This window comes from Passer montanus, unplaced genomic scaffold, assembly GCF_014805655.1.
Source record: "Passer montanus isolate IOZ18808 unplaced genomic scaffold, ASM1480565v1 scaffold42, whole genome shotgun sequence".
NCBI classification, from domain to species: domain Eukaryota; kingdom Metazoa; phylum Chordata; class Aves; order Passeriformes; family Passeridae; genus Passer; species Passer montanus.
The window spans coordinates 5374461-5518639 of record NW_024369041.1 but is presented as its reverse complement, the minus strand read 5'-3'; the positions used below and the strand labels follow the sequence as shown (position 1 = coordinate 5518639).

At 42.1% G+C, this 144179-nt stretch overlaps 2 protein-coding genes and 2 long non-coding RNA genes across 5 annotated transcripts; 3 read left to right on the top strand and 1 right to left on the bottom strand.

Moving 5' to 3' along the window:
* The first annotated feature begins 66907 nt into the window (after positions 1 to 66907).
* On the top strand, positions 66908 to 70738 carry LOC120507274. The gene is made up of 3 exons (XR_005628710.1): positions 66908 to 67016; positions 67921 to 67976; positions 70148 to 70738. It is a non-coding gene; the product is annotated as an uncharacterized LOC120507274 (long non-coding RNA).
* Positions 70739 to 71540: 802 nt separating this feature from the next.
* On the top strand, positions 71541 to 73938 carry EGR2 (early growth response 2). The gene is made up of 2 exons (XM_039719634.1): positions 71541 to 71898; positions 72243 to 73938. The coding sequence occupies exons 1-2, from the start codon at positions 71607 to 71609 to the stop codon at positions 73739 to 73741; spliced, it is 1791 nt and encodes a 596-aa protein (XP_039575568.1). The 5' UTR covers positions 71541 to 71606; the 3' UTR covers positions 73742 to 73938.
* A 1586-nt stretch (positions 73939 to 75524) lies between these two features.
* On the bottom strand, positions 75525 to 78662 carry ADO (2-aminoethanethiol dioxygenase). Its single transcript, XM_039719606.1, has one exon. It carries the CDS (start codon positions 78617 to 78619, stop codon positions 77882 to 77884), a length of 738 nt encoding a protein of 245 aa, XP_039575540.1. The 5' UTR covers positions 78620 to 78662; the 3' UTR covers positions 75525 to 77881.
* A 2296-nt stretch (positions 78663 to 80958) lies between these two features.
* LOC120507241 lies at positions 80959 to 136828 on the top strand. Of its 2 annotated transcripts, XR_005628702.1 has the most exons (8): positions 80959 to 82011; positions 84045 to 84344; positions 85073 to 85130; positions 105095 to 105329; positions 110554 to 110648; positions 112514 to 112643; positions 132375 to 132417; positions 134222 to 136828. It is a non-coding gene; the product is annotated as an uncharacterized LOC120507241 (long non-coding RNA). The 2 variants fall into 2 exon arrangements; XR_005628703.1 differs by lacking the exons at positions 80959 to 82011; positions 84045 to 84344; positions 85073 to 85130; positions 105095 to 105329 and adding an exon at positions 85148 to 90234.
* Positions 136829 to 144179: the final 7351 nt, after the last annotated feature.

The following is a 144179-nucleotide window of genomic DNA, read 5'->3' as shown; positions in this document are numbered from 1 at the left end:
CAGAAAAATTGCAAGGGCTCCTCATGGCTTTTCACTGCAGGAGTGCATGGAAACAGGTGACAGTGGCAGTGGCACTAAACCTGCCACTGTGTGTGTGATAACAGCACATCGGTGCCAACTCTCCCACATAATAAGTGATAGAATAAGAGGAAATGGCCTCAAATTGCACCCAGGGAGGTTTAGATTTGATATATAGGAAAACTTTATTCACTGAAAGGGTTGTCAGGCATTTGGTACAAGCTGCCCAGGGCACTGGTGGAATTGCAGTCCCTGGAAGTATTAAAAAAACCTTGTAGATGTGGTACTTAGGTTTTAGTGGTGGACCTGGCAGTTCTAGGTTAATGCTTGGACTTGACTTTTCCAGCCTCAATGATTCTGTTATAATAATATATAATAATTCAATTAATTATTCAAAATACACTGTCTTGAGAGGAACCAGTGCAGCAGGGCACTGAACATGGTGAGAGTCGTGGTCCTCACAGCTTTGTGAAGTCCAGAGGAGAAAAGTGTGATAGAGGGATTGTGTGCAACTTTGTCAGCTGGAACAAAGGGTGCCATGAGTTATATAATAGTCTGAAAGGGGAAAGAAGGCAAGAAAAAATAGGGAGGGATAAAAGAAGGTAGGGGTGAAGCCGAGACATCCAGAAGATAAGAAGTGAAAAAGCTAATTAGCAGCAAGTGAAGAAAGTCCAGAGTCCCCTTTGTGCCCTTTGTAGCTGCGATCCTCAGAGGTGAGTGCTGTCTCTGAGGGAGCCCACAGGGCTGATGTGCCATAGCTCTCAAGTGTTCCTGTGCTGTAGGGACTAGCCCTGCCACATGGGAGTGCTGGGGGGAGTTTCCCTCCTAACATATGTGGTTAGACAAGATAGTTTCTTCTTCTTCCCAAAGACACCTTGCTAGTTCCCATTTTCATTTGCAAGAATTTATCTATCACTTTGTTTCATTGTGTATCAGCAAGTCAGATGCCATGTAGTCCAGAGGGGTTTTGATCTAGAGCCCATTGATTGAATAGGAGATAGGTGAAGTTGTCCTGTATCAGTTGTTAAGGCATAGGTTGGCCTGGAGAGGGAGAAAGGGTAGCTGGCACTTCACTGTCAGCACTGACACTCAGAGAGGAGATGATAAAATTGAATTGTTTTATTGTACTGAACCATCGTGTTTCCCTTCCTTTTAGCTCATGGACTGACACTCATGAAAAAAACAATATTTACCTGTTATCTGTGGGAATATAGTACCATTTTGACCAGCCCACTTGCTCACTGTACCTCTTCACAGCGACAAGCCCTTCTCTAATTCTCAGCCCTCTGCAGCCTGGCCTTTTGCTCTCTCTTCTGGTAGTGCTACAAAGGAAAAAAGTTTGCCAAAGGTCTTTACGTTTGAGCACAAAACTTGTTTGTTCAGTTGTTAATGAAGTTATGCTGAATTTAATGTGTCACAATTTACTGATTTTCTTGCATCTAAACATCAGATCTTACACTTAGCTAACTGGTTATCCTTTTCCGTAGTGCATTAATCCAGAGGCAAATGTTGATGATCTTGTTAAATACTAGGTAGGATGAGATTTTCAATACCCTGGCAGTTAAATTGCATACTGTCAAGCTGTTATTTCTAGCACCTTTACTATCTTTTTTCATCTATTGTGATGGAGCTGGAGATTTTAATTTATTTATTTATTCAAACTGTATTCCCGATCTGTTTGTGTATAATTTTTAATTTTGTATAACATATCTGACTTGTGACAGGTAATTGCATAGCTGGTTTTTGCTGTGTGCTTATCAGTTATCTGTAAGTCATACCAATTTGCTAAAACAGACTGTGAGGTCAAACACTTTTGTAGGAATTAAACAAACTAGTTCTGAGAAATGTTTTCCATTACTCCTGCTGCTGGCTGAGGAAGGACAATTTAATTTACTGCATTTTAAGAGACAGTCAATGTTCATTTCAAGACACATTATCTTCAGTGGAAAAAGATGCTGGGCCAATTTACCACTTGTGCAATGGGAGCTAAAGGATTAAGGGCTATTGTATCAACAAAATAAAGGTTTTAGGGGCTGTGTTGTTGAGTCAAACCAGTGTGTGGATCAGTAGTACTTTTTGGCTTTAGCAAAATGAAAATATAATTGTACCCTGGTCCTTCAAGAAGCATCATGTTGCAATGTCCTGAAGTAGCTGCAGAAAGCAAGTAATACCTGTAACCTCATCTTTGTAAAATTAGCTTTAATATGATATAATGATGTTGTTGCTACTTCAAAAAAATCTACATTTATATGGAAGTTTTTCTTTACTAAAAAAAAAAAAAAATAGTCTTGGAGCATTTTGTGGATTTTTGTCCAAAATACCAAGATCCTGGGGTGCTGAATGTCACATATTCATTCCAGATGGTGTGCCCACCTCTGCTGTGCTGGACTGAAAATGGCTACTGTTTTCTGCCAGAGTCTACAGTGTTGATCCAAAAGATAAAAAGTTGCCCTCTGGAAAAAAACAGAACCATCGTAAGTACTCTGCTACATTATCTGCAAATTTATCAATGAATACAGATTGGTTATTCCTTTTCATTACCACCCTTTCTGTGTTTTGCATGTGTTGCTCCTCCCGAGGGACTGCATGGGAATAGCATGTTGACTATAAGTATAAATTAAATGTTTGTGTAAAAGAAGAACTATTAAAATGTAATCCTGGGCAGGATGTGCCTGTCAGCAGGAAGCTTCCTAAAATACCCTGTGTTTTAAGGGTGGAATTTTAGAGTAGGAGGGAAGTGTAGAATTGCTATTTACCTGTCTGATGCTGCTTTTGACACACATGATGAGCCAGCTTCATTTGACTGTCACCTCCTTAGGAGGCAGAATTCCTCGGCCCACACTTTGCTTAGCATTGACTACTTCTTTATTTACTCTTTGTGTCTTTGCATTTTATCTGGACTGTGCATTTTCAGTGAAGCTCCAGTTAAAGACAGGCTTCTCAGTCATGGCATTGTAGGAGGGCCCACAGAGCCTCCCACACAGTGCCTTCCTCAAAGAGAGATAGGGATGTCTGTTTCTTTGAAGAAGCACTTTTGAAACAAAAGGGATTCCCCTATGCCTCTGACAATTTTTTTCCCACCACACATGTACAGAGCCATCAAACTGATGGGCCTCCTTCCATTTGTCAGATTTTTCAGAATAACCAGATTTTAGGATTTCCCCCTGGATGTGCTGTGTCTCTTTGTGTTGCCTCTGGGGAATGCCTTAGAGGAGCTGTGGGCAAGGCAGTGGGTGAAGGAGGGCTTTGACAACTGGGGCTGAAGGAACCTCAGTCAGAGGACTGGGAGATTCAGGACAGTGAAATCTTGGAGAAGGTGTAAACTAAATCAAAACCTTTTCCAGTCACCTTTACCTCTTTTGCGTCTATTTGCATTTTGCCTTCTCAAGGTCTTCAGTGACCTTTTCCTTTGTAATGACACGTGGTCAGCAATAAGAGCCAAAAGAGCAAGTCATAAAAATGCGCTGAAAACTTGCAGTTACAATGCCTCGGCATGAGAATTTTGTCTCTGAAAGAACTTGAGCACAGCTTAGAAATCAGCAACCACAGTTTGGCACTTTTCTTAGCTACCAAAGCAACTGACAGAATTTGAAATCAGTCAGATTTGCAGGGAGGAAAAGCTGGTGAGTTAAAAAACAAGAACATAGCAAGACCATGTCTGAATAAATTTCCAGTCGTCTGTACATAGACCATTTATTGAGAAAGATAAGAGAAACTAAATTTTCATAATCCTGATTACATGCAGAGGATTGACCCAGATGCATGATTTTAGCTGTATTTATTATATTTAAACACAATGATTGCCTTCACATGTGTTTACTGAAATGAGAATCCACAACCACTTAAATGCCTCTTAAATATTCCTGTTTAAAAAAGAATCTATTGGATTCATGCATAATAAGTAGTAATGTATATGGCTGTGGTATTCTAGAATTAATTAGGTCTCTTATTTTAGTTTTAGAATCAAGAAGATATTTTCTCATTGCTTGCAGAATAAAATAGTTAAATCCTCTGCTTAGATCTGAAAGTAGTTTTGCCCACAGCAATCAAACTAATATTTTCTTTATAGCTCAATCTCTCTGTAAGCCTTATGCTGATTTCATTAGGCTTTAGATCAGGTTCCAAGTAACTAATTATATTTATAGTGTGATTTCTTTGCTCAGAACAACTAATTTAGTTAAAGGAGTTGGTGGGAATGGTGAAAGGTTAAGTAGTATTCCTTTGCATTACTTTGTCCAGGTGCAAGATACCAGGAAAACTGTTTGTCTTCGTGTTTATAAGCCCTCAGTATTGAGCTGAGCAGAAACTTTCCTGTTTTCAGTATTTTGTGAGAGCATAGTGATGAGCAGTTGATATACTGACTTTTTCTTTTCTATTGAGTAGGGCTGTGATATGTTTTTGGTCTAAAAATAGGGTCAAAAACAGCTGGCCATTTGAAAGTGATGAGAAGTCAAAATGTGAGGATTTCCATGTTTTTCATGTATGCTCATTGCCCCAACTCTCTTCCTAACATTCTTAATGCATTTTCTCTCACACTGCTCTATTGTAAAGCCACCACCCTGCCTTTCATCACTTTCCCACTCTTGCCACAAATCCCCTCTCACCTACAATCCACAGGCCTGCCTCTATTTCCTCAGCTCAGAGCTGCTGCTCCACTCATGCTCATCTTTGAAAGGGCCTCTGCTGCATCCATGCTTCTGTTACTGCCTTCCTAAATGCTGCCACAGGCAGCTGAGTAATGCTTCTCTCATCTGGCCCTGTCCACAAACCTAAAAGACCTTTCAGCTTTGGTTTTGGGGATTTAAAGGGCTTGGACAACAGTAGATTTGTTTTGCAGCTTTACTTTGCTAAAGGATGTGAAGGTTCTATTCTTGCATCACTAGCACTGATTCTATTTCTCCATCTCTAAACTCTTATCCTTACTCCACAGCTGTGTTTCTCTGGACAGTACATTATTGCTTTCCTTGCCCCTAGAAATCAACACATTTTCAACATATAGTGGCCATCACATATCCAGAGTGCTCAGTGAAAAATTTTCTGGATTCTTTTGTTTTTCCTCTCTGAAACTGTAATTTAAAGAAATAGGCCCATTTCAAGTTGAATTTCTCAAAGAAGGTCTGGTATTTGACACAACCCTGTAGACTACCAGGCTATGTTGGGTCATTAAATGCTGGATCTTGTTAATATTCTAGTGGAAGCCTGCAGAATTTTCAAGGCCTGAGCCATAACATCATGCTCTAATCTAAAATTTACTGACAACCTTGAGTTACCTTTTTTTTTTTTTCCTGGTATGTTTCCATTCCTGAGAAAAGCAAGAGCTGCAAGACTGATTTATATATACTCATTCAATTAACCAAGTGAGAGGGAATCAAACCTTTCCAGGCAATTTTGTTTGAAGTGTCTGCACTCTTCTCTGTATCGCATGAGGTGCCAACACCAGTGGGAGTTTGCCTGAGGTAAGAGCTGTGGGTTTGGATGTATTCTTCCATTTTTATTAAGCCTTACACTCACAGGAATTTTGTGCTTTTTAATCTTGTAACTGTACAGAACTTATCTGGGTATGAAGGCAGATAACTTTGTGAATTGCTTTAATTATTCTCATCTGGTCACATTAGGTTTTATGAGCTAGTCACACTTAAAAAATTCCAAACCCACTTTTGTAGCAAGAAGATGTTAAACTGAAATCCTTGTGCAATATATCTAACCAGTAAAAAACCAGTAGCTAAAGTGAGCTACCAAGATACATCAGTACTACATGCTTCTTCCCAGTTGGTCCTTAATTTCATTGTATCCATATAAGCCTTGTAACTTCCTTTTCTGCCTTTATTATCTATATGGTTTTCTTTGAATATTTTATATGTAATGACTTCTAGGAAAAAGGCAAGTTGTCAAAAAAAAAAAAAATCCAGCTAAGCATGTTAAATATTTATTGCTCTTAATATTCAGAGTATAGCTGCAGAATTGAGCAGTATTTATTTGCAGTGCAGTAGCACTGAGATTTCCCATGCTGGTAAACAATGTAAGGCAATCTTACAGCCATTGTAATCTTTCAAAACAAGAAAAGGGACTGAAAGTGAGACCAGGACATGAAGAAGCCAACAGCATTTTGGAAAGGTCTTGTGGCAAGTACTATGCAATGCATTCATTTGTGAATACAATTAATTATTCAGTTAAGCAGAACTTGTATGCTACTTCACATAATCAAAATAAGATCTGATATCTTGGCATAAGAGTCTACCAAAAAAATGGTAATATGACAAGACTGTCTTCCTTTTATTTTTATGTGTAAAATACAAACAAATGAAAGAAGAGACCTGTTTAGTCTGTACCATGGGACTGAAATTCTACACAAGAATAATAATGAATTAATTCACTGGAAGTTTTGAATTAGCACCTCAGACTATCTGTTTATAGGAGCAATTATTTGGAATAAGTATTTAGGACAGTAGGGGCACATTCTCTGGTGTTCCAGAGTGAAACCATCTTACATTTGTAGATCTAGGCTGTGAACATGAACCCCCATTTGTCTCCCTGCACATTTCCTGCAAAGCCCCAAAAGTGTATTTTAGGTAAAAATGAACAGACCAAGTGCATTCCGTGTGCATGACACCCTGCTGCTCAAATCCAGCAAGGTTTTAAATAAACTGGGCTAATTTTTCCCAACTGTAATGGGGAATAATGTTTCTTTTCTCTACACAGGCCATCATCTTTTAGTAAAGGCCCTTGTGCAGAGCATATGTTAATCCATGCATTTTAAAGAATGAGATGACTTGCAGTATAAAAACCCAAAGCATTCATATCAGTTACAGACACCGGAATACTTTTGATGGATCTAATATTCAGCCTTTGGCTGGAAGGCAATTTTGAAAGAACCAACTAGTTAAACTTGAGATACTTCTATTTCCTCATAAGATTTACTTCTCCTCCTTAATCTGTAACTCCATAGTGAGTTTCTCTAACCGTCAATACGACAGTACAGCAATATTGCCTCATCAGTCATGATTTACTTAATGTTTTCTGAATTTAGTAATATTTGATTAAAATTTAATGTGAACATATCATATCATGCCACATATATTATTGCATCCATTAATCAGGTAACCATAATAATGAAATGTCGGAAGATTGGATGAAAAAGGAGCTGAAGTCTTTGATAGATGTTTGGCATGGGTTTGTGAGTGATTAACGAAAAGATATCCAGTCAATTGTGTAAAGCTTCATTAATATACATTTACAATCATCTATGTACTGTATCATCAGATATTTTTAACCTTAGTTAAACTTGATTTTTTAATTTACTGCATGACACTAAATATTAATAATCCTGAAAAATATATAGTATTCTATTAACTCTCATAATGCCAGAATGATTCATAATGTGTCCTAATGCTTTTGTAGCAAACTATGTACTAAAAATATGGTCAGAGTTAATGGATCAATTTTGTTAAAGGTGGAATAACAAATACTTTATGCATGGCTCTATAAACCTCAAATCACACAATCTTATTAAAATAAATGTAAGTTGGTATTTCCATCTACTTTTTTAATATGCAAAGTTATTTATGATCTAATCTAGCAATGCATCTGCTCCAGTTTGGTAGAGGAGATATTGATAACAGTAACACCTTAGTTCATACTCATAAGTATTTTGTTAAACATATGAAGACTTTCTAGATTAAAAAAACCAAAATCCAAACCAAAGCTGAAATCCTTAGGCTTCAACTCATGAAGCAGGATTATTACATGTTCTCCAGATAAACTTTGAGAAACATGTCATTGTTTTCTTGCTAGTTGTGAAAGGAAACAAAGCAATAATCCTACAGCCTGGATCCATGTAGGAAGTTCTTTATAGTGTGAAGGATCATTTCAGGGCTGTTTGTCATGGCAGGAGCGCACAGTAGCTCTTGAGACGTGTGTGTTCTTTCACTCAGGGCTGGGTGCAGAACAGATCAGAACACACATGCCTTGGTAACAGTGCTGAGTGTTCCCAGTGGCTTGCAGTGTATTCATGGTATACAACACGGAGCACGCTTGCAGGGTGTCCTGGGGGCACCTGCTGAAAGGCTGCAGCTGTTATACAGCTGATATTTGTCTCATATCTTCTCTCACTTTTGGTGAGAATTCAATTTATTTAGTTTTCATATATTGATTACTGTGAATCATAGAGAACACCATCATTTTTTTCGCTGCAGCTGCAGGTAGCTAAGTACATGTTTACACCACAACAACTTCAGAAAACAGATCTCTTCAGAATAGTTTCAGAACAGTGTTGCCATTTGTCTTTCAACATGGCCTGTGATTTTGAAGTATGTTTGGTTAGAAGCTGGATGCTGATCTCTAAATTGAAATCTTGCCTCTTTTGAAGGCCTCTTGGAGATCACTGTTGTGTGGTGTTGATCTGTATAAGCACCGTGCACTATATTGGCATCCAGTTTATATTTTTATCCCATAATGTCTTGTCTTCAGCTGATTTAAGGATGCTTTCTTCAGTAGTGTCTAGTGGGCAAAAGCTGGTAGCAGTGTTTGGGTACTTGGGTAACAGCTTAGTTGTGAGCAAGGTGGATGAGTCTGTCCATCAAGCTACTGATAAAGGGCATTAAAAACAGTCAGGCCAGGATCTATGGCTCTTCTAAACTAAATTCAGCCAAAATAGGCCTATGCAGCTGCATCTGGTACCTGTTCTGCTAAGAAATGTGAAACTATGAATTGAAGGAAAAATTGAGGCTGGTTACTACCAATTTTTATTATTTGGAAACAGTCTGACTGGATGCTGTACAGAGCCTGCTTACTTGGAGACTGACAGAGACATAAATAAAATAATTATTATTCCACCTAAATATAAAATGATCCACCTGTGCTGGCAATATTCTTTATACCTGCTTTATAAAAAAAAAAAAAAAGATGGGGGTATACAGGCTCTATATCATGTTGCATTACTTATTTTACACCACCTACTTCACATACTGCCTTTGGCACCAGTAGGTCTCAGCATATATCTTGAGTGTGCAGACTGATGATGAAGAAAAATGTATTGTGTACTTTCATTATGTAGCTGTGAAGAAGAATTAAGAAGACACAGGGTGCAGAATTCTTTCTTGGGCTTAGGTGGACTTTTGAAAATGAATTTGCTTTTGAGCTCCTGTCAGCAAGAGTAACCATAACTCATTTTCTGTGGCTGTTAATCCTGCTTGTGAGGGGGTAGGGATAGTCATTTTCTTTGTTGTTGAAGGCAGGAACAGCATCATAACAAATAATGACTTTAGGATAAGCCTAAATGGATGAAGTGCAATTGCAGTTGTCCTTCAAAATTAAGAACGGTAGGACAAAAAAATACAGAAAATATGCTCTAAACTAATATTACTTTCAGCTTTTGTTGAGTGCTCTCTAGCCTAGGACCTGTCCAGGTTTGCAAATGCTAAGGCAATGGATGTTGAAGCATCTATGTTAAGCAGTTATTTATTCATTCTTTTACAGATGGGAAAATCAGAAATGTACAGAAATATAGGATACAAGTGTCCCTTGTACAGGTAGCAGTAATAGAACAGGGGGTTGTACCCCAGAGACCTGTGGTTTACTTTTAGACACTACAGTTCATCACTGAAACAGCACATTGAATATAACATGCATTCCTGATTTTTTCAGTAAAGCAAGTTTTTTTCCTACACATTCACAGATTTCATACAGGAGAAAACACATCAGAGATGTGATGATTTTAAGCTGTGTTTCCTCTTTTCATCTTTAGTTGTAGCGGGGCAAATGGTGTCAAGTGTAGGTATCAAAAGCCATGGATGGGAACTCCTAAGAGTCTGTAAAAAGATTCTATTTTGGTAATTCTTTTTGATGAAAGGCATGAGAAGAAGTTGTCTTTGGGAATGTGACAATTGCTGCAGTGCACAAAGTTATTTCCTCCTCATGGCATCTGTTTTTCAGGAGAGAAAAATGCTGAGATTATGCTACAGCCTGAAGCTCTAGCATGTTGATGAGGTAGAAGGAGTCCAAATAAATTAACTGTTGTCAGACTCTGATTCCAGTGACTGGGATTTTATGTGGTTGGGGAAAAAATGGTCTTACATGTTTGGAAAATTGTAGTCTGCTTTGGCAAGAAGGCAAGTGAGCAGATCAGAGCCTGTTTCTCATGTCATTGAAGCGTTTGAGGACTTGCCTTCTGCTGAGATGGGAGAGAACTTTCTGCAAAATTAAAAGTGTTTGTTACATCTATCTAAAATGTGTAGCCCTGTTCTTGATGTAAGATTTGCATGACTTCAATCTGCTCTTCTGGCCTAGGGAGGTCTGCCTCTAGCAGTTAAAGGAGGCTTTTTTCAGGAATGAACTCTGACAGTTCCTTGAGTTTGTTGCTGAATTATGTAAATATTGATGTGGGACTTGAGGAGAAAAGCACTGCCAAATTCACAGTGCTTGTGTCCTTGCCCTGCCTTTCTGCTGCTGTCTCTGATATGATGACTGAAATATTGCAAATACTTAAAGTTACTCCTTAATATTATGGTTGCAGAAAAGGGAGGGGCGATTGTTTGCAGCTGACTGCATCTTGGAAGTTGAAAATCTTTTGCTCGTCTTCATGCTTCTGTATTTTTATATTCATATCCAATGTCTCTGTGATGGGCTTACAAGAATGATGGGAAAACTTTACACCAAGATTTGGATATGAAGATGAGCTCTGAGTTTGGAATTTCTATTTTTATGGATTTGCACCTTTTCAGCATGGTATTGGAGAACCTAGTGGTGCTTTAAGCACAGGTTCTCCTCACTCTTGCAACTAACTGGGAAGAACTGCATGCATTGTAGGTCCTTGTGCACAGCATAGGTAGGGCTTTAGGTAGGTGCTGTAAAGCTTTAGATTGCTTATGTGGAAATGAGGGTACTGCTCTGTGTAAATCAGGGAGACCAAGGTGATGGAAGGTTTCTTAACAGAGTGTGGTTTAGCTGGGATAACTGGTAGATAACAATTCATGCTGCACACTGAGAGCCAGCCATTGAGAAATTTCTCTCTTCTGTAGAAACACACAGCCTCTCAGTAGAGATTCATTTGTGCAGCACTGAGCTGAGTTACAGTACCTGAGATTTCAAATGACAAAAGAATCTTGCTGTCAGACTCCCTCTGCTGAGCTGCTGATACAAAGGGCTGTGGGAGGCGAGTAGGAACACCAAAGCGTCTCCAATTGTTCTCAGATAGCTCTTCACAGAAAGGTCTTCCCAGAGTTTGCTGCATAGAAAGCACAACCCACACATCATTGTTACTCATTCGTTCAGTTTAAGAGGCTTGTTTTTCACGGATGTGCTCTTCCTGTTTGGCATTTGTAACTGAGGATTGTTGTTAGTTGTAGAAAAGTGTCATCCAACTATAAACTGAGATTTTCAGCTGATTCATGAACACCTTTGTTAACTACAGCATAAAAAGGAATACGGTTGAGTGTGGAATGTAGGTTAAGCTATTTCTACCCCAGTATATTGTACTGCACAGGGAAGGTGAAAAAGAAATCTTAATAGCTATGCAAAAATTCTCTCCCCACCTTATATCAAATAGAATTAGTAAAGCAATTAGAAAATGGAGTTAATTTCTATATGTTAGCCTGTATTATTCATGTGGAGCCTATATATAGAGATGTGTATATATATGGATTTAAAAATAATTAACCGAAATTGCTGTGCGTGGTAAGTAAAGTAAACAATCAGTATGTTTGAGTAAGGCTTTCATGTGAGAAAATTGGCCAGACATGCTAAGAAAGGCAGTAAAATTTGGGAGAAGAGGAGAAAATGAATTATCTCAGAATAATGGGACCAGGACCATTCATGTCTCTATAACAGATAATTTGTGGAGCTTGGAAGTTTTTATTTCTACGTTAATACTACAGCCAAAGAGGATAATCACAGATAAGTAGCTGTTTATTGTTGTTCCAGGGAAAAATGATCAGATGTGTTTTATTTCTGCCCAAGTTTTCTTCAGTATATACTTATCATCTCATGTCTAGCTTTAGAAGATGTCTAGATGAAAAAATAGTAAAAATGTCTTTTGAAAATGATTTAAAAATAGTTCTTCATACCAAAGTGCAACTGTGAAAACACTTCTGAATTGAAAAAGCAACTTCCTTTTGGCATATGGATTAAATGTGCTCTCTCCTGGTCACATCTGTATCTGGCTGGGTACTGCATCTCTAGGAATTTACACTCTTCAAAAACAGCATTAGGTGTGAATCTGGCTGCTTGTCAGAAGGCTATCCTTGCTTAGGCTTCCTCAGATCAGGGGGTTTTTAAAAAGTAAGGATATTTTTAAACACATAAGTATTCTCTTGAAACATTGATAAGCACATAGAAAAGGTTAACTATTAAAATAAAAAGGACAAATAACAGCATTTGCCAATATGTTTGCAGCAGAGTGAGAATCCAACACATACCTCTGGAAAGTTGGTTTACTAAATTAAGTACAAAATAACTATTTTGAATTATCTAATTGTCTTTTAGTTCTTAAGGTTTTGGTTTATTGTTGTAAGATTTTTTTTAAACCTACAATCAAGGATCTAATTTCTGGTACCTGAGCATTGGCAACACATTGGAGAGAAATATCCAAAGTGGAATAAAATTTATTCACTCTGTAAATTACAGCTGTATTTAACATTGAGTGTTCTGGTATTCTTGGAAGTCTTCCTTTTCAGTGAATTTAGGACTAAAATGCCAGCAAATCAGTTTTAGTGGTGTTGATATGATATGTGTTCAGTTGGAAAGAATGAGTGGAAGAGGGAAGAGACATCTAGATGGTGTTACTTCTGCAAAGAAAATATATATCCTCCATCATAAGGCTGAATGAAGCACCAGAGTGTCTTTCTGATGCTATGCAAATTGTGGTTGTCCTCAGCACATTCAATTTCTGTTCTGAGACGTGATTTTTAAGATCTCTTCACTACTAGATCCAGACATCCAACACACAAGGTTGCTCCCCTTCAAGATTCTGAAGACGACGTGGCTTAGGCTGAGATTTACAGGGGTGGATCAGCTGGGGGCTGGAATCTTCCTGGCAGCTGCCCCCAGCTAGTGACCCCAGCTATCCTGGGGAAGAAGGGCACTAGCAATGTGCCTTTCCAGTCAGCCCTTCATGACCCAAAGTGAGGTATAGCTGTTATGCTTCCTTCCCAAATGTCCACAATGCGTGTCTAGTCTCATACCAGTGTAGTGTAAGGAAATAATCCAGGTGTGCTCTCATGCCCACAAACAGGATGGCCGTGGGACGCCTCACCCTCAGATCAAAACATGAGAACTCTCTTTACATTAGCTTTTCTCACAACGACTTTGCCAAATGTGCAGAGCAACAGGAGCCCTGAAGCAGCCTGTCTCCTCATCCCTTTCCAAAGCCACCTCCTTGAAGGATCACCTCATAATGGGGACTGATTGCCTGTTTGATCTTGGTGAGCCTCAGTTTCACACTAAACCACACAGATGCCTCAGGGGCCACCACAGAAGCATGGGTGATGAGGGGATATTAGTGTGTACCTATATTCCTGTATCTGCTGTATAGTTAAACACCTTAAATAACCCTTGGAAATTATTCTGTATTAAAAAGTGGTAGCTTAGCAACTGTGCGTTTTTTTGGTTGTTTTTTTTTTTTTTAAACCAAACAGTGAAGGAAGTGAGTTCTAATCCTCTTGAGGGTGCTGTTTATTAAAATTTCCACCATGGAAATTAGACAATATCTTCCTCTTTCCCAAAACAATTCTGAACTAATTGCAGCAGAAACATTTCTTTTAGCTGAGGTGACAGAAATAGATGTTAGAGACAGGTTTTTTTTTCCAGAAAACTGGAAAAATATATGAGGCTTGTTAGTGCATCTGTTAAATAATGGCTTTAGGAAGTTAGACAGGAGAGGATACAGGCTGTTTAAGTGCTCTATATAATGGGTCAAGAACCCAGAATGAGAATTAGGGTGCCTTGTAAATGTGTGGCAGTCACAGCATCAAGGTTAAATGGAGTTGCCCAATCAGCGGGCTGGTAACAGGGAGTTGATGTTCTTAAACCCATTCTGGACTTTGCTTTCCTGTGGTTGTAAGGGTTGGGTTCCATGGGAAGTGCTCTGCTTGTAGGCCGTGTTACTGGAGTAGGGTAGCTAGATGAACATGAGCTGGCATGTGGGATTTGACCATCTTAGGTGCCCATCTTTGAAAAAGAAGTGATACTGTTTGTTGTTGTTGGGTTTTTTTCCTCCTGATGAGTATGTGTGTTCTCTCTTGCTCTTTTTAACATTAAATGTCTTAACATAACGCACTTGTGCACCGTGTAGGCATCTAAGTGTCAATCCTTTGAAGAACTTCATCCTGTCATAGTATCCTTGACTTAAAAATGCTTCTGGCTTTGGGGAAAGTACACAAAAAACTACAAAAAAAGCTGAGTCTGTGCTTTACAGTGCTGCACCCTGAGATGTTTCCTGTGCAGACAAATTTGTACTTGGCTATGTGTCTTGAAATTTGTAATTTCACACCTGAATTGATGATGTTGAGTCATTTTCACTATAGGTGCAAGGTATTTAGAAATGTATTCTGTTAATGATTACTTTCACATTTGCGACATTGAAGCCAATTAGAAGTCCATGTGTGTTTTTTGTATGTTTGAGACATCACATATCCTGGAATGGCACAGTTTGGTGAGTTAATCACTGTCGTTATATCCCCCTTCTTTTTATAGTGTTTTATTGGTGTTCTGTGGGGAGAGATAGGATAGAATTGAGCTGCAGGCTGTGGCACATGCCTGCAGAACTCCATGGCAGCCCAGGGAAGTTTGTCTCCACCTGATTTGGGGGGAGGAGGTGCCACATGGCAGAGCCCTATGGAGAGGAGCCTGTGGAAGCTGACAGACCCCTGAATAGCAGGTGATCACCCCTGCAGGGACATGAGGAAAGCTGTTGCTGACATGGCAATGTGTGACAGGTCACTTAGTGAGAATTGCCATATAGGGAAATACTGTGTTTTGAAGAAATATAAAACCAGCTTGTTTCTTTGGATAAGCAATTCAGATTCCCTGCCAGTCTGAGTCCATGTCTCAGTTGTTACAGTGTCTCCTATTGCAGACATTATCCATTGAAATTCAGTTTACTCACCATACTATACTTGTTGCTTCCTCACACTTGTTTTGCACCCGTTGGAGAATGCTTTAGGGAAGGAAATGCCAGAATAAAGAAAGGGGAGAAAGATCAGTGACCAGTGGTCCCTCTTGACCATTATGATAATAGAGATAATTGGAATAATCATATCTATAGTAAATATGCTAAAAATAAGTAGTAGGTTAAAATTGTAAAATTGCTATAACTATCTGTTGATAGCTGTGAATGTATAGTAATAACCTTGTTATTCTGAAAGCTTCTCTTTTGCCTAGGGTGCCCCTTTTCCCTCCACAACATTAACAATATTCATCCAATGTCAACCCAGACAGGATTTTGGACAAAAGGTAAAATAAGGGTAGCTGTGGTACTGAAATAGGTGTGCAGCTGTAACACAGGACACAATGGCATACTCAGCTGGGTAACCATTGCTCCCTGGACAGGGGCAGACCCTACCCAGCTCCAGATACTCACACCTGTGCCAGGCCAAGGCACAAAAACTGTGTTTCACTGGGAGGACTTGGCAGTCTCTGGGCTGGGAGGTGAGGAAGGGCACCAGAGGCTCCTGGAGAGTTTCTCCCAGCTCTTGCCAAATTGTTGAGTTGTGGTGCCACCCTTGCATGTGTGTGCCATAAACACACAGGGCATAAAGCATTGAAGGCTCTGGCAAAATACCTGTGCCAGTCTTGCTGTATGTCATGCTCTGAGGCCAAGACCTCCCAGGGAACTCGTGTCTCCAGCTCATCTTCTGAAGGGCTGTAGTTCATAGAGCATGAATGCCTGGAGTGTGTCTGCCTTGCAGCTCTGCAGGTAGAGCAGGAGACAGCATGGCACGATGCTATGGCAGGGTGCAGTGTCCAGGGGAGCTGTGTGAGGGAATACATTTCCCAGCTCCACTGGAACAGCACAGTCCCTGGTATTGTGGGATCTGGCAAATCTGCACATCAAAACAGGGTCTGCATTTGCTGGTGCTTAACTTTAAGTGCTTATAGAGGTACTAATGTTGCTATGAATACTCCAAAAATAGTGTTGAAACTCCTTAGTATTTCAAGCCCATATTGCTTATCTAACCCCTTGAAAACCCATGCCCAGGGAAAAATTATTCTAAATCTCCCATGTCCAAATTCCACATTTGAGTGGAAAGAATTACAAAATTGCATGCAAATGTTTTGGATTAAAATGGGTTTTTACAGTGAAGCCTTACAATTATTATAAAGTAACTACTATAAACTAATACATTATTTTAAACTAGTTTGCAAACAGAAGTAATGCATTGGCTCTTGCTTCAGAATCAGAAAATGAATCTGAGGTCATGGTTTCTGAGGGGCTTGGCTGTTAAAGCTCAAGGACCATGTTCTGTTTGAATTGGGAAGAAGCTGATATCAGGTACCCTCACTTGAAAAGACCCACCACTCAGCAGAACAAGGATGCCTGGCTGTGTACTGCCAAGATGGAAGAAGAGAAATCTCTTCTCTGTCCCTTGGCAGTGGTTTATGGTGCTCATCTGGAACAGGCTCTTCCATTTGAACATCTCCATAGCCACACACTAGATGAGAGCACAAGATTAAAGCAGAAATCTTGTTCTTCCATCTCAAGAGACAATTTGCCATCTGCACAGCTTGTTTTCATAATACAAGCATAAGTGAAATTTTGTAAATGTTTTTCATTTCAATAATTAAAAGTTTATATAGGTGAAGGAAGACACTTTTAATAACTTTGCTTTTTAAGGCTGAGAAGGGGAAGAGGGGAATATGCCAGAGACCAAATGGATGGAATTTTTGTGTGAGTAAAAGAGACATGAATTGATGGATAGTTCAGCCTTATCAATGTTACAAAACATGGGGCAGGTGCTTGTAGAAGATGCAAACAGCATTAGCTCAGTAAAGATCAAGTCATTTTTAAGGGGACATGAAGTAGTGTAAATGTGACAGAGAACCACATACTCCTCACAAATGTTTGAACTTCAGAAGTTTCTCTAGTTTGAACTTCAGCAGACAGCATTAAACTGTATTACACACAGTTACAGGGCAAAGTGAGCTTCATTACTGAAAAGTGTCTTGGCTGTCTCAGTAATGACGTAGGCCAGCCTTGCATTTGTCATATAAATACCGCTTAAGAAATCCACGTGTTCTGTAATAAAAATGTTCTATCTAAAACCACACAGTGGATTAAAAAAGAAAAGGTCTGTGTCCTTGAAGAGGCTGTGAAGAACTGAAAACTTCACAAATTCTTGTGTTCAGCATTACTTTTTAATATCCTTGCATTAAAAATGAATGATTACTTTTTAATATTACTTGTAGCCAACTATCCCCTACCGTATAGATAAATTTCTTGTATGATTTTATTATATGCTCAATAATAGTACCTATAAGCTCAGATTTCTTTTGAATATAAATGATTGGAAACAATATCTACCCTAAAGCATCTTTAATGTCATTATAGATGGGTAGGAGTAAATTAAGCGGTATTTAGCCACCAAAGTCTTTAATTTCATTGCATTTGAGTAGGAGTTAGACATTATGAGGTCCAATTAAAAAAGTCACTAATGTTTTTACATCTGAGTAGGAGTAAATTAAACAAAATCACTCCTGAGCTGCTAATATCATTTTAATTGAATGTCATTCAGTTTCTAACTGCTGTTACAACACAGTAGATAATGAGTCAAGCTCAACAAATCTTCTGAGCTCCAGGTACCATGGCTACTAGGGGTGAGGGCAGAGTTTATGGATGGAGAGGGAAACTGTTGGAAGTTAGGAAGCTGACAGGAATGATAGCAGGCCTGACATCTCTTGGTTGATGAGACCTATGTTCATCTAAAAATATCACCCTAACAAGAGCTAATCTAGCAAGGCTGCAAGCCAGGTCATTATTTCTAGTGTTCAGACATAAAAAAAAAAAAAATAAAGGCAAAAAAAGGGCATTTATCCAGAAGATGTGATTTACAGAGTGAATGCTAGAGAGGCTAATGCCATTTATTCACACCTCATGAATAATTCATAGTTTGATTTAACGTTAGTCTTGATGATGAGACAATGGTGAAACAATACTAGACAATATATAGATTTACACATGCGAAAATAAAAACTCGTATCCTATCACAAGCATTATTTTTTGATCTATAACAGATAGTACTGCATTTTCCTCATACATGGAAATCTTTTCACTTTGGTAAATAGCAGGTTTAAGACAAGCTGTGGCACTTTGTATAGTGACAGTTAAAGAGAATAGAGTGAAAAATACCCTTCATTGTAACTGAAATTACTATAAAACAGTAGATATTTTGCCCTAAAAGCAGTTCAAGCTGTTACACAATGCTAGGCTTCCATCTGGAAAAACTGCAGGGTTTTCAACTTACTATTAGTTTGTGAGCATCAGATCTGTTCTGATGTAGCTTGATGTGTACGTGCTTGACTGCTGAGAGCAAATATTCCTTTGAAGTGTGCATGTAAGACCAGGAGACCAGGGTCTCCTGACTGAAAGCTCAGTCCTTGTTCCAAACTCAGGCTGGGTGTTGGCTTCGGGTATAATCAAACACTTGTGTATAGTCACACACTTTCTTTTGGCCTATGTGGTACATGTGGTTCTGGTCTCTGCAGAAAACAGTGAGGTTCAAGGGCCACTATGGTCTGTGTGTTTACATGTGTCTGGTGCTACTTCTTGCTCTTGTCAGAAAGTCCCATCAACTATCTCTTGGCTGTGTACTCTAAATCATAGAGGGGGAAACTTTTAGTTCTGACCGTTTCTTTATTTTGTATGAGAAAACTGGAGGAAGATAGGAGATACCATAGACCTGCCTTTTCTCTTACCTCTCTGCAAGACTGAGGCCCCTTAAAAATCTGTGATACATACACCTTGTTCCTCCTCCAGGGGTAGGGAGAAAGGAGAAAGTCAGTGCTGCTGGACAGGGAAAGCAACTGCAGAGCTACAAACTGTCTTTCCTCAGGGCTCTGGGGATGCCCTGTTAGAGAAGAATAGGCTGCATGCAGTCACAGCAGCACCCGGATAACAGAATGTACCAAGGCAGCACAGAGTTGCCACAGGAGAGAGATCTTGTGCCTTTCCAGGATAGAATTCCCTGTATTTTCCATCCTAAAGGTTAGTTACTTAGCCCAGGCACTGCTAGGTAGATCTGAGGTGTATTCCAACAATGTCCTTTCTGTCATATATAATTCCCCAATTTTTGCAGAGAGCAGCATGGGTGTGAGGAGATAACTGTAGAACTTCAGTGGTAGGATAGGAAAGTTACAATTCCTTCTTGGCTGGAAGGACAGATTTCCCACTGTCAAGGACACTAGCTTCTCAAATATGATGCATTGACAAAAAAGACAATTGTCAAATTCTGCTCCTTCCTAGGTGTTTCTCATATTTAATTGTGAAATTCTCTATATACTCTCTCAACTACAACATGCTATGTGTCATTGTGTAGTTCTGCTTTTACTTTTCTTGCAATAAATGGATGTCTGACAAGACATTCTGGCCAACTTGAAATAAGTGAGTGAAATAAAAGAAACTGTCAGTGAATGTAAAGAGGGAGACAGTCCACTAGACTCTGGTGAACTTCTCAAATAAGAAGCTAGAGTTTGTTAGCTGTTAGTTTTAGATAGAGAAAGAGGATGGGAGGTAAAATTGCTCATTAAGTAGGTTTTGCTTCTAGAGCTGATTTTCAAATGAGCAAATATGAGCAGAAATTCCTGCTTGGGATTCAAGTCTGGCTGCTTTTTGCATTCACCTTCCGTGATGTGGAACACCAAAGAGCCCAGTGCTGAATTTTGGTTCAGTATTCCCAGCAGGCAAGAGAGTGAGCTCTGTGAATTAAGACTTAAAGCTTTCATGCAGGGTGTGTGAAGAAAGTTTGAGATTGAGCGTGGGCTAAACTCTCTGTGTAGATGTATTGTTGCAAACATGCTCTGGGACATATGGAATTATATTGTTACTTGGGGGAACAGTGATGAGATATTTTGACATAGCCTTTTGTCTTTTCTGTGTAGATTGCACTGGAACATGTTACAGCTTGTTTTAACTAATGTGCTACATAGGTTGGTTGCATCTTGTGTCTGTGAAATTCCAATGGTAGCACTGCAAAACTAATTACTAACACAACTCTTACAGCATTTACTTGGGGAACTACTAAGAAACTTAATGACTTCCATCATGTTAAGAGACTTAAATAGGTAGGATTTTACTTTTTGAAAAGCAAGGATATAAACTTTGCTTTGGGATACCTGTTTAATGCCCTGCCTGTGCCTAAGTGGCAATTTGTGGAACATTTTGCATCTGCACATGAAGTTGTTCCACTTGATCTCTGTGTCTGTCAATCACAAAACAACAAAACTTTTTCAAGAGGTCTAAAGGCTATTAATTCAGTATTAAAATATTAGACCTGAATCTTGTTTCCTGAAAAAAAATCTCATTGCAGTCTTATATTGCCATTTTTCTCATTTTCCCACTGCACTTTCAACTTCCCAGAGTCCAAGGGGTTTGTAAATTGCACTTAGAAGCACTGTGGAACTGGGATGCATTCCTGGGTAAACAACAAAAGTCCGTCACCCCCAGAAGTATTGCTGGGCTAAAAGACATCATTGCTGATACTTCTGCTTGCAAAGAGACCAGTTTGCTTCAGTAAAGAAAGTTGTGACAGTGTAGTAGAAAATAAAGTAATAAATGTTTTCAGTTATATTTTTTTCTTTTGGCAATCCTGATTTGAGCACTTGCTTCCTTGAATTTTATTGGTCAGGCAAAATTCCTTAGCTGTTCAAGACTCTACTCTCTCTGGTTTAGCAGTCATGTTGGAGGTTTTTGTCTTAAAGAGGTTGGTCAAAACCATCTTTCTTTTCAAATTGGGCAATTTAAATCAAAATGGATATGTTTTTCAAAATTTTCTAGTTGTAGATGTGGTTAGGCATGCTAATGTAAATTTAGATTATTGATGAGTCTGCCTTTGCCTCATGTTATTCTTGTAGTCAAGCCCTTAGTTTCCTATCTCAGAAATATTTATGTCCTTCATAGCTGAAAAGTCAAGTTTTGCTTGCTGTCTGTTAGTTCAGAGCCCAGTTACTCTTTCCCCTGTGACTGGAACATGCAAGCTATTCTCCACATATAAGAAATACCTCTGAAGTCTGTGGGCACAAAATCAGGAAGAAGAGCTCTTGAAAATGCATCTGGTCTCAAATGAGGAACTTTTTTTTTTTGTAACCACAAGTTATGGGATTAGTTTGATGGTGAGTTATGTTTACAGTGTCCTTAGTGCTAGCTTTGAAAAAAGTCAGTAAATATAAAAATCAAACTACTCATTGTATTAATCACAGGTGAATCTAGTTTGACTGTTTGCCAATGGCAGTACCTTCAGTGCTAGGTGAAGATAGGAATGATGATGTTAAGAGAGCTATTTGTTCACAAAAATCAGAGCTGGCTCTTTATGCCTTCTGCCCAGCCATGGCCTACAGAAAGCTGAAACTATGAGGTACTGGGGGCTCTGTGCTTGAACCACCTCCCCTGTAAACTAATGTGCTGGAGTTGATGAAGTTAAACTCTTTGCAGGTTCTGACAGGTGACAAAATCATTGCAGGCTGTGATCCATGTCACCTGCTGCAGGCATTCACTTCAAGTGTCTTTCAGAGCACTTACAGTTGGAGCCACATGAGGCCACCTGGGTTTCACCTGGGCTGTCTGGGTAACTGTGTGCTTTTGAAGCACTTGGGTTAGAGAGAAACCTGGACCATTAAAGGTCTCAATATAAAGGACTCAGAGCTGGTCCTTTTAAGGAGGAAGAAGCACTGCTCACCTCCTTGGGCATGGCAGTGCTGCCTGTGACCCATTGTCCTAGCTGAGTCTCAAGGAAGAAGAGATGTGCCTTTGCCTATTCAAGCAGCTAACAGTTCTAGGTGGGACCTTGTCTTTCTTTAGGGGTACTGGGGAGAACATGCACACACCACTTCCATCCTAGATTTGAGCCCAGACAGGCAAATTCTCTGCTTATGCAGCTGGAGAAAGATGCCCTCAGAGTACAATTTATGGCATTTAAGTCAGATGCTTAAAATCAGACAGTCTGTATGCATCCTCTGTCTGTATTTTGTATACTAATCTGAAAACCTGGATGGTAGGAATCTAATGCTTTCTAAGCCTGTGGGCAAGACTGCCTAGATAATCCACTGCATGGATACTCAGACAAAAATACTCTGTGTTGTCTTTCATCAGCTCTGCCAGGGAACAGCAGGACTGAGACTTGTGAAGTTTCTTGCCCCTGCATCTCTGTCTTTCCCAGGTATGCAGTCATCAGAACTGCTAACCAAACAGGACTGTTTTGCTTAGCATTTTATAGGATGCAGAAAATCAAAATTTTGCCTCTAATTACTTACACAGCGTTTTCCTTAGCAGTTAGGAGTTTTTTGATCAGCTTAGAGAGTTTGGTATGACTTAGTGCTGACTTTGGCTTGAGTATCTAATTCTGTATAAAAGGAACAGAAGTGTTTTGTGCTTTTGGTGTATTTTTAAATGTTGCTTCTTTATACCCCTTAAGATAAAACTGCAAAGTGACCTTTTAAACTTCAACAAAGCAGTGTAGGCTATGGAGTAGTGCATTCTGAGTACAAGTTAGACTAAAATTCTTTAATCAAAGTCCACAGTGTATCACAGACTTAAATAGCACTCTTTGGAAAGCAAGTCACGAGTTAGACTTTCACATTATTTTAATGACTCGCATAGGAAAGTACATACCTATACTTGTAGTTCTTTTCTCTGGTAGGATCTCAACTTTCACAGTCTGTGTACCTGTGTAATAAACATGAATAGATGCTGGCAAAGGGACATCACAGCACAAATACCCTTTTCCTTTTTATGAGGTTTAGAGAGACTCATTCTTGTCCAAACCATTAAAAGCTGAATTCAGGTAGTCAACAACTTAAAAGTAGCTGTCAGAAAGGGTTTTAAAATATAGTCTTGCCATGTACAACACACGAGACTTAACTGTTGTGTCATCCAGGTGCAATTGTGTCTGTGGTTCCCTGGTAGAAACCAAGTACAGTGCATTGCTTTTAACATCTTGTTCTGAGTATCTTGGGTATGTTTAGAAAATGTTGGTGCCAGCTGGCAGATTGCTGGTGAGGCTGAATACATGAGGCTTCTGCTCTTGCAGTGTCATTGAAGCTCCACAATTCCTTCATCAATTTTTCTGCTTTCTGTAATTCAAGAGACTTGCTTTGCATGCACCTTCACTTGAGTTCGCCAGGAGTGCTCTTCTTTATCAAACCTCACCTTTGCTGCAATTTTTTGTTGCAGGAGTTAAAAAAAATCACATTAAATCAAATTCATGCAACTACTTTCTTTTTTTTCCCCCTCACTAATTGCTTTTACGTTAGTCTCACTAATCCATAAGTGCCAGTAGTCTCTGAGATACTGGATCTCATTTAATTTCCAAAGAAGCAGAAGAGAGCTAAAACAAGAAAATGTCACAGCATAAACAGACAACAGAAGGGAAGAAAAAACTAGATAAAACAGTTTCTTATCCTCCTACTTTACATTCATTCACTCAGCCATATCACATGTAACATCAGAGCATTCTCATCTTTTGAAACTTACTTATCACTCAAGAAGAGTGACAAGTTGATCTCCCTTCATGTACATAATTGTGCAAACGTCACAGAGCCTGAGGAGAGAGCTCATCCTGCCCAGTAACCATTACAGCTTTAAAGGTTAGTAGAGGCAGTCAACAGTATTTCAACATTTTCCCCAGAAATGAGAGTATAAATCAAAGATGGCTTGTTTGGGTTTGGGTTTATTTTTGTTTTAAGGATGATTTTTAGCACAGTATTTGTTAAAAAAATACAGAATAAAAGCCTTTAAACTATGGAAATATTTCTCCTGATTTTTTTAGTCCAAGTGACTTTTAATTTAGGAATTTAAATTGATTTAAAAAAAATCAAAGAGAAATGTTTAAAAAATCTTGAAGGATTTTGATTGACTTAATCAGTGTTGTATCTGGATCTCCATTTGTGGAAAGTTTCATCTTTTTATTCTGATTCCATTATTTTCTAAAAATAGAGGGCATATTGAAGAAACTAGAGTATTATAATTTGAGCCATTGAGAGGAAGAGTTAATACTCTTGAAATTATATTACTCCATTTACTTGAACAGATAACAAAAAAAAAAAGATTTTTGCCCAAGTTCTATCTAGTTCATAGGTGTACTTGGTTAAAAAAATCTTAGGTTATGTATATAGGGAATTTTACTGAGAAAATAATAAGGAGATAGTTTCCTTCTTTAGTCACAAGCCCCTTTCAGCCAGTGCTACCTCAAAATTTTTATATTTTTGAGAGGTTCTTCCATTAGCTTCCCAGGTTAGCAGATTTGGATTTGCTCTTAAAAAGTGGGATAAGCTTTATTGTTTCCTATTGGCTTTAAACACAAATCTGTTTTATCCATCCCAATCAGAGTTAGCCTAACCCCAAAGTTATGTGATGGCCTAGGTTAAAAAAATGTAGCTTAGGATCACCATTTTGAAGAATCGTATTTATTTAACTTTGACAAATGCACTGGAACGTCCAATTTCAATCCTCGCCTTTTATAAATCAATATTAGAGAAATTAGTTTTACAGTTTAAAAACGGTGCTGTTCTAAACTAAAATATTCTATTCAAAACCAAATGTGATGTAAGAAATGTAAGATACCCATTTTGGAAATTAAGTATTGCAAATTTCATGATTGAATTTGTTTTCATTCAAAGAATATGTCAAGATTTTGGCATTTTGCTTTCATTTGATTCAGAAAGTGTTTTAAAGTCTTATATTCTCACAAAATGGGGAAAACATTTTCTTCTAGGTAGAAATTATAAAGGTAGTCAGGGTAGTGCTGTGATTTATCCTTCCTAGAGGCATTGACTTAGTGGATGAGTCTAAGAGTGAAAACTTAAGAAATATTAGAGACAACAAACATAAAGACAGTTCTTTATCTGGACATTCATCTCTGAACAACTGTGTAGTGGAGAAGCAATTTGGCTCACACCTGCTTGAGGCTTATCCACTGTTGCTCTTTGTGTTTTTTAAGCTATTTTTCCAAATAATGCTTGCATAGAAAAGTAATCTCTTGCCTGAAATTAACATATAAGCCTGAGAGAAATGACAAAATCAGCCCCTGCTCAAAATTTCTGAAGTGAAACTGAGCACAGTTGCTGATAAGCCGAAGGTAAATACCAGAGTATGAGAAGAAGTGTAACTCATAGTATAATTTTGAAGGTAGTTGTCTGAGTGGATCTATAGATTGAGGAGTTTTTGCCTGCTGTGGATATACATTCATTGTAGCAGAAAATTATTTTGTAGTCAAACTGTTAACACAATACAAAACTGCTTGAAGAATCACAACTCTGAGGAGAATTGCTAAGCACATACATGAGGGCAGATACGTTCACAAGCCTTTGTTCTCATGGAGAGAAGGCAGCTGTAGTGTAGTGCTAATGATTAGTATGGAATGGCTCACTTTTCTCATATCAATATAAATAATACCCATCAGAAATACTCTGCCTTTTCATTTCTTTTGATGATTTGCGTACATGGGGGGTAGCACAGCCAACCCTCTTTCCTCCAATCCCCAAATGGATGGTCCCCACACAGCTCTGTTATATAAGAGTCTGTCATGGACAGGATCAGGCCATCTCAGTGAAGCAGAGACTTTTGTTTATCTTCACCAGCAAAAAGATGTTTAAAAGCCCCTCGGCCCACAGGCTGTCATACTGACACTCAACCTCATCCTCATCTTCTACTCTGGAGGGTTGGGCTTGTGGTCAACCTACAGCAGCTGTAAAACAGCAGATGAACATGGGATGGGCATCTTTATTACTAGAGGAAAAAAGGCTGCTCCTCCAAAAATCTGAATATTTACTTTATACCTGAGGGCTATTCGGGGCATTTAGCCCTTCACAGGAACATTGCAAATCCAGCCAGCTAGTTAATATTGCTAATATTTTTGAGCAGGTCTGCTGAAAATGGTGATTATTTGTACAGTAAATGAATAACTGAGAGGCTTGCTGTTTTAAGTTTAGAGCATATTTTATGGTGTAATGGTTTCTGACAAGCAGTGTGAAAAAATGCTAAATTGAAAAAGGCAATAATATATGGAAGCTCACAAATGTGAGTGTCAGTGGCAGCAATTTGTTCTTTCTTGTTTGCTACCCAGCCACCTCTCATTATGTTATTCTTCATGTCCTGAAGTCGACCAATTCCAGGAACAAATCAATACCAGGGAAATCCTTTTGTCTTCTTCTAAGGCATAACATGTAAAGAAAGCTCAGTCAATACGTCTTTTAATAACATCTAATGGAAATGCCTGGATTTCCCTTCATGTTCTATAATTAATTGAGCTCCTTGCCACCCACAATGTATAGTTGTTCCCCTCTATATTCTCTTTTGGCCTAATTGTCATTTGTTTTTCTGTTCTATTTGTCTTCAGCTTTTTTTCTTTTTTTTTTTCTTTTTTTTTTTAATGGTGTTGGATGTGCTTTGTGCTTAGTTTTATCTTCCTGTGCTTTTGCTTCTAAATGTCAGCATAATTTTTCTGCCTTATAATATCGGAGAAGTTATAACCATCAATCAGTCCAATAGAAGAGCAGAAAAGATTAGATACCATTTATCTGTATTGGTTGCCCATTGTAATGACCCAGTGGACAACATGAACAGATAATCTGTTGCTTTGATGGAAACTAATTATTCTTAAGAGTGACAGCGTCGAAATAGCTTTTGTGACATTGTTTTTAAAAATGATGACTACCTAGTCATTGCTAGTGTAAGACTGCAATTTCTGTGCTGTTTTCCCTATATAAGCAGCAAGGAACTTAGATGGTTTTTTCTTTTCTTTTTTTTTTTTTTTTTTTTAAAGGAAAGAACCCTATTTGCAGAGACAAAAATATCTGACATCCCATGTAAAATGCCTATTAAATTTAATACAGAAAACACTGCTCTAGTTGCTGAAAAGTAAAAATGCACTGCCATCTTATTTCTGTTGCATGTAGTTGATCTTGTTGTTCTGTGAATATGAAGCCTTTTTTATTTTGACAGCTAATGGTTCTGCTAGTGTACTGTGCTGGCATTTCACCTCTTGGAAAGAAAGTTTCCTGAAGCTAAAAATATATGTCTAATTGAATGATGGAATTAAAAGCAAGTGATACAGTTAAAAATAGCTGTTTCCATCCTTTCCAGGCACATGTAAATCACACAACTTTTACTCTGTGTCAGTTAAAGGACTGGAGGGCAAAAAGGCAAAAAAGCAAAAACTTTCAAGAACTTCCTTAAAACTTTCCTGTATGAGGACTTGGTAAATGGCAGGATTCTTCAGTGTGTCCTGAAATTCTGGACGTGCAAGCCATTGTTGTTTAGGAAGCATGAGCAGAGTGTGGGGAGCGGGGTCTGTGACCTCAGATCCTCGTGCAGGTACAGGGCTGGGTGTGCCACGGCTGGGCAGTGCTTGCATGGCAGGGGCCACGTGCCTTGGCCAGGCAGGAGCTCCTTGAGTCCCCTACAGCTGCTGCTAAGCAGTGAAACTGCTGGGCTTTGGGGCAAAGGGAGCAGCTGAGGTGCTCTGTGGTAGCTTTGCACTTTGGGTGTGAGCTGGGCTGGCACTGTGCCCGCTCCCAGAGGTGTGTGATGGGAAGCTGGAGACGGCAGTGTTTTATATCTGCTGTCTGGCAAATTATTGACATGTCTGAGAGGAAGCAGAGCAATACCCCAGTCTTCCTAAAGAAATGGAGGAGTATACTAAGTAGAAAGTCCAGCTGACTCCCCCTAGGTAGATCAGTACTATCATTTTATTTCTCTGCTCTCTGGGATGCCTGGACACACTACCTGGCCTGGTCAAAATGTCACCTTGGCCACTTGGTGTAGCTCTGATGTGACTTAATCTCACTCAGGCTGTTGTAAATCAAAATGTCAGTTCCACTGTCCTGCAAACCCATGCCACTGGGATCACGGAGCTTGCACCTCTGCCCAGCACTAAGTGCAGACCACCACAAAAGGTCTGTGCTCTTCTCTGGGCTTGGGTAGTCCAGCCACCATTTGAAATGGCTGAAGAAATTTGAAGGCTTTGAGGCAACATCAAGCCTTGATTGCTGTGCCCTTCTTTGCACTGTTTTCTTGGTGGGATGGGGAAAGGGAGGTCAGAAGAAATGGCTGATGAATTTGAACAATTAAAACTGATGCATACTGTGAATACTGTAATAGCCAGCACTAGACTAGATTTGTTTACATGGACACTAATGAAAATTTCTTACTTATATAGTTGTTTGGAGTTGGGAGCAAATAGTAAGTATAAATTCTAGACTGCTAATGAACTAATAATCTAAAATAACTTCAATGCATAAAATATAGCAGAGCAAATATGCCTAAAATGCAAAAAATACAGCAGAGAACCTGTGACTCCTTCTGAACCATCTGACAATTAAATTGTGATGATATTTCAGGATGGAAAGAGTCAATGGTAAAAAAAATTCAAGTGGTTCTGCTGTGAACACAGCACATTTAAAATATATATTTTAAGCAGCAAACTTAGTTCAGTGTGGCTTCTGCAGACAGTTCTCTGCTGTTCAATCCACCTTTTCTTCCACAAGTGCCTCTTCTTCCCTCTGCAAAAGCAACATAAACCTATGGACTGAAGAATTTTGTTTATTGCTAGAAATTGGTTATGCATTAATTCTCAGCAATTAAATTTTTTTAATCCTGTGTATGTATTTTATTAGAAATACACTCAGTAGAGACATCTCTACATACATCTCAATGGTGCTTTTGTGTGTGTGCATTTTTTGAAAATTCTCATAGAAATTCCACCATCTCTTCCTATGCTTTTCTTATTCTTAAGTTGCTCTGGAGGTAGAGCCTGTGTAATCAGCCCTTTTTAAAATACACAAAGCAATCTGTCATCTTCTACACGGCATTTCAGATCTTTCCAAAGTGTCTGTCTTAGCATCACTGAAAGGGAAAAACCCTGATGTTAAGAACTGCAAAGTTAATGGTTAATCAATGGTGTCTGGTCCCCATCCATGGGACATCTTGTAGAACAATCAAGCCTTGCTCTGTCATAGTCCCAAGCAGTGATTGCTCCTGCATCCTATGAGACATGAGGCACTAGGGATGAAGATGGAACACCTCAGCAGCTAATTAAACAAGGCAACTACAACTAAAGTACATGCCTGAATAAATAGGCTGGAGTACAGATGATGTCAAGCTGATCTGTCTTTAAGTGCTTTGCACCCTTCACTGTACCTGGTTGAACATTAACATCCCAGATTTGCTGATTTTCACCAATATCCTGCCACATGCAGAGAACTTGCTGAAAGGAAGCTGGTATTTTTTGTAAAGTAGCTCCTTGAAGCATTATCCGAAAAAAGACATCAATCTTCACTGTTGCAAAGAAAGAGCACAAGATGTTTTAAACATTTTGAAGGCAAAATGCACTGTCTGTACTTTCCTATTTCTCTTCTACTACTTCCTTGCTCACTGGGGATGTATGTTTTTATAAGAATTCAGAAAAGGAGTATCATAAAGGAAATGAAGGAACAATAACAAAGCAAGTTCTCTGCTCTTCCCTGCCTGTTCAACATATTTTGTAACTTCGTCAATGCCGAGCCTTTTAAAATTATCCGAAATGAAGGAACAATAACAAAGCAAGTTCAACATATTTTGTTACCTCGTCAATGCCGAGCCTTTTAAAATTATCTTATCTGTGCATTTCAAGGGTCACCAGGACATCTTTCCAGAGTCAATGAAGAGAAAAAAATAAAAGCAGGAATAAGTACAGGAGGAAAGCTTTTCCTCAAAGCATTTTATCTTCTTCTCCTGATCCTGTCTGGATCAAAAGAAACACATATGTAAAATCTAAAGGAAATAAGCAAAATATTTGTTGGAAATATACATTAAAATAGGGTGGGAGAGTTGATACAGTTGAAACAATACAGATGTAGAAGCAGGAATGTGAGGAAAAACAGCACCAGGAAGCTACTGCTACTGGTTGTGAATAACAATCTTCTCTGAGTGAGGACAGCAGAGATCACAGAGTGGTATTCCAAAAATCTGTGGAAAAGTCTGTGCTGTAACAGAAAGATGTCAGTGTAGAGAAAAAATATTTAGCAAATTTGGCAATAGTTACTGAAATAGAGCTGCAAATGAAATTTTCCTTTCTCTAGAAAAGGTTGCACCTTTGAAATAAATTATCTCCTTAAATGTATGTGTTGACCCTGGACAAAGAACTGTGCAAAGCAATTGGAATATACAATACTGGGACTCAAGACTCTTTGATGATTTTGATAGATTTTGATGATTTGATGATTTTGTTCAGAGTTAGGAGTCCTCAGAGTAACTGGAGATTTTGGAAGGTTTGGGATGTGCCCCAAATTGATATGGGCAAACTTTGTTGAGAATTAGTATTGACTGTACCAGTGAAAGTGTAGGAATGGTTCTGAGTGGAAGATTTTGAGCACCTATTGTGAATGATGTGAATTTTAAGGGATAAAACCAGTTAGGATAAAACTTGAGGGGTGAGTGTACAGGTAGCTGTCACAAAGAACTGTTTGATGTGGTGAAGGAATGGAACAAATATGGCAGGATAGAAGTATAAAAATTGTAACTGTGCACACTTTTGTACCAGTGTTCCTAGGAAATACAGCAGTCTGGGCAGATAAAAGTTCTGAAAGTTTATAAGTGAGACTGAGAACCAAATTCTGCCTTCAAAAAGGGTTTAGGCCACAGAAGGATATGTGTTTTCTGAGCCAAATCAGGATATCTGTATAGAGTACACAACTAGTCCTTGAGCAGGGGCTGGGCTCCAAGCCCTGCTCTAAGTATTGTACTGTAAGCTCAGATGTGCACTTTTCTCTGGTCCCTTTTGTAAAGCAGCTGAAATAGGAAAGCTGGAAATTGCCTTTACTGCTGAGGAGGTGGGTGATAGAGGCTTTTCAGCTGGACACATTTCAACCATTTGGCAATTGCAACCATAGATGTGCACATTATTGCACCAAAATCACCAAATGCACCTCAGGTGCTGAGAAGGAGTGTACAGAAGGGATAGTCTCTGCATTCTTTGCTGCTGAAAGACACTCTGAGCAAGTCATTCTCTGGGCACTTTGACAAGATCTCAGTTCTATAATGATGGAAGTTCCTGGATGTTTCTGCCCCTGAGAAACTACTTTGGATTTGTTTAAATGTCTTAGTCCTCAAATGTCTATTTCTATTTATTTTTTTCCAAAGTGAAGATATTTCTAAAGCTATATTTGAGACATTTTATAGAAAATGGTAGGAAAATGGAAAGCTAAATTTTACTAAACCATGGGCCAAGGAAGTACACTATAAAATTACTGACATAGGCTGAAGTCTGGAAGTGCAGATGTATCCTTGCAATAACTTTCATCTTAATTGTCTGTTTCTGTTAAATCAGGGAGAAAATGCAAATTGCCATGAAATCGAAGTTAATTTATATTCTGTGTAGCTGAAGTGTTTTATGAATGTTTTCCCCTACAAAAAAATGCCTTTTGAGATATAGAAAATATTCACAGCCGTTTTCAGATACATGGAGATATTCCCGCTTTCAGTACAGTAATTCAAAATGGAAAATGTTCTAAATGAATCTGAAGCTAAAATAAAAGCATCTGGGATTTGATTTACCCCAGTAATTCCCCTTCTCCTCTTTTTTCACTATTGGGAAGAGTTGGGGTGGGGGGGAGGAGAATCCCAAAAGCAGAAAACCAAACATCAAAACATTTTTTAGATTTGAAACAAACCAAATTTTCTTTTGTACCTGTGCTAGATTCCTAAAATTAAAAATACTCACAAAGTAAGTGGAAAAGGTTTTACTCCTACTGACATTTAAACTTTGCTACTTGTTTCTTCCAAAACAAACCTGGCAGAAGGCTGAGCCAGACCATCTCTGCTCAGGAAAAAGCACCTTTCAAATCAGGTGATGTATCAGCCGTGGTTTCAAAGGCAGTAAAGTGCTTAATGCCCCTCTATCTCCTGGCAGGTGTGAAGATTTACCTAATCATTCTGCATTACTGTAAATAACTGGCCAAACCATGATTAATAGAGAATTTGTCCCTAAGGCTTAATCTTAAAGCACTTGCAATGCAAGTGCTATAAGAAAAAGTGATGTCCCAGTTGTACACTGGAGCTCAGTTTTGGTCTGAATACTGAATGTGCAGAGTTTGGCTAATAGCAGTCAAAGTTTTCTCGTTATGTGGATACTCTCGTTATGTGGAAACACCTAAGGTAACCCTGGACTGATAAAATTAGAAGTGGAATCAGCAGAATGCTGCAAGACAATATTTCATTTCCTGAAAATGTTTTTCTAGCTAATAAACATCTGCCAGAAAGGACTCCGTGGGGGCAAGAGCATCTAAAAATACGGAAAATTTAAAGAAGTGTTCTTCCACATTGCTAATGACTTGGTCAACTGAGAGTGTGAAACACAGCTCATTTTAGTTTGTTGTTAGGCAAAACATGCTTGATTCCTAAGTACAGAAAATATGAGCTTTTGATATCACTAGTTAGTCTAATTGACTCATCTGAGTCCTGTTTGAGGCCTATGATTCATCATTTTTCAAATTAGTAGGGACATAGGTAGGATAATATGTGGGTATAATCAGTAAAACATTTACAATGCTTTCCACTGTAATGGATTATCCTGTCATTTACAGTATCTCTTTTTTTCCTGCTATTATCAGGGCTTCATATCCCAATTAAAAGCTTCATTAGTTCATTCTTGAGGAAGCTGCCCCTCTGCATTGCTGCTGACAGCTGAAGGAAGTGTGTCAGCTTGTTGTGCAGAGCATTATTTGCTTGAAGATGGCAGCTCACTTTAGCATAGACGTCCTCCTGCTACACAGGAGATACTCAAGTGTCAAGCGTTTTCAGGCCATCCATCTTCTTTGGCCATTCCACCCACCCATGCTCGAGCCACGTCCACCAGTGCTGCTGCCCCTCTCTGCCTTCCCTTTGTCATCATGTCATTGTCAGTTGTTCAGTTTATTCAGTGATTAATCATCATTTGGAAGGTTCTGCTGGGAGTAAACAGAAAAGGGGGTATTCCTGCAGGTGGTTTCTCTCTGATTAGTTAAAGCTACAATGGCTGGCTGCTGAGCCTTTGTTTCGGCTTCTTCTGAAGATTGCATGGGTTTTTTCCTTACCAGAATCTAACTGGGCTGGTAACTGAGGGCCTGCCTTGGGTGTCCCACTGGTGAATGCTGAGAAGTTGGCATATTAGGCTCAGTGAATTTGTGTCACTCCAACAGAGGCATCAGCTCTTTTGCAGATTGCTGGAGGGTTTTTGTAAGGAGTCCCTTGCTATATGTCCAGACTAACCCTGTTACAGGTTTAAAAGCAGAGCTTTTCACTATTCATTCAGAAACACCTGCCTGGCTGTTTTGTGCATAAAGGATAAAATATCACCTGGAAGATGAGGGCAATTCATCCTCTTGTGCTTCCTTTGTATTTCCACCAACTATTTGACAAAATCAAGTACTAATAATTTCCAATACCGTTTGAGAAGTGAGAATGATAATATTCAAAACTGTGGAAAACAAGGGAGCTCTTTTAAACTTTGCTTATGTCTTCTGCACAATGGCCTAAATGCAGCTCTTTCCCCATCTAATAAAACGTGGTTAATTTTGCACCTCTTTGGGTCACATGAAAAATCATATAAATTCCATGTATTTTCTCCACTTCTGTATTCCTTGACAATCATAACTTACTGAAACTTATGCTTAGTTAGAATAGTTGATGACAGTAACAGCTATGCCATGGTTCCAGATCTGTTAGCTCGCCTGAGTATTAAATTGCTCTTCATATTTCTCTTACAGATTAATATTTCTTTTTATGCTGCAGCAGCTTTTAATGTCATCAAAAGGAGACAAGATGAATAAGATACGTGTGGGAGGATGAAGCAGTGGTCACTCAAAGTATCCTGCTGTTTACTCTGGCTGCAGAGTTTATAGTCCCTCCCTCCCACAAGGCAGCTGGCACTGGGCTATGATTTTAGTACTTGCATTATTTGTAATTCACAGCCTCCAGTTACGAAATGACAAACTCTGAGCATTCAGGTAAACCCAGCAGCTGTATTCTGACAGGCAGACTCGTGAATGTGATGGGGTAGCTCTGAATGACATGGTGAAAGGATTCTGGGTTTGCATGTTTACTGTTTGTTTTATTATATGCGTAAGAAAGGGTGGGTAGCTGTGGGTGGAAAAGGCTTGAAGGGCTGTGCAGCTAGACTTGCTGAAACCTGAAGAAGATGCAGTCAGTAGCCTAGGTGGTTGTATGTTTAACTAAAAACATTCTCAATTTTTGTGCGAAGAAAAGGCCTGCTTTTGGGGTGTTTGGCCAAATCACTATGTGATTCTCAAGGGCTCTGCTCCACCCCTTCTCCATATGTAGGAAGTGAGAGGCAAGAAATCCAAGGCAAGCAAATAGCAGTGGTGAATGGGATAGCTTTGAGAAGAGTTTTGTCATGCAGACCTGCTATTCTAGCTCTACTGGGTACGGCCATAGTGAGCATTCCTGTGCCTGGGAATGATTCTCCGGGGGTGTTTCAAAGAGTGAAAAAGCAGCCTGCATGCCCTTTATTGTCCCAAGGCCTAAGCTAGGACATTTCGGGGGAGGGAGGAGGGATAAGACGGGCCAGCAGTCGCATGTGTAAGTCTGTCCAGGGTCCCGTGTCCACACCAAGTATGCAGGCATGGGTGGTAGGTAATGTGCCAACAACTGCTGCCCTAAGCTGCACCAGCAGCTCTTCAATTCTGCTGGAAGAGTGAGTCAAATGAAGGGGGAAAAATGGAAAAAGCAATCTTAAAAATCATTAAGATTTTGAAAACAAATTGTTTATTTGCTCATACTTCTGAGAAGTGTGTAATATTTCGCACCAAGGTTAAATTTGCTACCTAGCAGAATAAAAAAATGGAAGTGGACTTTGCTGGAACCAAATGCCTCTAAGAAGGAGCAGCATCTTGTGGTTAAACACCAAAATCCACACAGCTTTTAATATCCATACAAGACCTGATAATACTTTTGGCTGTTGCTGTGAGAGGGCTCACCCACCTGGCTGCATATGCAGGCCCTCTTAGAGTTTGTGTCTGTGAAGCACTCCCAGGGTACCTCCAGAGATGGGGATTGTGCATATGCTAATGGAAACCCTTTGGCTTTTGCAAATCTACATAATTGTTCAGCCCAAAACAGGAGCCTTGGACCAAAAGTCAAGCAGGAGGAAATTTTGAGAGTCAGGTCTTGACAATCAGTAAGACTGTTCTTGCAGGAGTTGCCTGAGTCACATGCAGAAGGAGCCTTCTTTGGCAGTTCTAGTCTTGGGCCTTCTTTGTATTTTTCATTATCAGAAAACCTGTCTATAAAACACTTGTCACTCATAGTATTCATGTTTTGCCAGTTAATGATTGACTTGTGCTATACCCCAGCAGTTTTAGTCTTTTGCAACTGTGGTTTATTGTAGTACACAAATTAATAAAAATCAATAAGTAGGCCTTGAGAGTAACAAAACTTCATAGAGACTTGCTCAGAACAAAGTGCTGTAGAAAAGACTTGAATTGCTCTTTTAGAGCTCATGTGTGTCCTTCAGATAAAGTTGACAAGGTTGCCTGCAGTTTGTTTTTCATGAAACATAAGGAAGTGACAGAGATGGTGGCATGGGGCAGCTATCACAGGACCTCTCGCCCTTCTGGTGCTTCCCCTCCCTTGCCATCCCAGGGCCAGCATGGAGGAGAAGCAGCCAGCAAAAGGCAGGAGCCAGGGACACTGGGGATGCAAGGGACCTTCCCTCTTTGGAGCAGCAGGCATCTTCTCTTTCTCTCCCGAGGCAGGATCCTCCAGGAGCTGTAGCCAGAAGTCATCCTGGCTGTTGGGGTCTCCATCAGCCTGTCAGCATGGGGTGCATCCACTTCTACTGCACCCAGTTCTGTGCTTGGTGGGGGAGTGGGGACACCCCAGAGCCAGGAGTGGTGCCTCCATGCTGGGACAAGATGGTCCCTGCAGCCTCAGGAGCTGACACAAAAACAATGGCTGAGTAATGTTTTTCTCTTGGATACTTTATAACATTAACATTTTCCTTTTATGATTATTTTTGTTTACTCAAATTCTACTTAGTGCATTACAAAACAATGTGAATATGCCTTCAGACTATTGTAATGATTATTGTCAGCTGGACTTTGTATGCAAGCAGAGGTTTTACATTTTTTCAGTGAAAGGTAGGTTAATTTTAAAAACATGCCAATTAAGTTGATGCGTTGTCCATAAAGAGTATCTAATTTGCCAAGGTTTTATTTGAAAAATAACGTTATGTTTCTGATTGAAGATAATACTGTGGGATATTTTTAAGGCCTGATTTAAAAGAAAACCACTTAAAAACATAGAAATAAGGTACCAGGGAAAAAGAGATCAACAAAGCAAGCTGACTACAGGCAGCAGATACTAACTTAAAAAATAGAAAGTTATTATTACATTAAATACAAAAAATAAAGTATACTCTGTCTTATCTCAGAGAACCTGTACATACTGAGCAATTTCAAAAGTTCTTGGGTTTGTTTTTGATGGTTTTGTTAATTGATTAATGCTGTTAATATGCCTGGTATTGTACAGTGAGCTCTAGCCTGTTGATAATAGCACAGCCCTCTCAATGTGATATATTAACATATAGCTGCAGGTGACATGGCATCCTATTTTTACACAAATCAAATATGCACTCAGATGCATCTATTAGATGCTTTTCCTCAGACCTCCTGTCACTGAAGCCGTTTGGGGAATGGGGTTTGGTGCTGTGATTCATTCTGGTTCAAGCAGCTATTTTTGGTGTTTGGATATTTCCTAAAATGCAGAGCCCAAGACTTCACTCAGATGAAATCTGAACTGATCTGGTCACATGTGATTTGTGTCTGAAGGATACTGGAATAGTAAAGGAGTGGCATGCTTCAAAATGAAAGAAAAGCCACGGATCCTAGTCCCCTCAATTTTTAAACATGATCAAATGAAATTATTTTACACACGTGCACACATGCATCTATAATATATAGAAGAATATTGTCATATGTTTTTGTCAGGTGAGGATTTTTTAGATATTGAGAGCCAAATAGTAGCATCTAAACTATATTCTATCCTTCCTATAGTGGTGTGCTTTTTGAAAAGAAGATGTTTTTGGAAAGAGTTTAACTGGTTTTGTCCAGATAGACTTCATGAGCTGACTTTTTGTGGCAGTGGTTCAACAGTGCAGCCACATTATGGGAGAGCTGAGGGTATTTAATCCTCTCACCTCTTACTCTCAACCAAATCATACATTGTAAATGGCACGAATTTGTCACAAATGGGAACATCTCAATCAATATACTGAAAAAAATAAATCATTTATTCATATTTTACTTCAAGGATAATTTTCCCCTCAGTTATTTTCATTGTTTCTAGCAATATCTTTTATGATCATAAACCCCCAAGAGAGCTCATTAATGTGTATCATGTGCATCAGTATATAAATAGCTTCTACTGTATGTAATAGACCATTTTTGTGGGTTGGAGCAGGCAAATAATGTTGGTTGTCTTTATTCATTCTTACAGTCTCACTGTTCTCAAAGTTTATACTTATGTGTTCTCCCTGCTGGAGCAATTTTGACTCTCGTGATGATGGCAAGTACAACTTTTGGTTTCTCAAATAAAATAACGAAGGAAAACAATTGGTTCACTAAGTATTGTTAACTATATGATACTGGAATTTTTAATAGAAGTATGATATGGATAAAAAAGTACAAGGCTTGTTAATTATGGGCAGTTACTTTCTGGGAACAAGAGAACAATGCAACATAAATGTATGTACCAAAAAATTGTCCCAGAGAAGATTTGCAAATGTGCTTATTTGTGAAGAAAAGGAAGTGCATTTAGCTGAGTCCCTGGAAGACTTTGAACTGCATGAGGATTATTTCTCTATAATAAAATACTAGATTATTAAAATAGAAATATAGAAATAATTATTTTATATAGAAATAGTCCTCATGCAGTCCAATAAATATTTCTTCCAAAATGATGAAAAGGGAAACACACACAGTGACTGGTGTCTGCTTTCTGGCCCAGTAAAATTCATGAAAGTTTTTCAGTCAAAATGATATCCAAAGGGAAAATAGAATTTTGTTCAAAATTGTATTTTCCTTGTGTAAAGGATACAGATTTTGATGGGAAATTTTAACTGAGTGTAAGCATTTCAGTGCCTTTGGTTTGTGTTTTTGGTGATTTTTTTTTTTTTAATTAGAACCCCTAATTACACATCTAAGTCTTAATTTCACTATTTTTTCTCCCCTTCCCTCTGTAATGACTTTTCAATGTACCTGTCTCCTCAGACTTCAGAAAAAAAGAAAGAATGAAATTATTTCTCATTCTGCAAATCTTAGAGGTTGATGGCAGTAAAAAAAGTATTTTTGTCTCTCTAGGCTCAATGTCCAGCTTCTAGGCAAGATCCCGACCCAAAGTGGACTGGCCTGCAATAGTTAAGCATCTAGAACAAATAAAATCTAATAAAATTGAGAGAATTGCGCAGTTAACTAAGAATTATTCATATGAATATATATTGCAGCTTGAAATACCGTCCCTCAGCTGATAAAATGTTTTATAGCAATGATCATAAAACCACATGTCATTTCCTTTGTTTATATTCTTTTTGAGCTTTGAGAACACACTCCAGAGAGGTTGAATTGTGCCTCCTGAAATGCCAAACCAAGCGTTGTCATACGATAGGTGTACGAAGGAGCGGAAATCTCCCAGATCCTGCTGGCAGCCCCGCTGCCCATGGCGTTGGCTGGAGGTGTGAATGTTCCTGCTGGAGCCGCGGTGCTGGGAATGTGCAGCAGATGAACAGCTGCCCCCCTGGCCCTGCAGCACATTCGGCCTGCTGAAATACTGCCACAGAAAGCTTGGAGAGAAAAGAGCACGTAAGCACTATTTCAGCTGGAAACAACAGGAAGATGGGCTTCCCATTGTAACTATAAAAAGTATTTGAATATTTATGTAGGGTTTATGCTCATCTCTGTGAGCGGGGGATTGATATAGATTATTTACAGTACATAAAGAGGAAAATACCCCAAATATTCCATTATGTTAGTTATTCCTCCACAAGCATCCATTATGCAGTTCATTTTCCAATTAATCTTTACTGTCAAACAAATGTTATTCTCCTTCTCCATTCCCAGTAGTAACTTCCATCCTGTGAAACAGTTTTGCAGCTGGTGAATTAATGAAATTATGTTAGGTGATTTTGTTGCCAACATGTATAACGGGCCCTGGGAACCTTGCTATTTAAGAATGACCATTTACAAAAGGACAAAATATAACAGTCTTCAAAAAGATTGTTTTTGTGGCAGATTATAACCAAGATGCACGTCTGAAAGAAGGAAAATGGGAGAAGAGAAATGGAAGTGGTTTGCTCCTTTCTTCTCTAACCCAGTTTTAGACTTTTAGTGTGGTCCCTCCCCAAAGCTTCCTAAAGAAGCTGAACTGTAAAAGATGGAAATACTTCATGTGGATAAAGGAGTTAATTAAAGGTAGAAAACAAGGAGTAAGAATAAATTATTAGGTTGCTCAATGAAGAGACATCACAGGAGAGTCCTTTGGAAATGAGTGCTAGTCCTTGGCTGCTCTACATCTTCATAATCGCTTGTAAGGTGAGTGGTGGTGTAGTGAGAGTATTCACTGATGTGACATTATTAGGGCAGTTAACTAAAGATATTGAAAGAATTAAGGTTTTAAAAGATATATAGAGCAGTTTCATCCTATAGAATGTCTAGGAAATTAAAAAGGTGGATAACATTCATTACAAATTAAATTAAATTAAGGTACACAGGGAAAACACCTGATGCTGCATGCACAGTAATGGGTTCTGAACTGCTTACTGTCATGATGGCATTATCACAGCTCTTGAACACATTTAATCAGTGCTCAGTAGCAGGCAAAACCCACATAAAATTAGGAAAAGAGCAGGAAACAAGATAGAAAAACAATTTGATCATTGCAGTTAACCATGAGTTCAGTTGAATGGCTAGCACTTCTCTGCACAGAAGAGAGGGAATTGAGGAAGGGATTATAGAAAGCTGTAAAATCCATGAAAAAATTGAATTGGGAATTACTGTTCCTTGTCCCCTATACAACTCCCAGGAGCCATTAAAAAAACCCCTCAGGCTGTAGACTGAAAACAAGCAAAAGTAACTTCTTTCCACAGTGTGCAGTTAAACTCTGGAGGTCACCACCATGGGATGCTGTAGATTGTTACAGAATTACGTGTTCTAAAAGCAATTAGAAAAATCAGTGGAAGAAAATCCATCTACTAAGTGCAAAGATGCCCTGCCTGGCTTAGGAAGCTGCTATATATACACCTACCTGTCTTACCTTCATTCTGACCCTCTGCCACTGGCTGTGGCACAGGATTGTTAACACCTGACTCAGGGTGGTTGCTGTTGGCAGGTGGGGGGTACAGCCCAGAAGGTGAAAGAAGCAGGTTACCTTTCCTCAGAGCTCTGCAGGTCCAATTACAACAGGTAGCAAAGAGGTAAGACAACTGCTTGATGTGCTTTCAGAAATGAAGTGGTGATTCTGGGAGAAGAAATGGGATAAGATACAGTGAGAAGGGAACTGAGAATTGAGAAAGTTGAGAATCATCTGGACTATTGATGTTGGCTTTTGCAAGGAGCTGTGTGTCACTGCATTTTCAGAGTTACCTGTTTGAGGCACGTGAAAATTGCTGCTGCAAAGAGCTGAGGTGGGTCACCTGCCATGGGGACCATGGCATGGCAGAGAGCCAGGAGTGCCTCACCTCCTGTCCTGCACAGACAACCCTCAGCAAGAGGCTGACTTCTCAGGGCTTTTTACATGGAGATAGGACTGACTTCCAGGGGCAGGGTTTGAGTTCACAGTCACATTGCCTATGAAACCTCATGTGAGTGGAGGTTTGCAAGGCTGGATCCACAAAGAGCCTGGTGGACTTCGGTTATATTCTATTTAGGTAAGGATTACTTCATTTTAGTCTGTTCATTATTCAAGTTTATATTTGTCTTATGAAGAACAAGAGTTTTGCTTTAGTCTCTGAAAAAGAATGCAAATAGGTGGGGAGTGTGTTTTTTACATATTGAGTATCTGGTGGCTTAAAGGTTGAGCTCAGTTACATAACTCGAGGGCTGTATGTCTTGATGTACTGAACAGTTAAAAAGAAGTAATTGTTTCTCATCTTTCCTCTTTTTTTTTCCTTTTTTTAATGTAAAATTCAAATTTGAGATATCTTTTGAGCAATGCTTTGAAGTACAGTGTAGCTCCCAGAGGTGGGTAATCTTCACGCTAATTTACTATACAACAATGTGCATTATTAAAGCACATGTGAGTGATTCATCCAGTGAATGAAGAAAAATTATTCCAAATTATTATTGATGAGTTAATCAAGATAGCCATGTCAACTTTCTTTTGTCCATTAGTGTGAACAGTATTTCACAATCATCATAATAAGAGCCAAATGTTAATGGCTGAGGTAATCAGACTCTAATGAAGAGCAGTGAAAACTGCTCTCTTTAAATAGTTTACAGTTTTCCTAATCACTGGAGTGGTCAGTTGGTCCCATGATTCTTCATATTTCATAATGTATTTCACTATCAGCTTTTTGTTTTCATTTACTTTTTCTTTCTTCAGAAGGTGAGTGAAAAAAAAAAGAAATATAAAACTCTGTAATAGCAAAGCAAATAAAGCTGGTTTTGTAATATGAATCCTTTCTAAAAGACAATTATTTTGCATCTGGAATTACAGGTATCTAGGAGCTTCCTTCTGCCTTTTATTTTTGCTCTTCATATAATTCTTTTGTTGAAAATAATCACTGTAATTTTTAAGAGCTCAGCGCAAGCTTAAACCTCATCCAGCAGACAAAGTCTTGACCAGTTTTGGGGAAGAATATTTTAGCTGCTATCTGTGTTTCCCAAGTAGTATGCATGTGATCCACAAATAGGCAGTTCAGGAACTGGTTTGTGTGACTGATCCTGTGAGTAAATTTACTCAAGTGGCTTTTCAGGTTCTATATCTTTCTCCTTGCTTGTATACTTGTCTTTCTCTCCCCGTAGTATCTGAGACTGTTCTATGAAAGTATATTTTCTACTTGAGTGTAACATTTCTAAAATTAATTAAAAATTATATAATTACGTGTCATCTTAGGCCAACAAATTTGCCAAGTGCATGTAGTTCTGACTGGTCCACAAAAGTCCATCTAGCTTCTTCCTTCTTTTCCAAAGGGATGAAACTTTCTATCACCCTCTTATAAAATAGACACCATTAGTGTAAAAGATCAAAAGCCACTAAACTAGGGCCACAGAAATGTGCTAGGTCACTGCAGTGGTAGTATTTAGCAATAAAAAGGAAAAAAGTAAGCTTGGCCTAGGGGGAAATGCCTTTTTGGCTCCAATGTTTCTTTCCAGTTCTCTTCCCTGGACAAAAAACCTTTCCATCCATAAGTTTCTGATCTTATGGATTGCTCTGAAGGTTAGAAGGAGTAACTTGAATAGTTCAGTTACTGACAGTTTGTGAGGTGGGACAAACACAACATTGTTTTGCTGTGCCACATATCTGCACCAATTCTGAAGACATTTGGACCAGGACATGGCATCATGGAGTCATTCCTCAGGCTGCCAGGGACCAAGCACCAGCCAGGGAACAGCTTTCCATCAGCAGGCCCAAGCAAGCTATTTGCCAGGAGATATTGACCCTGCACTTGCACAAGGCTGAGGTGTCAGAGCAGAAGGTAGAAACCACCTGCTTCTACTGTCAGATGCATGTCAAAGCCATTTGCCCTTGAGGGAGACTATTGGGCAAGAATGCAAAATCTCCAAGTGTTTAGGCTGCAAGGAGGCAACAAACATTTTTCTTTTTGTTTAAAATATTTTATCTGTTTTTCAGACTAAACTTTTCAGGAATGTTCTTGGAAATCTGGGGGAATAGTAGTTTCTTGGGATGCATAAACATGTCAATAATTACAGGAGCTGTTTGCTGTGGCTCTTACCTACTCCAACAACCTGAGATCATAGAGACAGTGTCAAATGAGAAGGAAGATGTGACAAGGTGTGAGAAACCCCTGTGCAGATAGTAAATGTACACTGTATTTAGCACATCTTGCTCTTCCCTCTCCAAAGGGAGAACCTCTTAGATTGTTCAAATTACCAGTCCTGTAATGTAGGTCACAAACACAAATAAACAACAAATAAAAAGCAGAGGCAAACATTTCCTTTTACACTGTTCTAAACTATCTTATATGTGTGTACACCAGCATGGCATTAAGAAGGCTGGGGGAAGATGGTAATTTTCCTGTTAGGGGCTTACCAGTAAAAATAACTTTTCATGTTTTATTAGTTTCTATTGCTAAGCTGAATTTGCCATGGTGTGTGTGCATTTAATGTGCTCTCTGGGGATGGAGGGAAAATGCAAGCAGTTTTTGAAAGTGTGACCTGTCTAAGGCATAAGGCTACATGTGACACCAGGCACTGTCACACGTACATCACAAGGACCTGCTTGTCCTGGCCTGACCTTCAACTTTTGAAGTCAAGCTTGCCTGACAAGCTATAGAATAGAGGTAGTGTTGTAAATTTAGAATTCCTCTTATGCTGGGTACTGCAGGTTTTGGAAAGTGAATTTCATAACTAGTTCTCATTTTATGTCCTGAAATGACATGTTCAAAACAGAGGATGTGGCCTTTCCCAGAGTCTGGTGGGAGTGAAAATCAGATCTGGAGCCGAAGCCAATGGCTTAACACATCTGTACTGGAAAGAGAATATTATACTTTTATGCTATAATTGTTTGATATAGTTGTATACTGTATACCCAAGTATAAACTCTCTTATGCTGTTTTCTACAATGATAAACTTGGGATGAACTGCCTTAATGGGAATTTCCTGAGTTTTAATCTTGATTCTGTCACTTTACTTATCCTTTCTCACTTACATTCTGTTTTTTGTTTTTCTTATAAATACCATTATGATATGTAAGCTATCAGTAGGATACTCAAATTATCACCTGGGTAAGCTTTTGTATCCTTTTTATCTGTTCTTCTTTGCATTATCTGACCTGTAGAAAAATACAATTAAAATACATTTTAAGCTGTTCATAACTGGTTTTAAATGAATTGTTTGCTAGATATATGACCTTTACATGCAGTGTGAGTTACTTATACACGTGAAAGAAGAGATTAAGAGAGCTGTCTATATTAGGCATACAATATCACATTTATATTAAGTGTCCACCTGCCATCACTGGCCTTGTAAAACCTTTGATGTTTGATTTACAGGTTACAATCAAATTTCTTGGCCATTACTGTGCTGTTGATGGTTTTACTTTCAGAAACGCTTGTTACCTTGAGAGAATTTTTTTGTGAACTTAAGATGTGTCAGAGATGCACACCATGATGCTGAATTCTCTGTGAGCTGGTAGTTTCCACCTCTTTGTGGGCCCATCTGGTTCCTTCAGAGGCTGCTGCCTCTGAACCAAAGCTTTGCTTTCACACACTGTATAGTCTAGTTTGTGTAAATGTATATATTGTTCAGCTCTCATGCTCTTAGGAATCAATTAGTCAGTAGCAAAGGCATATCTTGCCTCAGGAAAGGAGGTGGGGCAGCAGTGGTGTTCTGGCAAACAGCAGCCTCATGCCATATTGCTGCTGGAAGTTCAGCACCCTGAGCTGTAGGAAGAAAAGGCAGCTCTCCAGCTTCTGGGAGAAAGTGCAGCCCAGGAGATGAGGCAAGCCTGCACAGAGTATTTCATGCCCATTCCCTGCAACCCCTTCCCCCCGTTCCCTGTATCTTCATGCATGTTCCTTCTCTGTTTGGAGCAGTCCTGTTCTATTACATAGCTGATATGAACATGGCACATAAGCAACTGGCTGTAAAGCAATATGAGACTGAGTGTGTATGTGAGAAAGACAGACGTAAAATAAGGTGGGTGAAAGCCCTCCCCAAGCTTTTGGACCACTCCAGTGTCTTCCAAAGGCACCAAAATCATGTTTACAAAGTGACACAAGTTCTTCCTGTCTTTGGGGCCTCTATCACCAAAGTGCTTATAAAAACACACAGAATTCAAAATTGGATTTTTATATTTTTCTGTTATTTCTGTGCTTGGCTTGGCAGATGTTCCTGTGTGCCCATTCAGTCTGCTTTCATACATCTTCTGCAGACACTAATATGCAGCATATAGTCCTTGTAAGCATGTTGGCTCCCATTTATATGCTGCTCTCATTTCTTCTGCTCCCCTGCTTCAAAACCCTTCATAAATAGGGGTACAGTGATGCCCAGTATCTCAGAACTCACAGTATGGGAAACTTCATACTTAGACAAGTGTCTTTGCTACAGCCAAATCCTCTGCCAGTTTTCTTTGGCTGTGATTTTACTAGAGCTTGCTGTATTTGAGAAATATGTTCTGTCAAATGATTCAGTGGTGTTTTTTCTTTCCTTAGAGGTTCCTTTTTTTTTTTCCAAAACAGAAGGTAACTGATACAGGGAGTACCACTGACCATCAAAGCATTTTTGCTTCATGGACTTACCTGATAGCTGATGCTCATATGTTTTTGCTGCTTTGATTCAAGCAAACACTGGGATTGAATTTGGCTAATTAACAGGATTAAGTCAATGTCAAGACCAGTTGCAATGAAGAGAGAGAGAGTGTTCTTATTTGCAGGGTAGTTTCTCAGCAGTCTGGTTGCAGAGAAACACTTTCCCTCCTTGAATTGTGTAGGTCATGTAGTCATGAGGAAAATAGCTCAGTGGTGATCAATTTGTTGTTTTTTTTACACTGGTTTGATTTCCAAAACAATTCCTAAGAAGGCAACAGAGCTGTCATTTATCCTGTTGGCATCAGTTTTCTAGTTAAATTTTTCAGAAGTACCTGGGTAAGCTGTTTTTCATCCCTGAAGTTCTGTTAAATTACTTCAGCTGAGGAAGACTGGCACCTGCTTAAAGCTGCACCTGGTAATGCCAAAGTTCTCTCTTTTTTTTTTTTGTCTGTCATTTATCCTGTTGGCATCAGTTTTCTAGTTAAATTTTTCAGAAGTACCTGGGTAAGCTGTTTTTCATCCCTGAAGTTCTGTTAAATTACTTCAGCTGAGGAAGGAAGACTGGCACCTGCTTAGAGCTGCACCTGGTAATGCCAAAGTTCTTTTTTTTTTTTTTTTTTTTTTTTTCCCTCCTTGAGGGTGGGATTACCCTGTCTGGAGGATCTCCCATCTGGCTGTCTGCAGCTTTCAGCTGTCTCCAATGGCCATACCCTGCTCCAGCTGCATCTGTGCAAGGTTTGTTACTGTAACTTCATTGTGCTCACCTGCATATCATAGAGATGGGTCTTAAAGACCTCATTTAGTCCTGACATTTAAATGGTTCTTTATCCTGACTATGAGGACTGGCATACTGCTGTGGTTTGGTACTGACCAAATGTTAGACACCCATGAAAATTGTTCACTTACCCTCTCCTGCTACAGTTGAGCAGAGGAGAGAGAAAGAAATTAATGAAGGGCTCATGAGTTAAGGACTGGGAGAAAAGCATTCTAAGGGCAAAACAGGTTCAAATTTAAAGGTATAAAGTAAATTTATTGTTAACAGAGTCAGAGGAGGACAATGAGAAGTAAAAGAAGCCTTTAAAACACCGCTTTCCCCCCAGCCCCTCCCTCCTTCCCACTGACAGCACAGGGAGACAGGCTGGGGGGTTTTGGTCGGTTTTCACTCGAGATCTTTTTTCAATCACTCCGGGAGAGGAGTTTTTTTCTCCTATCCCATGGGGTCTCTCCCATAGGCAATCAGTCGTCCCAAAACTGGTGTGGCATGGGTCACTTGTCCATGGGGTGTAATCTTTTAAGACTGCTCTAGTTTGGAATCAAGGGCCCTGTCTTGGCTCTGTCAGACATGGTGGGACCTTCTAGCAGCTTCTCACAGCAGCTATCCCTGCAGGCCCCCACTACCCCCCCCTGGTAACACAAATTTTTTTTTTTTTTTTTTTTTTTTTTTTCCCTCCTTGAGGGTGGGATTACCCTGTCTGGAGGATCTCCCATCTGGCTGTCTGCAGCTTTCAGCTGTCTCCAATGGCCATACCCTGCTCCAGCTGCATCTGTGCAAGGTTTGTTACTGTAACTTCATTGTGCTCACCTGCATATCATAGAGATGGGTCTTAAAGACCTCATTTAGTCCTGACATTTAAATGGTTCTTTATCCTGACTATGAGGACTGGCATACTGCTGTGGTTTGGTACTGACCAAATGTTAGACACCCATGAAAATTGTTCACTTACCCTCTCCTGCTACAGTTGAGCAGAGGAGAGAGAAAAAAATTAATGAAGGGCTCATGAGTTAAGGACTGGGAGACAAGCATTCTAAGGGCAAAACAGGTTCAAATTTAAAGGTATAAAGTAAATTTATTGTTAACAGAGTCAGAGGAGGACAATGAGAAGTAAAAGAAGCCTTTAAAACACTGCTTTCCCCCCAGCCCCTCCCTCCTTCCCATTGACAGGGTGTGGGGGTTTTGGTCAGTTTTCACTCGAGATCTTTTTTCAATCACTCCGGGAGAGGAGTTTTTTTCTCCTATCCCATGGGGTCTCTCCCATAGGCAAGCAGTCATCCCAAAACTGGTGTGGCATGGGTCACTTGTCCATGGGGTGTAATCTTTTAAGGACAGACTGCTCTAGTTTGGAATCAAGGGCCCTGTCTTGGCTCTGTCAGACATGGTGGGACCTTCTAGCAGCTTCTCACAGCAGCTATCCCTGCAGGCCCCCACTACCAAAAACCAGGCTGTGCCAAATCAACATGAATGTCTGTTGACTCCTGCAGTTTTTCATCTGGCAAATATCCTTGTACAATCAAAGGAGCAGTGCCTGTGCTTAAACTAAGTGACCAAAGCAGGGCCCTTAGATCTGTACAGCTGACTCAGCAGGACCACAACTGATGTCAGTATTCTTCATACTGTTACTGGAAATGCTACATTTTGTGCTAATTTTGCATAGCTAAAGACATTTCTGGGTGTAACTGCTGTTGGAGTAACAACCAGAAGAAGTGCATTTAGGCAAAAGTTCCTAATCCGTGTCCTTGAATCCACCCAGCCAGCACCTTGAGTTTATGGCAAGTGTGTGTTATAGGACTGGACTAATTGCTGGTATTACCCTAAAGCCGTTGGCCTCCCTTTGCCTGGCAGAAGGATATTTTCCATTTTTTCAAGGTAAGTGCGGGTGGTTGGCCTCGCTGAAACTGCTGCATGGGGACATCAATGAAAAAGTTTGTCATTGAATCCTGAGGCTGAGGATGAGCAGTGTTGGGAAATCTGAGCCAACAGCTGTCTCTTCATTTAAGAAAATGGTTCCAAGTTTGTTGTAGTTCCCCACTGCAGAAAATTAATTAGTTATGAAATTAAATGCTTAAAAGGGTTATTTTGGGGCTTATAAAATCTGTATAAAACCAAATAGGAACGATTTGTTTGTTTATATAACGATCTTCTTCCAGGAATATTTGATCTCTTTACTACAGTTCTCACTATTTCCTACATCTCTGCTAGGGAAAATAGAGTTCTAAAATAATAGTTTAAAATCTTCACTTTTAATTTCTTTTTACACTGGTTGTGTAGTTCCATGAACACAGCATGTTAACATCATGACACTGTCTTCCAAATACAGCTTTGCTGAGGGATATCTTTTTCTAACAGTTGATATTTGGGTTTGTTGCTCCTTTGGCCTCTCCCTTTGGAGCTGTGGGACTTTTCTGCCAGGTTTGGGTAAAAGGAGTGTGTGTTTGTACGTGTGCATGAGTGTGCATGCAGGAAGGGGGGTTGTCCTTTTTGGTACTGCTGTGTCAGTATAATGGGGGTTTTGTTATGGGTTTAATTTATAAAATAAAGGTCTCCTATTTGATAACAAATACTGCAGTGTTTTTTAAACTTTAGCTTGCATTTTAAGACACTATGTTTCATTAATGAAAAGAAATATATTTCTAGTGATAGCATTTAAATTCCCTTCAAAGTGCTGTGGACTCTAATTCTGTAGAGTTAAGTTTTAATAAGATGATACAGCTTTTCTCTTCAATGACAACTACTTCATTTTATTTTTCAGTACTGATCTACATTTTAAAACAAACTGAATACAAAGGTTTTGAACAAGAAAGAAATACCAAAATATCTTTTATGACTACTTTTTTTAAGCAGGTAACTTTTTGAAAGGCTGTATTCTTAAGTCTCCAAAATATTTAAGTTGCTGTCATGTGAACTCCTGTGAGAGAAAAAAGACAGAGAACTCAAGTGCCTCATTCTTATAGTGTGAAATGAAGTTTGTGGGTGGACTTTTCACAGAGCTGCATTATGCTTTGTCTCCATGTGACATGCTGGTTAAATGGACAGGACAAGCCTTTGTAGTTTTGCAATGTCCCAGTGTTCTTTAGCACATAAGAGGAGTGCAGTAGTGGTGCAGCTGTTCATAAACTGGTCATTGAAAACCTTGTTCAGGGCAAGACAGAAAATGCTACATCATAATTCTGAATCTGAGTCTTGAAGATGCTTCTGGCAATGTGAAACACTCCCTTTCCTAAAAACATGATTACCTCTAATCCTCGTTGTGTGATGCTGCAGATGGAGACAGTACTAAGCATCTATTAGCAATTCAGATACACAGGGCTGAGGTTGAAGTTTTGATCTTTTATGTTCTCTGAGGATCTCTGAAGAGTATTTTTGGCCTGGGGGTTTTACACAGCCCTATTTTGTGAGAAGTGCTGAGTTTCCATTTCTTTTCTTTCTGCTTTGCTGAGGGTGGGGTTCTGAAAGCCACTGCTGAAAACTTCAGTTGTAGCTTGTCTTTTTGAAGTAGTTGCATTTTAAGTAGTGGGCTTAAATATTCTAATTTCTCAGGTAATAATAAGCACCTTCCCTGCGGTAGCGGAGAGGAGACTCACTAACAATGCTTTTCACACTCACTCCCCAACTCATGTAAAATCTCATACCCCGGGGTACCAGAGCTGACCTGGACACTAACCTCTTACTTTAGGAAGGAAGGGTTTGGCCTGAACTGAGAACTGGAGATGTTTGCTGCAAGGCTGGAGTGTATAAACCAATAACGAGATGTTATCTGTTGCAGCTGCCACCTTGCGTCAGGTGCTCCTGTGAGTTTTGCTGTTTGTAGAGTCCCAAAGAGCTGGTGCCATGGAGGGAGAGCAAACTGAAGGGCCAAGATGACAATTATGTGCTCACCTGAGGGGTTTCAGATGTTTTGGAAAACCGTATAAAAATGCTAGATTTCATCTGACACCATCTCACATTCCCTGCCCAGGTTGTGGTGTGGGGAACATCACTTAGTGGCATTTTAACCCTGATCTGGTGAAGTCTAGATGAAGAAGTCTAGAAAACTACTAGATCTAGAAGTCTAGAAAACTACTGGTAGTTTTCTACTGGTGATTTTGAAATTTTTGTGTACTGACAGACTTGTTTTCTGCATGGTTGTGGGTTTTATCAGGATCATTGAAATTCAATATAAGACAACAAATCTCGCTTGCTATTATTTTTTTTACTCCTGGTTGACTGGTTTAGGAAGCAGCTATCATGGAACAGGGTGAAAATATCAATTGGCATGTAGATCACATTCATACATGTATTTCATCTGCTGAATGTGTACAAATATGTGACTCATGAGATAGTTTCTGTTGCACTGGCTGCTGTATAAAAGATTAAAGCTCGGAGCAGTTTGTTTAATTAATTCCAGTGTAGCAGAGGCCGCTGCTAGTGTGTGACCAGAGGCACAGAGACAAAGGAGGGTCTTCAGAACGTGTTAACTGCGGGGCAGCGGGGGCGGCTTCCAAAGGTCACAGCACAGAGCCCATCCCAGCTCGGGGTAAGTGATCTCCCTGCAAGAGAGACCAAATGCTGCTTTCACATACGTGAGGTTCTTATTTGCTCACCACGTGACAGTACAAAAGAGAATCAAAATTAGTTCATGTATTCATTCTTTTATTTTTTCTTTTTCTTGATGACTCCCTGTCATTACCGAAAACTAATATGTTTTCCAACATTAAAATATTGCATGGGCTATCAATATTCTGGTGCACTCTTTCATGTTCAGAATATGGAAGGGAGTTGCTAGAAGATAACTTCCTGTATTTAATTAAGTAGCTTATATATACATCGTAGTTTTCAGAAAAATGAACTGAATAATCTCAGGATATTTCAGGGTGCATAGTATGAAATTATATATTGCACCATCCTACACTATCAATATTTGTTATTAAAGGAAATCTTAAAAAACAGCAACCACATCCCCCAAATCATGATTATTTGATCATTTTGTGGGTTAATTTTCTCACATCTGTGTATTTTGGGTTTTTTCTTGCAATCAGAAAATAGTGCGTACAAGAACTCCGTTGGTCCTTTTATCTTTGCACGCGGTCACCTGGTATGATCTGAACATTTCCATACAACCAGCAAAGAGCTGCTCGTTTTAGTGTCAGATTTGCTTTCTGGTCCAACAGGTGCTGGATTACATGCTGAGGTTCTATTACTGTCAATTGTATATTTATAATCATTAAAGCGCCTCTTTTCAGAAGCAAATTAAACTCCTTGGACAGAATTTGTGAAATTATTGAGGCTCCTGAAATGCAGATAATCTCTAGCTGGGACTTTAAACAAAATATTAATTAGAAATCCCATATACTTCTGAGGATTCAGGTTAGTAGCTTATTTGCATCTTTAGGCCAAGTGAGGCTTCACTTCTTGAGGATAGCATTTAGGAAATGCTGTCATTTGGAGATGTGTCCAAAAGCATGCAAATATTTTGCTGAGTAAGACCAGACCTTAAAACTTGTGTGTTAGTGTTTTGTGTCATTTGGCTGACAGACCATGCTTTCAGCTCTGGGGGTTGTGTGTGCCTGGCTGAATTTCAGTTCTGTGTTTCCTGAATATGCAAGCTCTGAGCAGAAAATGGTGAACCTTACTGCTAGCACCACTGCATGAAAGGAAGGTTTTATTACAAGCTGTCTGATGTGTCACTCAAAGTCCTTTAAAGTAACCACTCTGCTGGTGAGCCTGGGCTTGCCTGAACTTCATAAGTGAGCAGCTTTAGATTCTGGGTTTTTATGTCCTAAACAGTCTGAGGTAATCTCTCATGGAAAGACCTATATAAATGCTAAATATTCCCAAAAGTCTGTCTTTGTGGGCATCCTTGTTCCTTGCTGAAAAAATAAAATAATGCCATTAACATATTTTATAGAAAAGGTAGCCCATTTTTGGATTTTTTCCCATCTATTTCCTTCTCAGTCATGAGAAGAAAATTAACCTTTTGATGACCAAGGTATGTTTACTGGTGATACTTGTTATGGTTTGGGAGTTTTTGGAGCTGCCAGGACAAGAGGTTTAGGATTATTAATAGCTTTAAGGTTCCTCTATTTAGCAAAAAAATTCTCTGCAAAACTGCTTGATATGTGTAGTATCTTTCAAGAAACTGAACTATTCTAGCCTCATGTTAGCATTAAGAGTAAGGATTAAATTTCTCTAACTTTCTCCCATTTTGATATAATTTGGGAATATTTAGGGTTGAATATACTGCCATTGGAACTTTGCAGTCAGTGTTTCATCAGAAAGGAATTTACTGTTAGAAGACAACTTAGATCTCATTCAGAAGCACATTGCATCCACGAAAGTGACAATGTATTTGCTAGAATTAATTTTTATGGAAAATCCTCAATACAAGGTGATGAGCAGCTTGGTGGCTGAGACCTGTTTAGTGCCATAATACACCTGCAGGCAGCACCGACTGTTCAGCACGTGCCACATCCAGGGGGTCAGCCTGCAGCTGCTCTGACTCCGGTGAAAATGCAATGTGGCAGAGCAGCCTTGCTGCCATGCAGCAGCATCCAGCAAATGGCAGGTCCACCTTCTGCCTTGACTGAAGGAGCCTGGCCTGAGAGCACATGCATTGGCAGTACAAAGTTTATATAATACACAGAGAACATTTATTCAATTATGACAACTGATTGAATGGAGATAAAAGTATTGAAACACTGAACTGGGAATTCTGATTTACTTGTGTGAAGATGATTTGTACATCAATCCAGCACTACACTTGGATGGATATTTATCTGTAAGCCTGGGAGTGTCCCTAAGGAAGTATCAAATGGGACATTTGCAGAACCATTTATAAAACCTTGATAGTACTGGTGAGAGATGAGGAAGCATCCTTGTTGGTGGAGACACATGATTGGGTGCCTGAGTTTTGTGTTTTTAGAAAACAAACAAGCAAAGAAAATGTGTAGGGTAGAATAAAAATCATAGTGGTAGAAAGATTCTGCAGAAAACCTGACATTCTTCTGGTGTTCAACATAACTTGTAACAATAAATGTTGTTCTACAGCAGTGTGCCAGCCATCCTAGGGTATTCAGATCAGCAGTGGTAAGATTCATGGTCCTGAAAGAAAATTTATAATCATGACAAAAATGGAATGAAATCCAATTTCCCCCCCTTTTTACGTATTTTATCTTGAATTGTATCTTATGTGACAGGACTGCAATTAATATCTCTTGAAAACCAGAAGGCTCATTAAATTGGCCTTGTTATGGTCGCTGAGGTGCTGTGCTGCAGCTGAAAGGGATTCCCCCATTATCTGTGTTTGACACATACTCCTAATCTACCAGGCCAATTCTGCTTTATCAAGGGTCTGTCACATGAGGGGAGATAATATTTATTCTGACTTGTACTAGCATAAAAAATGCAGGTTGCATTGGCAGATACAGAACCCTCTGTCAGAACTGGTCACACAGAGCATTTATTGAGGTGTTCCCTTTCTGCAGAGGTGATTCCAAATACAGCCCACTTCACCTTTCACCACTGGGGATCCAGGTCATTCTGGTTTTTAAAACCTCTTCTTTCAAGGAATAGTTATGAAATGAAATCTCACAGCAAGAAGCATCAAAGGGCAAGATAGATACCAATTCTGCAATTTCCTCCACTTTATTGATGAAGAAAAAACAACAAAACTGTCAGTGCTACATATCTAGTTTGCTTTGGAAGCTTGTTACCAATATATTTACTCTCCTTTCTGAGAGGTCATTATATGTGTCACAATATTACCTCATTTGCTGAAATTTTTCTGAACACATGGTTTTGCTTCATATTGATGCTCAGTTTATCAGGGACAATAATTTTCTCTGTTTACAAACTGCTCATAGAAAATGCATGAGGTTTAACTGCTTCAGTCCATTTAGTTTAGCAACACTAATTAACTCAAGGCTTAAGAACCTCATCTGTAAAAGGCTTGCACAGATAATTTCATATTATTACAGTCTTAAGTGCTCAAAAGAAACATTTTTAGCTGTAATGCAGCCTCATATATTTACATGAGAAACCACCTGCCCCAAACCACAATCCAAATTGTCTTATTTACATGTAATAAATTTTGGATAAGAAGCTTGACCCATACAAATTATATATATGTGTGTGTATGTATGTATAACTGATACAAATGATAGACATAATTTTGATTCTTCATTCTTTTCCTTGTATACTTAGAGCATCTCCAACCAGAGGAGGATGCTTCCTTGTCTCCAGTAACACAAAGCATTTTCTGATTTGAGGGAAAAGATAGAAACTGGAAGGAAGGGCTCATGCCAAAAGTTGGAATGATGCTGCAACACCCTGCCCAGGACTGGTTGCTGGAAGAATGCCAGGGAGCTGAGGCAGGAGAGTGTTGTTTGCTATGCAAGTTTTTTAAACATTTGGTTGTTTAAACTTTTCCTTTTCAGCAGTACAATTTCTTGGATTATCAGAGAACACCAACCTGCATTTTGCAACAGACCTTTTGGTACAGCAGTGCCAGCATGTACTGATATTGGCAGGTACTTCAGACATTGAAGCCAGGGGAAGACAGGTATCCTTCCTCCTCAGAAAGAGGTGTGGGAATGTTGCTGGGGTGTGGGATTGCTGCAGATGTTGCCCTCATATCAAGGAGGAAGGTGAGGAGTTGTAAGGGTGTTCAGCCCACATGAAAGCAGATACTGTCCTACAAGTGCCTGGAAAAGATTTTGCAGCAGAGTCCTTATGAGCACAGCTTTGTGCCAGGGCCCTTGGCCTCCCCCTTCCTTTGGTTTTGGTGCTGATGGCTGAAATGCTGGGTGTCCAGGAGTCAGATGATTTCCCAGTCACTATTCTGTTCCTGGAAAAGCTGTTTCTGCTAATGAGGGCCTTATGTTTCTGATTTGCTTCACTATGCAGAAAAGCTTCTACTCAGACTGTAATTCAGAAGACAGCATTTGTCTCCTTCTCCAAGAGATGATTTGACTCAGTGAACTGATGCCAAGAGATTGGGTCCTTTATTTGCTGTTGAGGAGAAAACTTCCCTTTTTTCTTTCTTTCTTCTTCTTCTAAGGCAAAAAGCTCTTTACTATTTCTCTTGTCCCACACAGAATGACGCAGGATTAGTTGTACTTCACAAATTAACAGAGACACAACACTGCATTAGAAAGACTTCAGTCTGATTGTTCTTAGGTACAGTGTGCAGAATGTTGAAATATCATATGGAGACATCATATTTTAAATCAGTTAGTCACAACTTGGAAATTATTAATACAATTTTCAGTCAAAACTTCCAAAACAGATGAAGCTAAAACAAATTGAGGGTTCTGATCACGTAGATAATCTTTCCATTTTGCGTGCTCATCTTCCATGAGCTCCAGTACTGGGTGTACTTCTAACATCGTGTATCTTGATGCACAATTAACAAGCTTAGTATAATGCCATGTTTGTTTATACATGTCTACTTCAGATTTATTAGATGAAATATCCTGAAAGTCAGTGTTGGAAACAGAAAGCATGGAGGTGAGTTTGTTGATTAATAATTGGTTGTGAAGTTGATGCTTCTGCAGATGTAGATCATCAGTTAAGTAAACATCATTACAGACAACAAAATGGTCCTGGTGGGGTATTCTGTGCCCCCTGAAACATAACCAGTCCTATTTGCATAAAGTTCTTGCAGGCTTGTAGAGCTGCTGCCTTGTACTTGCAATGATCTGCTGCACCAGGGCAGTCTGGGGCAGCAGAAACTCCCCAGGCATTGCTGTGCTGGGAGCAGCCAACCCCTGCACCTTGAGTTGAGGGGAGGAACTGCTCCTGCCTCCAGCAGGGCTTGGAGCCAGGCAGACCTCTTAGTTATCCACAGCACCCAGAGCTCACACCTACATGAACTGGAGTTTGCATGGATTATCAGAGCACAGCTCTGCTTGTGCTTTCAAATTTTCATTCATTTTTGTTGCACAAGGTCTTAAGCATTTTGCAAGATGTGGCAGGAAGGATGCAGAAACATGTGGCCATGTTTCCTGCAGTAAGTCTGTCTTTCCCACTGTAGTGGACTGAGGTCTCAAAGGGAAAGTCCAGGAATTGCTAATGGCTGGGAATAATTCAGTTACTTAAGACTGAGTGAGCAAATGCTGAGAAAGTTGTAATTCCAAGCATGATCTGATGCAAGAGGTTGATGTACTATAGGCACTTCTCAACATAATTAGCAAACAACAGTGGCCAAATTCTTTCCTCTGAGTCTTCCTAATCTGAAGGAAAGAATGGAGAGAAGAATCTGCAAAGCTCAGGGATGTGCATTATTCCAAAACAGTGGGGCTAAAAATACAACTTTAAAGGGTTATCTTTCTCTAAACACTTAAAGAGTCTTTCATTTAGAGATCTGACAAATGAGAGAAACGGAAATTAAGATCTCTGCTTGCACTGAGAGCTGATTTCTTGAGGTCAGTGACATTGGGGTCAGTTTTAGCTGATCATGAGGAACTTATGTTTTTTAAAAATAATTGCACAGAGGCATCTCAATATTTTGTTAAAATAATGTGATGGAACCGAATGAAGTGGTTTATCTGAAAATACTGAGGCAAAGTATTTGTGTTTTGAATGTTAGACTGTAGGAGTGAGGCTGGTATTTTGCCAGAAAATGTGATTTTTGGGAATTCTGTGGAAACTTCAAGAGATTATAAACAGAAGCTGACTAGCAAAAGGTATGAAATCCAACACTTTTGTCAGCTGAAAAAGACTTATTTAAGGAATACTATAGATGTCAACAATTGAACAGTGCAGGGAGTGGAAGAGTCACTCCTGTTTATCCTTTAATACTCCTTAATTTCCTTCTGTTCAATCTAAGTATCAAGATGACTGATTTCTAACTGCGCCCAGCAAAAAAGGGATTTGTTTCTTTTCACTCTTTAAATTTTAAGCCTAGTGTGGATTTTTAGAAATGAATGTCTTTATGGAAATTGGCTATGCCAATGGACATAGAATTTTTGAAGGATGGAATTCAAAGAAGTTAGACTTCAATGCAGCACCTTATCTAAATATTCCCCACAGGTAGTTTCATATTCAGCTGACTGCTGCTAAATTATTGCCTCTCCTGGAAACACTGTCCTTATACTTCAGAATATCAGAAATGTTTTCTGGTTTAATTCCTTATACATAAGGAAAAGCCGAATGTGTTCCAATAGGAATAGGACAAGAAAATGGGATGCACATGTGTGAGAAGTTTAACATATGTGTAAGTGCTCAAAGTACTGCAGCCTGTACTAATAAAAAATACAGATTTTTAAATTTTCCATTGCTTTTTCACTCTGAATGGTTGTTGAATGGCTTTCTAGTCCTGTTTGGAAATACATTTTCTTTTAGAGCTTATACAGTATTTCAGACTGCACAAAATATGCAGTTCTTAGTTGTAGAGCAGAGAACAAGTCATTATGCTGGAAAACTACTCTGTCTGCCTGAGTTTTCTCCCAGTTTCTCTTAGCTATTACAGACAGCTTGAAATACCTTCCTTTTTTGCACTTATGCCTATCTTGCATCCATATTTTCTATCCTATAGATCATACTATATTAAAACAGTATGGCAGTTAAAAATGATTGTGGCAATGTATCAAAGTTATTTCAGGAGTAACCTGGTTTTTAATTTTCCATTAATAGATGGCATTTTATAATAAGTTTTTTGGTGTTTTTTTTTTTTTTTCTGGCAGTCATTATTCATCAAAAATTGTGATGAATTGTGAAATATTTTTGTGTATTTCCAAAAGGGTAGCTCAGTGCATTTTTACTGGCTCTAGGCCTAAACTTCAGCAAGTGTGTGATCAAGTATACCGGAAAAATCCTTTGTCTATTGCTAAACCTTATGAAATTATAGATCAAAAGAGTTTTCCTATCTTACAAGGACTGTGGTACCATTCATGGGCTGAAAATGACTGTCAAAGTAATAAAACAACTACTGTTGTCAGGGAAAGATTAAAAGCAGCAGCTGGATTGTACACAGTCAACTTGAAAATCTTTCTCTGGGAAGGTATATGCTTTAGAAAATGATCTGGCTTTTCAGTTGATATGCCATGATTGGCAGCCCTGTAAAATGGCTACTGACACAGGAACTTACAAAAGAAAGAAGCCTTTTTTTCCCCCCCTATAAAGAGCATATTCTGCTTCTTGCCTTCTCCCAGATTGGACTCTGCATTTGGAAGTGAGATGTAAAGCAAGTGTCATGGTGATGATGGCTGCCAGCCTTTCCTCTGTTTTATCCAATTTACCTATACTGGGGTTTTTTTCCTGAAATCATTCCTGCTGTCAGTTTTCTGCAGCTTGTGTTTTAACCTATGCTCATTTTACTGTTACAGTTTTGCTCCTTGAGTTCATCTGTACATTTTGCAATTCTCCTTAAATTCAGTATATTGTCACATCTGTTTCCATGTTATTTTTCCAAGATCACAATCCACTGGAACGGTACCAAATACTTTTAATCTCCATTCAGATTCTCCCATTATCCCTGGTATAGAGGAGTGAATATTTTTAATTGTCTCCATACCTCTAGCCATCCTGCTCCTCAAATTAGCATGTGTACAATCTTTGAAACTTTGTTTATGCGAGGTCAGCATTAATGATTACTTTAATTAATTCCTTTCTTTCCATTTAATTATCTCTCTTCTTTCTAGCCATCCAGATTTTCTTGTTCTTTTGAACCAAGTAGATTATCTTTCTATCTGTATCACAAGATTTGGCCATCTGCCTTTCACTTGGTGATTTTTCCCAGATTGTAGTTGTCTGTGGGGTTTTCTTTCCCGGTATCTTTTTGATTTATATCTATTTCTTAATGTCTTCCCTCAGATATTTCTCACTACATAAAATTAACTCAGAGAGTAGTTTATCTTTCTTGCATCCTGACAACACCATTGGAAATGATCTCAATGGTTTGCCATTGCTTTGCCAAAAGCTTTTTCTCCCTGCTTTCTGATTCCAGTGCTCCTCGTGCTGTAACTTTGGGTTCCACATTCCCCTGTGAGCACTGCTGGACCTCTGCTCACCTCTACTTGGCCAGATTTTCAAATATAAGACGTGTTTGTGTTGTTTTCCCTTAGGGTTATATGCAGTGGAGGTAGGAAATGGACAGCTTTGTTTCACTAGATCCCATTTTTCGTGCACTGGTCTTAAAACCATTTATGTGTTTGGCTTTTGTGGGTCTAAGAATGGGTGTGCATTGCATAATTGGTCACATCTCAAAGCCACTGCTAGTGGCCATGGCAGGCCTGCAGCGTGCCCAGTTTGGGAGCAAGTACAAGTTCCTCTTGCTCATTCATATGCTGGGCTCGGCACACCCTGCCCCAGCTTTGTGTAAGGTCAGCAGTGCTCTTCCTGTCTGTGATGAGGATGGAAAACTTCAGCTGAGAGCCAAAAACTACCATCCCTTCTGAACTTTTGTCAGCGCCCTGCCTGAGATAAACAAGCTCCCACAGTAGGTGACAGTTTCAGAAGGAATGGTGTTCAGGAGAGCTGCTGAGCAGGAGAGCTGCTGGATGCAGCCCCCTGGCACTTAGCGTGCTTCAAACTCCTCTGCCCAAATCCACAAACATCTGAGTGCTTTTGGCTTCTTTTGTGGCTCAAGCTCTAACAGCAGCACCAAGCTTCACCCTTGCTGACCGTGGACCTTCAAAAAGAAAAGAACAATATCTCAAGTTTTTTTCAGATCTTTCTGAAGGGGAAATACAGATAAAAGCAAAGCTCTTTGTGACTGATTTTTTTTTTTTTTCACTATCTACTTGAAAGGCAGTGGGTCAGAATTAAGGCATTTTTGCTGCGGAGGAAACGTGTGGGATGTTGGCTGCAAGCCAGTAGCCACTAACATCCCCGCTGCACCAGGAATACTTGAATGAAGTGGGCGTCAACCTCGGGAGAGCAGGCATTTGGTAACAGACTACCTACATCAGAGGAAAACCTCTTCATTGAGATTCAAGCAGTAAAAATACTGAATGAAGATAAACAGGTTTGGTAGATTCTTCTGAGGGACAGTGAAAATGGAAGAATTATCATCCAGTCTGGAAGATCATCCTCTAAGCTCCTGCGTTTGTCAGGTCCCATTCATCCCGCAGAGAAGAGATCCATACAGTGGCTGACTTTTCTGACAGTATTAAAGTTTTATCTTCCAGTCCTGTTTCCTCAACACAAAGAATGATGAAATAACATCCGGAGCTTTCAGACAGTAGTCCATACTATCGTCAGTCTTCCAGGGCTTTTTCCCAAAACCAGAATAAAAATCTGAAGTGTGTCAAATGCCTCTATAAAATATAATTTATTCAGACACTAATTCTTCTTGTCCAGCTGGATATCCACTGGGAAAAATAAAAGTAATTTCTAGAGTTTCTTTGTATCACTAAATTATGAATCTGAACAATCAAATAGAATACTCCCATTGTTATCTGTCCTAGTTAAACTGACTTGCTGAGTCAGTCACCAGTGCTATCCAGTCCAAATATGAGCACATTTCCCTTGAATCAAGTCCATCATCACAACATGACATCTATGAGACAGTTTCTCTTTCCACCTCCAGTAACATGATAGGTAAGCCACAGATTTTTTTTTGTCTGAAGCTGCAAATCTTGTTTCCAGTGTGTGTAAGGGAAAGGAGATTTCCATCTTATTCCATCACTGAATTATTAGGAAGTAATATATTCATTTTTTTCAAACACTGAAATGACAATGATGGAAAAAAGGAGGGAAGTGTTTTGGGTAAATGTGGGCAATGGACAAAAGTGGCCATAAAAAGACTGAATGGCTAGAATAGAACATCCCAAATATTTTAAAAAGTTCTTCTCCTTGTAGAGAAAATAAATAGATCCTGGATAAGTGACAAAACTACGTCTGTGTAAATCTAAATGTTTACATGGTAATAATAATTTGGATTTTGGATGCAGTTCTCCATGTTGGGTCTTGCCTAATAACACTGAGGTTGCAGAAAGCTAGGGGATCTATGACAGCTGTGTGTGTGACATGGATGAAAAATAAGTGAATTTGAGCAGGATTTGGGAAAACTAGACCCATGAACTGGAGCAGGTCTGCCAAAGTAAGGTAATTATTAGTTTTAGTTTTACTATGGGTAATAGGTTTGTTTTGACAATCTGCCTTTCAAATTCCGGTTTTGGAAATGACCTGCACAAGGTATTTGTGGGCAGTTGATTTGCAATGTCCTACCCCCTGGGCAGAAAGCCTGAGGCAGGGGAAAACAGCTTTAATGCCTCAGGGCTGCAGAGTTCCTGTGGCTGGCAAACTGGAAATCACCAAGCGACCAACAGAGCAGGTCTGGGTGGGTGATGGCAAATGTCTGATAGGAATCAAGCCTGAAGGATTAGGGAGAGAAATGTACTTGCTAGAGCAAAACTAATTGTTGGACTTAGAATGGGTTGGAAAAGTGAATTATGGTTGCAGCTTGAAAAAAGGTGTGAGGCTGACAGGCTGCAGCCTGGAGAGCCCATGGACTGACAGGCGCCATGGAAGTAACAGATGCGAGAATAAATGTGGGTGCCTCTGAGAAGACACAGAACAGAGCTGGGAGTCAAAGTCTGAGATGAGGAGAAAGACCTGGAAGAAAGCTTAAAGGCAGCAAAACAGGAAAGAGTGAAGGAATGATGAGAAGCCTTGGTTGCAATATTGGAAGATACTTAGATTTTTCAGCAAGAAAAATGGTCTGAGGGGTAACATGCTCAGGAAAATGGAAGAAGAAAATGTAACTGTAATGACTTCTTCTGTAAAGAACCCTTCTTTTTCTGAGATCCTGGGGTGGCAAGCAGCAAATTAGCAAATCCTCAAAATTAATTTGGAAAACCACCACAGTATCTGCTCCGAGAGAAAAGTTTAAACTGTCTAACAGAGTTTTTGTAAGGAAAAGGAAAATGTGCCGGAGGGTTCAGAGTTCTTAAGACCAAGTGATGAACCTTTGAAAATAGGATTTTATAATGGAAATGCAGAGATCATTAACTATTGTAAGTACCTCTAAGAATGACACCTCTATAGTAAATTACATTCAAATTAATATAAAACTGTAAAGATTCTCTGACAGCTTTGATTATGTAAGTTGATTTTAGTAGTTAAATGTTGACTTTCTATAATGCATTCTCCAAATATTATACTGAATGCTGCATCATATATAACAATTACCATGTCACAGTGCTATTTTGTGTAAATTAAATTATTGACAGCAATATAATTTTGTATTCACTTTATTATTTTGATCCATTTTTCTGTCAAAATATACAATGACTCTTCACTAGATTTAGAAACCAGAAAAACTCTTTAGATGGTGAAGTATTATTCTCCATACATTATTTTTCCTTAGCCTGTAATGAGATTGGGGAAGGAGGGGGAAGCAACATTTCATTCCTCCTCTGACATTGTGTGTGTTTTTAAACATGTTGTCAACTTGAAATTGTGTTTCAATAATTGTGCTTATCAAAAAGTCTGCAAAGTCCGTGGCAGGCCTGGTCAGGCTGTCCAGGCATGTGGCAGAGATGCTGTTTTTAGTGTGCTCCAGCACAAGCACTGTCCTCAGTCACAGCATGGAATATGATGTGGTTATGAGCATATGTTATTATTATAGATTGGACTTGATCATCTCCAAGGTCTTTTCCAACCTAGTTGATTCTTTGATTCTGTGAGTCTATGATTATTCAGTCTAGCTTTAAGGAGCTGCTATTGTACATCCCAGGGTGAATACTTCCTGTGCCTTTTATGAGTTAAGGTAAAAAACATCATCTGTGTGGAGCAGCTCTTTCTTCACACCTTCTTTTTCCATGTCCTTTTGGGGGCTGGGGTGTGAGTATGGCAACAGTGATTGTCCATCCTTGGATGCCTGGAGAGTGCTTGCAGGCTGTGGTTTTAACTACTTGTAATGCAGCACTTAGGGTTTTCTCATTCACCTTTCTACAGATGCACAGCCTGTGGGCTCCTTGTGACCTGCACAACACTGGAATGCAGGAATTGGAACACAAGCTCTGTCTTCCTGCTGGATCTCAGCTCTTCTCCAGGCAAGTACCCTGACCCCCAATATGAAGACAGTGCAGCTGGCTCACTTCACATAAAGCCCAAAGCCTTAGTCATAAAGACATGGGGAGGCGCTGAGAGTGGCCCTGAGACATGGTTTTGGGTGCTGTCCTGTAAGATTAAAGAAATGGGCTGAGATGCTTTTAGCCAGAAAAAAGGACTGAATCCAGCACATCACATACCATGAGCAAGGACTCTGGGTAGAAAAATTCCCTCCATTCTGAGTGGTGCTAGAAAGATACAGAAAATGCTTATTTTCTCAGCTTCTCCAGACCAGGGAGGGTGGGGTGCACATCTCAGTGGGGTTTGGTTATGGCTTAGGTACAACCAAGCCATAGTTACATCCTATATCTGCTCAATTATAAAATCAAAGACACATTGCACTCCTGAGAGCCTGGGAAGCAGTTTCTGGTCCCTGGGCTAGTGAACGCAGAGTTGTTTGCAGCCACACAGCTGTGGGCTAACTACCTCTTCAGTAAACTGGCCCAGGTCTGTGCCCTGAATGCCCTGTGAGCCTTAAACTAAAGATTATTTTTCAGATGCTCTTTGCAGTTTTTACTCAGCTGCACTGAGCATGTGGAATCAAGGAGACTGAGAGGAAAGCTGCAAGTTGCCAGCATGGCAGGGATGGGACAGGGGATGGAGAGGTAACAGGGGAGGGTACTCTGAGTTCACCATTTTAATCAGTGTTCTGTAAATATGCCAAACCTGATTTGTCTGTCATCCTCAGGTTGGGAACACATAAATAAAAGATATGTCCTTTCTATGGCAGCACAAAATTGCAAAAACTCATCTGATACCGATCAAATGCACTTAACCATTGCACATGCACTTAATTCAGTATGAAATGTTATTACATTGTTATGTCTGCATGCACTAAATTCCCTTGTGCTCAGTTTTAAGGGACAGAAGCCCAGAGACACTTGGCAATCTCTCCTGGGAATTGCTGCTAATGCTGAGAGTAGATGGTGCTTCTTAGCCTGGGTCATTCATTTTTCCCTTTGCTTAGGCTGTTTGTTGTTGGTCTACACTGCACATTCAAGATCTGCAGTGTGGTGGCAGTAGTAGTAGTGTGAACATGGAAAAGAATCTGTTTGCTTGAAGACTGATCTGTTTTTATATTAGTCTGATAGAAAAGCGTTAGAGATCTGTCAGCCTTGCCCTCCTAAGATACTGGTATTGACTTATATTCCATAGGCAAACTGAACTTATTTACAATTATTGCAGACACCACTGTTGAAGTACCAAGTCAAAATGACCATTTCTGTTAGCTGGAACATTTGTAAAATGCCAGGAAATCATCAGTGGGTAGAGGAATTACTTTTTTCTAGTTTCTTGTCTAACATTGACAGTCATCTCTCCTTTAGATGCTTAACTTGTAAGGAAAGATCTTGTTTTTGCACTTTTCTGCATGTAATTTCATGTATCTTCCCCTGTATGAAGCTGTTTGACACATTAACACATTACAGGAGTAGAGTACTAAGAGAACCAGCTTCATTTGGGAGTAGACAAATAGACTTGGGTCTTTCTATGGTACAAGCTAAGCCATGATGCTGATTTTTTTATTTGGTCTAATTTCTTGTTTGATCTGCCAGTGTGGGAGTTAATTGTGTAAACACAGAAATATGGGAGATAGGGAGAAATACATTCTGTGCTGCCCTGTTCGGGTGGCTCTGTTTCTTGCTGGCTTTGTTAATGTGTTGCTTACAGCAGCTTAAATGGCAGGGGGGATGAGGAACAGTTGGTGATGAGAAGGAGTTAATGTGAGAAGACATGAAGAAATCATATTGCATGGTAGGAAATTGTTCTTCCCAACATAATTCTGTGCTAGCCCGTATAAGTGGGACTCTATAAGAGTACCCTGTGACTACACCAGGAGATGCAATGACATTAAGTTCAGGTGTTAAACAAATGTGTAACCAGGTTCACCTAATTTTGGCATCTGAGATGTTAGGTGGCAGTCATTCCTCTTGATGTCTGAGAGCGCAGACATTGTGGTGATGAGCTAGATCTCTGTTAGCACCTCAGGTTACTAACCTGGAGAGAGGAACTATGCACAAAAGGAGGATTTAAAGCTTCAACAGAGCAAACAAGAACTAACACCTGATTAAGTTATCCTGAGAATTGGGAAAAATGAACCTGCTGGGCAGGTATTCCCTAACGATGCTGTTTTGACTTTACTAGCCTGTCTTCTCAATGTACCCTCTATTTATTCAAAGAAAATCATCTGCTCCTCTCAGTTATTTCAAAGTAAAGTCACAAGAATAGCTTGTTCCCACTCTATTCCAAATATAGATGTTGGCAGCAATTGCTTAGATAAGGGAGAAGGAAAGGAACTACCAAGGAAGAGGAAAGACAGGAGGAGGAAGAGGGAAAAGAGAGCTGAGAAGGTTGGACAAGGGAGTAGAAAGAGAGACATGAATGAGAAGGGAGGTGAAAGAACAAGGACAGTACATCACAGCAGAGAAAACAAATCAAAGACAGCAACAACCTCCTGTGAAACAGGTGGAGTAACCCAAATATAGGACGAAAAGGACCATGCCTGCTCTCAGGAGAACCTGGGGTTTTAGCCTTGAAAAGCAACCAAACTGTAAATAAAATCACATCAAATTTTTTTGTTTGCTCAGATTGTAGAGGTTACATGATCAGAAAACTCAAGCTAACTTATGCCACTTAAAAATCTGGCCCGAGAAATTTTAAAACAAAACATGTTGCTTATTTTAATCTCGTTGGGGGGTGGGTGTTTGTTTGTTTATTTAATTCTCTGCTGCAATAAAATTTGCTGTCTGTTCTGACAAAAAGCCATCCAGTGGGTAACTTTGCTGAAAATGAATCTGAATCCCCTTGTCCTAAAGAATTCACAGTTAGGATGGTCTTCTGGTGAAACTGGAGCATGTAGGCATACCCTCAGGATCAGGAAATAAATGCAGATAAAAACTAAGGAAAAGCCAGAACCACACATAGATTGACTTACCCGGAGCAAAGATCTGAGTGTTTTCATGGCTGAAGGCAGACTTCTTTAAGACCAAAACGGAGAGAAATGAGACATAAATGGAAACAGGTTCTGAGAAGTGGCACATAGAGCAAATGCAAACAAGTGCTTGGAAATGTAGAAGTCATGTAAGTGGCTCCAGCTTCCTTGGAGAGATGGAAAGTTTCTGGGAAACACCCCACAGAGTGTTCTCTATCTCTTCTCAATAGCAAACTGCTTGGAAAATTGTGTTAGAGGTTTGCTTTCCCTCCTGGTTTGCTGGAGAGAGATGTTATACCTGACTTGTCACCTGAGGATAAAAAGCTATGCCCAGTTCTGAAGACACTGTTTCCTATAAAGTGAATGTGTCCAGAAACCCTTCTGACAGGCTTCCTAAGCACTCAAACACTAGGTCAGGGGACCAAGAGAACTGAAAATGTGACTCTTGCTGCACTTGTTTTATTTCAGTCCTTCAAGGAAGAAGGCCACTTGCATCAGGAAGGGGTGTGCTCAATTAGTCTCTCTCTGGACTGAAGGCCCAGCCATGGGACAAGGCAGTGTTTACACAAAACACAGGAGGCACGTTAGACCAGGAAATACAAGGGTAAGTAAAACTAGTTTCAGAAGAAAGGACTGGAAAGTAAAGCTTTTCAGGCAGACTATCACTATTTCGAAACAAAGTTGTCATTATTTTGAGTCTTATCTCATGAATGACATGTGTATCCCAGTAATTTTCACAGCTGAGAAGCAACTTTTTTTTTCCCTTGTTCTTTTTTTTTTTTTCTTTGTCCCCCCAGCAAGCAGCATGCAGAGCTGATATTTTAGCCTTTCAGCAGGGATGCCCTCTGTGGCTTGCTCTCTCTTCACTGCAGTACGTGATCCCCCATCGGCACTGTTGGCGTTGTGGGGGTCACAGGCTGTGGCCGGGATCTCTGACTCAACAGGGCTCGAGTCTCCCTAGAGGCAGCACGAGTGTGATGAAAACCTTTAGCGGTGCTGTTATACGGCGAAACAGCAGCAGAACTCAGGCCAAGGCATCGCTCTTTGCTCGGCTGCTGTCCTCGCTGGCTCCCGAGAGCGCCTTTCCCCAGGAGAGGGCAGTGGAGCCCGCACACGCTCCCGCTCCCCTCCCCTCAGCCGCGGGAGCATCCGTTCCCTCGGGTGTTCCCTGGCAAACTCATGGAAGTAGGACCACGGATTTTATATATACGCTAGGAACCGTGTACAGGAACATCTAGGAAATTTTCTGTGTTTATTAACGAGAATAAGTTTTGAGCAAACAAGTTCGTTGTTGGTTTTATTTGACTGGAAGTTTTCTCTGTCACACATAGTTGTTCACAGCCACACAAACTTAAACTAGTAGTTTATTGATTCCACATGGGTTTATTAATTCCTATAGCCCGAATTAGAAAAAGTTATTGACATTTAAATAACCCTTCAGAATGCTGCTACTGCTATCCTAAGCCAAGGACTCACAATAAAGTTATTTACTTATTTCAAATTTACAGGCACTCATCCTAAGACAACAAGCAGCCTTGGCTGAAAACCACAGAGTGGTTTCAAGGTACTGTAATTAGGGCAGACTGGGATGCCTTCTCAGCTCTTTAACCATCCCCTTCCCCGAGCATGCCAGCAGTCAGCCAGATGTTTTCTGTAAGTTCATGTTTACAGCAGGTTTCCCTGGCTGGATTCCAGGTGTTGGTGACTGGCCAGTGCAGACTCAGAGCCTGTGAGGGGCAGGCAAGGCAGACTAAAGGGAAGTGGCTTTTGCCAGCAGCCTGGGAGTCCAGCAGACACCCCTGGCCAAAACAGAAGGTGAAAGAGTAAACAAGCATTTCTTCCTGCGAGGGCATGACAAATCTTTCCCCAGTGCAAAGGGACAAATTTAGGAAAATGAAATTCAGCTTTGGAGAGAAGGTTTTCTCTTTTACATGAAACATTAAAAACTCACCAACCCAAACATGAATCTAGCCCATACTTAGGACAGACATTCTTTGCTGTTGTCAGGGTCATTCATCTCCAATCTGTAAACATCTCCCTGTTCCCAAATGACTTCCTACTCCCTAGGGCACCTGCTGAGCTGGGGCCACCTTAACCCTCCTGAAAGCAGCAGGATGCAGAGTGGAAGCAGCAGGGTGTGTTTCCCATGCAGGCCTGTTAGCACAGGAGGTCGGGTGAGTTTTGCTGCAAAAGCATAGTAACCCCCTGGAGAGATGACTCAAATGTGTGATGCTAAGCTGGTTAAATGTGTTGCCAGCTCCACAGATGATAAACTGCCTTTTCTTCCTCAGCCACTCTCAACTCAGGTACACAGGCAAAGATGATTTTATTTCTACAACTCCTGTCTCAGGTACTGGTGGTAGAGAATGACTGCAGGAAAATATACCCACAGTGCAATGTCACCTAGCAGCTTGTTAAGAGAGTAAATACAGTAAATCCAAAGGGGCCCGGCTTCAGAGAAGTTGGGAATAGGAGAGAAGCTCTGCCTTTCAGCTCTGAACCATCCTCAATCACTGCTATAGCCACTAAGAGGTCAGGCATATTTGAGGCTCTTGGTGTGATCGGGGATTTGGCAATTTGCACCAACAATCTGTCACTCATATGAAGCCACGTGGTTATAGGAACCACAGAAGTCATGAGGATATTTCTGCATGTAAGGGTCATCAACATCAGTGTGAGCTGGACAGTCCAACCTTCAGAGTCTGCTGTAATCAGCCAAATGGGGATCAAAGGTACAGAGCACATGCAAAGCAGTACAGCAAGGATATCTGAAAAGGGCCCAGAAACATTTGAGTTTCATCTGTCAACAACTTCCTGAAACTGAGCATTAAGTATGCTTCCATCTTGCCCCACACCAGATCCAGCTGCCATTGAGACAAAGCCCCCATTGAAAGATGCCGAGTGATTTGATTGTCCCTGAAAAGGCTGGAAATCAGACACAATTTATTCTATTCTTAAGAAGCCTTTTAAAATTAACCAGCCAAGTCAACTACAGTAGTATTCCACAGGTGAAGTTAAATTTTATTTGTGTTGGTCTTTCATTCAGTCCTTTTCCATAGTGGAAGAATATTAAATTAGCCAAGTTAGTTCAAAGCTAGAGTTGATTCATGGGGGGATTAAGGTGGGGTGTGAAACCTTGGTTCTCCTTTCTTCTGTGTGCATTATGATTTAGTGTTATCAGTGGGCATATGGTATTTTGGATTAATACAAGATGATGTAGAATATCTATAAGCCCTAAATCTGAGATATCTGCAATGTTTTGCAGTAAGGAGGGTACTGCACTTAGAGTTACTGTTTCTCAAATTCATGTAAAGTAACTCACCCCACTGCACAACAGATTCCAATATTTTGTTCTTTCATAGTAGCGATTAGACCAATTATAGCTCAGCTGTAACAGAAAGGTACAATACAATTGCTCCTACTTTTCAGTCAAATTTCCCAGAACCTGTCTCTCTGTCACACTTTTAAATTTTACTTTTAAATTGAGGTGGTTTTTTTAAATGAAAATATCTAGAATCCCACTGAAAGCTTGCTTTCAACTAAATCTCATATGTCAAACTGTATTGGCTGTACATTAAGTGCTAGAGAGGACTGGTAACAAAAATCTACGTTAAAACCCACTGTTACATATTTACTAATTACTGTGCATACTTCCCTGATCTCTCATCAAGGCAAATATCTGGCTTTATGCCTACTATTCCTTAACAAATGCCCCTAAAACCTTTATTTTTCCAGGGATGCTGCTGTCTAGGACTCCGTGGTGTGATGGCTGGACAAGTAATGAACCTGGAGCATCACCAAAGCAGTGACCTAGAGGAACTGAAGGAGCCTTTCTCAGCTGGGGTGTGAGGTGTGGCATGGATAAAGAGGGCTCTGAGAGACACTGTGACAGTGCTTGGGAGCCAAGGCAGCAGGTAAGTCTATACCCCACAGGGATGCCCGAGCACACCCCTCTTCTGCGGCACAGGCTGTAATGTATTAGACCTGTAAACATTGGTAGCTGCAGTCAAAAATGAAAGCAAAGAGTTTTCAGCTTTCCTATGTATTCTCTGGCTTGTTGCTTTGGAACAGGAATGCACTGTCATAATATCTCTCATATGTTGCCATGTCTTGCTGCTGCTTGGGTTGTCAATGGGTTGTTTTTTTTCGCTGCAGACTATTGAAAAAGGGCCTCGCACGCTACAGACCATATGTGAGAGTTGCTTTCCTAAATGCAGTAATAAACAGCCACGAGATGAAATATCCCCAAGTAATGAGATTAGTGACACGGGATACAGCTTTCAAAAATAATTACATCTGACACCCTCATCAGCAAGAAGATGTAGGGGCTGCAAGCTCTAAGCTTGGGAACAGCATATGAAAGATTGGCTTCTCCTGGGAAGGGAGGCACAAGGGAGGTTATTTTTAGTACTTTGGAGGAAAAAAAAAAAAAAAGCCAGAATTTAAGCACTCTTTGGTTTGATACCCTCGTTATGGAGGAGATCATGGAGAAATAAAGCAAAAGCGGCAGTGGAAATGTCACTGAGGATGGAAACTGTGGGAGCACGAGGCTGAACTGAGCAAAGCAGGAGCGGCAGGGTCAGAACGGAACGAGGTGGGGCGGGGGAGACACTCCTGTCCCCCCTCCCGGTCCCGTCCTCGCTTGTGCCCGTCGGTACAATAACAACCCAGCGACGGCGGAGCAGGCGGTTCCGTTTTCGCGGCGGTATATATAGATCAGACACTTTCCAAAACAAGCAGCGCCGCCGAGTCGCTCTGTTCGGCGGCTCTTTCCACCCGTAATTCAGAAAAAAAAAATTTATTATTTAAAATTACTTTTTCTTTGACAAAGGAGAAGCTCTATTCCGTGCATGCGGCTGTTTCCTGACCCGCCGCCGGTTTGCGGTTACAGGCTGCTGAGAAAGTGAGCGGGGTCTGGCGGGGCGGCCCCGGGACCTCCTCTGCTTTTCCGAACCTTTTTAAAATTTTTCCGGAACAAGCCCTAAAAAGGCAGGCGGGGCGGGGCCGGATCCTCGCCTTTTTAGGACAAGGGCCCCGCCACCGGAATACCCCCCTGGGCGGCGCGGCGGGCGGCGGCGGGGGCCGAGCGGGGCGCGGGGCGCGGAGGGTGCGCGGGGCGGGGGGCGGGCGCGGGCCGCCGGGTCCCACACGCGGGCGCCCACGTGACCGCCGGGCCCCGTTCCTCAGTCCTTATATGGGCAGTGACGTCCCGGGCATTCAGGGGGCCCCCATAAATAGTTACCGCCAGACTTGTCCTCCAGCGCGAGCTGCGGCGGGAGCGCGGCGCTCCCGGGGCACCGCGGGCCCCATGATGACCGCCAAGGCGGTAGACAAGATCCCGGTGACCCTCGGTGGGTTCGTGCACCAGCTCCCCGAGGCCATTTACCCGGCGGATGACATCTCCGCCGCGCTGCCAACTTCGGTCGCGATCTTCCCCAATGCCGACCTGGCAGGGCCGTTCGACCAGATGAGCGGTGTGGCAGGAGGTAAGCGGAGCCCTCGCAGGTGCGGGCCGGGCCGCCCGCGGAGAGCGCCGGGGCGGCGGAGACTCGGGGCGGCGGGCGGGGGACGGGCTGGGACGGGGCGCCGGGACCCTCTCCGGGGCTCTCCCGCCGCCCGGCCGGGTCCCCGCCGCCCCTTCGCGGCAGCCCTACCTCCGCACCCAGTTCGGGGGGGAAAGTTGCAGTCGGCGCGGAGCCCCCCTGCCTCCGGAGCGCAACATGTGCGCGCCGCAGCCCCGCGCCGGGCCGGGGCGGGCGGTGGCTGGGACCGGTGCCGGTCGTCCGGCGGGTGGCGGCGCGGAGGGCTGACCTGCTCCTTGCCCCCCCAGACGGCATGATCAACGTGGACATGGGCGACAAGCGGGCCCTGGACCTGCCCTACGGTGGCGGCTTCGCGCCCAATGCCCCGGCTTCCCGAAATCAGACCTTCACCTACATGGGCAAATTCTCCATCGACCCGCAGTACCCTGGCGCCGGTTGCTACCCCGAGGGCATCATCAACATCGTGAGCGCGGGGATCCTGCAGGGGGTCAGCACGCCCTCCTCCGCCGCCTCCTCCGCCGCCTCCTCCGCCTCCTCCGCCGCCTCCTCGGCCACCGCCGCCTCCGCCACCTCCCCCAACCCGCTGGCCGGGGCCCTCGGCTGCACCATGGCACAGGGCCAGCCAGCCGACCTGGAGCATCTCTACTCTCCTCCGCCGCCGCCCTACTCGGGCTGCGGTGACCTGTACCCGCAAGACCCCTCCTCGGCTTTCCTGCCCGCCGCCGGCGGCGGGGCACTGCCTTTTCCCCCGCCGCCCTCCTACCCCTCACCGAAGGCGGCGGCGGCCGACGGCGGGCTCTTCACCATGATCCCCGAGTACGGCGGCTTCTTCCCGCCGCCTCAGTGCCAGCGGGAGCTCCACGCCGGCCCCGACCGCAAGCCCTTCCCCTGCCCCCTCGACTCGCTCCGCGTCCCGCCGCCCCTCACGCCGCTTTCCACCATCCGCAACTTCACGATGGGGGCGCCCCCGGCGGGCGCCGCCCCCGGCAGCGCTCCCGGCAGCGGCGGGGGCGAGGGTGCGGGCGCCCGGCTGCCCGCCGGCGCCTACAGCCCGCACCACCTGCCGCTGCGGCCCATTCTGCGGCCCCGCAAGTACCCCAACCGGCCCAGCAAGACGCCGGTCCACGAGCGGCCCTACCCGTGCCCCGCCGAGGGCTGCGACCGCCGCTTCTCCCGCTCCGACGAGCTCACCCGTCACCTCCGCATCCACACGGGCCACAAGCCCTTCCAGTGCCGCATCTGCATGCGGAGCTTCAGCCGCAGCGACCACCTCACCACCCACATCCGCACGCACACCGGCGAGAAACCCTTTGCCTGCGATTTCTGCGGTAGGAAGTTCGCCCGTTCCGATGAAAGGAAGCGGCACACCAAGATTCACCTGCGCCAGAAGGAACGAAAAGGAGCCGCCGCCGCCGGCGGGTGCCCGCAACCCGGCGGCGGGAGCGGCACCGCCGCCCTGGCCCCCTGCGCGGCGCGGACGCGGACNGGAGCGGCGGGTGTACATAGGGGCTGCGGCGGGAGGATGGATGCATGCAGTGCCGTCGTGGTGAGGTGTCCTTGGTGCCTTGTGTGGTGTAGAGCCCGGTCCCCTGTCTGCATGTGGGGGGTGCCTTACCGATCCGCTCCGACGACAGCGGCGACACCGAGACCGGAAAGTTTTTCCCTCCCTGGTTTTAGTATGGCTGTACATTTCTGCCTATTAATATTGGGATTTTTTTTTTTTTTTAGAGACTATATTTTTGTACGCACTGGTTTGGGGTTTTGGTTTTGTTTTTCTTTTTGGTGACTTAAAAGTGTTCCGTTTGTAGTAGGACTTGGGACAGGATGTAAATACTCGGGCTGGGACCGGCGCCCGTGGTCGGCCGGGACCCAGCGCGCCGCAGGTAACACGAATAATGCACAACCACTAACGGGGGCTGGAAGGAGAGGGGGGGGTATCTTTCTGGCCACTCTGTAAATAAACTTTTCGACAATAGGGTAGGTGCTTACAAAGTTTATAAAAGACGACAAATAAATCTCTTAATTATGCTAAATTGACATCTTTATTTCCGTAGGTTCCCTGGCCTGACCCAGGGAGGGGGTGTTCCCCGCCCGTCCCCGACCCGTGCCGCGTCCCGGGGTCCGGGACGGACTGCGGGGCAGCCCGGCCGGGGTCCGACGGGCGCACCGCACCGCCCCGCAAAGCCTCGGCGTGGAAAACCTGCGGCCTCGGCCCCAGCGTACAAACACTCGCTTTTGGGCGCGGGAATTTCCCTCGGAGACGGGATAATATTAACCAGGGAGCGGGGTGGGTTTTTTTTGACTCATTCTGTTTTGTTCCGCGGTTACGATCCGCCCCAGGCAACCTCCGCGAGTGGGCTCCGGAACAGTGAGTACCGCCGCCCCGACGGCCGCCGCTCGGGGGAAGCGGCTCCCGGCGGCGCGGAGCTGCGCGGGCGGTGCCGCGCCCGCGCCCGGGGTTGCCCTTTTTTTTTTTTTTTTTTTTGTAAACTTATTTTCGTTTTTTTAAATGCTATTCCGGCCTCGGCCCCACCATCAGATCCTGCAATCGGTGCAGGGCCGTAAGCGCCCCGCGGGCTTGCCCCTCTGCCACACAGATCCCTGGTGCGGCCCGCCCTGCAGAGGTGAGCTGTGCAGGATGGACATCACTAACACCACAGTCCAGCACAGCGGGGCGAAGGGGTTAAGCCCTTTCTTGGTGGTTCCCAGCCTCTGCTTGCCCAGGTGTTAGGTCCCATAGTGCAAAGCCCCAGCAGCACCTGCCTTTTCTGTCTGATAGAAATCCCTGCTCCCCGTTTTCTGGAACTCATGCCGGCTTTTGGGGCAGCTGCTCTTCAGTGGGAGCTGAAGCGACATGTCCGGTTTTGAACCAAGACAGCTTTTGAAGTTGGGCATGGACCAGCCTCTGCAGGAGAAGCTGCGCTCACTGCCCCGCCATCCACCTTAGCAGCACAAGTAAGCCTTCACATCCCGGTTTGCAGTTTTGCCACCTGATCCCACATGGTCCTGGCCCCCAAGAGACCACAGCCAGCTGGAGGGATGTCATACAGAAGCTGTGGCCTCCTCGACTGCTGTGCTTCTGCAGGTACCGCCACAGCCTTGGATAACCAAAGCTTGGTCACAGCCAGAGCATCTTGAGCAAAATTGCTATCTCAGCTACCCAGACACAATCCAAGGCTCCCCCTGCACTGTCCAAACTGTCTCCAGCCACGCTACAAAATTAAAACCCAAATCAAAAGCAAAAATGATATAAACAACACTGAAATCATAAAAGATGTGAACTAAGGAAACTGCTGGTGACTAGTGTACGGCTACAAGAGCACCTCACATGGCACAGTATCAATGGTCCTACACTCCTGTCTGTGCCTTACACTGAGAGCCAGCTTCAGAAGCAGCAATAGTGTATGTGCCTGGATTTGCCCGCAGGATCTGGGCTGAGAATCCAGGGCTAAGCATCGCCTCCCAAGGAAAAGCTGGTCACACTGTTCAACTGTCAGGCCAAAGAAACCAGAGCTCCGTACCGTGCTTGGCTCGAGGCTGTCGTACTTGTGAAGGAAAGTAATGACTGGTCACTGGTGAGATATCTTGTATTTATTTTACAATTCAGCAATAATAGTTATTTTGCTGTCGTGAAAACACAATAACCAGACTGCAGAGAGAAGGAATGGCATTACAGACTTAAACCTTCTGCTTACAGATATCCAGAACATAGGAAGTAAGTTTCAATTAGTGAGTAAGCAAGAAGTTACACAAAGAGGCTTTTAAAAAAAATGCATCTCAGGTTTTCTTTGCTATTTTTCCAGCTTTAAATACTTTGGTACTAACACCTTAATTAAAAAAAAAAAAAGGAAAAACAAGAGAGAAAAAAAAAGATTTTGCCATGGTTAACCAGCACTCCGCAGCGTGACCATGCTGTCCTCTTCACAAAGATGCATTAAATACTGTCCCACTAAACATCTTGACTAGGTTTTACACATGGAGGAATGGAGGAAAAAAATTAAAAACTCAGCAGAAAGACCTAAGGGGAGGATAGAGTATTTAGGATGAAAAATGCTCACTGTCGCAGTTTGTTTTTCCAGTACAGCTGTTTGCATGCACCATGCTATCCTCTTTGTGGACTTCTGAAAAAGGATAACTGTCTGCATTAGGCTTGGAGAGAGGTAGAAACAGGCTGTAACACAGGGAGGCATTGCCTTATAATTAATGACTACATTCGATCAAGAATTGTTAAACATTAACTAATGCTAAGCTGCAGGGGAATTCCAAGAAAAACAGGTAAGCCAGCTACAGAAATATCAGACACCTTTAAGTGCTCAAAGAATAAATGGAAATCGCCTGAAATAATTTCTACCAATTTTTTCCTTGCAAAATAATTAATCCATGCATGCATAATGCTGACTTCTATATTACATTCATTCTTTCGCAGGCCAGGAAAAAAAAAGCAGCAATGCCATATCAGAATCATTTAAAAATTCACACATACAAGCCACTGTACAGGAAAAACAAGTCTGCTTTTATAAATACACAGAAAAGTGAAGCCAGTTGTGAAATGATTTCTGGAGCAGGCTGGTACATCACTTAGGAGGTTGCTAAGTCGCGTTTTCTTACTCAAATTCGCAATCAGGACTGAGATGGCCAAGGCTGCCCTGGCCTGGGTTTGTGGTACGAAGTGTGTGTTAGGATGAACAGGCAAAAGACCAGTCCCCGCAGCACAGATGGGGCACTTCACCTGTAGAAAAACTCTCTCCCGTGTTAGAAAGATTGCATCCCCTGCTGTGGACAAACTGCATCTCCAGAGCGCTTCCATCATAGCAAGGCAAAATTCATGGTGTCTCTTCTACTCTACGTTTATTTAAAAGCCTTATGAAAAAGTAGTCTTTATAAATAGTATAAAGATGGAAACTGCAAGGCTTCAAAAGCCCAAAGCGTTCACATATAAAAACACAGACCACGCTTTAAAGAGAAGACATCAGGTCAAATCTTATCAGTACCTAGGGTATGTGCTGCTGTATACTGGGGGTTTGCAAATACGCCGTGTTTCTAGAATAGCTTCCACAGCAGTGGATAGTTGTTTTTTCTCTTATGATGCCCAGTTTCTGCCACCTTCTGCCACTGCAGTGTTAGATGTTCCAAGCGAGGTTAATCAGCAGCTGTCTCCTTCTTGCTGAAGGAAGTATGCATAGATGCACTCAGTAATTCTCAGTTGCAATAGCGAGATCTTGTATATGACACTTGAAAGAACTGTTGAAAAGTAACTCTGAACCTGACAGTGTCCATTACTTTGGAGAAGTAATTTCCTTAACTCCAGCCCTGGGGATTGACCACTGGCATTTACTGGAGGAGCATGTCCTGGCACAGGAGTTGTTCTGGATTTGTTATTTATTAGCAGGGTACGGCTCTTCTTGAGAATCGCTCTGGAGACAGTCCCCAAAGGCCGTAGCCAGACCAATCCCCCTTCCCAAACTCAGTGGGTACAGTCCCCAAGTCCCCTGGTGCCAGCTGGCTCTAGCAGTGGGAGCCCCACTGAGAAAAGCCGGGGCGCCGTGTGACAATTCTTATTGCATTTACTCTCCCTTTGGAGCCTGAACCCCCTCCCTGATGCGTGGCCCTAACTATTTACACAGGATGCTGGAATATTTCCCCGACCCTTAGCTGAGCAGCTTAATCACGCGGCTCCCGCGCATCGGCCCCAAGGGCATAAACACATTCTGGCGCTTTATTTCTCCGAAGCCCGCGATCAGAGGAAGGTTCTGACCCACGGCGCTCCCGCGAAGCTCCAGCCAGCGCGGGACACCGCGTCCCCGCGGCGCTGCTGTCCGCCGGGCTCGGGGGGCGGCCGGGCGGGGGGCGGCGGCTTCCCCTCTCGGCGGGGCGAGCGCACATCGTCCCTAGCGGCCGCCGCCCGGCACGGGCCGCCGGCGGCGACTCAGAGGCAGACGCGAGGCCCGGGGTAGGGCTCGCCCCCGCACCAGAAGTCGGAGGCCTGCGGGGTCTCCACCAGCCACACCTCCCGCGGCAGCGCGGGCGGCTCCGCGCCCGCCGGCGGCCCCTCCAGCAGCCGGTAGTAGTGGCAGTCCCGGCCGTGCTGGGGGTCGTAGGGCGGCGCCAGGATGTCGAGAAAGGCGGCGGGCCCGTCCACAGCGTCGATTTGGTGGAGGTTGTCGGTGTGCGGCGAGAGCAGGCAGGGCGGCGAGGCGCGCGTGTACTGCTGGCGGGAGCGGAAAAGGGCGCGCAGGCACGGCCCGCTGCCGGCGGCGGGGGGCGGCGGGGCCGCGGCCGCCCCGGCGGGCAGCGTGTCCATGCAGGCGATGCGCAGCGTGCCGTACAGCACCTTCAGCATGCCGTTCATGCCCGGGTGGTCGTGCAGCGGGATGCAGGCGCCGCTCCGCAGCAGAAACACGCCCATGCTGAAGCTCTCCGTCTCGCAGATGTGCATGTAGCTGACGGGCGGCACCACGCCGGCCCACGGCGGATCCCCGCCCGCCGCCGCCGCGGCCGACGGCCCCCGCGGCGCCAAGTGCAAGTCCTCGGCGCGCACCTCGTCCAGCAGCTGCTGCAGGCGGTGCAGGTTCTCCCCGAAGGCCGGCCCCGCCGGGCTGCGGAAGGTGATGCGCGCCTGCCGCGCCACCCGCTGGATCAGGGAGGCCATGTTGTCCCGGGGCATGGCGGCAACGGCCCGGCCCGGCCGCGGCGGGCGGGGCCCGGCTCCGCTTCCGCCACCGCCCCCGGCCCGCCGCGCAGCCGCGCCGCCGCCGGGCACCACGGGGCTCGTAGTCCGGGCTGGGACCCCGCCGGGGAGCGCGGAGGAAGGAGAAGGAGGGCGGCTGAGGTGAGGGGGCGCGAGGGGCCGCGGGGCCGGCCGGCTCCCAGAGCTTGGGGCGGCTGCCATTGGGCGCTGAGGGGAGGCGGGCGTGAGGGGAGGCGGGCCGGCGGGAGCGGCCGCTGCCCCCGCGCTGAGGGTCCCGCTCCCCGGGGCTCTGGCACGGCTGTCCGGGGCTGCGCTGCGGCCGGGGAAGCCACGGCTGTAAGTTGCCCATGCCACACGTTTCCTCTCCACCACTGTGGGGGTGGCTGAGGGAGCACAGGAGCAACTTGTTACTTGGCTTGTAGTTAAGCCATGTAAAACTGAGCAACGTAGTGCAAGTGCGGTGTCGTGGGTGTATGGCAACTGCCCATAGACAATTCATCTTTTATCACTAACTGCTTGATATAACCACGCCATTTGGGCAAACTCACCAGATTTGAGTTTTGTGGCACTGCCTCTCTCATTTCAGCATTGGGTCGAGGTCGTGCTCTACGGCAGGTACTGTCCTTCGTGCATCTCCTATGGTCACTTCTGAGTGTGATTGTGTCTGAATTCATTATCTTTGACCACAGGTGAACACCGACGAGCACAGAGTTCCAGATGCTGATCCTGAGAGAATCCATGTGTAACAGAAAGGATGGATAATCTTTTGGCTCAGCTCCAGCCTGGTGGAGCCTGCGTGTGGTTGTTTCAGGCTAATGTACAATAAGGGTCCTGCATTTATTCTGCCAGGTTTTTATTTAATTTATATATTTGTGGCAATGATCCTATTACCTTCTTTCTAATTGACATGGCTGTACATAGCAGATCATGCCTAAAAATTCTTACTTTTGAAGTCAGAAGTTAACCTGTTAGTGCTGGGATTTGTTTAAACAAGGTTAGGCTCTGGTCACAGAATTATATAGACTCATTCCACCTTGAGTTCAATTACTTGCATGGGTGTGCAGCGTTTAAGTACTATGGTAGGTCTAGGTTCTGAGAAACAGCTGAATGATGTTACATAATCTAATATGACTCCAGGGGCTGCAGCCTGCCAGGTTAAAAAAAATCATTATAAAACCAGGTAAACCAATGTATTTTCTTGATTAAAGGCAAACTGAAGTTGTAAGATATGTATTAAGCTTAAGTAAGATACACATGGCTTTACAATATTCTTACACATCATAGAATGGTTTGTGTTGGAAGGGACCTTAAAGATCATCTGATTCTTGGAACATAGCACCTGCTAGATCAGGTTGCTCAGGACCCCGTTAAATGTGGCTTTGAACATGCCAGGGATGGGGCATCCACAGGATCTCTGGCAACCTGTTGAAGTGTCTCACCACCCTCACAAGAGTGATAAATACTCTGCATGAATCAGAAATACAACTGTTGTGACAAGTGGTGGCCCGGTAGAGGATGACATACTGATGCTGTAGACAAAGATGTGTCTTGGATCTTTTTTTCCAAAACTATTTCCTGCCCTCTATAAACAAATTTGGTGCACAGAATGCAAATTCAGGTCATGACGTCTCTCTCCACAGAGAAGGATGTTCATTTGACCTGCTGCTTTCAAGTTCCACCTGAAGCCACAAAGCACTGCAGTCTCCAGCTGTTTGTCAAGTGCTGGGTGATTTGCCTGTGCCGGTGTTGGGAGCACAGGGTGAAGATGGGGTGTGTATTTCTGTACCTGGCAGGATGCTTAGCACGAGGGGGCGTTATCCCAAGTGGAGAGGGAGAGTCTTTAAAGGTCTGTGAGCCTTCCTGCATGAGAATGAACTCCTGAGGACACTCATTGCTGTTGGTTGGCAACTGGCATTTTGTCAGAAGCAGAAGGATTGGAAGGTTCCATGTTCAGTGTGTTCTATTCAGCCCCCTTCACAGGGGCAGGCAATTTAATTGTGAAGATGTGCACTGGAATTTTTGGCAGTGCTGTTATCAGTGATAATGATAAATTCTTAATTGGCCACCTATTTGTGTCCAACCCCAATGATTGCACTTTGCTTGCAAGTGAGTGCTAGAATACTCACTTTTGGACACACTGGTTCTTTTTCTATGCAGCACAAAAATCAGATCTTTTGTGGAAACAATGCTTGGTATTTGTCGTGCATTGTGTGCTTGGAGTAACGTGCAGTTGAAGGAAAGATCAGCAGAGAAAAGCAGGATCCTGAGTGTGAACTCAGCTTGCTCTTGCCTTGCTGAGTATTAGGTGAGTTACTTGACCCTTTCACTACTTATCACTCTGTAAACCATGAATCATAAGTTCTACGTACAAGGATGTTTATTAAGATTTTAAGAACATCTTTATGTGGACAATCCTGGTGCCACATTAAACTAGTGATGAGGTTTATATTTTGTGTAATTGGTCACCTTATGATCACCAATGTTTTTAACTGCTGTATTGATTGCCATTTCTAACAGATACAGACAAAAATATATTAATGTTCCAGTTAAATCCTGTATCACACCCACATTTTTTCAGTGCACTGATATTCAAATAAACCCACAAACCAACCTCAACAGGAAAGCAGACTGTCCAGCCAACTGGCAATTAAATTGACATGTTTTTTTCTTCTGAAAGGCCATATTCTTAACTGGCCTCTACTATCTTGAGCATATGTGAGAAAGAAAAAAAAAAATCATGGTGTTGCTTGGCTAGGCTTTGGGACTGCATTACGTTGGTCATGCAATGACCAAAGTTCAGCTGGAGGTTTTATGATACAACCAGTGAGCGGGAGGTCAGGTTCAGGTTATGGTTTTGGTCTCCTCCTGTGTTTGTTTTGTTTTTCCACACACAGAAAGAGAACGGAAGTGTCACAGCTGTTTTCTCCTGCCCAACCCCACTACTTTCAGTCTCCTCCCCTTTCTACCTGGACTCCAAACTGTGAACAACTTCTTGCTTCTTTGTTGCTGTTACATATTACAGTTCCCTCCAAGTTTGTGAAAAACCCTGATTAATTCAAGCTTTCTTTTAGGGGTTGTTCCCCACATCCTCCCAATTTCTTTTGAGAAATTAGAATTCCCTAAAACCATCTGTAGTGGATGAAGATGTCAGCTGCTTGTGTAGCAAGTCTCTGCTTACCTGTTGCTAAATGTTGTGTCACAAGGCCAGAATTTTTTACAAGAGTCAGAGTTTGTACAGGCAGTACAGAAACCATCCTCTACTGTAATGTTGCCAGCAGCTGCAGATGTGTACTTACATAGGACAACACCCAAGAATCTCTGCCAAAGAGCATCTCTTTTGCACTGTTCCTGCCATCGGATCTTCAAAGGTGTGTTTTGTTTTGTTGTTTTGTTTTAATAGCTGCCACCAGTCGAGGAGCTAGATGGAATGCTAGCCAAACGTGACTCAGATGAGAACAGGACTGAAAAGAGAGAAGACAAACAACATGTCTGTAATATTTGCTGGCTCTCCAGTAAAGGCTTACGTAAAAGAAAGTTGGTTCTCAATTATTCATCAGAGAATTTATATATCAGTAGAAACACAGGGGAGTGCTAGATATAACTGCACTGAAATCAAAAGGGGAATTAGGTTCATATATATACCAAACATCAAGCAGATCTATGCAACATTAAGACTCCCACCCACCTTTACCACTTCTTTACTGAGATGCATCCTGCATTCTATTAACTGCTGGAGAGAGTCCAGAGGAGGCGACCAAGATGGTGAGAGGGACAGAGCAACTGTCCTGCAAGGACAGGCTGAGAGAATTGGGTTTGTTCAGCCTGGACAATGGATGTGGGTGACCTAATTGTGGCCTTCCAGTACCTGAAGAGGCTGCAAGAGGGATGGAGACAGGCTTTTCTCTGAGGCTTGTAGAGATAGCACAAGGGTTAATGGGTTCAGTTGGAAAGAGAATAGATTTAGAGTAGATATTATGAAAAACATGTTTACTGTGGGTGTGCTGAGGCCCTGCACAGGTTGCCCTGAGTGGCTGCCCCATCCCTGGAGGTGCTCAAGGCCAGGCTGAACTGGGCTCTGAGCATCCCGGTGTAGTGCAAGGTGTCTCTGCCCATGGCAGGGGACTTGGAACTAGATGTACATGATCTTTAAGGTCAGCCCCTAGCCAGGCCATTCTATGGTTCTGTGAACCATAGATTTCACCTCTTCATGTGTTGTAGCTCCTCAGTTAAGTGCACTTTCTAGGTAAAGCACATCATTAATGGGTTTTATTGACAGTTTGCTACAGAACAGCCTAGAGCAGGAGTTGGAGTGACTCAGAGTAGGAAAGGCTGTGCAGCATGCAACTCCCCGTGCATGAATTTGCAGGAATAACGAGCCTTGTTCTGATCATCTGAGTTCATCTCCTCCAACTTCATGCTTTGCACTGCTGTGAATCAGGTCTGTGCTGGAGTCTCTGGTGCTGCCCAGGTTAGCCTGTGGTGGTGGCTGCTGTGGGTTAGCCATGGCCATACTCCTGAACTCACTGGCTGCTCAAGGCCAGCCCTGGGTGTGAGGAGGAAGAACGCTGCTCCCTTGCAGGGAAAGCCCTGTGTCTGTGTGCATGTCTGTTCTCATTATCACTGACCTCAGTGCCGTATTTACTTTTACCTGCTGTGTGATAGGTGCAGTAAAAGAGCACTTTTGTCCCAGGCTAGGGTGTGATTCCACTCTCTCAGAGCCCAGAACTGGCAGTAGGTAGCAGTAGGTTGGTCACTAACCCTGGGGTCCCAGAGGGTGTGAGCTGTGTGACTGCCACTGCCTGTGCCGTGCTGAGTAGTGGTCACACACCAACTCTGGAACAGCCTTACCAGGAAGGTCTAAAGTAATCTGTCAGTGGCTTAAAGAGCTACTGCTGTGCCACTGAGTCACACTTGCTCACTCATAGCCTTCCCTCACTGCCAAAAATGCTTCAGCACAGAATATCTTGATGCTAAGCCTTTCTTTCTCAGAATCACGAGGGAGGACTGAGTATGGCTGTCACACAGGTCAAGCCATAGTAACTTAATTGCCTTTGGTTATACATGTAACACATTATTTAAGAATAATTTTTCAGCAAGAGAGAGAACAACTTAATTTCTTAATGACTTGGGATCAATTTTATCCCAGTGGGGATCTATATAGGGCTAATCAACAAGGACAAATTTAAGAAGGAAAGGACAGGCAAAGAATATTTTTCAATTTTAAATAAATAATAGATATAGTTTTTCATGGAAAGACTTAGTGTTCAGCAGCAAAAGAGGTTAATGGTAAAACTTAGTGGGTAAGGTATTTAGTGGGATGGAAATATCTTTCAGTGTTTTCAGACGTTTGTAAGGTTTAGGTTAATTGGTAAATCAAATAAAATCATTTTCTGTCCTATAGGTAAATGGTCTATGTTGAACTCCATGCCTCTGTGAGGAGGAAGGAAATTTTATTCAAGTGTTGAAGCAAGTGAAGTGGACTGAGGGAAGCAGAAGAAAAAGGCCAAGACCTGCAGAACTGTTACACCCACCCATGCACAGCACTGATCTCTGAGAGATCAGCCAGTGTCTGACTACTTCCAAATCAAAAAACACCCATTAGAAATCATTGGCAATTAGTAGAGAAAAATATGAAGGAAAAAATGGAAGAAATGCCAGTGAGTGAGGCCAGGGAGATGTTCCAGAGAGGCAGCATCAAGAGGTGAGTTGGTGTGGTGTGGGGAACGAGGCAAGGAGGGAACAGGGAAGTTTGATTCCATGGCATAGAGCTGCAGATGAACAGCTGTTAAAGGAGGCATACAAAGGCCTTTGGAAGATCAGTGCCGTGTGTAGGCTGGGTTTTGTAGTGTGGATTGAAATGATGATATAAAATTTTTAATTCCTTTAAAAATTAAGATAGTAGTGGTCTGTTTGAGGACAAAGTGACAAGTCACAAGTTTGGAACTGATCAATCTTTGCCAGAGTCATAAACATGACCTTTGCTGGTTGTGCTTTAATGCTCAGAGTATTTATGTGACCACATGCCCTTTTTAGGGTAGAATAATATATCTGTCACTTCTGCATATGTATAACTTCAGATGATGGAGGATCCATCCCAAAGTTGTCAAGGTATAATGGCAAGTTAGTTCAGATACTAAATATCTTTGTTTTACTTTTGCATTTCACAGCATGATAACAGAAGTGTGGTAGATTTTTCTTGGAAAATTAGAATGAATTCCAGAAGAAACAGATGCAGAAACTCCACTTTTTCCTGAAAACTAGCTTCCACTATCTCCCATAGAAGGATCAGGGCCTAACAAGCCACACATCCTCCTTACTGTTGGTTTGGGTTTTTTTTAATCTTCAGGAAAACAAAATTCTCCATGTCTCTGTGTTAAAATGATTGGAAATTAAACTTAGGGGGATCTAGCATGTGATTACTTTTTTTAGACAGGATTTTCTTCATGGCTGCATTGGACTGAGTTTTTTTCCCCTCACAAACCAGATGGTAAGTGATTCAGTACTTTTAGCAGTAGAAAAATGATTAGTTTTCTTTCCTCAGTAGTTGGTGTGAATGTACTTTTCTTTATCTATTTACATATTACATAAACACATTTTACCAGCATTTCTGTACATAGGTTACAGTCCTGATCCTGCAGAGAGCCTTTCACACAGGGATTGATTGACATGGCTCATATAGACCTATTTGCATGGAACTCATGACAGTGTTGTAACTGTATTTTTATCTTTATGTGTGTACTTAAATTTACAACACTGTATGAGGATGCCAACACAATTTAAGTCCACAAAACAATTGCGTAACTTAGCACATTTTGCTTTCTTTTCAGCTAACAAAGTCTCTGATCTCTTCTGCTGTGTTCCTGTAGTAGGCTGCAGGTCCATGTGGCTTTTGAGTTATGCTAAAAGCTTTGTCCTTATTGTACAGTGTAAGTTCTTCCTGGTGTGCAGGGGGAATGAGGGCCTCATTTGTGTAACCTTTTGGAATTGTACCGGTGCTTCTCCCTTTGGAAGGCATTGCAGTAACAGTGGCAAATATTTGGGAGAATATGAAAGAAATCACATGAATACTTGATTTATCAAAGTTATCTGCATCTGTATTTGTTGGTGTATACATAATGCTAAATAGGACACGTGTAACCCATATATGCTGTGTCAGCATGCAGGAATTTGAGGCAGAAGGCTCTGAAGCTGTTACTAGACTTACACTCCAGGCAAACACTGTGTTACAGTATTCAGTCACCCATTCCCTATACAAGGAGGTGCAAGTAAGGTTGTCCAAGCAGCCTGACCAATGTCCTTTCCTAGCAGTTAAGAGCTGTTTTGTAAATTTGCTGTGCTTTGACCCTAGCTTTACCTGGGAATTAAAATGTTAATGCATAGTCTCATACTGCTGCTTTATTGAGATGATAATACTCCATTTCAAATACAGTGACCGTGTTCTCTGTTTACAAATCTGGCTGTGCACACTTGGAACACAATTATCTAATTCTCTTCTTGGTTCCTGCCTCATGTAGGTATGCTTTGGTTGAGCCACTGGGGGATTGTGCACAGAGGAGCTGGCTCACCCCTTGTCTTGTTTTCCAGGCTTACCAGAGAGTTAAACCCCACTTATTAGCATTTTTTCTTGAAAAATGTGACAACCTTCTGCTTCCATGTATTCTAATAGGGAGAAAAAGACATGTGGATTAGCATCAGAGATACTGTGCTATGACATGTCAAATTTTTCCCTTCAATTAAATTATTCAGTGGAAGGGTGTCAGAAGGAGCTCCTTGAAACTAGCACTGTTTATTTGGCATGGATCAGTAGTCAAGCTGGGGTGATTCAGTGTGCCTTGTATTTGTGAAATAAGTTACTTTTCCCTTTGTGCAAGGGGAAGTATTTGGGGGAGTTTGCCTCTCGGGCGGTGTGCTCACACAAGGTGGCAGAAATCTGTGTCTGCAGGGCACATAGTCCTGCAGGATGGTGCTGCATGGGGTGGTGTGTGCCTCTAGTCTGAGGTCAGACTGCCTGATGGGGGGAACAAGAGCTTGTTCAGCCACAGCTCTGTTCAGAGGGTTGTACCTTCTCTGAACCTCATCATGGTCACAAATGCTCACATTTCTTATAATGGAGAATTGCTTTATTACATTACCAGAAAAAAAAATAGAAGCATGAAACAGTGGTTATGCATTTCCAAATACTGGGTCTGTAGAAGAGCAGAGCAGTGACTCCTAAGCCAGCTGTTGTGGGCATGCAGAGCAGCATGATTAAGATTTCTGTTCTCTCAGGCTGGCTGTGCATGCTCTGGAGCTCGTTGTAATTGACTGACTGGCAGCAGCATGCTTGTTTCCCAGTGCACTTGTCCTGGTGCCCACTGGCACCCAGCTGCCCATCCCTGGCCAGGTGTTACACCAGGAGTGTTACCATGGCTGTGACATGTATAGCAGAGGGGGTCCAGGAAGTTAAACCAGGCTCATCTGTCAGTCAGGAAGAATGAGCAAAATTTGCCCTCAATGTGGAGGGCACTGAAGAAACAGTGTTGGAGACCAGTTATATGATGACTCCTTTGGGTTCCAGGGAGTAAATACTGTGGAGAAAACTTGGCTCAAAGCTTCGAGGACCAAGTAATTGATGTAAGCCCTGGGTTACACAGGATATAAACATGCTTTTATAAGTACTGGAAATACTGAGAAGAGTTTCTTCTGCTTTCAGTTCATAATAGGGAACATTGGGTACAGTTTGTTTGCTTGATTGGTTCATTTTATTGTGTGTAAATACACTGTAGAAACAAATTTGCCTTTTCTTCAGTGGTACTCAGCTAGTGTGCTTCTGGTAAATCCAGTGAATTAAGGGGAATAAGTAATGTGCTCTGGTCTGTCATTGAAACAAAGTCCATTTAAAATTAAGGCCATGAGGGACATGGTGAGGCTGCAGAAGAGTTCGAACAGTGAGCAGAACTGGTGGCCTGTGCCACAGAACAGAAACCTTCAGGTCACATATGTCACAGGCACACAACTCACTGGTGGTGTGAGCTGCCTCATGAAGGAGTGGTGCTCTCCCTTGTATGGTATGAAACTCTGGCTCCACGGATCTTAATGAAAATGGCGAGGTTTTGCACTGGGACAAATGAGAGCAGAATCTGGCCAACTGTTAATAGGTTTTTGTACTGGAGGCTGAAATAAAGTGGCTGTGTATGCAAATAATTGTGCAAGCTGACTTGTGAATGACTCCTAAAAGAAGAATTCAATATTTAATTGTTGGAAATACAAACTGTTTGGCACAAATCTCCTGGTTTGGCTGAGCTATACTTGACCTGTGACAGAGAGAGCAAAGGTGATTTTATGTCCTGGGATCCCAAGGGCCCAGTGTAATGTAACTCAAGCCAGAGCCAGTGTGTTGACTGCTCTGTAATTACGGATGCTTATTTTGTGTACAAAACCAGTTGATTCATTATCTTTTATTTCCATTATCTCATCTCAATCTTTATGTGTGAATCTGAGCTATTTGAGTTCAAGGGAATGGCATATAGCTAGAATTAAAAGAGGGGCTTGATAACAAAAAGTTGGTTGTTCTGATATAAAGATGTTCTGATGTAACCAAAATGATGAAATTGGTTAAATCTATCTGCAAAACGGAAAACTTTGTGAGAAGTCTAAGAGGTTCAAAATAACCTTTCTTCTACTCCATGACCTGCATTTCTTGCAGTATTTTGACCCATGCCTTGGAACAAGGATAGTTTAGCTCTTAGAATATAAGAGACAATTAGAAGCTGCCATGATGCTGTAGCTTAACACTCTGTAGCTCTTCAGCTGTGCTTGAGGAGCCAGCTGAGCTCCAGCAGAGCTCTGCTCTTTATGCACAAGTCATGTGGTGAAGATGGCTTAAGCCATCTTCATTTTGTTAAATTCTTAAACTATGGTAATCTCACCCTAAGTTACCAGCTGTCCTTATGCCTACGAATGTGGCCATGCCATTTGAAACTCTGTAGAGCAGAGAATGTTTTTCCTGGAGCCAAGATCTGTAAGTGCTTTCAGCTTTCAATGAATCTCCAGTATTTGCTAAAGTAAGCTTTACTTGCATGAGCTAAATATTGCCACTTTTAAGTACAAGTCTTGATGGTGTGGAGAGATATGAAATTTTATTGGGATAAAAGTGTGAGCCCAGAGTTGATGGGATATGTTTGAAAATAGTTCCTGGCAGAAGTTACACTGGCTGAGAATCAGGTGCTCACACTTATTCCAGTTGACATCAGTGGAAGATGCACACATGAAGTGAAAGTACTGTGTGGCCTTTAAGATTCTGTTCCTGTGGTACATGGGGTTTTATAATACACAGAAGAAAGGAAACATTCACTTTTCCAGGTAATCATTACAGACTGGGTGTCTGATCTATTTCAGTCTGCTCTGTCTGGGGAATGTCTCCATGACTTTAGTGAAGTGATGTGCATGTACAACAAGGAGGCTTTTTGGATGGAATTTGTAATGCAGGACTCATTAACTGATGATAGTGAATAATTTTGAAAGAGATGAGTACAGCACTTGCTGCTCACTTAGATCATAGAAATAACTTGAGGGAATATGTTCACCAAACTGAGATGTTCTCTAAAATGCTTGCTAACAGATTACTTATGCTTCTGTATGCCAAAAGCAGTAGCTTTTTCTCCAAACCAAACAGAAAATTAGATTCTCTTCTTTTTTAATTGTATGAGGAGTAAACGTGAAAATTGTTTCAGTTACGTGGATGTTATGTAAGGGTCACCAGTGGAAAATCAGGCCCAGTGCTTTGCCTGTTTGTCTAATGCAGGTGGCATTTCCATTTTGTTTTTCAAGACCCCTGAGGTCTTGCTTGCAACTGTATCAAAAATATAGTCACTCATTCTCCACCACACAGAAAAATCCCTCGGTCAAGTTTCCTGTTGGTGTGTGTCTCCTCCCTTTGGCTGTTTGTTATTTTGGATGCAGCTCTGTGGGACAGGAACTGTCGGTCAGTGCACCAGAGCCTGTGGGCACTGCTGAAATCAAGAGAGCAGCTTCCCTTCCACTGTGCTACTTCTGTAACTGAGGGCTGAGCTGGAGGGCTGGTGGTTTGCTTTTCTAGGTGAACCCAGGGAAGAAGATGTATTGCATGAGCAGTCCTACATTGCTCTGGCTGGCTCCAAGTGTGGCTGGATACATTAGAAATCCAAGAGCTTCTCAGCTCTCAGCCCCATCTGTGTGTCCTACAGCACCAGTCTCCAGGGAACTGAGGTTACTAGATTGGAGGATATGAGTTGCATAAAAAAGTTCCAGTCCCCAGGAGTTTAGGAGTGATGTTTGGCAGAATAAATACTTATTACTTGCTTTCATGTTACATGGCATGGGACTTGCTCTTCCTTGCAGATGACTTCTCCAGTGCTGTTTGGATGTGCCTGCTGCTCTGTGATTGCTCCTAAAGCCTTGATTTGACAGCAGCCTCTGGCATGCTGTGGGCCAGCAGATCTGCATAGCAACAGACCCGCCAGTCTTCCTGCAGAGAGTTAAAGGAATTTTGGAGAAAATAAGCCAGTCAAAAATTTGCCATTCTCTTCTGTGGCAATTCCCTGGATTCAAAGTGTCCCTCGTCTCTGGCACAGGTGAGCAGCAGGCTGCAAAGCAACACAAGTTTTATTGTCTTTCCAATGCTTGGGGCTGCTGATGTTAGGTGCTTTAAGTATAGGTTTTTGAGAGAAGAGTTGTAGGTGACGGAGAAGCATCACTGTTAAGTGAACTGGAGGGATAGTACTTTGACCTCTTGGAACATAGAGCAGGCTGAGGAGAAGGAACAAGATTAAAAGAAAGAAAATCCTCTTAATCTGGGTGATGTCAGCTTGTCATTGTCAGTTTGGTAGTTATGTAGCTGTAAGCCTCCTGCTGCCTGCTGTGCAAGGAGCAGATCATTAATTAAAAGACATGGCAGAGTGCAGCATGCTTAGGGCTTTGAGGTGCTGACAAGCTAACATCACCCAGCACAACTGCAGAGAGCATGTCCAGCACGGGGTATGGTTCTAAGAACTAAAAAACCTGTTACCCAGTGTGTCATCCTTGAAGACATGTAGCATACATGCTGAAACCTAAAACTTCCTTGCTCTGCCTCATATGTATATCCTGCTTCTCCTTACTGTGAGCCACAAGGCAAGAATCTGTGTAACACAGGGGCTGGGAGAGCTTTAGGGTTCCCTAGGCCACCTGGCTGTGCAGCAACCTTTTGACCTAAGAAGCACTGGAGCACCTGGGTAATGATGCTGGGCAAGGCAAAGGGTAGGAGCAGGTGTACTGCCAAGGTGTGTAAATGCCTGGCAAGACTGAGTGCCTGTTCTGAGATACAGAGATGTGGGTCAGAGAGCGTGGGACTCAGGTAAGAGAATGTGAGAACACACTCACTATATGGCTGCTAAACAAGGATTTAACTGGTTTTGGCTTGAGGGATTAAGCAAGAAGTGATGGACCAGATAGAAAAGAATCTGGTTGGGCTGTGGTATAATTTGTACAATACTCTCAGCTTGCAATTTATGCCAGATCAGATTGTAAATGTTCAATAGTGTTTACAAGCATCTGATGGCCACTGCCCAGACAATTTTCCTCCTCTCATTTGTCATACATACTTGCAGATTTAATACTTCTATTTTGGAAAATACAGCACTTCACTGTCCTGTGAAACAATGCATCTCTTCTGTCATTCTCCTGTAGATGTGATGCAATGATACCACTTCCTACTGAGGGACTGGTGAATCATTTTGTTGGTGTTCACAAATCTCTTCTTTGGTAATAGCATCTGCACTGGTCTTAATACAATTTTCAAAAGCAAAATCATAATGTAGGGAATTTTTTTAAAAAACTTTTTGTTAAAAAGACAATACTGCCATTACATACCATACTGAACCCAAGCTCTCAGCATGCTGCTGAAATGCTCTGCCAATTATATTTGTGTAGCTCAAGGTGTTGTCCAGTCAATCCCTCTCCATTCTCCAGTAGTGGGAAGCATGCTGGCAACAGGGTGGGAGACAGAGGACACAGATTTGTCTCATAGGCTCAGGAGGGTGGTCTGATAATTAAAGTTTAAAGCTCTCCTGTGGATCTGGTAACCTCTTGCATGGGAGCAAAAGCACTCTGAGCTGTCATGGCTGGGTGTGCAAAGGCTCTTCTACTAGTTGGGAGTCTCTGATATTTTATTGTCTGCCTAGGTGGTGTGACTGGTTGGTTGTTCATCTCCATCAGCTTTGCACCTCAAGTGGTGTAAAGAAGGTGGAAATCAGGAGTAAAAAGGTCCCTCAGAACTGTGTTGTCCTGAGAAAAAGAGATAGAAGAAGAAGGCTGTGAGGTCGTAGTGAGGCAAATGTGCAAGGCCTTTGACATCTTGTGCACTGGTGAGAGTCTTTTCTGGGGGAAAAAGGAGTTGCTTGTGCTGTGAATATGATCCTGTGAAGGAAAGGGCACTTATTCTTTATTAGTTTTTTTATTACTAGTTTTATTCTTGGCCAAGCCTGAAGCTTCTCGAGTTATCTTTAAGACAGCACTAATCTTCTGGCAACTGCAGAGTCGGGGAGTTGCAGGAGGAGCACAAAAGTGCCTTTGCACATTTCCTTGTTTGCTGGGCCAGGCGTCCCTGTGTCACTCAGATCCCGCCTGGTTCTCCAAGCGATCACACAGCGTGCTCCAGCCAGCCCACTGCTGCCCTCAGAGGGCGTTTCCTTGTTATTTGCGCTGCCCCTTTCCTTTTCTCTCTGCTACATCGCACATTGCCAGCTGGTATTTGTAACATGTTCCGTAGAGTTCTAAAATGAAACTTCTTTGGAGGAGGTCAGCGCGCTGTGCGGGACACATCCTGTGTGTGGGCTGCCTCTGACAGATTCCTGTCGCTGTTATCCAACAGCCTTGTCAAAACGACAGCACCTGCCCGTGCACTGCCCTAACACAGCAACACCAGCCAAAGCAAGAAGTGTTAATAGTATTGTTTGCCCCTGCGTGCTCGTATTTGTAGTCTCTCTGCAGTAGGAGAGAGGCAGTGTAAATATCTGGATGGATAGTTACATGTTTTGGAATAATGATACCAGGCACCATTCAGTTCTGAGCAGTCAGTGTACAATTATTGCAATAGGAAACAGCACAGAAGGTTGCTTAAGAGTTTTTCAGTTATCAGTGACTTTGCTACCCACAGACAGGGAAAGAGGTAACCTGTCTAAAACTTTTGTCATTCTGGAAATAGTGCCAAAGATCAGATCTTCCTGATCCATTGCTGGGAAGATCTGTTCTCACACTTTTATGCCTACATGCTAGAGATTTTTCTGTTACATTTCTTTTTTGTGATGGATGAAATCACTTTTTAATATCATTATATAAGGTTGTTTGACTCCTTCTGCCTGTGTTGCAGCCGTTAGTACATTTGACAAATTATTAGCACTCTATAGAAGTGCCCAATAGGGGTTCTCAAAACAGCCATTGCTTCACCCTCTAAGCTTGTCTGCATTCCAAGCCACTTAATTTTCCATGTTAGCCTCCCGTTACAAATTCTCTGATCTCTTAATTCACAGCCTAATTTTTCTTACTATATTCAGTGGAACTACTGACCACTGAGTTTAGCAGCTCCAGGTTGCTGTTATACCTGTAAGAATTTCCTGGTTGCATGAGTTCTGCTTATTTTGCAAGTTTTGCAAGGCTTTTTGGTTCCCTGTTGCCTTGATTGCAAATACGTGACCTTGAAATCAGTTGATTTGAATATGACTTTTATTTTCATTTGCAGTCCCTAGAGGATTGTACTTGCAGAATTACCTTGTAACTGTGCTGAATTAAGAGCCAGAGCCCAGCTGAAATTCCCAAACCAAAGGATATGATAGTCTCTAGTAACCTTGGTGCCTTTCTTATGCTTTTTTCTAAACAATGCCTTTTTACCTTGTATATGATCAGTGATTTTGAAAAAAGTAGTTCCTTAGTTGCCTGTACAATTTAAGAAAATAGCGTGTCCTCTTCCTGCTTGTGTGCAAACTTTTTCCTTCCTTTGGTGTTTTAAATTGATCATCTCTTTCCATTGTTATGGGAGAATACTGAATAGACACCATTTTGTAGACAAAGGGAAAATCTAACAACTTGGTACTCTGCCTGTAGGAACTCTCAGTCTGAGTATGGCAAAATTGGCAAATATGAAGTGTAGGCCAACAGCTAAGGAGAAGAAGGAGAGAGTTACAGACACTAAATAATGACAGGATGAGACAAGAGGAAGGACAGGGGATGCTTGGCAAGAGAGCCCCAATGATATGGGTCAGCTTTACTCCCATTGAATTTGAGTGTTAGCCCAAATTTATTGAGATAGGACATCAAAAGCCTTCCCAGGGGGGTAGATCTTAACCCAGAGAGCAGCATGGGATAAGGCTCAGAGGAGAATAAGAGACCCTAAAACACAAAAGGAGTGAGAAAAGCAGAGTGAGTGAGTAGGGAGGAAGAAAAGCAGCGGGGTTTGGAACAGCCTGAGACAGGACTTTGTAAAGGCAAACTGGGATCTTGAGCACAAAAACTTAAATTTGACCTGAAAGTAGAGAGAATGAGAGCATTTCTGCTCTGTGTTAGGTCTGCATTTGGAATTTCAAGCTTTGTGTTGCCTCTGGAGTCCTCGCTCTCGCTCAGTCCCATTACAGCGGGGGTGGGCAGGTCAGGTTTAGTGACAGTGAGTTTCCATCCTTGGGCACCTGCACCAGTCATGCCTGGTACATGTTACTGGTGGAACTGACAGCAGCTTTTTGGAAAGCAGCACTGATGCCATAGTCATGTTTTCCCCAGCCAAGCACAGGGGCTGTGTGGAGAGCTGTGTTTGATGGCACCTGGGGCAGCAGAAGGGCACACAGGTTATTCTGCTGCTTGCATGTCTGCTGGAGAAGGTGGAGGTGTCCCTGTGCCATACTGGTAATGCAACAAAACTGCTGTGAGAGCTCTGATTAGAAGAATTGTGATGCTATAAATAAGGTAACTTACTGACTGAAGAAAAACTAATAATGAGATGAACAATTAGCTTATCTTTCACCTTTCTAGATACTTTAAGAGCTAAAGACTTAGAATTAATCTAGAAGAAGCTGGAGAATTAATTTGAAGCTGCTTAAGGCTTCTTGATTGATTTATGGTACTCTTCTGGAGGAAGAGACTCTTACTTGAAATTAGCTTAATCCTCACTTTATTATTGTTGCTAGTCAAATTAATTGCTGTCTTTGCCAGAGACCATAAACCCTCAAAAATCTGATAATACTTACTTAGATTTTTATTTATTGAAAGGTAAAGATGTGTAAAAAAAAAAAGGAATTTTGGGGGCAGTTTTTTAGAATGAGGAATCTTAGTAAATCTTAGTAATATACATGAATCTATAGAACATAATCTGAAATCTTATGCCTTTTGAGGTTTGCACTTGTTCCACTTGAGTTTTCTCTCTTTTTTCCAGTCATGATTTCAAAAATGTCAGAGTAGCCACAACAGAGCATTTCTCCTGTTCCCACCTGTGCTCTGTGATGTGAAAAAATAATGTTAGTACACAGAGATCTTGACTTCCTCTTGAATGCATCTGGATGATTTTATTATGCAGTCCACTGTGCCTGTGATCTGTCTGAGAGCAGCTGGTGATGAGCATTGCCAAGACATTGGACTGGGCTGCTGATAATTTTGTGTATTTCAGAAAACTTGAAAAACCAAATTCACGAAGCAGCACTCGCACACCACAGCCTCACCATGAAGCCATGGCTGTACAAAGTATCTTAACCAGCCATCTTGCACCCTTTCACAAATCTTTTCTTTTGGAGGTAACTGTGGGTGGTCTTTCTTTGTCCAATTTCTGTAAATTTGGTACATCACTTTCTAGTTATGCAGCTGATTCTTGTGTTTATGTGAATGGCTATTTAAAAAAAAAAGGAAAGATCAGATGTTTGTTGTTTCATTTCAACATAAATCAAACTTTGTACTCACATAGCAATTCTAGTTTAGTCCCAGGAATAGCTTTAGTATTGCTAAGTGTCTGGAGAGTATTGACTACAGAGACATGATTTTAAGCAGGCTATAATAGTTTCTACAGCTGTTAACAGTTCTCAGAAGAAAGGCAGTATTATTCATCGGTATTTAAAATGTGCATGACTTGCATTGCACAGAAGTCAGATTGGGAGAATGTCAGAATTTTTTTTTCTGAAATTCTGCCAGGAAAGTCTTCAATAACTGGAGAAATTCTTTTCACTGGTGAAATCAACATGCAGCACATTGTGTTATTATACTTGCTTATAGCTCACCATGAAAGTTGTCTTTGTATGCGTGGATGTACGGCTTGTACTGTTTTGTTTTTATTTATTCTGCATTCTTTATTATAATGTTCTTTCCTTTTTTCCAGACCAGAAAGATTGTTATTGAGCCTTCCACAAAGCTGAAATAATGCTGTGTGTTAAAAAAATGTTAACAATTTGAAGAAGTTATAAAAATTTATAAGTTGACTGAATACTTAGGAAATTTCTGCATATTTTAATATAAATAGGTAATGCAAATGTTTGTTCTTTGCATTTAGAGGTGGGTCTCTGTTTTCTAAAGGTCTTGTATATAAATTTGATTCTTACAATTACATTAGAACAAAACCAGTATTTTTTCAGATTGTATAATAGGAAAAATGTATTTGCTAAAGACACAGAACATACACGGTTATCTCTGAATGTCACATAGTCATAAACTTCAACATAAATAGCATTGGTTGTTTGAATGACTTCATTAAGTGCATTTAGGGAAGTGCCTCTTGCAGTCAGCTGAGGTCCTTCCATTCAGTTCTGTGTGTCCTGGGTTAGCCCACAAAGACATGCTGCAGTTAATGAAGAGAAAAAAGGACATGATTAGTTCTGTATAGGTAATGTGAAGGTTCAGCTTGGGCTGGTGGAACTCACATACAAATTCAGTCACATGAAATCTAAGAAATCACAGAAAATTGTGTTACTTTATATTAATTTGGTGTTAGTGATGAATTTGAGATTTATTCATAGCTAAAATCATAATAATAGGACGAGTCCAAGAGTAGAAAAAGGTAAAAGGGAAGAGGTGAGTGAAGAATACTGACAAATGGGCAAGGACCTAAATGATGATGATTTTATAATGATTAGTCTAAAAATACAACAGTTCAAATGTTATGATCCACTGGAGGTGCTGGCTGGATAAATGTCTGAAAAGACAGGCATCAAACTGTTTTTTGGGGGGGTTGGAGGAGAGCAAAGTAAGTTTTGGGTTGTTGTACAGAGTAGAAAAGATTTGTTAGGTTTGCCTGGAGTAGAAAGAATGTCTGACACTCCAAGGCAATTTCTGCACAAATGATGGTAGCAGGAGCTAGGAGTGCACCTGGAGAGCTGCAGCTCTGCTGAGCTCCCCTGGCTGCACACCGTGTGAGGCCTGTGTGCTTTGCCTGTGCTGCTGGGGTACCTCTTCCAGCTGAAAGGAATCTGCTCTGTGCTTGGGGGCTGCACAGGGAGTGGGGCATTCTGGCTTCAGAAGCACACTGCTACTCCAGACTTGAACACTGGTGTAGTGGGAGGGGCAGAGAGTGGACTCACCATGGATTGTTTCATGGTGCAGGTGCTGGCAGCACGTGGAGCTGAGAGCAGTGAAAGTCCAAAGGACTAGGGCACCAGAGGAGGTCACCAGGAGCTGTCATGCCTTATAAGCCCTGCAAGAAAGAGAAAGGGAGAATGATTCATTGGTTGATGCAAGCCTCTGTAGGTAAAGTTGGTGCATGTCTGAAGTCTAGTGTGATTTAGTATTTCAGGATGGATTGCCTTATGACATATTGCCTGTGAAATTTGGTAGTGCTAGAAGCACTTTGTAGCACCAGCTCCATTAAGTGTGAAAAACTAATGCACAACAGTCCCAGGCTTTTGATTGTGCTGTTTTTATATATCTTTTTCTCAAGACATCCTGGAGCATGCTTTGCTGAGTTGGAAGGCTTCCCTGGTCATTGACACCAGTGCTATGCAATAACGTTGCTGCTAGCTGGCAGTTTACTCTGTAGAAAGATGCTTAAAATTTTCAAAGACTGCTTTCCAAATGGAATCACTATGGTAAATGAACCCTCTAAAGCTTACACTCACAAAACTGAATTCAGTTCAGGAGAGTGTTGATTCTTCAGTCTTTTGTGAGTCACTTCCACTGTAACATTCTCTGAAATCATTCATTTTTGGGTGTTTAAGATGACTGATTGGTAATGTGGAGTTACAGATTCAGAGGCATTTCCATGTTCCCTGTCAATGTGCCACTTCATACCATATTCTCACAGAGACTGTTATATAAAAGTACCATTTTACAGAGCGGGGGCACAGAGAGAATAAATGATGGAGATAAGTCTGTGTAAGGAAATATGTTGCAGAACTGCTGATCCTAGGTTTCCTCATGTTACAAAATTTAGCCTTTGGACCAGCTCTCTTGTTCTGCAGCACAGGTTCATCCCCTTGGTGCTGCAGCTCTTGGTCACCCCATCCAGCATGGACAAAAAGGCTGCACAGCATTCAGGTGAGTCTGGAAGCTGATAGGATTCTTGGCTTTAGTGACAGCATTATGTCAAATAATGTGATGGTTAGCTGAGACAAATGTATTTAGTACCTAAGTATAGTGTGTTTCTGTATGCCAGTACTTTGGAAACAAGGAAAGTAAAAAATGTATGGTGAGCTTGTCAAGAACTGTTCTTCCTACAAGCACTGGGCACAGCACTGCCTTTTAAAGTGTGCTAAAATGATTTGCTGGTAAGATTTTGGCTTGTGGAAGGTGATGAAATGCACCAGCACAACACAGACATCGTTACTAGATCTTATCAGCAGCTGTGAATACACATTTTAACAATGTTAAGATTTTCCAGGCCTCCTTCAAAATGGCTGTGATGCCTCCCTAAATGTGCCTATTATCTGTCCAAGAGCAGTTGACCTTAATTGCTTCTGAGCAATATTTCCTCTAGTTGTCTGAGAGGTTCCAAGGAAATCCAGAGAAGTCTGAATGAATCTGTACTTAAAAACTGGCCATATTCAATCTGTAAAATATGTAGATTTTTTTTTCCCTTTGAGAAAGACTGAAGAGGGCAATAGGTGCAGGATGTGGAGGGAAGGAGCAGTGCCCTGACCCTAGAGCATTTCTGCATGTTGAGTCAGGGAGTGACATTTGAACAATTCTCACTGCACCCAATATGAAAAACTATGGTGCAGATCAAATTGCTGGCTGTGCTCTGAGAGAGATGAAGAGGAAAAAGATCAAGGCATCTGTTGATAGGTAGCCTCTTTTATGTTGTAGGTGTTGGAGCAGCTTACCAGCAAGCTAAATGGGTCTTGAGGGTCTTTTTTAAAATTTTTTTCTTCTTTTCTTTCTTTGAGGTAATGAATGTCTCCGGACTTTCCATCTTTAGAGCTGGTGGTTTCCACACCACAGTGATTCAGCCAGCATGAACTCTTGACCAAATCCCAGTTTGTTTCCTGCTTTTGTTTTTCTAAAATATTTTACATTTAGCAGGGCATAAAGGCCTCCCTACTATGTGACAGAGTAAGAAAGAGACCAGTGGTCCTTCTACAGGCTAGCTCTCTAAGGACAGCTCACTGTTCTTCTGAAAACTTTGCAACTGAAGCAGTTAAAGGAATCACAGAATTTTGACTGAAATGCAGACTGAATTCTTACGTGCTCCTGTCTTTTTGATGCTGTGTTTTAATGTGGAATTTCCTTTGAGGGTTAATGAGGTCTGATTTTTATTTGAGAAATATGATCTGCCTAAAATGCTCTAAGTTTAATCAGTGTGTTAGTGTATGGGATAGTCATGTACATTTGTCTACTTGCAAGATAAATAGATTAGTATTGCCAGTGATTTCAGGGGATAATAGGTTGTTAAAATAACATGGTGGGCCCTGTTCCTTTGCCTTGCTGGGTGTCTGCTGGTGACTGAACTCTCTGGGCTGCCCTGTTTAGGGAATATGCTGGTGGTTATCCTGTTACCTTATAAGTGGTAGGCTCAGTAAGGACTTAGAATAGCTTGGCTGTGGAGTTTTGAACACCAAGAGGGAGATGATAGACAGGAAATCTGTAGCCTGGAAAGCTACAAATGAAACAAATTATCCCCTGAAAATTAAAACTTCTAAGTGTTAACTGACTTTCAGACTCACATGCTTTGCAAAATCAGGCATTTCACTGAAAGAAAGCATTCCAGGCTGCTTTTGAGAAACCTCGTGTTTGCTTTAGGTGACAGAGAATATTGCTAAATTGACTTATTGAAAAGGATCCCTCAGGATACAGTGCTGTCACTGTATTAGGGTGGTATGGCCACAGGTGGGATTTGACACCTGAGCCAGCACAGGCTGCTGTGCAAGCAGTCATTGTCCCAGATTAGTCAGGGCATAAATGCTCTGCTCCATTACAGCCTCACTGCTGTTCCCAGGGAAAGAGCCCAGGCCTTGTGTGATTCAAGCTGCTCACCCCAGCCTGCTGAGGACCAAATCCCCATCCTGAGGACCCTGGTGAAGCTGTGACCATCCCAGCTGCTTTCTCTTGGCTCCTGCCAAAGGCCTCTGGCTGCCTGTTTGGCTGTGTGTAAAGGCATCTTCCAGCCAAAAAAGTGTGAATAATCTTGCCCAGCTTCTTGGCATTTCCTGGCATGGAGTTAACCTTATGACTCTGAAGGAGGTTTCAAAGGACATGCATTAACCCAGGGACCCAGTGGTTCTGGGGGTGAGTGAGGCATGAATGATCAGAGCATGGTTACATTGGTTGAGAGGTAGGAAAATGGTAGGAGACACCACCTCTGGATGAGGATGAGGAGTTACTGCTCCCCCTGGGGATCAGGAGTGAGTAGGTAAAGAAATGTGGACTTTCATATGTGGAACTGCAGTGGGAAAGGAGAAGCCAGGGGCTGGGATATGGAAGTCTGCCATGAAGCTGGGACACATCCAGGGGTTTAAAAAGATATTGGGAGAGATGACTGGAGGGGGCCTTGGGGTCAGTGGTTGAAAGAAGGGCACCATGCACTTGCAGGACTACAATACAATATCTACTATTCAGTACCCCCTTGCCCCTACAAGCAAGAGAGAGATTCCTGTGTGGGTCTGCAGTTTTGAAATTATCTATTTATTTTGTATACCTCCATGATTAGGAGGCAAATTTAGGGCTTATCTACTTGGGGAAATCCCTGTAAAATAGGTTGGGTGTGAATTTACAGCCTACTTAAGACCAAGAATAAATGCAGTGTAAATTCACACTTCTGCTTACTTCACAGGAGCTCCCCCGCAGAAACAAACCCTCAGAGTCACCTCTGTACCTCAGTCTGGTGCTAAAAGTGAGTGGAAGCTTTTCAAAATGTGGGCCTCCAGTTCCATTTTTATAGCTGGGTTTTTCTGTCTCCTGGGGCTTTTTGCAGCTGCTGTAAATCACTGTCGCTTTGCTGAGGTTGGAGAAGCTGGGCCAGTTTGCACTGCTCAGGATCTGACCCTTTGCCTCAAGTAACCTTTTATTATCAACTGGCCAGAGGGTATTTTCCTTTTTACTGCCTTCATTATTAAGCTTGTTCATTCACTCCCACCACTACCGATGTCTTTTTTTCTATTTTTCTCCCTGTGAATTTTATGTTGTGTCTTTCCTCCCATGTAATTTCCTAATAGTGAACTAGTGACAGAGTGGGCTGCTGGTATTTAATCTTGTGGCTGGAGAGGTCAGGGTGTTTTTGATACAGACAAATACTCCATTACAGTAAACTCACAGAAAGTTTCCTTTTCAACCTGAAAGGAGAAGGAAATGCATTCTCCACCAATGGGCTTTCAAGAATTACTTCTGTGAGCTGAACTTATACTAAAGGCCAGTTTGGTAATGTTCTGTGAGCAAGGGGAAAAAAAAAGAGGAAGACAGGATATTTTTTCTTTCTTTTTTTGCTGAGATTTGGCTTGAGTCTTGGCTCCTTATCAGATTAAAGTCCTGCAGGGAAAAAAAACAACCCTTTTCACTGTGAGTTGTGATATTACATCAGTAATATCCATTTCTGATGTCTAGCTGAAAGAGCATAAGGATTTAAGCCTTAAAGTTCTCTCTCTGCTTCTGGTGTTTAGGTAAACTTGCTTCTTGTCAGGAAAAGCTAAATAATAAGGCAAATATATAGCATAATACATTTCTTGCTGTACTGTATGGCAAGACTAAAAAGACTGCCCCTGACTACTTTATGGCAGTTTAATTTAAATTTATTAGGCTGCTGCTGGCAGTACACAGGAGTCTAATCCTGTAATCCATGGATGGCTGTAGGTACACAGTATTGCAGTGTTATCTGTGCTGGAGTAATTTGATATAAAATGTGCTTTCTGCTTCTCAAGGGAGAGCAAATATAACACTGTACTGTCTTACTGTTCACTACTTGGACTTGGCTGAGTTGTCCTTTATTAGAAAGAATTGAAGGTAGAGAAAATGCAAGATAATAAATATTTATGCCCCAAACATTACATGGTATCATAAATCATTAATTTTTGAAGACATTAAATTATTCTTTCTGCCTAATTACTTGATTTGTGGCACCAGTGTGCTTAAATTTGTTTCTGTGGTAACCTGACTTATTTTATGACTCTTTCTTCTACAGAAAATTTAGTATTGCTTTGCTGATTTCCTCTTTAAATACAGCCAAAATTCCTATTTGCTAAATTAAGAAAACAATAGTTGAAATGAAAACATGCATTACCTTGCATTGCCTGAACTGTTTGATTGTTGACTTTGACACGTGCTGTCAATTACTAAAACACATATTTTTGTTAAAAAGATGCTATTTCGTTTTCCCAATTATTCTGGCATTGAACCTGTATGAAAAAAATAGACTGAAGTGTAGTAAAAAGTTTGGTTAATTTAAATGTGGGAGCATGTTATCAGTTGAAAAATGTTATTTGAAAGATAACTTTGAGGTTGAAGCTGTTCTATTACTGGAATGAACATGGCAGGGTCAGATGCAGACCAAGTGAAAAGAAAGTCAATTGATGTGATGTGTTGGCACACATTTCTGGTAGGTGTAAGTCACGACTGTTGCATACACTTGATAGTCTTCTCCCATCGTTCATAGACTGATTTGTATTATTTATGATGCACTTGCAGGGGAGAAACTGTCCTCCTGCTACTCTTGGTTTGTGGTGTATCTATCCACAGCACATACACAGCTTGGTCTAGACAGTCTGGTTAGCTTATAAGCCTTGGAAGTAGGATCCTGTACAACGAGGAGTTGTACAGGACAAAGTGCTGTAAGTAGTGCTCTCAAAGCATTCAGCTTATATTGCCTAATAAGTATATTTCAATTGGTGGCATACACTTCAGTGTAACTGATCTTTCTTTCAAAAGCTGGTTGATGAGGAATGTTGTCACAAGCACCAGGAGCCCAGTGGAGCAGTCAGTTCCTGGCTGCCTGATGCTCTGTGCTGACTCCAACAGGAACCTTTTTTCTTTCCAGATGTAGCTGACATAGACATTTGCTCCTCTGCCTCAGCCACAGGGTAGGTACAAGCTGTGCCCAGCCAGATCAGTATCTCACTGCCATTGCAGTCTCTGTGACAAATCTGTGTGTAAAGATGTTTCAATGATTCTGGTCAAAATTCCCATGTGAAAAGAGTAGTTAGGGTTTTTCAGAGGGAGAACAATCCACGAGTCAGAGATCAGCAAAGTGTTAAATGAAGAATGATGTATGTCACTTGCAGTCTTTGTACCTACAAGAAGTCTTTTTCAGAGCCTGACTGTGCTGTATTTCATCTGGCTACCTGCTTTGTGTGTTTAGAATGAAAATGCATAAAATCCCATTCCCTTCAGGAGACAAGGCATATGTCACACCACACAGATGGATGGTCCAGAGCTGGTCAAACTTGATCGAGTGCCTGGGCCTGTTCCAATGGGCCTTGATCAGCCTCTCATGGGCATGGCAGAACCCTCACTGCAGAAAGGGCAGCTGCTCTGGGAACACTGGAGCACAAGGTGTTTGCATGTAAATATTGTCATTCTGTAGGATGTAGTGGATCCCTTGGGTCATTTCTGGCAATGCAGCTCTTGCTGAGAGAAGCCTGGCAGCCTGCCCTGCCTGGTGTGCCCCCACAGAAGCTTTGAAACCAGCAGGAGAGTCTATCTGCTTTCCCACTGGCAGAGCCTTGTTCTTCACTGCCACTTCCCCACAAGTGCAGCTTGGGCCCAAGCAGACCTTCTCTGGAAGGTTTAAAAGTACTGCAGAAGCCAAGCAAAGGATATAAATCAAAGCTGTGGTGAAAGCATGAGGTTACAAGTGTTTGTCTGGACAGGAAGTTTCGTGCAGGACACCAGGATCATGCAGAAGGAATCTCATGACCTGGTTTCCAGACCCTTGTATCAATCACTTAATTTCTTTTCTGACTGAAAACATACACAGCATGTGAATTGGCTGTGGCCTTCGTATTGGGCAGGTGTGTGATACACATCTACACACAGGCTGTGGCACACTTGGGTTTCATATGGAAAAGCTGTTGACTTTTACAGGAACTGCTGCTTGTGTTACTGTAATTAATACTAGTGTGTTTGGATTACTGCTTTCATTATATCTTTGTAAGATTATTGTGTCAAGAAGCCACAGTCCGAGTTCCTTTTATATTTGCCTTGACCACTGAGTACATTCAAAAGAAAAGGCAATTCAGGTAGGCTATATCTTATCCTTCTTGAGCTGTCTGGAGGCCAGGTGTGTATTCTAAGCAAGATGTATGGGCACTCTTGTGTGTCTCCCTCATCACCGAAGGTGGCCAGAATGATTCATTATGGATTTAGCAGAGTGAATCATACAGCAGCACTGCCTAGCTCTGTTGGTGGTGGAGAGAGCCAGGACAATTAGCTAAGTGTAGGCATTAACTCTAGGCTAAAGGGGTATGCCTTTCTTGCTCAGAGCCAGGGAAGTATAAGTTTGAGTTCCAATTAGCAGTATTTAAATGCAAATGAGCATAAAAAGAGCCTGGAGTGCTGCATGTCTGCAAAGGCATCTGTTGCCCACAGACAGATCGATTTGCTGCAGATGCTTGAGCATACTGCATATGCCCAGAGCTCCTCTTTGCCATGTCTTCAGTGAGCATCTCTTGCATGATGAGACACAGAGAGACGTTCCCTTTGCTGACTCTGCAGGGGCAGCTGTAACTTCTGGCAGGGTGTGCATAGACAACTAGGTTGGACATATCTTAAAGCCTATAGAAGGTGCTAGTGGAGTTCATCTATTAGAAACATCTCTCCTAGTTTTCTTCTGTCTACATCAGGTAGAGGCTGGAGAAGAGAGATGTGTACTGGTGTGAAGATGCTCTGCACTGAAGGTTTGTTCTCCTCCCTCTGGGATACATCAACACCTCTTAGGTCAATGTTGCTTCATTAATTTACCAAGCAAAGCAGGGCCACCTCAGAGTTAGAGTCCTTTTATATTGTTAGCATGGGGCAAAAAAGGCATTTGTTATAATTGCGGACTGGAATATAATTAAAGCTGTATCTTTACAGTTTCTGGAAGATTTCCCTTTCTCTGAGAAGGAGAGGGCTGCTGTGAGTCTTATCTCACTGTGATTAAGTTATTTCTACTGGACAGTGTGAAAAACAAATCAGAGAGTCTTGGATGCCATCTCTTGAAGAGAATGATTCTGGATTCAGTGCAGCTGGATGTAGAAAGCTGAGACCTAGCAACAACTGCAGGGAGCAGTTACTATTCCAGTTGTCCCTCTTCATCTTCTTTTTACAGGTATGTAAATATGGTCTTAGATTATCTGATTTATCTAGTTCAGGCATGTTTTAGTTTTAGGGCTGGCATTCAAATCTAAGACTTCTTCTGGAGATACTCTGAATTATTTCAAAATTATGAGAAATCCTGAGGAGGTATCTCAGTGTTTACAGAGGAATATCTTGCTGTACCACACTCCAGATATATCAACACAGCCAATCTCCTTCTAGTATGTTATAATTTAATTAGCTCCACTTCTTGAGTCATAATCTGTTTCTCTGGGGCTGAAGTACACACACACACAAGACAAAATGCAAAATGTGAAGAAGTAATTGTGATCTTTGCTACTTGGATTTGGTACCATCTGTTAACATGACTTCTTGTAAAGTAATTTTCCAATTTGTTTGTTGAATTGGAGTTTCATGCCATGGATAACATTTCCTTTCATTGTGAAGCTGTCAGATGTAGGTCCCCTGAGAAAACCATCCTACCAGTCTGAGATCTGGGACATAACTCTCTCCTGGTCGTCCAGCTTCTAAAAAGCAGCAGCACAGTTTTCTCTGGGTGAGGATCTAGCCCATAAAATCCTTCAAGGGCAAATTCTAACTAGGCAGTGAGCCAAAATGTCATCCCAGAGGACCAGATGCCATGACAAGCTTGGCAGAGTTTCCCCAGATGTGCTAGATGCATCTTGACTTCTCAGCCACAGATCTTTTCTTTGCCTTCTCAAGAATATTACTTTACTATTAACTTGCTCTATTTACCCCTCTGTTAGAAGGATTGATATTTCTGATTTGTCATCCTCTTTTTCACTACCTCTCTCTTCCAAAAACAAAGTGTTGGAGGGATTTCAAGTGTTGATATTTCCAGAGCTGGCCAGCCTGTGCCTTGGAGGTGTTTGTAGCTGTTGAGTGTGGTATTCACATGCCTTCTGAACACAGGAGCAGCAAATAAGATAAGAATTGTTTTAATCATTCTTTTCTCTGCTTCTCTCACAGATTCTCTCTGTTCAGGAGACATGTGAATACCACAGTTGAGTGCTTCAAAGGTGCCTCTTACATTGGAACAACATCCCATGCAGAGATCTCTGTGCTCACCAGGGCTTTGGGTAGTCTGGTCTCTTGGCTGGGGTGAAAGTGATAGATTGCTACACCAGCATCTCTGGGATACCCAAACCATTCTGCTGTGGAAAAATAGGGTTTGATCAGCCTCTCCCCACATCAGTTCCTCCTGGACTTCCCCCAGCTCACAGCTCTCTGAGATCAGTGGTGCTTACTGATCTCAGTAGTGTGGTTTGTTGGGCTGGCTGCTCCAGGGCAGTCTGGCTCTGCTGCAGTGTCATTCCTCGATCTGTTCTTACAGTCCTCCACTTTGAACCCTTTGCAGTTTGCATCTTCTGATGCTTCACTGTGACCTTTTTGGAAGATTTTCCTTGAGTGTCCACTTTTCCACATGTTGGTTATCACTTCTCATGCTTTTCTAATTATTCTCACCAGTGTGCTGAGTCATGGCACCAAGTATGACAACTCTCTCCTCTGTCACTGTTAACCAGCAGTCACATCTCACTCATCTTGCCCTTACAAGGTGCTGAGGCTAATGGCATCTGGCTAATGGCAATATTTTCTGCTCCCTTTTTCTTTTTGGATCATGTAGTGATCAAGAAAGAGCAGGGGAAGTAAGAAACAGTTAAATGAGATCAAAGTCTCTTGTAACCTGCACAGAGAGTAACCACCATTCTCCTAGAAAAGGAACAGAAAATAGCAGCTCGTGTCACTTTGTGTAACAACGATTGCAAAAAGAATGGGAAATAGTGCACTTCCCTCATGTCTTCTACAGCTTTAGGAGTAGATGAATGACAATTTTTGGTTCCTTCTCCTCAGAGTGAGGAGTGGATGACTAATATCATTGTGACTGATGCCATCTAATTGGCTCAAAAGAATTTTCTGGTGGTTCTCATGATTAACATCACTTCTCATCATGTGCAAACCATTGCAGAGCAAAGACCTCCATTTGAACTGTGATGGTATGAAGAAGATGTAAAAATACTGGGTTTCTGAAGCAATTCAATGTATATAAAGTGTGTATGAATCAGTATTCTGATCTTCCTGTGCAGCAAGTCATGATGACTGATCTATTTCTACAGTTGCTAATTTTATTATGTTAAAAAATACTTGGTGTTCAAGTGACTTTTATGCAGAAATTCTGTGAGATTGAGATTTTAGGAAGACTTGCCAGGAGGGTACTACTGAAATACTTTGCTTTGAGTCAGTTTTATCCATTTCAAAACAGTTTGTTGAGCTGGGTTACTGTGTGTTACTTAATATTGAATCTGAGCCATTTGTGTGAACTGCTGTGGTATTTTTGGGACAGGAAGCATTGTATCCTGATTATTTCTTACAGCCACTCCCATCTCTGCATTATCTAACCAGGGGTGTGTTGCAATTTCTCCTCTTACCTACTGTAGTGCTGGATCATGGGAAAAAGCTTGGACAGAGAGGCTCACTTTAGACAGGTGAGACAAACTGAAGGCAAACTGGGTCAGATCAAAATATTTTACTTTGGTTCAGCTCACAGAAATTAAGTGTTTCAATTCAGGGATACCAAACAACTTAATTTTTAAATCAGAAGTGTGGAAATAACATATTTGGCTGCTAATGTCATACTTCAAAGGCAGGGATGTGAATTTCTCTCAGGTAATGAAGAAATAGGGCTCTATTACAGTGCACCCTTCACCAGCCTAGTGAGAAAAGGACTTTATGCTCAGTTTGAAAGAGGTCAGTGCAAAGGTTTAAAAGACTGAATATTACAGCAGCATCTTTGGAAGGTTAAGAAAGCAACATCAGTACAAATATGGGGAAAATGACCAGACATTGTAGCAATAGAGTCAAATTAAATATTTCATAGATATGTTAGAAATTTGCTGGGATCAGTCGCAGGACTGGAGCATTCACACAGCTCATTCTGTACAGAAAGACTTGGAGAAATGGAGAAGTGTTATCCATGCTTGTCCTGAAGTTGTGCAGTAATGAAGGACAGACTTGCTGGGTGAGGATGGAAAGAGGAAGAGCAGAGCCTCTTTGACAGGTGGGTGTCATTTAAGCCACCTGCCTAGTGGACAAGTGGAAAGATGCTTTTGAGCAAGTCTTGGAAGCACTTACTAGTGGCAGAGGGACACTTTATGTAGATATTGCTTGGAAAGGCAATAGGGCAAAACCCCCTTAATGTATCACTATGGTAGGATATATCGAGGCAACCCTCTTTCACAAGGTAGAAGTTATTAGGGAGATATTTTAGCTGAGTTTTACCAAGGAAGATTTACTTGTTCACAGCATCACAGAATGGTTTGGGTTGAAAAGGATCCTTAAAGGCCATCTAGTCCAAGCCCCCTGCACTGAGCAGGGACATCTACAACTAAATCAGGTTGCTCAGAGCCCAGTCCAGCCTGACCCCTGAATGTTTCCAGGGATGGAGCATCCACCACCTCTCTGGGCAACCTGTATCATTGTTCCACCCGTTCACTGTAAAAAATTACTTCCTTACGTGCAGTCTAATTCTGACTTCTTTTAGTTTAAAAGCATCACACCTTATCCTATCCTACAGGCTTTGCTAAAAAGTTTGTCCCTATCTTTTTCACAAGTTGCCTTTAAGTATTCTAAAGAAAGAAGTGTTAATGAAGTTGGGAATCCACTCAAGGAAAGATTTGGATTCCTGGACAGATAGTGGGACAGATTTGTCAGACAGTTTGTGTGGACCTAAATTGTAAAATGATGTTAAAATGTAATTCCAAGAGTAATTAATATTTAAGTAATGTAATTTCTGAGTTTATTGGGCAAGTAGTATGCAGTAGATATCAGATAGATATTCTGATCTTGGTATATCTCTTGATCTTGGCTTTCAACATCTTTCCTTCATTATATTCTCTGACTCTTCTACCAGTCAAAATCTGGGGGATAAAATGGGGTAATTTGACCCAGTCAAAATTGCCTGCTTGGACAAATACGAGGTGATAAAGTGAAGAAACACAGCTCAAGTGTTAGGAAAACATTCTCTAATTGCACAAGTAGTAAATCATGGCATGGATTACTTAAGGAGAAGTGGCATATTCTTGTCTGAATTTTTGCAAGAAAAAGTGTGATGAATGTTTTTTTTTAAGAATAAATAACTTAGAGATGGTCTAAGTTATTTATTCTGTTTTAGAGCAAGGAAAGTGATTAAATAAGTGACCCTCCAGGTCGCTTCTAGGCATGGGTTTTTAAGATTCTCTGAAGTGGGCACTTTGGGGTCTTTTAAGATCACTGCTTCTTGGGTGGGGTCAGCACAAGAGTGGACATTGTACTGTGGAAATTTTCCTTCGGGCAGATGGTCATACAAGAAAAAGTTGTGGGTTTTACTGAAAACAGTTATTCTTTACCTGCTCTCCAGAACTTCAGACAAGGATGCCCTGCTTCCCAGGTTGAAATACTGTGCATCCCTGGAAGATACAACAAATGATGTGAAAGTCTTAAAATGTTTTTGCATGAGCCTAATTTTTATTGAAGAGTTGTACTCTGATGATGAGGAACAAAGGTAGGGCATGTGATAGAAATGTGCAGGGTAAACAGCTCACATGGCTCCTAGCAATTGCATGGTTTTAGTTGGATAACAGATGATGAACTGTATTTGTAACAAATTATTCAGCAGTTTCAAAACCCACAAATATTTAGGAAAGCTGTGCCTTTCTGGAGGCACCTGGCAACCAGATAAAGAACCAAAGTTCATTAATAGATGAGTCATTGCTTCCATGTCCTTGCCTGAGATACCCACATAAACTCTCACTGGCTTCAGCAGGTGGTGTGGTCAGACTAAAGGACAGTGTGGTCTCTGGGCCAGGTTCTGGCCTGACTTCAGGCTCACACTGATTTGTTGGTGATTGTAAGCAAACAGAGAGAAAAGAGTGCCTCAGCGGACAAGGTTCATTAGCACTCCTCTTTCTCCCCTTCCTCTTCTCATGCCATCCGTCTCATTGCTTCTTCTGCTCCTTGTAGGGCCAGGGACTTGCTGTCCCTTTTTCTGGGTAGTGACCACATGGCCAATCTCTCTGCAAAGCCCTGACATGCTGGTCATAGCCACAGACCTTCATGGCCATCATGGGTTTCTTCCAGACTGCCTTGTCCTTGCTACACGGATGACTGTTGCTCATGATGCAGGGTCTGATTTGCAAATTAAAAACTTTCAATAGTTCTCTCTATTTTATATTGAGTTACAGAAGTACTGATCTAGTTGACTACATGGATTTGCAACCAGCAGCTCAGCAGCTGCTTCATGAACCATCCTTCCAGGAGGGGAACATCACAAAGATGGGTGAGTTGGATGCTGAGGAGTGGGAATTGGTCTATTCATCCCCAGAGAAATCCTCCCCAGTTGTGAGTCAAAGCCTGCTGTCTCTTGCCTGAGATGAGGGGAATCTCCCAAGGGCAGCTAATCTTGCACGATCTCATCACTTGAGATCAAACATAATGATATTGGGTCATTAGATAATTCTAAAAGTGCATGCAAACCTCATTCAAATTCCCATATAGCTCTAGCCAAAACACAAGCCAAATCATGATCCAAATAACCTCCTCCTCAGCCCACCTTCGTTGCCGTTCTGTTTCAGTGGCAAATGCAGCACAGAAAAGATGCCTGAATGCTTAATTCAGAAATTTACTGTTTAAGGCATTACTTGTATGAACACCAGCGTAACACATAGAATACCAATGCCCTAAATTTAGTAGTTTAGTCTGAGTCATTTTCACTATGTGGGAGGGCTGTGAAGACACTCCACGGAGTGGAGAAACTTGCTGGTGGTGTCTGTCCAATGAGATTTTTTTTTAAAAGTCAGAACACAGCAGAACTACAGCTATGTTTGTGAGTAAAATGCAGTTTAGTTGCAGGCTCCAGCACAGGAGAGGGGCGGTGTTGCTCTCCACCCACTTCAAAAGCTGAAGTCAGGTTTGACTGATATGTATCTCTGACACTGAAATAGGTACAGAATTTTTCCTCACAGCAACACACAGACAGAGGTAAACACTCTGGCTGTGGAATTTGGAGGGACATGGTGTAATCCCCAGATTTGTCTGTGCAATTTCATCTTATTTTCAGATTTCCTAGTGATAGCAGCTGAGCTGACACAATCCTACATGTAACCAACCAGCAGGCAAAAGTTATCCCTGGGTTCATTCACTGAGGAGTGAAATGTTGTCCCACTGAAGACCAGGTGACTTTTGCCACATAAGTCATCCAGCAGGGCTAGAGGTACACACAGAGCCTTTGAAACAGATGTGGGCATGAGTCATTAGGTGTGGATGTGAAGGAGGATTTGGTATTCTGAACTGGTAACACCTTCCTGCCAGTCTGGGTTTTATTCTTGCTCCATTAGCCTTTCTGCAGGAATGCAGCTTATTTGAAATTGATACAAATTTAGCAATTCCGTTTTGGACATTCTTCCTGGGACCCTATGGAATGAAACTGCTCCTCTCCTCAAATGGAAACCTAACTTCAGTACCTTATTTTAGTCAGAATTGATAATGTTTGTATTTTGAATAAAAGTTAGTTCTGGCTCAACCCCTGCTCTCTGTGTTGAGAGATGAAGCAAGCAGAGATAAAGGATGTTTTCATGCACTGTATCCTATCTGATACCAGCCATGGCAGATGTGTAAACAGACTCGGGCTTGACCCTATACCCTGATTCTCATGAGTGGTGCCACAGAGGTCAGGGCTCTGCTCACACAGACTGGAGGATTGGTTGTGATGTGTTTAATGCCAACGAGATGAAGTCTGTTCCTAGAGAATCTCCAGTAAAATTAAAAGCATGTTAATAAGAAAAGTAGTTAGCTGCTGTCCTAAACAAAGCAAAATGCCAAATAAAACCCTGTTCTGCTATTTGTTCCCATCCTGGCATTTAGCTGCCAGGAAAGACCAGTCTTATAAACGTGAAATCATATCCATGGCAACATGCAAGCCATGTTTAACTTTGCAGCATGTTAAAAGGTACATTAAAAAAAAGTATTTTACTGTTGAGAATAGCAATTATGACTTTTAAGTCAGCTATTTTAACTCAGTCAGCCTGAGAATGTTGAGTGGTGAGGGTAAGGGCCAGAGGCACAGCTTGTTCGTCAGAGCACTTGTTGCTAGACATTCCCAGAAGGTATTATTGCTTAAATACAGCTTGTGTTTTCTTTACCCAGATTCCTTTAGCAAGGAAGATATGACAGGTTGTGATATTGGACTGCAGTGAAGTTCCACCGGTGCTGTTCTACCCTTCATGAGTGAGCACTGCTGGGCTGTGCAGCTGGCAAGCTCAGGCCCTTTTTTTGGGTAAGTACTGGATTCAAGGAGCCTGCTTTGTGGTATGGCATCCTGGGATTGTAAGCACCCTACTCAGGTGCTGTTTGGTGACTCCTGCATCGTGCTGAAAAGCAGACATTGCTCACAGAGTAGAAGAGCAGCTGAAGTAGGGAGTAGACTGAATTAGTGTCTGGGCTTGAAAATGTATTGGGAAAAGTAACAGAAAGATCCCAACTTGGAGCAAAAACTGAAGCTGAAAACTGCAGATGGTTTTCTTGTCTGTACGATAATGTCAAACCCAAAAAAAGGGAGTTTTCACACTCTGTTGTCTGTTTAGCACAAAGTGAAAATTATGTACTGGAAAATGGAGCCCCGTGTCTGGAGAAAGCAGCTCTGACTGTGCCTATACAATACCATACAGGGCTTTTTTGGATGTTGGGCTTGACTGCTTTTGCAGAGGTCTCTGAAGCCTTATTTGCTGTGGAGTGAAGGGAGGGAAAACGAGCAATGGGATGTGTCCTCAGTAGTTTTTATCTATTAGCAGCTTCATGATAATGACATTCAGAGTGAATAGTGCTAGGAATCTCTTCTAAAAACCAGAAGTTTCATCTCTAAAGGCAGCTGAACAGCCTGTGTTGGTTGTGAGGGCAGTGCCAGAGGTCGCAATGGCTACAGCTGGATTTCAAAAGGCATGGTGGAAAAGAAAAGAACAGGATGTTCTGGAAAGTATTGTCATGTGTGTCTTGAAGCAAAAGGGCTGGTAAATGCAGTAACCTGAGTGTCTGGCTCTGAAAGGACAGGATCATCTTGGAAGAACACATGTGTATTCGCTGTCCTCTGTAGCTCTTCATCACAGTTCTGGTTTCTCTCTTCTCTTTTTTAGCTGCACAGAAGTGAGGCAAAGATGATACAAGGTGCACTTCCTATACAAATTTAACAGCATATATTTTAGCATTTACCTCTCTTTACAGAAAAATGGAGGTAATGTACCAGTACAACCTGTCCCTTCACTTTTTAGGGGAGTCCCAGACCTGTGTCTAGCTGGACAAGGAGGGTTGGACTGTGCTGTACCTTTCCACTTTTGTAAAGTGAATGCAGATGGTATGTTCCAGCAGGATGAATGATTTGACACTGTACCTCAGTTACTGGAAGTGCTGTGCACAGTCTGGAGAAAAGAAGTGTCTGAGATGCCTTGCTACTAAGCTGTCTGCATGCTGGTGTGAGGAGAGAGGTGAAGCACCAGGCAGTACCAGAATAGCATCCTGGGGGCCTGAATCCACAGTAACTCTTTCCTTAGGACTTCAGGGAGAGTTGCCTGTTTCATAGTCTTCTGAAATAATTTATCTTCAGGTGCCTAAAATGAGAGCCAAGGAGCCTGAAGAACCTAATTTTGACAAGAAAGTTACTTTTGTTTGTGGTAAGTTTTCTGAAAGGACTTCAGGAGTTATTCTGCAGTGAACTTTGGATTCTGCCCTGGGTGGTGGTATCCCTTGTGGAATATGTGTTGCTCTGCCTGTAGAGTTGTCAGTACAAGGCATATTGCTGTATCAACCCTGTGGGTGCTTTGGCCTTTGCTCTGGATCTTAGCTTTAGTCATGCAACTCTTCTTTTGCAGGATGTTGGTATCTTTAGATCTGTCTGCTGGGTTCTTCCTGCTTTCATGCTGAAGAGTGTGTGGGAGAAGGTGGCCAGGAGTATAGTGTTGGAACGACCTTTTACTCATGGAGGCACAGTGGTGGTGTGTGCTGCCAACACACTCTGGCAGTGGATGCATCTATTTCAGCAAATCTGCCTTCTACTGTTCTACTGCTCAATCTTGTGCAGCAGGAGAGAAAGGGTACCTGCAGAAGCCTGGGTTGGAGAGCAGTGTGACAGCTGTGCAGGTGGACACCCCAAGTGGGGGTGCCATGTGAGCCATTGGTTTTACCCCTCTCATTCTAGTGTACATAGCCACACCTGCTAAAGTCACCTGTGCCCAGCTGGCTGGGATGTCTTCTGCTGCTGTCACTTCTTGGGGAAACCTCCTTTAACAGGTCCTTGAGCACTGGCTAGAACTGTGGCACCCATTGGGGCACACAGGGCTTTCCCCTAACCCTAGCAGACCTCAGCAGGACCTCCAGCACTTGGATCCTGACCTCAGACCAAATGGCTCTGTCAGGTATCTTTGAGAAGAATTTGATAGAATTTTCCTCATTTCATCCTTAAGTGCCCACTGGTGGTCTCTTGTTTTGAAGAGAAAACAGGACCCACTGAAAGGCTGTTTTTCCATGAAGGTAACTTCAACATAGTGGTGACAGCTATGGTGGGTGTCTACTGAACCAAGAGTGTCAAAGCCAACATCTAAAATGACCTTTAGGCTGTTTACTCAAAGCAGTAACAGACTCGCCCCCGTCTTCCTGATAGGGCCATCACTTATCAAGAAATAAGAAGAGCAAGTGGCTAGATATGGAAATCATTGTGGGAGTGCCTAAATGAAAACACACAGCATCGTATAGAAGTAATGCTATACACCAGTAACCTTTGCCTCTTCTGTGGAATATGTGTGTAGAAACCAGGAGAATTACCAGGTATTGGAAAAAAGCTCATTCCAACACAAATAGAAAACCTTTTCTTGGAGAGACGGATGTGTATAATTTAAATCAAGTTTCTCCTCATGCTTCTGTCTCCTAGACATGTAGTAAAATATCAGAAATCAACAATTTTCATCTCACTTAAATGAAACATTTTAGAAGAGGAGTAAAGTAAGCCAAGATATTAAGTAGACACTAAAAATTCAGTAAGCTCTTAATTTAATACCTTGATATGTAGGATGCTAAGTACCAAATAGAAGACAATGAGTTGGTTTCCACTCTAATTTAGAAAATCAAGTCCTTTCTTACAAAAGTTCTCATAAGACAAAAATATACTTAAACACATGCTTAAGAAAGTATTGGTATTTTAATGGATTTACCTCATTAAGCTATATTGTAGCATTTTGCCATCTCAACTAAGTTTTAGCTAACATTCACCTGATTTAGTTGTTTTTTTCTTTTAATTAATTTTTATTATTTAATTTATATTAGTTTTTATTTGGGGTTAGAATAGCAGCACCATCTAATCCCACTTTTGTATTTACTGGAGAATGTCTAGACTGGCTGGTGTGAGGGTTTTCATCCTGGAAGGTTTTAGTAAGATCCCTCTGCACTTGGCATATACGTCACACAAGTACTGAAACTGAAAGCTTTCGATGCGATACCACACCTAGTAATAAACTGTTTCAACTTTTTTTTTTTTTTAAGGGGGAAGAAATACCATCTTTTGGCAGTGTTTCCTCTCAAACCTCAGAGACTTGCTGATCTGCTGTGTAGATCTGTGCTGTGGTTGCAAAGTATCAAAACAGAACTAAGGATTTTTATATCTACTCTTCCCACCCAGCACTCACAGCTCCTTCCCCCTTCCCTGTCTGTCGGGTACTTTCTGAAGGCGTTGGGGACACAGGAAGGGAAGGGACACAGAACTGACCATTGGACAGGTAAAAGGAGAATAGTCTGCCTCGTTTCTTTAGGAGTACAGCCTGAAAATGCCTTGGCAATTAGAATGGACTGTGAATATTGCAGGTTTTTTGGAGGTGGGGAGAAGCAAGGTAGAAGCAACTGCTTTCCATGTCAGATTAAGGAATTTGCAAGTGTTCAGGGCAAATGGTTCCATTCTCTTCCTTAAACTCTGAGCTTTTTTAATGAGAATGGTGTTTTTCTTTGTTTTCTCATGCTGTTGTGATGCATCATGGAAACATTTGGCAATGATGCATGTTGGACATGGAGCCCAGTTGCAGCCAGTGGGCCATGAAGGATAATGACATCCAAACCAGAACTCCAGTTAAGTCGCTGGGATGTTAAATTTCTTATCAAATTTTGGAGTTTTCTTTGCAATTTTCTATGCAAAGCAGGCACTTGGAGTGGAAAAGGTCATTTTGATAAAAATCCAACTTTTCACTAAAATCAGTTCTCTTCAGCACCCTGTCCCAAAATCTGTTATGTTCACAGTGTTCCAGAACAGCCTTGCCATCTGTCAGAAGAATTTTTAGGTAACAAATTATTCAACCTAACTGTGCCCTGTCTTTACCACACCAGTTGTGTTGTCTTTGAACTTCCTTGGGTGAGCCTGAGGCTCACCAAAGACAGCAGGAATCTCCAGACACTAAAGGGGAACCTCTAGAGCCAGGAAATAGAAATGTCCTGAGGATGTGGGTGTTTCTGAAGCACCAGCCACCTCCTGAGTGGGGATGTCTTTACCTACTACTGCAGAAAGCAAGTGTGTTCCAGCACGGAGGTAGTGCTGTTCCAGAAAGGAGTGTATGTCTTGCTCTCCCTTTAAAATGGATCCTCTTTTGCATATTTTGTATTCTGGTAGGAGGTGGGAGGTCACACTCAGACTCTTCCTGACAAGATCCAAATTCATATTATCCACCCCCAGTTACTGCCTAAAACATATGAAAAGTTCTCAGATAAAGGATTTTTCTCTTTCAGCCATGTGTCCTGATCGCTAGGCTGAGGATTCAGCCCTCTTAGGATCAAAGCCTGAATTTTTGTTTAGAGGGGAGTCCCCCTATCCAAAACCCTGTGGTTAAGGCATTTCTTGAGGAGGTGAGAGACAAGGGTTTGAACTGCTGAATGCATATCTCATGCTTCTTTTCAAGAGCATGCTAATTACTAGACTGTGATATGAGAAGCAGACGGTGTTGCCACTATCAAATTGGTTACTCAGCCTGGGTTTCAAAAGCAAGTGGCCCCAGCCAAGTTTGAAGCAGTGCTGGGTCAGTGTGCACAAGCTCTGCTCCAGGGTGGGCTCTCTGGGCTTGGCTCTCAGGCTGGAGATGGGTTCTGCCAGCTGTCCAGGGCTGGCAGCACCAGGGCAGGAGGGGTGATGTGGCAGCAGTTAAAGGACACGGGTGGCTCTGGTGGGGGAGAGAGGAGAAGCCTTCTCTAGGCACAGTTAGGGAATTAACTTTCTCCAAATGCTGAGTTGTACATGCAATGTGGCACTATGAGAGCTGTTGAATATTTTGCCATGAGACCACTAATGAACTTGATAGCCACCACATTCACCAGTTGGTGGAACAGATTTACCCATCATTTCTGAGTTTAAGTGAATGGGACTTTACTTGTGGTTAAAGTTGTAAGTTGTGGGGTGGGTTTTTTTTTTTTTTCTTTTTGTTTATTTGTTTTTTGTTTTTTTTAAATACACTACAGTCTCACTTAAATACACTTCATCTGGGCTGGAACTTTTAACAGTCTTATTTTGTCTCCTCAAGTCTCCTTCAAGATAAGGTTTTCTTGTATTCTGAAATGATGTGGCAGAAGGCAAAAAATAATCTTGTGACTCATTAGGAAATAAACAGAGGCATAATTGCCATCTGTGTTGCAGTCCATTTAATCTTTTCTCTCTCCAGTCATGGAAAAAAAAGTTCATAAAAAAAAGTTGAGGTCTAGTTTTGTGATATTTTTGAGAGAAGCTAGCATAAAAAAATTACAGAAAAGAAAGGGAAAAAAAGCCCCAATACGGGCGCTATACATTATCTTAGACAAAATGGATTAAATTTCTGACACCCTACTCATCAAATTCTGACCTTGATTTGACCCCATTGGCTTTTTACTGTTTGATGTTCTCAAACGATTTGGTGCCACTTTTCCTTAGCAGTGCAGTTAATTTTGAGTGTTAGATAGAGATCAATAGTCATAGCTTGAAATTGGCACTTTTGGACGAAAAATATGTTGTGTGGCAGTAACATAGATTTGATAGTAGTTCAGTTAAGAAAATGGTGTACTCTTTCATTATTGTTTTCAATGACAGTATCCAGAGTGTTACTTCATTCTCCCAGCAAGCTTCTGACAGTCTCTTGTAATATCTTATCTATCAAAGAGTTTTCATTCCTCTCCTTTCATGCTTGGCTTCTGGAGTGGAACTTTATTTAAAAGGTCCCTGAAATTAGAAAGAATGACCATGGCACTTCTGCTATCAAGCTCCTCAGTAAGAAATAAACCCCCTTACTTCTAGACTTGTGTCTGGCCTCCTGCTTGCCCACACTGAAATCTCATTTACTGTGCTGGCTGTGTGGTGGAAGCTTGACTGTCAGGAGGAAGTAAGTGGCCTGTTGGATGAGATTTAATCTTCTCACAGGTAGGTGGGTTTTGCATACTGCCTTCCCCACTTTTATCCATGTGAAAGTGCCCTGTGCCTTGCTTTCAGCCCATTGCTGCAGTGAGAGGTGGGCCTCCATTCAAGGGGTGTTTATTCCTCAACTGCAGCTTGGAGTATCTGCCTCTGGAGGATAGAGCTACTCTGCTGGGCTGGGGCTCGGACAATCTCTGGGGCACAGGATTTGCCAAGACTGTGCTCCTTTTTGTGGGGTCCCACTCCAGAGCACTTGGTACTGTTTAGGTGTAACGAAGCTCTTCTTCAGGCTTCCATTAATGCAGGTACTGGACATTTTGGGGAGTTTTCAGCAAGCCACTAAAAACTGGCCTCTGTGCAGGTGTGTCCTTCCTCCAGTATAACTTTGATTTCCTGACTAGTATAATCCAAATTTGACAGGTGGTGGAAAATATCTGTTTGACCAAATTCAATGAAATTATATATGTGGGGAAGGGAAAGAAAACACAGATGGGCCAAGGAGAGGCTGTAGAGAGAGACACTTGGGAGAGATGTCATGACAGTCTCAGGTTCAGGGAAATGTCAGCCATGGCTGTGCTTTCGTCACACCAAGGGAGAGTCCAACCTTTGTACACAGATGAATAAGGAACCTGGCTGCAGCATTCTTCTGCTCCTGGAATTATTTGGTTAATTTTGACATATTCCTTCTGAAAATTGTGAGCACCTGAGTTTCAACAACCACTTGAAAAGCATTCCCATAAGTCCCCCCAAATCTTGGTTAAATAATTTGTCACATGCCTTCTGAGGAGCTTTTTAAAATGCCAAGCACTGGCAATTTCAGATCAGAAAAGTCCTTAGTTTCTTCTAGGCTGCTTATTTGAGAACCAAGTGCCCAAGCAGTTTTACACAATTTTTTTTTTTTACTACTTGGAAGCCAAGATGCCCAGTTTAAAATCATCTCAATTCCTGTTGACTGTTCTCGCAGTCCTGATACCTGACCTTGTTGGGGAAGAGAGTGCATAATATGCAGAGCAGTGGTTTGGATGGTATGCAGGATCTTTGGGTGGTGTAAATAATTGTTAACCCAAGAAAATCAGCAGGTCACTGTCCATTTACGGTCACTGAAGATCTACCCCATGCTACTAGCAGTAAAGTCTCTTTGGATCAAAGGACATAGTGAGATTTCCAAAAGGCAAGATTGTCTTAGTTTGTTAAAAAACCTGTGGTGTGTCATTATCAGTCTTTCCTAGCAGCATTCAGAAGTTACACAGAGTCTGGATGCAAATACAGGCTGCAGGGAAAATGGAAGGGCAACCAGGGCCTGTTTCCAAAGGATTCCTGCATCTGGGGTAGGCATCTCAGTAGAGATGGCTCCGTATAGAAGCAGTTGTGGTAGGTGCACCATGATACTTTTCATGAAGAAGTGGAGACTTCTGTCCCAGGGACAGGCATCTGCAGGTGGTTGTATTTTCCTTTCTGTTTTCTTTAGATTTAAGTCTCTGGAAAGTGTATACAGATAAAATGTGGACAAAATATTTCTCCATGACTTTCTGGCGGTTTAGCAGAGGAGCAATGGCAATGATGGATAAAGACTGCTGAGAAGGGATATTGTAGGTACCCATGACTCATGCTCTTTACCTGACACTGCCTCTGGGGCCTGTGGATATGAAATGGAGTTAGCCCTTGTACTAAGGAGCTTCACACTTTTGTTTTCTGACTCAAGTCTGGAAATGCTTGCGTACTGCCTTCCTGACATTTATCATGTCCTGAAGGCAATTGCATATAGCATGCTTCTTTTTTAGGCCTGTGTTCTTCCACCCTTAAGCCCCAGCCTGCAGTCAGGAGGGCTTGGAGATGTACCAAGGCAAGGCTCTCCTCTTGTGTGACCTGAGTTTAGCTGCAGGTGTTTGAGGAGATTTTCCCTGCTGAGCACACAGCAAGTGTGCTGCGATACCGATTCTCAGACGTGTGGCTGGAATTCAAACATCACCTTGTAGACAGAAGCCCATGGGTACACATCTACCTGAGGGCTGAAAACTTCAATTCCTTTCGAGGATGTTTCTTTGTGACAGTCTCCATCTGTAATCAATAAGCTCATGACAAATCACAAATTCTTCTCCTGGAGACCAGGTATCAGTGGTGCTGAGTGCCAGCAATTCCCATTAGCTTCAATAGCCACTGCTGAGCATCCTGGTTACATCTGCTCTCCTCCCAGGGGGCCACACTGTCCAGTTACCTTTGGGAATATGTGCTGGTCTCATTGGCTGGGATTTGTTACTGATAGAATAAAGTTACCACCCTGCTTTAAATCCCATGTAAAACCAGGAACAAAGGTTTAGTGAAAACAAATCTTTAATGAAAGTTTGACTTCAGTTTTTACCATCTTCCAAAAGATTTTAGGTAGGCTAGCTTCTCACATATCTTCTGTGACTCATATGCAACCCTGAGCAGCTCCCTTCCTCCCCAGGTTCAATTTTAAACCTAAAAGAGGGCTCAACCTTGCCTTCCCACAAGCATTGGGTGTGTTTTGAAAAACAGTGCCACTGTAGCTGCTCATGCTCCTCTTGTTTATACTTTTCCTGACTGTTTCAGTGCCTAAGTGCATTACTTGTGGGTTTTTGTAGAGCAGCTCCAAAGCTGTGCCAGTGGATTTTTCTAGTTTATAGCATCAGCTATTCAGACAGGTGTGTAACAACTTGATTGACTGTACTTTTAGGTGATGCCATTGATTACTAAAGCAACACATGCACTTACAGGTAAGATATGCTTAAAAATGTCTTGCTCAGTCAGGAGTGGAACCCTTAATCTGCTCTGCATCCTGCAGTTCACCAGGAAGGCTGGATGCTCTGTGAGAGCAGAAGCAAACTCCAGAGCACTGAAGAGGTGAATTGAAGACAGTAATCACTGGCAGACTTGACATATGAGATTTGATCACCTTGCTGAATTATGAGGATTCTTCAGGGACAGGATCTGTGAGAAATCCCTGGCATGCTGCTAGTTCCATAAAATTTGTATTAATAGTGAATTGTTTTTAGAAGGGAAGCTGGCATATTGTAAAAATATCAAATGATAATGCTGTGGTAGTTGATATACACAATGTGCATTTGCAGCCTGGATTGTTACGTGCTACTAGGTTTGCTAGAAATTTTAGGTACGCACTTACTACAACTTTTAACGTGGGCAAAATACCCAGCAATATTTAAGTAAATTATTTGGAACAGGAATTGCAAAGTCAAAATAAATGGTTTATTTGCTTTATTACCAGGGACTACACACGTGCTGCAGTTGGGCTGGTTTGTTAGAGCCAGATGAAAACTTGCTGCCTTCAGATAAGTCCATCTCTTGCACACACTGTGATATCTTGTGTACACCTGTGCTGGTGTGGCATGGCTGCACTCTTTGCTGTACTCTACAGAAGGGAGTGCCTGAGTCTGGGGATCTGGAAAGAAGCATTTTTGTGGGAACCCAGCTGGTATGTGGGGCATGAGTAAGCACAGCTATGCAGCTTTATAGATTGAGAACAGTATTCTGGATAGCTCAGTGGTGCCTGTGCTGTTTTGGCTGAGCTGTTTTGGTCTCTGGCTGAGTTTGTCTGAACTGTGGTTATAGCCGTGTTGAACAATGGATTGCAATAACATTCTGGGGCTGCTTGTAGCAATGGGATGAAAGAATGGATTGTGATAAGGGAAGGAAATACTGGACTTTGGTGCTTTTAGGAGTAATAAAATGTCTGCTCTGCAATATGTTTGGCAGTACACACAGAAACAAATAATCTGTGGGGTTGCTTAGTGTTTTTCCAAGCTTTTGTTAAAGGTAAAATCTGGGCCATCTTGAATACAGTGGAAAACTGCCTTTGCCTCTTTTGGATCAGGATTCCTCCCTTATGTCTGTGCCTACTGTAGTGGGTAAATCACCAGAACTCCATCACAGCTACCCTAGGAAAGCAGAGAGCATCTGAGCTGTACTTTGGAAATTCAGTGCAGTGCCCCGAGGTAGTGCTCAGGGGCAGATGTTGGACCTGGACACTCCCATTGCTTGTTTCCATGCTGAGGGTCTTCTGAGCAAAGAGGTGGGAAGAGCTAGCAGGAAACATACTGCTTGAAAAGAATGCTCAGAGATGGCAGGGGACTGATGGCAAACCAGGGGCACAGCTGGGGAGGGACCCTGTTGGCCTGACTGCCTCTGATCACATAACAGTTGTGTGTGCAAGGAATTTAGATAGGATCACAGCTAAGTAAAGTTACATTGCTTTAAATGCATCCCAGAGGAAAGCAACTTCTGCTCCAAAATCCTTACAAACTAACTAACCAGAATAAAACTCTCAATTGCCCAGAAGTTTTGCTTATAAAGGGCATTAGTGCCTGGATATTCTCCAAATGTAAGTGACAAATATTTGGAGTTGGAGTGTGTGAAATGGTGCCATACCTCATTTCTGAGCTATGCAAACCTGGACCAGTTTGGCCATGGACACCTTTCCTCTCATGCCTTAATTTTTAGTAGATAGATGGTAGTGACTATTTGTACTTTTAAGTGCTGCTTTTCCTCTTTTGACCTCAGAACACTTTAAAAAGGTGGAGTACTGCCTCAGGTCAATTGTGGGCTGAGCATTTCTATACCGAATTTTAACCTAAAGGGCAGCTACAAAGCCCAGTTTATAAATCTGTCAAAGATATTAAAACAGTCCTACTGATCTCCAAATGATAGCCTCTTGGATATTATTGCTGAAACTTTCTGAAAGTAGTGCAAACCAGGAGGGAACAATTAATCCTCAGAGTAACCCCATTTACTCTAGCAGTTTGGCCCTGAGGGAGAAGGAGCACTTGATGTCTGACAGCAGCCCCAAATGTCAGTATTTCTCCACTCGTTCATTTGCTGCTTGCTGTGGTAGATTTCATGCCGTTATAAGCTGTTTATGTACAGCCTGATCAAAGTACTTAATGACAGGGTTAATTTCTACATATAATGAGGAAGTCAAGACAGGAGACAGGTACTGTGTAATCGAATTTTTCATTTTGGAATTTGTTTCTCTTCATGTAGGGCTTAGCTTTGATTTTTATTACCATTAATGTCTGCATTTACTGTTATTTCTAGTTTCTGAGATGAGCTAAACCTACTGCAGAAATAGGCACTGAATTGTTCCAACAGCTCCTATGAAAATATGAGAATAAAGTAAAAAGAGTCTATAACTTCTCTGCAACAACACCTCAAAGTGCAGTTTGGTTTGGGGGACCAATAAAACTGCACTTCTTGAACAGTCTACTGAGACATCTAATCCTTCTTTTCTGACTCAGTAGGTACAGACACAGACATGGATGCTTAGATATCTCTTTATGCAGCCAGAGAGACAAAGGCTATGTTAAAATCTGGAAATCTTATAGTTTATGAAATGTGTGTCTTCACAGACATAAATTAATCCCAAGAGCATCCCTTTGAAAGAGCTGATATTGAAAATGAATGGTTCTCCTTTTTCTAAAGATGGAAATGGTGCATTAGATCTGCATTTGCCCTGCTTATTTTGGTTTTCATTTTTAGCTGTACTGAGTGCTGTAAATATTTCTGGACATTCAGAAATCTAGGGGTATAGAAGTACTGAAGGCCTTACAAAACACAAAACTCTGAGGCAGCCAGCTTCAGGAATCAAGCTGGAGGTGGGGTGACATTAAACCTTGGTATATCCACACCACCCTGCATCCACTGTTTTTATCTTTTTCTAGCACTCTGTATGTTTCAGAAAAATAGGGATTTAAAAGTTCATGCTAAATTCTGTTGACCACTGTTATACAAGTTTCCTCAGGCTGAGGTAGAAATCCTCCTTTGTGAGGAAAGTGTGCACCTCTATTAGCACCACTGTGCAAGCTGTAGTTTGCAAATGCGGTGGGAGGCTTTGCTCATGCTAATTTGGGCTCAGTCATGCACCTCTTTTCCTCTTTTACATGCAAATAGCAGCTGTGTCAGTCTCTGGGATGCCTGCTTGTTCCTTTAACGGAGAGATTCCAGTTCATACCTTCAACCAGTGCATTTGTGCGTGGGCAGGGGTATAGCGCAGTGGTACAGTTGCTGACAAGGGAAGAGCTGTGACGGAGGCTGGAACAAGTTAGTGAAATAGAGAAGTCTTGAAAGAAGACACTGAGCTTTTCTTGTATGTTTTCATTTATTAAAAAAAAAAAGGTGTGGGAGTGGAGAAGAGCAGAGATCTACACAAAATGATAATCCGTAATCCTGCCCCCATAAAAAGGAATCTCTTGCCTCTCTTGACTGCCAGAGAGATCCATGTCTTTCTTCTGACCCAAAGGGTTCTGGCAGCAGCCATGAGGCTGGAGCACATCAGCCAGCAGCCTGTGTAGCTGGGATGGTGCTTGGATTCCTCATGGTGGTGCTGAGGGAGCAGGGCTGGTGAGCTGTCCTGCTGCAAGCATCACGCTCCAGAGGGTCCCTGGCCTTGCCAAGCCACCAGCTGTCCTGTGCTCTGCTCTCCCAGGGTTTCACATGGTGGAGTGCAGCACAGCTGCCATGCTGTGGGGACAAGGAAGTTCATGGTACTTGCTTGGATCAACAGGCAAATTGGGTACAAAGCATATTATTGTGGTGTTATTTCTTCCTCTGTGTTCAGCCTTCTCCTCTGCTTTATGGTTATGGCTACCTGAACCTAGCCACCACCTTCCTTTGCCTCTCCTGCTCTTGTCACAGAAGTCAATCCAAAATTAATCAGGTGAAATAATTTCTATGATATCACTTCTGATGCTGTTGAACTTACTGAAGAAAGTTGATATTAGTACCATGCAGGCCACGGAATGTAAGTGTTGTATGAGGACCAGTTTAAAAGGGTATTTAATTTAAGGTGCAAGGATTTCCAGAAGTCTGGAGTACAGAGTTTTCTAAGAAGGTTATCTCAAAAAAATATAATATCCCTGTGAAGTTCTCAGTTAAATCTGTGGGCAGCTTGTCACAAGGGTTTTCAGAAGACGACAGCTCACTTTTTGCAAAGCCCTGAGCCATGTTTGTTTTCTCCCCTCAAAAGACTGCTCCGATGTCAGTGCCACAGATTCAGGACACAGTGTATAGCCAGGATTCAGCTTGCATTCGCCTCCTTGTGTGTCCATGGATGTCTTTGGGGGCTGTAAAAGGATAACTGTGATGTAGCTGTCTCTGACCTGTTTTCTAATCTACTTGATCATATCCCTTCTGTGTGTGTGCAGGTGGCAGAGGTGGGGTCAGGGATAGAAACACACGTACATGCTTTAGTCATAGTTATGGCATCAAAATGATGTCACCTTTGCGTAGGGAAGGCCTTTAAACCCTTCTCTAGCCTCTCCACTGATCCATGGGGAAACAAGACTGTGACCTGTAGAGTTTTACTGACTTCAGGTTTGACAACCCTACCTTAAGTGGGTAATATGTTGTGACACAGCAGGATAAAATTCTGGCCCTAGTAATGACTGTGGATTTTGGTATTGGTTTTGGAAGTATTTTAGGCTTTCAAGTGCAGAAATTAGTGGCAAATGACATGATGAAATAATCTAGTTATTTCCTATCAAACAGGCTTTTCAGCAACATGGCTATTCCAGATAATGCTTTTCAAATAGAACATCTTGAGCTATTGAGCCCACAAAGAAATACATGCATACAACAGAATTGCTTCCTGTCTATTTAACACTCATGTGTAATGATGTGGGTGGGTCTGCTTATGTTGCTCTCCACCATAATGACTATTTATCCAAAGCAATTTGTTACCTGGCCTAAGTTTTGCAAAAGCACCTGGTCTTTAAAACCTTTTGAGAAAGGGTGATATTTGCACCTGACATGTCTACAAGTAACTTAGATCAAGTTATTGATCAGTCCTGTATGTGTCGCTTTGCAGTGGGAGGATGAGACAGAGAGGCCAATCCGTTACTGCAGCCATCTACCACTGGAGAGCAATAGCACTAATGATACAGGTTTTCAATAGCTGATTTATATTATCCTGCAGTCAACAAGAACTCATGATTTTGGCGCTGTACTGTTTAAAGGAACACTCCCAAATGCTGGCAGGCCCCAAATCTGACCCATTGTAACACAGCTGCTGCATTACAAGCTGGGGAAAATGGAACAAAACCCTCCAAGTCTTCCAGAGTATGGTCTGGACAAGCTCTTTGCTCACTGAGCAGTGGATCTTGTAAGGCCCCAGTTCATGAGAGGCTCATTCTAGGGAGTGATTCCTGTTAAGATTTGCTTTAGTTCCATCAGCTATTCCCTCTGCTACCCAGAGGGGAGGATGGAGTTACAGCTCTTTCTCTGGGCAAATCCTGCACTTACCATCTCAGTGATCAACTGCTAGTTTGGTGGTGATTAATGAGAAATATGGGTCAGTGGCTATAAATGAGAGGCTGGTTCCCCTCTTCCTTCTAGTGATATGGGTACCTTGGGCAGCACAGAGGAAGTGTGTGCAGAATCCAGCAGAGCTGAGAGGGAGAGAGCAGCAGCAGTGAGGAGCTGAGTTTGCTGGAGAAAGCTTTTGATGAGCCATGCAAGAGCTGGCCTGGGCAGTCAGTGGGCACAGCCCCATCCTCTCTTTGGATCATGTTTGAACACAGCAACATCAGCTCGGTGAGGCTGAGGTCTTGTTTTGGGCACTCCTAGCAACACAGGCATGAGGGAAAGGCTGTGTGAGAGCAGCCAGGCACTGACAGAGGAGTGGAGATGTCATGTGGAGCTCTGCATGCTCAGATGGGCTGACCTGCAAGGACAAGCACTGTGTTTTTGGACTTGTACACACCCTGTTTTCACACAAACATGTCATGTAGATTTGTAAAATGCAATAGCTGCCGAGCGTATTTTACACAGTCACAGCCTAGTGAATGAAGGATCCACTAATTAAGAAGCCTCTAATTAGGCTTTTAAATGATAAAATGTAATGGCTCTAGTGCAGCTGTTGTAAACTATAGAGTAAATTATATCCAGTTGAAAGAGGCCTTAATTATGTAATTATATAACATACTCTAAAGACTTCGAAAGATAAAAGAATTTTTAGTATCTGCAATTAAAAAAACAAGGGAGTAACAATAGAGCTCTTAAACCAATGAAAGCAAGGAAATTCAGAGTTAATCTGAAAAGCTGTGGTACTTTCTTTTATTCTCACGTTGTTCTAATTTTTGGAGGGTTGTTTTTGTTCTTTTTTGTTTTCATGATGGATGATATAAAGAACTATTGTCAACCAGGAGTTTATGTCCCCTGCTTTTGTTTTTCTTGCTTTTATAGGTCCATGTACAGCATTGATGATACTCAGCAAACCTTCTAGGGCTTCATTTTTGCAGAAATCCCTAGCAAGAACACACTTATTAGCCAGCTTGTCTCCTTGCATTTTGATTTACAGAATGGCTGGTTGTTGCACATGCTGTTCTGAAGACAACAGGACTCAAATGTTGGTCACATTTGGCCCCTGGAAATCATGTTTAGGCCCCATCTAGCGTGCATGTTGTTGGTGCAATGTTGGCAGCCATTCTCCATGCTGGACTTACCAAGTGGAAAAAAGGGTTTGGATATACCTGGGACAATTCAGCTAAGTGGAGATTGCACTCGGGGCTTCTTTTTTTTGCTGCAGTGAAACTCAGGAGAGTTTAGCCCTTGCCCACACTGGGGCTGGGCCAGCCTTTAGACACCAGCACTCTTCCCTTCACCCCAGCTCTGAGGTTCCTTGGGAACCTCACCAGCTCTGTCTCCAAACCTGCATCTGCTCTCAGCCTCCCTCACTTACCAGCCCTGGCTGCTGCCCTTCCTTGCCATCTCCAGTCACAACTGACACTGATGTGCTGCAGTGAGCAAATGCCTCTTTACAGAGAAAAGGAAAGATGTCTCTGCTGTGAGCCTGGTGGCTTTGCTCGTCTGTTGCCAGTTCTTTTCTTTTCTCCAGTTACTGCTCCTCAGGACAGGGCTGTGCTTTTTGTGTCTGTGAGCTGCACCACGTAGAAGATACAGACTGTAGGCTGTGATGTGGAGAGAGCTTAGCTCCTACAGCTGTTCTTAGGAACTGGCCTTCACAGCTGTAGGACCAAGCCCTCCATGACAGCCAAATGAGTGATGCTTTTTTTGCTTATTCCAGCCACATCCAAGTATTTTTATTTGGAAATGTCACAGTAAGGGAAATAAGGAATACAGATCTCATAGTAAATTTTTATGGCTGATTAATTAGCCCAAAGAGTATTAAATTGTGCTAATGTAGTTTGCCTCTTCGATGCTGTCTTTTGACTTCAATGGAACTAAATACATGCTTAAAGTTAACTACATGCCTAAGTGCTGTGGTGAATCGGGGCCTAGGGCATTAATTAGAACTTGGCTCAGATTTACTTTCAAGGCTTTTCCCCCTCTTTTTTTTTTCTTTTTTTTACTCTTCAGTGCTCAGCAGTTTAATTGGTATGCAGATGTTCCCCTTTATTGCTGGCAGAGGCCTCTGTCACTGTTCTGAAGGTACTCAGACTTCAAGGCTGGTACAGTGGGCAGGAAGAAACCCCCCCTGAGGGCTTTCAAGCTTTGTGGGAAATAATGATATATGAGACAGGGATTCCTTTGGAACCTGAAGGGAACATGACAGACAGAATAATATGGGAGGAAAACATTGTCTTCACAATTGAGACTGATGGTCTCATCTTGTCTCCTTGTTATTGTTACCAACCAGGACTGAGATGAGCTTTCTTATGAAGAACTTCATTTTGTGGCAGGTTCTGTATGTTGGGCACACTGCGCTCAGTGGTAGCTTTCCATCCAAAATACAGATATTGACAGGCCCTGAGGACCCCTTTGAGGTGGTGGTTTAGCCTAAAACCTAAAATTCCTTCCAGCATTGAGATGCATTTTGTCAGGAATGACAGCTGCAATTTGATAATCTTTTACCACTTTGCCTGCCCCTACGAAGAGTTGTTGGGCTCAGGAGTGTCAGCTTTATGAATCAGATTTTCTCACACTTTATTAATTTCACTTTCCAGTGGTTAGTGCATGTTTGCAAGAGACAATTGATTTGTAGGGATCTGTGCAGGATGGAGCAAAGCTGGAACTAAAACAGGAATGCAAGTTGACAGCAATGCAATAACTCTAATTGACAGACACCAAAAGCACTATTTAAAGCAACATCTCCTCTGATATTTAGGTTAAAAATGACCCTCAATTTGTCCTCAGGTTGCTATGTCCAAAAAGAAATGGTTTTTATGTATACTCATTTCAAATGGATTAGCCAAAAAATCAAGTGTTCATATTCTATACTTTTATTTTCAAGTTAGAGATGATTCAAGCTGCTCTTGTGCAAGGTACTGGAAGATGGCTGTTTCTTAACTCCTCCAGCGTAAAAGCTGTCTTTCAGGGGATGCTTTGCTCATGTGAGATTTACGTTAGTATTTTTTGGCACCCACAGTTTGCATTCCAGCTAATGGGAGAAGGACTAATACACTTACTGTATGTTGTGGGTGCAAAAATGCAAATAGAAATTACACCCAGTGTGGAAAGGGCTAGGAAAATATACCTTCTTGGATGTGAGCAGGGCAGGTTAGGAAACATCATCTTCCTTTTACAATTGTCTGTTACTCTTTACATTTCTGGAGAACTGGGATCTTGCTGTTAATCTTACAAAAATAGATGCTGTGGTGAAGCCTCAGGCATGAATAAAATTGGATGTTAATCTTAAAGCAGATTTTTTACAGCTATGCACTCAGAGCAGTGAATCCAAATGATTTTGGAAACTCTGTAGTTTTTACTTATTTAGGTCAAAATGCTGTGGGGAAAAAGGTCAGTGGCACAGGTACATAGTGTAACATTTGGGGCTCCTGAAAGTTCAGTAGATAAGCACAGCAAGTATTAGACATCTCTGACTTGACACAAATAATAGGCAAAGCTAAAAAAGCCTGCTGACAAGAGGAGTGGGTGTTGGTGGGTGACTTGCTGCAGTTTTAGAGCTGTTAAGTGTAGGTTTTTTAGCATTTTCATTATTTAAAAGTGGAGTGGTAGTTTCTTCACTCCTTCTGAAAAGTTACTAATTTACTCTGAAATATAGGGTAAGCCACAATGATTTAACAGATTTGTAATATGCTTTAGAGTGACTTTAAGTAAGATACCCTCCTTCTCTCTGAGCTTCCCACTGTCTCAGCTCTGCCCTCACTCCTTTCTCTGTGTACATCTGCACCAAAATGCAAAGCAAGGGCTGCCCCATGCATGACTTTCAGGTGTATCCTGTGTCAGCTGGAGTGCCTGGATGGCTGTGACCCTGGTGCTCATGCAGGTTTGCCTGATTGCCAGAGCTCAGAAAGACTGACAGTAACAGGCTGAGCTAGCTACGTTTGGATATTGGGAATAGCAGCCTAGACTCTGGAGTGATTCAAAAGCTGCTGCTCTGCAGGTGGACAGCCCTTTCAGGAGGAGCCCTGACATACAGAGCCTGCCTTTTGCCTAATGCATGGAAAGTGCCTAGTGGAGCATGGCCAAGGGCTGTGATTAAGGTCCCCAGGATATTCCTGGGATACAGGCAGCGTTAATTAATCTGTGGTCCTCTGTGTCTGATTCAGAGAAAGCAGCTGAGTTGTATTCCCGAGGGGCTCCCCAAGAAGGGAGGCAGCCTGCAGGGATGGAAGGTGCTCAGGACATTTTCTTCTGTTGTCAAGCTGAAAGGTGTCATGCCCACAGCTGTGCTGAGTAGCCATGCCTGTGGCAGGATGCTTCAGCTGCGGGCCTTTTGCATGGATGGTGTTTAAATCTGATTGTGCCTCTCTGAGAAGGAGCTGGTCATGCATTTACTCAGAGAGATCTCTAGTGGTTTGTGGTAAGGAATTGGGACCTGGGGCTGAAGCCACAACCTCCAGGACCAAACCACAGAATTTACACAGCTGCCAAGGCCTGCCCGTTTGCCTTCCCTGATGAAAGTCTGTCACCACACAGCTCTTGCACTTCTGTCTGCTCTAGTCCTTATTGATGGAGGGAAGAACCTGTTTTGTTCAATATAGCAATGATGTCTAGCTCAGTTTAATTTTACTAGCTGCTGCTGGTTTGTTGCTATTCAGTGCATCCATGGATTTGTTGAGTGTAACATGGAGGGGTGTGGATTGGAGACAGAGACGACACACACTCAGTGGTCCTTGTGACAAACAGCCCTGAGTTTATTCCCACAGCTCCTTTTGCAGAAGCTCAAATTTCCCTAGCCTACACAGGTGATCTGTTGAGGTCTTAGAACCATCCAGATCTCTGGCCAATGATACATCTGCATTTAGGGCTGAATGACATTGGCTGGGGGTCCCTGTGTAGATTTGAATCCGATCTATCCTTGCCCACCCAGGGGCTGTAATGCTACAGTTCAGTATCAATAATCAAGGGTAGAAATACTTGAATAGAAAGCCAGGTGGAAATGCTGAGTTTCTGGAGGACTCCAGGATTTGTTTTGCTCTTCTTTGTTTCCCTGTTCCAGAAGGTGTGAAGTACACTTGTCCATTTGTAACTGAAACTATTCAAGATGAACAGGCCTGAAAGGGCACTTTAAATTTCTCTTGCTGTCTGGTGTAGTAAAGATCTTGTCTTCTAGAAAACATTATGAATGTAAGCTTTTGTTACAAGGAGAGGAGGTGAGTTTGTGTACTCAACTTCTATTTGGAAGAATATTTTGATGTGAAACATTTCTTTTTCCAGAGGCTTGAGCCAACTGCTTTTGGTCTGGGAGCTTACAGAATGGGTAAGTGCAGCTGAGTTGTGCTGGGTAGATGTCACCCTTAGGGATTTGTGCATGGATCTCTCCTTGGCCTGAACTGGAGAAGGGCAAGAGTTTGTTCACTTTTGCTTTCTGTCACTGAGAAAAATGAATGCTGTTCTATAAAGCTATAATTTCTTCCCAAGTAGATGATGACTAAAGAAGGCCTGAACTGAGTATAGATAATCTTATATTTACTTGAAATGAATGTAGCTCATAACTCTTATTTTAGCACCAATCTGGAACACTACTGTGAGCAGATTTATGTCTGCTTCTTCCCTACCTTGGCATTCTGGCATTTATGCACTCACTGGTAGTGCACATTCTTGCAGTGATATTTGGGAGTTTAATGAAGCCCAAGTGTCTGAAAGGTGAGTGGGTAAAAGGTAGATACTTTGAGATCCAAACCTATTCCTTTTGTGTGCTCCACAATCTTATTTTAGTTCTTAAATATGGTTTCATTCTTCTGATACTAAGAGTCAGCACTGATTTCAGTATGTGAGTCATCAGGAGAGTTATTAACTATTTTCTAGTTGCATGGTCCTTTGTTGCAGCACTGAAAATATCTAACTTCAACCATGTGTTTTTAGACGAGATACTCACAGGAAGCCTTTTCTGTATTATAGGAGAGCAAATTTAATCTGGAAGTCATTGAGAAAAACCAATAAAGAGCTTCCTTGATGTGATTTTTGGAGTTACTTGCTGGAATTGAATTGCATGGTTTTGGGTATTGGACAGAAGGGCAGTTAAAAGCTTAAAGAAGCTTAAATGTAGATGATAATGAAAATGTTATTGGTATTTATAGGTTGGTTGATAATAATGTCAACATATTAAAGTGATATGAAATATCTCCTTGATTTCATGGACAGTGCCTTACATTATATAGTTTATTATAATAACATGATCCTTGATATACACTGATGATATGTTTAGCTTTATAACTTTTTTTTTTAGTAATGCAATTGCCCTGAAATGCCATATCAAAAGTATGCTTATTACAGAACAAGTACAGTTACTGTCTGCCAGTGTTATCTCTATGAAAGCAACCTAAGCTAAGAAAGCACATTTGGAAAAAACGTGCCAAGCAGAGGTGGTTGGTGGGTTTTTTTTTTCCCCTTTTGTTAGACTTTCTGGGAACATTCATTAATAGTTGGAGATGTGGTCTTTCAACTAAATTTCTTTCACCCAGATTATATGCAAATTGCAGGATTCTTCAAGCATAAAGTCATATGCCACGAGTATGATATTAGCATTTCTTTAATAAAAATAACTTTGAAATTCACCTTGTTTGGTGAATTGCCTTCCTTATCATTCATCACTGTGTAACATCTTTGCAGAACAACAGTAACTGGAAGGAAGGAAAATACTGGACCGTGTTTCTTGGAACTGGGATTGGCAGAGGTCTGCCTTTCTGGAAAAGAAATGCTGATTTTGGTTCTTTATTTTGTCCTGGCCTTTTTATGCTGCTGTGTACTGGAAGAAGAGAATAAAAGTGAGCACTAGATGAGCTGTGAATTCCCTTTGGACCAGACTTTGGGAGTCTCTGCTCTGACACATATTTTGGGGTTACTTTATCCTGAGGGACTTTATTCACAAAATCTCAGAACATATTCTTCCAATAAGATTTCACATAGTTCGATAAATGTTTGGATAAATTTCATACCATCTTATCAAAGCAGACAATAGTTCTTTCTTGAGGAACTGAGCTTAAGTGAAATGCTCATTTATGTTGGTGGAATAATAATTAAGAGTACAAGATCCAAATCAGTGCTTTGTTATTCTGTTGCAGGAGTAGGCTGAATCAAGCCTCTGTCAAGAACCACTGGTGAAATACTGAATTAACATACCCAAGACCAGCACATCAGGAGGATAGCCTTCTACCAAGAATAGTGTGGAGATATACCTTGTTCACAGAAGCTCTGGAAACATCGTGAGACTTGGACAGACACAGTGCATCCTCAGAAGGCAGAGATGCTGCTGCTGTCTGGGCATTGCACACTCTGTGTTCGTGACAGATAGAAATAATGCCCAGTTTTGGGGGAGCTTGGTGGTATGGGAGACAGTCACAGTAACTCTAATAGGGTGGCTTATCACTTTCTTGTGAAGCCAGGTACAGATTCTGTTCTCTTTTGCACCCACAAATCTGGTATAATATTAATTAGATTGTCATAAGGGTGCATTAGTGAAGATCCATAAAACAAAAAAAAAGGAAATGTTCTATAGTCATGCTAAAACTTGGTATGTGATTTATGTGAAGGGGGTGAACAGAGATCATTAGCCATGAAACACTGCTTTTCCAGAAATATGAAATATTTAGGTAAAATATCTAGGTAAGATCTAACATAAATTTGATTACTGCCTGATAAAATGGTGTCTCTTCCCTTCTAAATAGGTTTGATCATCTCCTCAGTGCAAGCCCTGCACCTTCAGCTAGATTCCTTCCCAGGCAGCTACAGTGGATCTGCTCACCAAGGGAATTTGTCCCACTGGATTCCTTTTTTTATTTTTTTTTCCGTGCAGTTGAATGAAAAGTGTGTGTCTTTTGAAGAACGGCAACTGAAAGAAATATTGATGACTGCCAGGGCATCTACAGAAAAAGATAAGAAAATTACTCTACTACAACAGTGAAGACAAAGGGGCTTTGTTAACACTTTCTTGTAGGTTGTATATATTAATAGTAACAAGTAAAGTTTTGTATTTTTTCAGAGAAACACACAAGGCCTTGAATTGTATTGTTTTAATTGCAACTAACTGAATGAATTAAGTGGAAAATCACACACAGTACTTTGATTGTCTAATTCTCTGTATGTGAGGCTTTGGGAACAGTTTGTTATTATAAAAGAACAGCACTAACCAGAAATCAGCCAACATGTAATTGCTAGGCTGAGGGGCAGTTTGGGGAAAGCTGATACTTATTTATACATTATTAAATAAAAGCACATAATATGAGGATCATCTCTCACTGCCTCCACTTCATACATTACTCATCTTCCTAAATTTCATGGTTATGTACTCCCTTAGTACATTGCTGCTTATAACCAGTGCAGGCATCAAAACCACCCACATCCAGGAAAAGAGATGCCTGTGCATTTGTTATGATGGCAGATTTGGTTGTGGGACTCATCAAAGATTATGAACCTTCAGTTCAAGGAAAGGAATCTTGACTCAAGTTTTAAAGGTTGTTTTCAGTACCTAAAATACACCTGGGCACCTGGGACTGTTCAGGCGGCTGAAATTCTGGCTGGTGTTTCCAATTGACAATGTACCTTTAGAGATTTACGGTCAGTAAATCTAAATGTACCTTTAGAGATTTACAGCCAGTACCCTGATAGAAGATTACCCTAATAGCCAGTACCTAAATAGAAGACTTAAGGGCAATTTTGGTGTTAAATTTGACAGATTTCCCAAAAAAAAAGTTGGTTATGTAATTCCCATCAGTTTTGGTAAGAATCAGGTAACTTCTGATTATCTCCAGTGGTTCTCACTGCTCACTTGTGCCTTACTACCATAGGAAACAGCCACTTGCAAGACACAGATAGAGGAGGCAGGTGGTGAGTGGACTCATGAAGAAGGTAGAGCAGTACTTTATTCTCAGTGGTTTTGACTATTTCAGCTCTCCTGGAGGATAGAACTGCCATTTGTTCCTTTAGCACAAATTTGAGGGCTTTCTTCTCGGAAAGCAAGGTCTGTTTCAGAGGACACAGAAGCAGTTCTTTGTGCCATGTAACAAGGGGTTGAGTAATTCTGGCCTCACAAGTGAGATGCATGTCTTACAGACCAAAGGCCCTCGGTGATCTGCAGCAGAGAGCCTGTGGATGGCAAGGTGTGCCAGCACCTGGGGAGTTGGCACTGCTGGACACATCTGCAGACTTGCTGAGCTGCTATATACAGTGACATTCATGCTGTACAAACAAACCCCACTATTAAACCACTTAAACACTGTTTATGCAACTTCAAAATGGTAGAGGCTTGATTTTATGACTTCATCTGCAGGCTTGTTGAAACTTACATGTCCACGCTGAAGTGGTGTGAAGATTAAATTGCTAATCCTAGTTACCAGTATAGACTGTTGCACAGAAGGTGCCTGAGAGGTGGAACTGGGCAGCGTTCAGCTTTGCACAGCTCTTGCCAAGAGTTATTTGGTATCCCTGTTGCTGTTTTTTGAAGTCCAAAAATATTTTCCCCCAAATAACCTATTTTTCTGCAAGGGAACACAGCTGCATTTATGAAAGGTCTTGGCTTTTACAGTAAGTCTGGTTTGTATAGTTTCCTCTCTCTATGTATGTTATCTGCATAAGTACCAACAGTCATAATGAAAAACACAGTTTTGTTACAGGAATTTTTAACAGTGGTTTTCAGCAGTTTAGAAAACATTGGAGCTACTTCCAACAAATGAAAAAAATCTACACAAAGCAGCTTTGAAAATGTTGATGCACTTTGGCAGATAAATCTTTGGTTTTCACCCTGCTCTATTATTCTTTCAGTGATACTGAAACCAATATAAAGCATTATTGATTTCAACCAGCTCAACACAAGATGCCATATGGCTTTCACCCCACTGTCCCCTGCAGTGGGGGGCTAAATCTAGGCTGTGCTCTTGTGGCTGAGTGTTCTGAGACAGCTTCTATTCAGTGCTTGTGTGCGGTGCTAAAGCTGTCTTCACTGCACCTCTTTTTCCAGCACGACATAGGAAGTTTCCCAGATTGAATTCTCAATCACAAAACTCATATGGGAGACACTCAAAATGTAAGACCTTTCAAACCCTTGTGAGTTCACAGCATTTAAAGATAAGAGCACAGTATTGCCAAGAAATGTGTCTTGTTGAGGCCCACAATTAACTTTATCAAAAGAAGGAATCTTATTTTTGCCTGCTGCAGATAGAGGTTGCCTCTCAAAGCAGCCTAAAGTTAGAGATAGCATCTGGTTCAGATCACGATATGATGAAAGATTCAGGTTAATTAGTATTTATTCTTAGTTGATAGTTATTCCTTTTGGCTTGAGCTAACAAGCAGGAGTTGGAGTCCCACAAAGTTGTGTCTCCTGGGATGAGAGATGAATGAGGGAGACGGTCTCCATGGTGAAAATGTATTTAAGGATGGGATTGTCAGTAAGAAAAACTGGCCATTGCCTTGGATTCTGATAGCCTGATGGGAGGATGCTCTGAGGGCTGACTCAGTGCAAGCAGGGAGGGTTGGATGTAGGCATGGACTGAGGCATCCCATGGGGCCATGGACAGGGAGAGGTGCCCTGGTTCCCTGCTCAGTCCAGTGTCCTCACATGTCCCTGCCCCCACAACTCCTGTCCGGCAGGACAACACCAGTTGCCTGAACTGGGTGGTTTTGGCTGCAAGGAGCAGTCAGGCAGCAGCTCTGGAGAAGGTGGCTTCTCAGTGAACCTCTGAGGCTTTTAGTTCCCCTTTCTTGGCACTGCTTCCTGCAGCACCACACAGGCTCTACACACCACACCACAGTGTAAGAGCAGCTGTTCATCTTAGATAGAATTGTTTTTTGCTGAGGTCTCCTAACTGCTTATGCAGCCAGGAGGAGCCCACCAGCTGGAGAGCAGCTTTCCATGCTTTTTCGCTTTTTCATTTGCTTTTTTTTTTTTTAAATTGCTGTTGGTGTCCAGTTGGAGTTGAGACATTTCTAGCAGGATCGCCTGTGTGTCTGGGCAGAGTTGCTCTTCTCCAGTGACCTCATGGACTGTTTTGTTCCCTCAGGCACTCACAGAGAAGATAATGTCTACATTGGTGGAAATTCTCTGACTTCACAGGTTCCAGTGGCCTGGGCAAGGGCAGTCCCATAGGACAGGCACTGGGCCTCCTGCCCCACAGCCATAGGGCTCCCCTTTCCCGCTCTCTCACATCACAGTCTGGGTCGCTGCAGCAGGTGAGGCTGCTGGTATAGAAGGCTGTGGGGAGGCCATTCCTGTCCTGAGGGGCTGAGGTGATGGCCAGAGGGCCATAGGTGTCTCGGGCTGAGGCCATGGCGGGAGGGCTGTGGGTGTCTCTGGGTTGAGGTGATGGCACGAGGACCACGAGTGTCTCTTGGCTGAGGCCATGGCAGGAGGGCTGTGGGTGTCTCAGGGCTGAGGTGATGGCAGGAGGGCCGTGGGTGTCTGTGGGCTGAGGCCATGGCGGGAGGGCCGTGGGTGTCTGTGGGTGTCTCTGGGCTGAGTTGATGGCAGGAGGGCTGTGGGTGTCTCAGGGCTGAGGCCATGGCGGGAGGGCCGTGGGTGTCTGTGGGTGTCTCTGGGCTGAGTTGATGGCAGGAGGGCTGTGGGTGTCTCTGGGCTGTCATCATGGTTTGGAGCATGGTGTGGGTGCAGCTGGGCATCTTTTGCCTTGTGGACATGGCTGCACAGGCCAGCCAGTGCAGATTTGTGGCCCTCCCCTGCATTGCTTTCTCAAGTGTTTACTTTAAAGTCTCAACAAGACCTGAATTAATTCCCTTAATGTGGTTTTGGCTGTCCCCTTCTCCCCAGCCCTGTGGAGGAGCTGGGGAGGTGCTGGCCCCTGCACTGGTGTCAGGCTGGCCGTGAGGTGAGGCTGAACTTGCAATCCCCCTCCTCATGCTTCTCTTTGCAGGGGCCTTGCTGAGGAGCTGTGGGGTTGAACAGAGATAGAATAGCACAAACTGGGGTTTTGGGTCAGAGAAGGGGGCAAAAGGACCCCCAAACTTGCACACAAGTAAAATAGGTGGTAATTCTACCTTGGAAATACTATGGTACTCTCTGGAGAGATTCCTGAACACTGAGCACCTGCCTCATAGCACAGTGCTGGGCTTTGCAGACCCCTGGTTTCTCTCTGCTTTGCAGCCTGTGGCAGCCAAATAGGAGCCTCATCAGACAAGGCTTGTTGCTTCTAGCACAGAAAAATGCTAAACTTTAACCAAACCATGTATAATAAATGTTAATAGCACCAATTTCAGTGCTTATACCATCATAAATAAACTATTAAAGAGAGAAAAGCAAGAAAATAGTTTTGTTGCTCACTTAATTGAGGAGGCTTTATTATGTCCTGCTGTGCTGATGGTAAAGGCCTATTACCAAGGCTGAATCCCAATTAGGTCAGGTGTGTTCTAGGTCATTATAGTCACGAGCATCAGGTGTTTCAGTAGTGCAACAAACTATTTGGGAGTATCAGCCTAGTTATTTGAGAGTTTGCCCATGTAGAGGCATAGACTGTTGATTTGGCCACCACTTACTGTCAGCATGGCACACTTACATGGCTGTTGTTTGTGCAAAGGTGTGGACAGATTGTTTGAAGATTATTAAGCTGAGTTAAAACTGGCTCTGTTTCTCCCTTTCCTGCTTCCTTCCCCTGGTCATTAGTTAAATGGCTGGAATGTGGGTTAAATAAATACCCACAAACCAGCTGTGTCATTCATTTGCTTCCCAGAGAGAAGAGACCAACGCTCCTACCTGTTACTTCTGTGATGAAAATGGCAAGACAGCTATGGATCTGCAGTAAACTCCAAGCTATGTGGCAGCTAAAGGTAAGCTCAGAAATTAAGCTGTTACTATGAAAAGCACAAAGTTTAGAAGCAATTTATTCCTTGTGTTGTTTGTTCCTCATGTTGACTGCTGGAAAGTAAATTCAGTTTTGTGCTGTGCTCAGATACAGTGTTTCCCATATAAGTGTTCTGCAGCCTCACTGGACAGGATGGACTCTGTTTTGGAGGCATGAGGAGGCTGGATGAGCCAGTGTGGGAGAGGGACTGCCACCCTGGAAAGCACTGGAGCTGGGTTACAGTTATGAGATGCTAGACTTGAAAGAAGTTCTCTGTGTGCCTTCCTTTTCCCTTTCCCCTTCCTATCCCATGAAATCTGAGGTCTTGGAGATGGTGGTCCTCCTGCAGCCTTTGCAGCATCTGGCAGCTCTGAGAGAGCACAGACCTGCTCTGGACCCAAACATGGACATAGTTGTTGAGTATTAATGTCTAATTATTATAGCTGGTTTTCAGAGGGAGCCTTTCTTTTATTATGAAATGCATATTTATATGCTTTTCTGAACTGTTGTCTCAGACTTTGTATCACTTCAGGAAGAAGCTATACAAAGCTGAATGTTGATAAGTGTATACTAAAGAGGATGTGGTTAAGTTCACATTTTAAAATAGCTTTTCCACCACAAGGATTAGTGTCTACTGCCTTTCTTTAACTGATAACTTTTATTCTTAGTATCAACTTCTGACAACATCTCTGGAATATATTTGTAAATACATTTGCCAAAGTTATGTATTGGATAATTCCTCTGTTTCTAGCGTGTCTGAAATGACCACATACAAAATATAATTAAAAATTACCATGATACATGAATTACATGTTCCTATCAGCTTTTAAATATCTTACAGGAAATACTTTTTTCATTTTATTACATCTTTAAATTATTAATTAATAAATTACTAATTAGTAGTTTATTTAAATTACTGTTTAAATTGATATGGGGAAAATAAGCATATGTACCAAAGGGGACTGGCTAAAAGTATCTGTGTTATGAAGGATTTTCACACTAGCAGTCTTTACAAAACCCATCCAATGCAGTAGCATGGGAAAGCCTGTGGTTTTCAAATAGTTGGGGTGTGTGGAAAGGAAAAGATTACAGAAGAGGTTTGGGGGAAATAAATGAGGGGGAAAAGAGGTTGGCTTTTTTATTTGGTGTATTGACTGGCTGACAATTTAGACATATATATTTCTCTGTCCTCCCGTGACTGGTCAGGATTAAAGATGTCTTGAAAAAGAATGAAGATGTCTTAGATTCTCAACTATGATGAGTTTCCACCTGGTGATTATCATATTCCTCGCTTTATAGAGTGCTAAGTCTTTGATTTAGTTTCCTCTACAGGGAAATGGAACATGACTGAAGCAGACATTTACACTATGGTAGGTTTCAGAAGGTCCATGAGCTTTCAGCAATGCCCTCCACAAACACAACACAAATGCCAAAATGTTTCCTGAGATAACGCTTCACCAATGTTAATTTCTGAACTTGTATAAGTAATGAAAGCACTTGGAAAAAATATATATTTCCATAGATTTTCTGCTGATGATTTTGGTTGACTCTACCTTACTATACAAGCATGTTCTTATTGCACGCTTTGTGTAAGTAGAGCACTCCATAATAATAAAAAATAGCAGGACACAAGGGGGTATCATACTGTCCTTTCTTCCTTTTGTTTGAGCTTTCTGCCATCTTGGTAGGAAGTCTCCTTTTTATGTGTATTTCTTAATACTTAGCAACTGAATGTAACTTTTATCTGTTTATGGGTTTTGCATTTGAAAGATGACACTTTCCCACTGCACTGAATACTTTGCTCTTCTGTATGAATGATGTACACAGTTTTGGGGTATATACATTATTTTTCACCAGAAATAATTCTGATTCATGAAAGTAGAGAATTACAGAGAAAATTTGCTGACTACCAGCGCAACTTAGGCAGACGCGTAACACGACACTACAACAAATATGTGCTTTGGAATATTTCACTTTCTCTCTGTAATCTGCTTCTTAACTTTGCTAAGATTCAGCCTGTCGGTGCTGATACCCTGTCTTCTTGTTAGCCCTTCCAAGTGTGTTTGGTAAACTGCTGAGCTGAGTGCATTTGGGAGGGTGGACACAATGCTGGTGTCATTGCAGTCTGGGATAGAATGAAAATTGCTTTTGGAGCTGTATCCTCAGTGTTTCTATTTTCTGTGGAATCAGGAGTGGGCAGATGCTTTAGTGGGCATGTAGCCTCCATCATACTCTGTGGATGCTCACATGGATGAGGCTACCATAGTGTGGGGATTACTGCTACAGGCAGCAGCCCCTCCAGCCCCTCCAGTGTTGTGAGCCCTGCTATGTTTGGAAAAAGGTAGAAGAGAGGAGGTGCACAGTCTGCCACCCCCTTACTAGGCTTTCCTGTCTTCAAGGAGCCATCAGAGCAGCCCATCCCTTTCAGGTATTGCCAGTACATCACCCTAGAGAAGGTGGGTGTCTCATTTGAAACATACTACTTTCCCTTTTCAAAGATCTTTCTCCAAGCCTTGTGGATATGCTTCTCTCCTCACCAAGGAACTGCAGAAATACTCAACTATGCAATCCCCTGTCCATAGTCTTGGGAGAATGATGGACAAGGAATTCCAATAAAGCTGCTTTGTGCTTAGGTGGTCAGGCTCTATCTCTCCATATCCATGAGACCAAAGAGCTTAATCAAGACTCACACTCCTGACACTCAGGAGTTTACCTTTCAGCCTAGTAAACTTATCCCTGGAAGAGCCTTGCTTTTTCACTTGGAGATTGTGGTGTGCAGAGTGAAAACTTCTAAGTGTTAGACTAGTCATTTCACAGACTTTCACTGAACTATGAATCCCTCTCCCTAAGTCAAGATGCTTCTCCCAATTCTCTCACTTCCCCCAGCACAACAGAACTATTTGCTTCAGTAAATCCCCTGACTGCATTGTCTGTTGTGCAGCCCCTACTGCGCCACACCCAAACTGTTCAAGATCTTCCATGAATTTTCTTCATGCTGCTCACAACTGTTAGAGAAAAGTGATGATCAAGGGAGAAAACATTAAAGCAACTGAGGCTTATAGAGCACAGTGAAGGAGCATTGCCAGTGCTGTCCTGGCTCCCCAGATGGGATGTCCAGCAGCTGCAGCTGCTTTCCCATCTTACCTTAACTCTGAACAGGGGTGGAGAGGAAGCAAGAAGAGAGAGACATTTCCGCTGTGATTGCAACACATAGTGATAGGCAAATTCCCTCTCCCTGCCCTGTGACAAGCATGGTGTTGGTCATAAAGTGCTGCAATCCTTATCGGGGCTTTTTGGGCTGTTTTTAAAAATAATTTCATCTTTTACTGTCACGTCTTCCTCCCTCACTGAGCAGGGACTGACTAATTAGCAGTGGTTCAGTGGCAGATGCTATTGTGAAAAGGGTTTGATGGTGATCTAACTGGGAATAAAATTGCCTTAAAGGTCCAGGCAGCCATTTTCTAACCTCCCTGTGATACAGGCTGTGTTGGCTGGTGCAGGAAACCAGCCCCACAGTTGTGAAGGATGAGCCCTTTTGTATACAAATGGCTGCTCCTCTTCCAGGGTGGTACCTGTGGCCTTCTAGTTGCAACCTGCACCAGTCCTCACTGGTGTATTAAAAGCAATAATGGTGTTGACTGATTTACCTACTCACATTTTCTACCAGGAGAATAAAATGCCAGGGTTGATGGTAGTTTGTTACCTGTGTCACTGCTCCAAACACAGTTAGCAAGCAATCTGCTTTGGTTGTTTTCTTCTCAGTCTGAAATCACATTAAATCACATTAGTCATGTAAAAAGCTATACTGTTTTGAAATAAATATTTATCAACATATCCTATGTGGTTTATTTTTAGTCTGCTGATTTGTTTGACTACTATCTCATATGACCATGACATTTGTAAACAGTGCAGTGAGGATGTGTCACTGCCCTTTATGTTGGTATTTTTCTGTTAATTGTTATCAGATCATGATATTCACATGTTGAACCCTAAAGTCTAATTTTAATAATGCAGACAGCAGAGCTATAACTTGAGTTCTTGTGGTTACCTGCTCTTCTAGTTGTTTTTACTTTGTTTTGCGGGGGAATGATTCGAGTGTGTAAATGTAGACAAATAGTGCCATTTGAGGTGTCTGAACTTCAGCTATTGCTGTAGTGGAGCAGTGGCCTCCCAGGTGCCCTGTGCCATGATCTCAGCCCAGTGGAGACCTTGCAGGTGCCCAGAAGTGGCCAAAATG

Coding starts and splice junctions, on each gene's coding strand:
- ADO (XM_039719606.1), bottom strand. CDS start 78,619: ATGCCCCGGGACAACATGGCCTCCCTGATCCAGCGGGTGGCGCGGCAG.